This window comes from Glycine max, chromosome 4 (assembly GCF_000004515.6).
Source record: "Glycine max cultivar Williams 82 chromosome 4, Glycine_max_v4.0, whole genome shotgun sequence".
Lineage (NCBI taxonomy): Eukaryota > Viridiplantae > Streptophyta > Magnoliopsida > Fabales > Fabaceae > Glycine > Glycine max.
Window position 1 is genome coordinate 4,352,027 of NC_016091.4, and position 129,314 is coordinate 4,481,340.

General features: G+C 32.1%; 16 protein-coding genes, 1 long non-coding RNA gene, 1 other non-coding gene and 1 pseudogene across 21 annotated transcripts; 7 read left to right on the forward strand and 12 right to left on the reverse strand.

The window, feature by feature from the left end:
• Positions 1-1,382: 1,382 nt before the first annotated feature.
• On the reverse strand, positions 1,383-6,711 carry LOC102662702 (protein phosphatase 2C 77). 2 transcript variants are annotated; one of them, XM_006578025.4, is made up of 6 exons: positions 6,523-6,711; positions 6,272-6,375; positions 4,676-5,947; positions 4,275-4,592; positions 4,080-4,185; positions 1,383-2,106 (listed from the first exon to the last, which is right to left on the reverse strand). In XM_006578025.4, exons 3-6 carry the CDS (start codon positions 5,549-5,551, stop codon positions 1,772-1,774), a joined length of 1,635 nt encoding a protein of 544 aa, XP_006578088.1. In that variant the 5' UTR covers positions 5,552-5,947; positions 6,272-6,375; positions 6,523-6,711; the 3' UTR covers positions 1,383-1,771. The 2 variants fall into 2 exon arrangements, with proteins under 2 accessions (XP_006578088.1, XP_040870747.1); XM_041014813.1 differs by having other exon boundaries at positions 4,676-6,375; positions 6,523-6,707.
• Positions 6,712-9,434: 2,723 nt separating this feature from the next.
• On the reverse strand, positions 9,435-19,360 carry LOC100815717 (serine/threonine-protein kinase tricornered). The gene is made up of 12 exons (XM_003522224.5): positions 18,632-19,360; positions 15,983-16,157; positions 15,739-15,822; positions 15,230-15,471; positions 14,860-15,091; positions 14,172-14,251; positions 13,576-13,660; positions 12,385-12,516; positions 12,172-12,285; positions 11,922-11,969; positions 10,442-10,526; positions 9,435-10,086 (listed from the first exon to the last, which is right to left on the reverse strand). The coding sequence occupies exons 1-12, from the start codon at positions 18,772-18,774 to the stop codon at positions 9,995-9,997; spliced, it is 1,512 nt and encodes a 503-aa protein (XP_003522272.1). The 5' UTR covers positions 18,775-19,360; the 3' UTR covers positions 9,435-9,994.
• A 3,768-nt stretch (positions 19,361-23,128) lies between these two features.
• On the forward strand, positions 23,129-26,264 carry LOC100816255 (RNA-binding protein). The gene is made up of 6 exons (NM_001255452.3): positions 23,129-23,278; positions 23,919-24,016; positions 24,102-24,366; positions 24,775-24,836; positions 25,142-25,223; positions 25,713-26,264. The coding sequence occupies exons 1-6, from the start codon at positions 23,230-23,232 to the stop codon at positions 25,817-25,819; spliced, it is 663 nt and encodes a 220-aa protein (NP_001242381.2). The 5' UTR covers positions 23,129-23,229; the 3' UTR covers positions 25,820-26,264.
• Positions 26,265-27,275: 1,011 nt separating this feature from the next.
• Positions 27,276-30,822, reverse strand: LOC100818389 ((S)-coclaurine N-methyltransferase). Its single transcript, XM_003522226.5, has 8 exons — positions 30,370-30,822; positions 30,016-30,124; positions 28,763-28,987; positions 28,519-28,618; positions 28,330-28,440; positions 28,091-28,174; positions 27,808-27,866; positions 27,276-27,696 (listed from the first exon to the last, which is right to left on the reverse strand). Exons 1-8 carry the CDS (start codon positions 30,554-30,556, stop codon positions 27,504-27,506), a joined length of 1,068 nt encoding a protein of 355 aa, XP_003522274.1. The 5' UTR covers positions 30,557-30,822; the 3' UTR covers positions 27,276-27,503.
• Positions 30,823-39,347: 8,525 nt separating this feature from the next.
• LOC100819462 (probable WRKY transcription factor 50) lies at positions 39,348-40,790 on the reverse strand. The gene is made up of 3 exons (XM_003522227.4): positions 40,549-40,790; positions 40,279-40,420; positions 39,348-39,980 (listed from the first exon to the last, which is right to left on the reverse strand). The coding sequence occupies exons 1-3, from the start codon at positions 40,766-40,768 to the stop codon at positions 39,857-39,859; spliced, it is 486 nt and encodes a 161-aa protein (XP_003522275.1). The 5' UTR covers positions 40,769-40,790; the 3' UTR covers positions 39,348-39,856.
• Positions 40,791-50,168: 9,378 nt separating this feature from the next.
• Positions 50,169-55,533, forward strand: LOC100775620 (25S rRNA (cytosine-C(5))-methyltransferase NSUN5). Its single transcript, XM_003522228.5, has 13 exons — positions 50,169-50,487; positions 50,568-50,626; positions 50,716-50,766; positions 50,857-50,992; positions 51,255-51,340; positions 51,511-51,609; positions 51,801-51,854; positions 53,136-53,280; positions 53,496-53,557; positions 54,169-54,256; positions 54,522-54,596; positions 54,911-55,072; positions 55,160-55,533. Exons 1-13 carry the CDS (start codon positions 50,262-50,264, stop codon positions 55,399-55,401), a joined length of 1,485 nt encoding a protein of 494 aa, XP_003522276.1. The 5' UTR covers positions 50,169-50,261; the 3' UTR covers positions 55,402-55,533.
• Positions 55,534-56,129: 596 nt separating this feature from the next.
• On the reverse strand, positions 56,130-56,928 carry LOC111605749 (Hsp20/alpha crystallin family protein). Its single transcript, NM_001359073.1, has one exon. The coding sequence runs from the start codon at positions 56,770-56,772 to the stop codon at positions 56,296-56,298; it is 477 nt and encodes a 158-aa protein (NP_001346002.1). The 5' UTR covers positions 56,773-56,928; the 3' UTR covers positions 56,130-56,295.
• Positions 56,929-58,297: 1,369 nt separating this feature from the next.
• LOC100800984 (17.6 kDa class II heat shock protein-like) lies at positions 58,298-59,193 on the reverse strand (annotated as a pseudogene).
• A 2,397-nt stretch (positions 59,194-61,590) lies between these two features.
• On the forward strand, positions 61,591-63,299 carry LOC100784202 (solute carrier family 25 member 44). Its single transcript, XM_041014820.1, has 2 exons — positions 61,591-61,877; positions 62,010-63,299. The coding sequence occupies exon 2, from the start codon at positions 62,049-62,051 to the stop codon at positions 63,084-63,086; it is 1,038 nt and encodes a 345-aa protein (XP_040870754.1). The 5' UTR covers positions 61,591-61,877; positions 62,010-62,048; the 3' UTR covers positions 63,087-63,299.
• A 4,427-nt stretch (positions 63,300-67,726) lies between these two features.
• On the reverse strand, positions 67,727-69,654 carry LOC100801524 (PHD finger protein ALFIN-LIKE 4). The gene is made up of 5 exons (XM_003523601.4): positions 69,565-69,654; positions 69,157-69,380; positions 68,748-68,877; positions 68,563-68,571; positions 67,727-68,253 (listed from the first exon to the last, which is right to left on the reverse strand). Exons 1-5 carry the CDS (start codon positions 69,652-69,654, stop codon positions 67,978-67,980), a joined length of 729 nt encoding a protein of 242 aa, XP_003523649.1. The 3' UTR covers positions 67,727-67,977.
• A 2,994-nt stretch (positions 69,655-72,648) lies between these two features.
• On the reverse strand, positions 72,649-74,706 carry LOC102665948 (uncharacterized). The gene is made up of 6 exons (XM_014775040.2): positions 74,229-74,706; positions 74,020-74,137; positions 73,430-73,608; positions 73,224-73,300; positions 72,943-73,092; positions 72,649-72,822 (listed from the first exon to the last, which is right to left on the reverse strand). Exons 1-6 carry the CDS (start codon positions 74,704-74,706, stop codon positions 72,649-72,651), a joined length of 1,176 nt encoding a protein of 391 aa, XP_014630526.2.
• Positions 74,707-76,911: 2,205 nt separating this feature from the next.
• LOC100802054 (pentatricopeptide repeat-containing protein At4g11690) lies at positions 76,912-79,612 on the reverse strand. The gene has a single exon (XM_006578026.4). It carries the CDS (start codon positions 78,803-78,805, stop codon positions 77,150-77,152), a length of 1,656 nt encoding a protein of 551 aa, XP_006578089.1. The 5' UTR covers positions 78,806-79,612; the 3' UTR covers positions 76,912-77,149.
• Positions 79,613-85,132: 5,520 nt separating this feature from the next.
• Positions 85,133-86,954, forward strand: LOC100802581 (protein BIG GRAIN 1-like A). The gene has a single exon (XM_003523603.4). It carries the CDS (start codon positions 85,703-85,705, stop codon positions 86,885-86,887), a length of 1,185 nt encoding a protein of 394 aa, XP_003523651.1. The 5' UTR covers positions 85,133-85,702; the 3' UTR covers positions 86,888-86,954.
• An 11,193-nt stretch (positions 86,955-98,147) lies between these two features.
• On the forward strand, positions 98,148-102,077 carry LOC100803107 (mechanosensitive ion channel protein 10). Of its 2 annotated transcripts, none has more exons than XM_006578027.4 (6): positions 98,148-98,363; positions 98,727-100,156; positions 100,273-100,393; positions 100,499-100,792; positions 100,865-101,067; positions 101,554-102,077. In XM_006578027.4, the coding sequence occupies exons 2-6, from the start codon at positions 98,739-98,741 to the stop codon at positions 101,816-101,818; spliced, it is 2,301 nt and encodes a 766-aa protein (XP_006578090.1). In that variant the 5' UTR covers positions 98,148-98,363; positions 98,727-98,738; the 3' UTR covers positions 101,819-102,077. The 2 variants fall into 2 exon arrangements, with proteins under 2 accessions (XP_006578090.1, XP_006578091.1); XM_006578028.4 differs by lacking the exon at positions 98,148-98,363 and adding an exon at positions 98,464-98,605.
• A 1,526-nt stretch (positions 102,078-103,603) lies between these two features.
• On the forward strand, positions 103,604-104,292 carry LOC100305487 (uncharacterized). Its single transcript, NM_001249173.3, has one exon. The coding sequence runs from the start codon at positions 103,671-103,673 to the stop codon at positions 104,040-104,042; it is 372 nt and encodes a 123-aa protein (NP_001236102.2). The 5' UTR covers positions 103,604-103,670; the 3' UTR covers positions 104,043-104,292.
• Positions 104,293-104,297: 5 nt separating this feature from the next.
• LOC121174767 (uncharacterized) lies at positions 104,298-110,673 on the reverse strand. 2 transcript variants are annotated; one of them, XR_005891089.1, is made up of 6 exons: positions 110,148-110,673; positions 109,683-110,038; positions 106,053-106,251; positions 105,264-105,952; positions 105,006-105,113; positions 104,298-104,712 (listed from the first exon to the last, which is right to left on the reverse strand). It is a non-coding gene; the product is annotated as an uncharacterized lncRNA (long non-coding RNA). The 2 variants fall into 2 exon arrangements; XR_005891088.1 differs by having other exon boundaries at positions 105,264-106,251.
• TRNAD-GUC (transfer RNA aspartic acid (anticodon GUC)) lies at positions 110,646-110,717 on the reverse strand. The gene has a single exon. It is a non-coding gene; the product is annotated as a tRNA-Asp (tRNA).
• Positions 110,718-110,779: 62 nt separating this feature from the next.
• Positions 110,780-112,305, forward strand: LOC100793741 (NAD(P)H-quinone oxidoreductase subunit U, chloroplastic). Its single transcript, XM_003522247.5, has 5 exons — positions 110,780-111,143; positions 111,285-111,346; positions 111,434-111,523; positions 111,610-111,756; positions 112,119-112,305. Exons 1-5 carry the CDS (start codon positions 110,891-110,893, stop codon positions 112,212-112,214), a joined length of 648 nt encoding a protein of 215 aa, XP_003522295.1. The 5' UTR covers positions 110,780-110,890; the 3' UTR covers positions 112,215-112,305.
• A 4,413-nt stretch (positions 112,306-116,718) lies between these two features.
• Positions 116,719-118,103, reverse strand: LOC102664417 (uncharacterized). Its single transcript, XM_006578029.4, has 2 exons — positions 117,662-118,103; positions 116,719-117,571 (listed from the first exon to the last, which is right to left on the reverse strand). The coding sequence occupies exons 1-2, from the start codon at positions 117,973-117,975 to the stop codon at positions 116,986-116,988; spliced, it is 900 nt and encodes a 299-aa protein (XP_006578092.1). The 5' UTR covers positions 117,976-118,103; the 3' UTR covers positions 116,719-116,985.
• Between the last annotated feature and the right edge of the window lie 11,211 nt (positions 118,104-129,314).

Sequence of the window (129,314 nt, forward strand, 5' to 3'; positions counted from 1 at the left end):
AATGCGACAAATATATTTGTTGCCATGTTTTTTTTTGTTAAGATGTTGCAAGTTTTTATACACCTCACATTGCATTAATCATTCACTGCCCCATCGTGTCTCGTGGGATAACAAGAAGAGGAAGGGCAGGAGCAGTGTTTAAATTTTTTTATCGAGGAGATGTTGCAAAATTTCGATGCCATGTGGCTTGTTTGTATCAGTTAACATATCTTAGTAAGTCGCCGATCCAAAAAAAAACATCTTAGTAAATTACCAGCCATGAAGTAATCTGTTTCACACTTAATCTTATATTTTAATTTATTTAAAACCTCTAAAAAGATCTAGAAGTTAACTGAATATCTTATTTATACACTGGAAAAAAATTATATGCGTTTGTTTGTGAAAGACTAGAAGAGTTGAAGACTAAAGTTGTTGCAACACAAGGATGAGTTCAATAACTATTTTATGTTTTTAAGGATGTAGTAACAAAAATATTTTACAGAGATAATATGGTTCTCTTCCTCTTTACAACTTACAAGGCACATATAGATAGGGCTTTTTTTTTTTATAAAAAAAACAAAATGTATTGTTTTTATGTAATTAAATATGAAGCATTAAATAATTTTTCAACCTTTTTTATTATGGTATTTTATTAAATGTTATGCATTATAATAAAAACCTTTTACTTAATTTTTTTACCAATTTAACTTAATTTCTTAAGCATAGGAAAAATGAACTAAAAACCTTAATTAAAAAAACATGAAGTATAGCTGTACAATAGTATTTAGTTTTTTTATTATTAAAGATACATAATATTCCAAACAAAAACTATTTTCTGATTTTCAAAATGATATATTTACCGATTATATATAAAAATCATAATAAGAATGCTTGTCTTAAAGCTTGACACAGCCAGACACGTAGGACCTTTTAGCTTGTCTTAAAGCTTGCGGCAATCAGAATCAGAACTGAAAATGTGTGGATATTTATGTATCATAAATCGTGGCTATGAAAAGGAAAAATAGTCCAATCGGATGGAATAAAAAACTTCCTTTTTTAAAAAAAATTGGCAACCTGAATGGTTGAATGAATGAAAATATCTTTAAAAAGTTAATCAATCTGCAGTGATCTTTTTAAAAAGAAGAAATGTGACAAGGTTCAACAGTGTTTGATTAGCCACATTGTCTCTGAACCATGATAAACACAGTTAAACAAAACCATCCCAAACCAAAACAAACAAAAAAGATAGCTGAGATTTTTCTTAAGCAACCTTGTCCATAATTGTCCCTACCATCATTATTGCAGTACAACCACTGGAATTGAGTCATAACCAATGATATCAATCCACCACCGACATAAATTTCAAGAGTAAGCTTCAAATAGAGAATTGCTTTGCTACATTATTAGAAGGGGTGGATCACAACTTGTAAACCACAATGCCAATTAGCTACTACTTTTTTTATAAACAACACATGTTAAAGCAATATGAAGTAAATACCTCACAGAGCCTTTGTTCTCGGAGGCATAATAATGAATACAATATGGTGGTGACAGATAGGCATGGAACTGACCTCCTATACCTACCGACAAAAGCAGCAAAGATTTACATGGCCCCAATGTGGCAGTGTACAAGGAGACTCTTAATCAGTTGGAGAGTTCTAGGGAGAGGTGGATGTATTGTACAGGGTGCTATTCTGATGCCCACATGAAAAATTTATGGGCAAAAAAACTATATTGGATCATATTCAGCTTTCCATTATCTTCCAACACCCAGGTGCAGTTGAAGAAACAGTCAAGTCTTGCTCTTAAATTTTCTTTGAGCTTTCAAATCCACCACAATTACAGTGATGTTGTCTTTGCTTCCTTTCTGAAGAGCACGGTTCGATAGGTACTCTGCAGCTGCTTGTGCAGCAGGATCAATTCCCTCTCCCCTTTCTGAGGGCAATGCCAAGCCATTTTTCTTGTGCCAGAGAAGTATGCGCCGCCGAGCAATGTCACACACCTCTTCGTTGGTCATGACATCCCACAGGCCATCACTGGCCAGAATGAGGCATTCATCATCTTTCGCACGAGGAAGAAACGTCACCTCGGGGTCTGGAATAATCCATGGCTTCAAATACCTATCACCTGTATAAATTAAGGCAACAATAAACAAAAACAGTTTTGGACAAACTAACCGTGCAAGTAGCACAGGTCTTAGGAGCAACTTTTCAAGGACATGCAACCTAACATCGTGCACAAGTACACGCCTACAGGATGAAACAGATGACCAAACTACAGGCAGAAAGAATGCAACGAAGAGAAATATCATAAACAAAGCAACAACCATTCATAGTTTCCACAACCAGCATTATTCAAAATCATACACTAGTTTTATTATAGTAGCTACCCTGCAGATACTCGCAATTAAATCAATTGGATAGCTAAACACACTATTCATTTGAATTGCTCCCCTTGCATGTCGTCAGGATTAGCTGAACCAAACCCAACAACAGATATTCTAAAAGTCAAACGGACAATATAAACAAAGAGTAAGATAGAATAATGTAGTTTTAATCAAGGAGTCAAGGAAAGCAATTAACTTCAAACTTGAGCTTTAGAAATATAGTTTGAAAACATAGAGTTTTCTTTGCTCAAGTAGGAGTAAGATAGAATATATGCATTACATCATTAGCAAAAGTCAAAGAATATGATTTAGAAGTAAAAATGGGATAAGATGTTATACCGCAAGTTTCTAATTTTAAATATCAGGGATTAATATTACAAAATGATGGAGAAATTAATGCAGATGTCGTGTCACACAAAGGATACAAACGATATGGCTAAAATGAAGAAAGATATCAGGGGTTATTTGTTATTGCAATGTACCTTTCAAGATCAAAGGAAAGTTTTATTGTACTGTTATACATCCGACTGTACCCTATGGTAGTGAATGTTGAGCTTTAAAGAAATATCGAAAGAAAAAGGTAGGAGTAGCTAAAATGAGAATGTTAAGACAGATGCGTGACCACATAAGAAAGAACAGGATACACAATGATAACATACAAGATAGTAGTGTGACACTGATTGACAAAAACGATGACAAAATTGGTTAAGATGGTTAGAACACGTACAAAGAAGGCCCACTAGAAGCACCAGTGAGAAGAATAAATTGCACAGTTTTTAGTCCCATGGAAAAGGGGAGAAGGATACCAAAAAGGAACTTGGAGAAAGTTGTTAAGAGAGATCTCATGGTGAATAATAACTCTAAAGATTTGGTCTTTAACCAAACTGACTAGCATTGTGTAATCCATGTTAGCTGACCTCACCTAGTGAGCTAAGGCTTCTATTGTTGTTGTAAAAAGCAAGGATATTGGAGTATTTGGACTCACTTCAAGTCCTTCTGGCTTTATGGTATTAAAATGGTGAAATAAACATTTTTATCTAATTACCACTCAAGCCAAAGCTTTTAACTTTGGAAATTTTGGATCTTTTTCGAAAAAGAAAGTGTACTGAATGTTGACTAAACCAAAAGAAAATGTACTCTTGAATCCTAATAATATTTCTTTCCAAAAGAAATAAAGAGAACTGGTGTGAAGAAAAAAAAAAAAAAACTAAACCAAAAGCCTTCAAGATTTAAGGAATCCTATTATGGCAATGAAACTTATAAGAATTATGATTCATGTGTAAAGAAGTGATAGAATAATTGTAGATCCTCCGACAACATCTTCCTACTTATAGAATGTAGAAAGAAATGAATGCATTTTACATTTCTAAGATATTAAATGCATTCACTTTTTCATTTAATACTTATTTATAGAGTATTAGGAGGGTTAGTAGGAAAATATAACATTACTCTAAGCGATATGCATAGTATGGAAATGAAAATTCTAGAAATTAGTAATTTTCACAATCTTGATATGGACATCATTTCTATCAGAGATTAGAGTACATATATAAACAATGCAACCAATGTCCACTTTTTACATTCATAAACTAAAATACTAACAAGTGTGTTGAGAAAAAGTCCTTGTAATCAGCCATGCTCACCAAAAGACATCCAAGAAACTCATATTATTAGACCAAAGGAAATAAAGTAAAATTTGTGATTAAGTACATACCAATAGACCTTGACATTGCTAGAACACCAAATACTCGGTGACCATTCCATTGTATCACCTTGCCTCCAGCGGCCTCAATTCTTGCATATTCATCATCTCGATTTGGCTACCATGCAACAAACAAACATAAATTTCTTCTAATTAGTTAAAACTCTTTTTCAAAGGAGATGCAAAACTATATTGGAGGTAGCTTACTTTATGATCAACAGATAGCGCCATGGGTTCTTTGCCACGACACAGAACCGCTCTTGAATCACCACAGTTTGAAACTATGATATGAGATGAACAGATAATAGCAACAACAGAAGTGGATCCAACAGTTTCTGGGGCAACAGGCTCACGATTAACTTCCCCCCCAACTTCAGCATCAACCTTCAAAAAACAATTGGTGAAAGTGTTTTTCCACAGATCTCTACAATCATTCTTGGTATTTTCAACTAATAGACCTTCCTTGACAGATTCGATTTCCTCAGCCAAGGCCAAATGCATGCGCTCACGGCAATACTTTGCCACCTGAGTGACGTAAACAACCTCCATGTGAAGAATGCTTAATCATTGGACAAAAGAATCACATAAAAAGCAAAATAAGACTTTACCTGAGAGCCACCATGCCCATCATAGACTCCAAAGAAATGTATTGTCTGCTGACCGAAACATTTGTTTATTCCATCAGGTAACCTATCACCAGTTAGCATTTCAATAGGAATTTTCAAAAATCGAGGAACAGTTGCAACTGCATCTTCCATCTCAGGCCTTTTTCCACACACAGATGTAAATCCCCATAGTGGGGTACAATCTAATTCAAAAACACTTCTACCTACTGTTCCACTCACAGATCTTTCCAGAGTTAGTTGGTGAAAAACACCTGTAGTAGGCTTTGAGCCAGATCTAACTCCTGTCTCTTCAAGGCTCACTGCCACATCTGCCTCTACATTTGACATACTCAAATCAGTAGCCCTGGCTGCAATTTTGACAGTGGAGATGCTCTTTCCTATGTCTTTGGAACTTGTTGTCCCTAAATCTGAAGAAACCTCAGAACTGATGAACTCATCTCCACAAATACTACTATGTTCACTGGCTACTGAAAGTGAAGAGCTATCAATAATTGGATCACCTTCCAGTGATATCAAATCATCCTCCTCAATTTCTGGGGTTAAAACTTCATCACCAACAACCAGAGAGCTTATATTTTGGGATATCATATCCAACATCGGAATTTCCCCTTCTCTTTGCTGTTCTGGAGCTGTGACTGCTGTAATACCAATTTCATCCTCATGACAACCACTGTCATGATTCTCATCTGAACCTATAAAAGTTTCATCGGAAACCTTAGTTATAGAATTGGATAACAACCCTGCATCTGCCATCAGCTTAATTCTGGATACATCCATGTGGGTAGCTATGGTTGGCTTATCACACACTGAATTACCTACTCTCCATGGCACTGTAACCGTGGTTGACATCTCCTCCATCAAAATCCTTGTCTATGTAGTACAAAAAGTTACCCTCACACCCTACTGATATCACAGCCTGTCACGTTTTAACTAATTTATCACCTTTTCTGATTGAAAACGATCCCGGAATGCAAAGCACGGATTTAAGAAAACCATTTCCCATGTCTGAGAAGCCCAAAGGAGGAGACAAATTCAACCTATGCAAATCATGGACTAGTTAAAAGGTGGTGAAAATGAAATTGGGGTAGTCAGATCTGGTCAACAACAATGGATCCGAATTTCCATTTGTGGAAATTTCAAGCAAAATTAGCTAGACTACACCCTTTTTCAACCATTATCATATTCTTCTCTGTCTACCTCCGTCAACTCTAGTGAAAGAGAAACAGCTCAAAACTTGAAAGAAACAAACTTTATCTGCAAAAAACAAAAAAAAAAGGATAAAACCCACAAAAATTAAAGGAGAGAGGAAAAACAAAGCCAACACTCATTATCTCTAAACACAAGAAAGAATGAGTTAAAAAAAAAGGGTCATGAGAAAGAAACCCAGGAAAAGCAAAGTCTCAAGAATCACAAGGAAGACCTCAAAAGACAACACCCTTTTTTCACACTATACCATGAGTTGCCTGGATCTGAGGCAACACATCTCAACCTCGTCCAATAATAATTATTAATAACTAATAATAATAATCATAAAAATGAAAGAAAGAAAAAAGGTAAAAGAAAGAAAGAAGAAAGTACCAAATTTTGTCAACCATGTAGAGTCTCGTTTCTTCCTTCCTTCCTTCCTTCCCTTCCCTTTCCTTCTTTTCTCTTCTCACTGCCTTGTCCTCTGATTGTGACACCTGAGACCCATCATTGGAGAAGGAACAAAGAATCAACAGAAGAAATAAAGACATGAACTTTCCTTAATCCTAATAACCATTTATTAGTTAAATACAAATTTAACAGCTTTGCAGGGTGTGATATAGAAATAGAAATAATAAGCATACCTGAGTGTGTTGGGGTGTGTGTTGGAAGCGCGAGAAAGGGAGTGGAGAAGAAAGAGAAGAAAATGACCAAAAATAAAAATAGAAAGAAAGAAACTTTTAATGAAAGAAAAATGGGTTGAAAAGAGAAAGAAGGGGCAATATAGAAAAAAAGGAAAGAGTAGAGTGTTGTGTGAGAGAAAACAATGGAGTTGGACAGATGTCAAATCTTGAAGAGCATATTAAAGCATCTCCACCCGTCCATCCATTCCCAACCTACCTTTCCTTTTCGCCATCCAATCTAATCTTCATCTATTTTTATCATTTTCCTTTTTTGCTCTAAAAGGAATCATGGTTTTAATGTAACACATGTTTTGTTATTCCTAATACAGTAATTTATAGATAAGGAGATTCTTTATCTTTATAGTTATATTATTAAGTATTTTATTATTATTGCTTAACTTTGCTCTTCAAATCAGGGAAAGAAAGGTGTGCCTTTCTACGGAACAAGGACAAAGAAACCCTTCACTTGAATGACCATTCCCAAAATGGAGTTCCTTCCCTGTTCTGAATTTTTTTTTCCTCCTCCCACTCCCACTTTTAATTTTGTGTCCATGTGAATTTAGGTGAAATCATTGGAATTGATTCCTACAGTTACACGTTTCAAGATCTCTTATGTGAGTAGAATTAATTTTAGAAAAAAAAGTTAACTTTTTTTTATTGGATAGAATTGATTGTAGGTATAGGGCACAAAATATTTTGTTTATATTCTAAAAATAATTCTTCTTCTTTAAAAAAAAATTCTTATTAATCAACTAAATAAAGTTATTTCTACCAAAATTATTATTTTTCAAAATTAATTATACCAAAATTCAAAAAGAATGGATCCACAATCATTATTAGTTGAGAAAAAACAATGTAATTTTAATTTACATATTTTTAAAAATCTTTTTTCTTAAATAAAAACATTTTTCTATAAAAAATTTCAATTGGGAAGAAATTTAGTTGGACTTGGGAATAAAACTGCAAAAAAATAATAATTATGTCTTAATTCAGACTTCAGAATTCAAAGTCTTTGAAGTGGTAAATTTAATTCTATCTATATTAGTATGAGAAATATTAACAATATATTTTTTTTTTAAATCACGAAATTATGAATAAGACTCATCATTTCATGAATTTTGATTAATTTTAGTTAAGGGTAGAAAAATAATAATAAATAAATATTTTTTTGTTAAAATATAATAGAAAATATAAATAGCAATAAATAATATATTTTTAATATAAAAAATAATTTTCAATTTTAATAAAATTATAATTAAAAATTTGTTGAAAAATCATATTAAAAAGAGTGTTAGTAATGTTCTTATCAGTGTTCACGGGTTCATCCGATTACAAATTATTTTAACTCACATTAAAACTAAAATTAAAATAATAAAAAAAATTAAAGTCTAGCCTTTAACGAATGACTATTTTATTTTGAAGTTGGCATGCACAAACAGATTGACCTAAAAACAAAACGCATGCCCTAAGGATCAGTGTGGAAAAGCCTCTGTTGATGATCCATCATTGATCTTGTTTGTGACGTATTGCCATCTTCAGCTCAATGAAGTCAGCACTCCGTATAAAAGAAAATGCTATGCAAATACGTAATGTTAAAATGTATGATCACATATTGAGCTGATAGTTACTTTTACCACCTGCTGTATATTTTAAGATTTTAACCAACAAAAATAACCTTTCGACATTTTCATTGGAAAGTGTTCATCATAATAGGATGAGACAATAGACTTTTCGTTGTCTTTATTTTGTTATTTGAAAGGGATATCCCACCATTGAAATGGGAGTCCCACAACCCACCATTACATTAGTCATCCACGAACAAATACACAGGCAGCTAGTCAAAATTAATTCTGTTTTTTTTAATCATATATCGCACTTATTTTAATTTAATTTTTATACGTCTAATCATTTTAAATTGTTTCTTTCCGTGTATACTATAATATAATATACTATTTAGTTATTGAATTATAATATAATATACAAATTAAACAAAGCATGCCATATATTTTTATTTACTCCCTATATTTATATTTATAATAATTTTATATTCATAGTACAATTTCTATAACAAGAAACAACTTGAATGAATTTAAAAATAAATGAAAGTATAAACACTAAAAAATTAATACCTAATTTCAAAATCAGTATAAAACTGGTGATGAAAACCAGACCTCGGCTTCTCACCCGGATGGCCTATTGTACTGTACCAAAAGAGGAAGTTGGTAATGAAAAACTAATTCGAAGCATTTGTTATTTGATTATTCAACTAAAAATATTTTTTTTACCAAATAAATGACTTTTTACAAAATCCAAAGGGTTGGAAACGACCTATCTAACAAAAAAACTCATGTCTAATTCCTACTTTATGCAAAATTTTCTTAAATCAACGACAATCACGTACTACGATAAAGATTAATCTTCGATCTAATAAACTGGAAAAACACCATTGATCTTTGACCTAATAGATTAAGAGACGACCGTGATCCCTAACCTAGGACCAAAAATGACTTTTTACAAAATTAAATAAGAATTACAATAAATTGAAAATTTGAAGTAACTCACGTTTATAAATTTAGAATAGACACAATCAGAATCCTTGTAGACGAGTTTATTTTATTTTTATAGGCGGAATGATGATATGCTTATTTCTTTAATCTATATCAACCAAGCATTTTGTATCTCCTTCCTTAACCACCAATAAAATGTAAAGTAAGCTATAATTTTTTTTTTCTTTAATCTATATCGACCAAACATTTTGTATCTTAAGTAATCACGATGGATAAACTGACCACAAAATGGTTGGCCATCCGCTTCAAGTTCAATCCTCATTATATGGAAGTTACATAAAGACTAAATGGGGGGTGTTGGGAAAATTAAGAAAAAGTTGTTTGTATTCAATCAAGCATTAGCTAGTGACCAGGACAGTGAGGTTGACGTCACTAATTGCACTTTTCCACATGAAATAGATAAAAAGGGAAAAAGGGCAAGCAACTGAGCTGCTAAAGACAATTCCACACTCCATCCCCAAGCATAGTTTGTTTTAATAGTTTAATTTATGTTATCTTCCAATAAATGTACACATCACATCGAATAATTTTCAGGATGCTTTAATAGTTCCTTAGCAATTTTTGTCCATAACTAACATTTAACCAGCAACTGCCACTAGAGAAGGCAAGTCTTCCTCAGCCAACCTGGGCAGCCAGGACAGGAGCACTCAGTCGCACAACTCTCAGTTCCTAAGTTGAAAATTCAAATACAGACGCGCGGGGTTGCCCTACAAGCTTTGACAATGCTGTCAACTGCTTGCTGTACACATTTTTCTTGCAAATGGCATAGGAATTGGAGTACACCATAATACATGTTCTTGGCCGAATATTTAAAGCCAAAGCAAGTACACAAAAACCCAACAGGATGGACTTCAATTTGCACAAAGTTATGGAACCATTGGATCTCCAGAGGATGCAAGCATTTGTAAACTTGTTTCTTCAGCTGCCCGTTTAGAAGCATACTCTTGCATGGAATCACCTACAAATAGTTATTAGATCTTTAGTCAACTTTTATTTACAGTTGGGTTGGTCTAGCTCCTCTGTACGTTTCGTTCAAATGGTTTCGTGCTAGACCCGATTTAGTGCTTCTTCAAAACTTAAATTTTCATTAGTGCTGGTCCTTGGGTTTGATCCCTATGCCAACTATTATTCAGGAACACTACAACTAGTTTGACCCAGCATGTTCAACAGTCAACTGGTTTGAAAAGGAGAGAAGGATGCTAACTTTAAGGAAAATAACTAGGAATTGTTCTTATGGCTACAGAATGTACTCACTAGTCACTAAATTCTTAAAGTCTTGTACACAAAACAAAAAGTTGGTCTACATTACATACCAAAAGATTGACGGAGCCCTTCCTTTACAGCATCGAAATTCTTGTAAGTATAACCAACGAAACTTAGATCTTTGGTAGTTAGCATCTGCAGGAATTAGGTGGAAGTTGAAACATCAAATCATGCCATTTTGTCTAGCCATAACAGAAAGATGTATGACAGATACCTTAAAACAATAAGTACTCAAGATAACAATTTTTTGAATGACATACTTAGGGTGTGTTTGGTTTAGAGAATGGAAATAGAAGAGAAAATTTTAAATTAAAGTGTAAAAGGTGTGAGTCCTACACGAACAGTACATTCTCTCCCATTTCTCTCCTCCTACCCTAAACTAAACACAGCCTTAATGGATATCCTACATAAAAGAAAAGGAGACAGGATAAGGATATATAATTAATGCACCGACAGTGGGAAGGCCTTTTACACTGCCATCTAATAAAAAAATCCAGCATGTATGATAAGTTTGTTGACTGTTATGATAATTACCTTAAAAATCATATCGAAGATAATTTTTTATTGATTAATAGTATAAAAACTCATACTGATAGTGCATGTCTATTGAAATCAGAGAACACTCCCCTACTATGAACCAAAACAATTAAATAAAGACTTCTGACTCTGTAGTCATGTCCATAAATGGTAAAACACCAGGGCAAAACAAATTGATAAGATGTCAGCAGAATCAACTGGTGAAGTCTTTTGTTGTGACCGGATGGACTTGGGATCAAATCCTACTGATAAAAATCTTGGGAGAACCACACCACAAAAGCTGGCAATGGTAGTTGGAGAACTCAATGCCTTGTTTATTTGTGTTGAGCCACATCAATTTCCAAATAAAATTGTCATTTATTTCCCCAGTTTTAGGAAAAGTAAAAAATAAACAATTCTTGGACTAGCAGCTTAGCACAAATAAAGCTTAATACAAGCAACATAGTTTGTATCAATTGTTCAATATTACCCTGGATAGGAGGAAACCATATAACAAATTCATTTTTCAGTCGTTACACACAAACCAAAGTAAATATATCTCAAGAAGAGGCTGAAAGGGTAGTTTAGTTTACAATTCTATGAAAACAATACTCATCATCTTTGATATAAAGAACAATAAATAAACAATTTTCAAAAATTGTAATCAATTATCAGAAATGGTATTGAAAAAGTGTCACAAATCACAATGACAGCAAATATCAAGGAAAGTATGACAACCAAGGAGAAAGAATCTTCGATACTAGCATAATATATTTTATCATTTTCTTTCCCACATGTGTCTTGGAATTGGCTTAAAGTTCAAAACAACTTCTAACCAAAATCTTAAAGTGCCAGGCCTTCAGAAAAAAATTCCTAAATAAAGTCTGATCCAAACAAGAACAATAATTTGATATAATTGCAATACAATTTAGTATGTCTTCACATATAACATTTGATAGGGAGATATTTTAATGAAGAAAATTATGCAAACAAAACCAATTCAATCATGTGTACCTTTCGTGAGGATCCAGACCCGGTTCTTGCTGCTGTTGGTGGATCAACCTAACAATTCACAAAAGAATACAATGAGAAAATCTTAATGCTATTCATTGCTGGTAATATTGAAGCAACACTTTTCAAATGATTATACGCAAAAATAGATATTTGAAGTTCCAAGTTCCAACAGTTAATAGCAGTTCTGCTGTATGAGAAAATATAGAAGGGTATAATAATAGGGATAGCATGATGAGTTCATATTTTATACCTCATCAAACTTCATGAAGTTTTGGGTATCCAGTTCCCCGTTGACTTGAGGTTTAAATGCTGCCTCCATTTCATACAGTTTATCCCAATCCACACCCTTGAACCAAGGATGAGCCTGGTATATACAGAATGTATATTAAAGTATATGACAAAAAGAAAGCTGACAGAGCATCACGGCAATATAATAATAATAAAAAAAAAATGAACACCTTACCTTTATTTCAATGGCCCCTCGAGTACCTAACCTATGATCAACATCACAGAGCAACCTATAAATTAGATCCTTAGCCTCAAGTGTTAACTGGGCATCATCTGGAAATCTTAAATGATTTCTCCAATGAACAATCTGAAAACAATCAGTGAATTTAGTGTCAACCAAAAAGAATAGAATCTTTGAACACTGGGTCTAAAATAATATGGTTGTGGATAAAAATAATCAACAGTAGTTGTAAGAAGTCATAAAGATGGTCAAATAATGTCTAGGAAATCAGTAAGAAGTATTAAACTGATCTTTATCATGAAATGTCAATAACCAACTCTCCCAAAAGCTTAAGCTATTAGGTGCAGACACAAATGGTTTAATTACTTCTCTAACATGCTCCTCATACAAGAGCGCCATGTGCTTGAAACACAGATGATAGAGGTCCAATTACCTGGAGCTTAACTTCAATTTTGTTTCTTTATTTAAAAGAATGCTGGTGGCTAAGATCAACAACTTGTTTAAGATCAAAATCTTGATCATTTTGGTGCAAAAGATCTTTTACCATGTCAGAAATCACATCTCCCAAAAGCTTGAGTTATTAGGTGAAGGAAAATGAATTTTTATTACATCCAACATGTAACCTTTCGACCATCCCTTATAATTTTTATTAATATATTATAATAATCTCAATTTAAAAAAAAATATTAAGCATCCCCTTCCATCACCAAACTCATCCATTTTATTTAATTTTGTATGTTGTTGTCTAATTTAAATATTATTGTGCCAATGAGGGTAGGCTCAAGTGCTTAACTGAAATGATCAAACAGTGTCCCTGACCTTGGAATGAAGCAACTATCCCCAGGATTTTGCCCACCTCTCCCCAATTTTATTAGTTGTCAAGTTTTATTGGGGGGAATAGGGAGAGGGGATAAAATATTTGAGTTGAAAAGAATACGTGTACTAACAACAGGAAACAGTGCCAAGTCATACATCAGCTTAAACTGCCTGTCTACCTTTAGTTTTTCCAGGATTTCATTAGAAGATACGGTAAAGGAGTAGAATATTTGAGTATCAGAAAGAACACAAGCAGTAACAATAGGAAATGGCACTAAGTGTTAAGTCACCATCAGATTAAACTACAAATGAGATGCAAGAAATTATTATTTTTTTATGAGAAGCCATTAAGCCAATTAAGGATGGTACCTTTCTGCATGTGGTTATTGGATCATCGGAGTAAAATGGTGGGTAACCAACCAGCATTTCATACATTATTGCTCCCAGTGACCACCTGTCCATATGAAATATTGCACATGAAATTTTATGAATAGGGTAGGTTAAATATAAAGCTTGTCAAGCTAATTAAAATTGTACAAATTGCTTTTACAACAGGAAAAAAAGAGTTACAACTTTCAAATGATCAGCCAAGAGTTAATCCACACTAAGCAGAACTATTGCTTGCACATTAAATACAACAAAAAACTGTGCAGCAACCTTCACAGCTGATAGATTTACATGGCCTAAAACATAAGGTAAGAGCTAACCAATCACATTCCATCCTTTATGAAATATTACACGTGAAATTTTATGAATAGGGTAGGTTAAATATAAAACTTGTCAAGCTAATTAAAATTGTACAAATTTCTTTTACAACAGGAAAAAAAAGAGTTACAAATTTCAAATGATCAGCCAAGAGTTAGTCCACACTAAGCAGAACTATTGCTTGCACATTAAATACAACAAAAAACCGTGCTTCACGGCTGATAGATTTACATGGCCTAAAACATAAGGTAAGAACTAACCAATCACATTCCATCCCATATCCTTTTTTCAAAAGTACTTCAGGAGCAATGTAGTCTGGTGTCCCCACTGTTGAAAATGCCTTGCAACAAGAAACAAGGGAACTGAGTGAACTGAAAGGCTTTCTCATTTCGGCAATATTAGAATAACAAGTGCAGTAGTAATTGTAGACCATGCAATTGAAAAGCATAATTTATGTGCAATGAATACGATAATGGCCGTGATCAAGTACTAAGGTCATATAAAAGAGGTTATTTGTATTGTAGCCCAAGTTACACTATCCTGAACCATACTGTCATACAGTAAGTCTGCATATAGGGACAGAGACAAACTACAATGAGACAGGACCAAAGTTTCAAAATTTTAAAACTTCCCCACAATCATAATATAAACATGTGTGAGTTTGGATCCTTCAAAGATGTAATTTTTTCCTAAAGAACTCTTAATCATTTTATCCCCTCACCCCCCAAAAGACAAAATAAATAAGATAAATAAATGTTTAGGTCCTAGCTCTGTTTACTTTTGTATCATTCAAATAAAGAAAAGGAATCTTATAATATCAATGAAGGTTTTGATTTAGATTGCAGAATGCGAAGCCAGGCTACGAAACCAATGACAGAGACAGGATATAAGAAAGCTTGGACCATCTCTATGAACATGTGTTCTTAATTTTAAATAACAAAATCATACCAACTTCCTCCTGTTCATCTGCCAATGTTGAAGCTGTTCACGTGGACTTCTCCAGCTACTTCGATTGTCCGCATCATCAACATCCATTGGTTCTGCCAAAGTTTCATCATCTATGGTCTGATTTTCATGCAGTGTAGACAAGGCAATACAATCCAGAGGCTTACAGAGACCAAAATCAGAGAGCTTCATGTGACCATTTTTATCCAGAAGAAGGTTATCAGGTTTAATATCTCTGCAAAATAGATGATAATTGACAATTATTAATATGATTGTTTAGCATGTAAAGTCAATCCATTTCAGCACCCAATAAACCATCATCCCTGACATAACAAATTAAGCCAACAACTTTATAAGTACAGCCAAACTGAACCTGTGAATGTAATTGTGTTTGTGAATAGATTCTATGGCCAGAACACTTTGTGCAATGTAAAATCTAGCAACATTTTCACTTAAGGTGTCTTCCCTCATCAGCAGAGTCATAACGTCACCCCCAGGCAGATACTCCATAATTAAATACAAGTACTCAGCATCCTGAAATGAGTAGTAAAGTTTCACAATGCAATGACTGGCAACTTCGGCCAGCAAATTCCTCTCAGCTCTAACATGTTCCACCTGTAAAGAAAAAAGAGCTCATGTAAGTAAAATAACAACTAAGCATTCTTCAAGACATTCAGTCATCCAATAACATGGGTGATCCATCCTCAATAGAGACAGTATATGTATAACTCATTAATGGGTTTGGAATAATACATTTCAGCCATAACGAAACTTTAAAGGAATATGAAGAATAGTAAATTGCATTCACATGTCATGTCTGTTATTTGCATCAATTAGTAATTTCTAAGATTTGTTCTACTCAGCATGGTCTATATTTCTCACCTGGCCTCTCCTAAGCATTTCAGATTTCTTCAGCTTTTTCATAGCATAAATATTTCCAGATTTCTTCTCCCGGCACAGTCTAACCTGTAATTGAACAAGTTGGCATAAAATAATACTAGAAAAAAAACCTTGTATAGTAAGCAGAAAGAAGATTTGCCATTTCCAAATACAATAATAATGTATTGCGTCGTATCCAACAACGATTCTTTCATGCACAAATAAGCAAGCCAGGGACAGTACTGACCTCCCCAAAAGCCCCCCTTCCAATGATGGTCAAAAGTTCAAAATCATTAACACAAATCTTGTGTCTTTTCAATCGCATATATTCAGTCTCCTTCCTCTCTAAATCTTTGATGAGGTTGATCCGCTCCTCATTTGGCACATCTGATGATGCCAATTTTCTTTCTAAAACCCAGCGCCTGGAATAAAAAAAAAATTGTCAGCATCAGCAACTCCAAAACACTAGGTGAACAAAAGATCTGCACCAGTCTAGAGACTGTTTTAGGAAAAGACATAAGCAGGGCCACTAGAAGAGAGGCCAACATAAACTTTAGCTGGTTCTTTTTCAGATGAAGCTCACAAAAGGAAGAACATGTGGTAGGTTGTTTCAATGTGACCAGATTAGTTAGCCCAAACTATATCAAACAAGGTGACAAATACCTCTTATGAACAAGTCAGCAAATATTATGATTTCATTTACTAATGGCTACACAAGCATCATGTTATACTGACATACCACCCAATGAAAAAAAAAAAACAGAGAGAAAATTGAAAGAGATACATGATTTTTTCATCCATGGTGTTAAAGATAATTCCAAAGCAATAACTTCAATCATTAAAAGAGACAAGAAAACTCAATCCATAGAATAAACATATCACCGTCCTTGTTTATGATTTTAAGTAGGTTGAGATATATGTTTATCCCTTCCAAGTCTTTTGATTGCATCAATGTTGTCCTTTAATTTTAGTTCCCATTTAACTTGGTCCTTGGCATCAAACCACAAGAGGTGCTTGTGTGGCTGTTTCCTATTCTTACTAAATGGCATGAAAATGGAAACACATCTGTTGATAGAAAAATAAATATAAAAATTACTATGAAAAGGTTATATGATTATGGGATTAATTATCTTCAGTTTTTTAAGTAATGCAATCAATCTAATATGATCCATATTTTTGTAGATCAGGGTTGACCAAGAGTTGGCAAAAATTAAAAAAGAACAATAAACAACATGCATGGTTCAAGTTGTCTAACTCTAAAAAGAGAAGGCAATTAATTTATTAACAGAGACCAGAAAACTCAATCTATAGCATAAAGATATCATTGTCCTTGTTTATGATTCTAGGTAAATTGAGACATATGTTTTCTTATTTAGTATAGCCATGTCTCTTCATTGCATCAATGTTTAATTTTAGTTCCCGTTTAATTTGGTCCTTGCCATCAAATTACCATATCAGGTGCTCGTGTGGATGTTTGCTATGCTTACCAAATGGCATTAAAATGAAAAGCCACCTATTGGTAGAAATAAAATATAAAAACTACTATCGCTGTGTTTGGATGCGCATTGCAAGGGTCTGGATTCATGTCATTCTTGAAGCAACTATTAATTGCTTCCTCGTAATCTAGTGAATTGGATGTGAATTTTGGAAAAAGTGGCTGAGAAGACGCCAAACCTAACACATATATGAAACGGTTGTATGATTATGATACAAGCATTCACCAAGATGCTGACATGGCAGATCAGACCAACACATGAACTTGACAATAAACTAAGGAAGAGATTTCAATTGCTAAGAGCAGGGCAAGGCGTGAAGTTAGCAAGCCAATGAGATTTAGAGATTACAGGGGAATGTAACCGTTAGTAACAAATTTTGTTAGGATGTGCAGTGTAAACAAAATAATAAGGATCAAGAGTAATGCCAGAAGTAGTTTTTGGGAATCATGCAGAAAATATTCATACTTCTATTCTTCATTTCTCTTTCCCTTTTACTCTAATTCTTCTTTCTAATCATATTATATTATTATGGGATCAATTATCTTAAGTCTTTTAAGCAATGCAATCAATATAATCTGGCCCATAATTTTGTAGATCAGGGCTTATAGTATAAATCTTACTCAGACATTTTTAACAAATTAACAAATATATAAATTACGATTCATGACCAAGAGATGGTAAAAAGTAAAAAAGAACATGCTCGGTCCTTCTCTAACCATAAAAAGAGGATGTAATTGATTTATAGATTTACTGCTTGAGAAAAAACATCCAACCAAGGCAAGCATACATATATCAAGTTGAGGAGTGATGTGATACTCAAAGATGCGCTCGGGCTTCTCCTCACTGACCAATAGTACAGATGTAACATATCATCTAGACGTACTCTCTGCAACTTATGAAGATAAGAATTGGGCAATTAAGGTTAGGATTATCATTAAGAGCCTGGATCATACACCATGACGTTTACTTAAACTGAGAGACACAAGTTTCTATACTGTGACGACCAAATAAAACCCATCCTTCCATCGAGTCTCACACCGGGTATGTAGATGGATTGATTACCGTGTCTCAAATACTCTATGCCTTCAGTTAAACTCAAGAATCAGAAACTCCAAACAAAGCATATGGAGTGTGAATTGCGAAATTGTTACCAAACAGATTCACACCGGGATCAGTTAAATTAAGCAAGTGTCAGTTGCAGGGCCTACGAAGCCCAAACACAGTGATTCATACCTAGATTACCTCAGCCAGCAAGGCATGAGAAGTTGAGAAAGGTAATTAAATCATAAGATCTAACCCTGAATTAGCATTGTACTCGATTTCAAGACAAAGGAGCAAGTTCCCTAAACACTAGCGTCCAAAAATAGCTGAAGAAAAATGAATAGAACAAATTTGGGTACCTCTCCTTCCTCTCTTGGATGTTCTTCATCTGAGCCCTATAATGATTCTCAATGAACTTCTTCGCAGCCGCCACTTTCTCCATGGTCAAGCTTGACCCCAACACCTCCTCCGCTCCGTTCTCTTCCTCCTCGAGATCCTCCATCTCTCTCTCTCTCTCTCTCGTTGTTGTCTAGCTACCACTCTGAGTGTGAGTGAGAGAGAGAATAATGTGTAACTCCAACTCCAAGTGTATCTATTCTTTATGTATATAAATATAAATCTAACCTATCTGATTCTTCTGAACCTTTTCTCTCTTTCTCTCTCTAGAAAACACCCTGGAGCTGTTATTTAATGCAACAACGAGTCGAGGAGATGATGCATTCAACAAAAAGGCACGGATTTAGCTCGCACGCATGCTACCCACCGTTATCCGATGCACTCCCCGTTCATCCTAAATAGAAACGGGACGGGGAGCATACGTGGCAGAATCTGAATCACGAGCGCATTGGATGGTGCGTGGGTGGCGGCGCAGGGGAACGAGGCCGGGAATAGATAAATGAAAAAGTGAGTTGCGTGGAGAGCGTGACGCGCTGGGGAAGGAGGGTGAGGAACACAGTGCGATGCGGTAGGAGAAAGCGTCGCTGTCACTATCAAATGAAATAAGCGCATTTTTAGTACTAGAGAACAACGAGGAGTAGGGCCCAGTGTGATGGGTAGTGATTGGGTCGTGGCACCCACTCTCCTTGCTGGGGACGTTTCCTTTACTATTAAATTCTGATTGGCTGTCTTGGACCCTGTTATGTTATCGGTAAACTTTTTTTTTTTTTCTTTTCTAAGACCAATATTATTGTCCATAACACAATATTATTTGAGTTGGTAGGAGTTTCTATTTGATCAAAAAATTTCTTTAAATACTTTAATATAATTAATATTTAAGATTCTAATTGAAGATATCTGATAAAATATGTCATGGGTTAAGCTGCTTATGTTCAGTGAGGTATTGCCCTATGCATGTATTTTCCCTTCTGGATATGAGTTGTCACGGTCTTATTCTATCTGTTTTTTATTTTCCTTTTCTCAATGAACTTGGCTGTTTCAGCTCCACTCGCACCTACCAACCCCTCCAATATTTTTAAGCTCACTTTGACGTACCTTAAATATTTAAATATTTACTTTATGCTACTACTAATTTCTATAAAGATTTTAGTAATAATATGTAAAATATTTACACGAGAGAGTTCCGAATTGGGATTTCGAGGCTTGACCCATCACGGCCGAAATGTCCCAATAGATGCGGTAGTTATCACAGTCTCTGATTAAATAATTGTTAAATTCTTTAAAAAATGAAGGGTGAATTTGGTCTAGCGCATGAAAATAAAAAATAAATTTCTTAATTACAGTAAAATACAAGATATGTGAAACTCACATAGAATCAACACAATTTTTTTTTTCCCTCATCTCTTCCCAAACCAAATATACCATAACGAATGAGAAAATAGTGTATATATTGTTATCCAAACTCAATCTATTATAAATGATAATTTTTTTATTTTTATAATAATTATTTCAAAAGTTACATTATAATTATTTGTGATTTTTTTATAAAGGGACAGTATAAAACTTTTGTATGACGATGCATATAGAAATTTTAAACTCTTAAAAAATCAAGCATCAACAAATATATTAATAATAGATATTAATTTAATTGAAATAACGTAAATCATTTGTTTATAAAAGAAGTAAACATATTAAATAATGTTTTTCAAAGAATTATTAAATTATAATTTTAAATTATTAACAAAATTTAACATAATTGATGGATAATTGAGTTTGTTGATAATGTTAATTAATATTCAATTTTAAGACTTGTACATAAAAAACGTTAAGAAAAATACAAATAAAAATACTTTGATCATCTTTACATCTTAAAGTGATTAATTTTTTATTTTAAGCTGAGATATTATACATGCTTACTGAAAAAAGGTATGATATTAAACTCTTAATAATAATGCATCGTAACAACAATAATGGTAAAGCTTTTTACGTGACACAGAAAGAAAAAAAAAAGGGGACAGTTTGATGCACCTTAAAAGATGACGGTCGGTAATATGTATACTATTTTAAATAACGAAATACGTAAATTATTTTTAAAATTGGAGGTACAAACGCATTCAGTCATCCAGCACATGGGGGTAGACCATGTTTCTGCATTATTAATCTAGCATAAAATGTGAACAAAGAATATTAAAAGTTTAGTAAATTTAACTTTAGTGTATTGTCCTTGTTAAAATAATAATTTAAAATATTTAGAATATTGCTTTTAGTATGATTTTAAAAATATAATTTATATTTACAAACAATATTACTGACTTTTTTTTAAAAGAACAAGATTATTGGCTAAAAAATACAAAAATACTTGTCTTAATTCAATTACTTCCTTTAACTTTCTTTTTAGTATCCATAAAAAGCAGCCAAACAACATACATGACTGAACTCGATTATTTTGACTTGAAACATACTTGCGGTCTATATAGCTAAATAGTAAATAGTCACTTAGTCCAACTTTTGTCTTGTTATGCTCCCATTTCCATTTAGCTGTAGGGTAATGATAAATATGCATGACAACATGAAACGTATGAAGTATGAAGAGAAAGGGAAAAAAGATTAAAAAACTAATAAATATCTTAAATAATGTGATAAGCAATTATGAGAAAAGTAAAAAAAAAAAATTGGAAAAATATATAAAAGATAAAATAGATGTATGTTTGTATTTATTCTCTATGTATTTAATTTTTTGTGAACAACTAATATTGATTTATAAATGTTCTTTTTAAATTAATTTTATCATCTGTTTTTTTATCTTCATATTAAATTCATTGTCGGCTAAGCAAAGCTTAATTTTAATCGTGTCTATTTTTAGGAAAAAGTTAAATCTTACAAAAATAATGGTGCGTACTGCGTAAATGTATTTCTATTTCTATTTTATATTTGTTTGTTATGTGAGATAAGAAAAAAAAAAAGCTCGATGTTGTCTTGTTGCGACTAAAAAATAATGATGAAAATATGCTTATTTAGGACGGCTCCTTATTGATGAATGGGATAGACTTGGCAACCCCCTCCCCCAAAAATATTTGTTATATTATCCATAAAACATTTTTCTTGAACTCTTCATTTATAAATAAAACGGGGTCTTTGATTTGTATCATAACATTTTTTAAGTTTAACATTTCTCATTCTTTCATTTTTATCATTTCATTCTCAATTTAAGTATCCATGATTCCATGGTACTACTTGTGTTAGTATATAATGGTTAGGTTTAATATATTAATCTTGAGAAAAAAACAGTACTTTTTACGTTTGTTCCAAAAACAAAAACTGTCCTTTGTACTTATTTCTGATGTTATAAAAAGGTTTTAAATCGTGTGATTATAGATGCATGGTGAAAAAAAAATTGAATATATTGACGAATATGTTATTTATTGAGAATTCTTCCAAGTGATAAAATGAATTACGACATACGTGGTTAATATGAGTGAGTTGATACTTATGTTTTTTAATCAAAGATTATAATTTGATTGTTGACTTGTGATATAATTAGAATTAGAAGTACTATTATACTTTTAAATGAGTAGACTTCACCGTAAGTGTTAAATAAAAGGAAAAAAAAAAAAAGCATTACCCAAACCATCGTGGGGGTAAGTGTGTGTTTGAATTACAGTAAAAAAAAAATAGAGTTTCGTTGAACTGAAATTTATAAACTTAAGTTTAATTAAAATAGGTTTAATATATAACTTGAAATCTTGAATCATTTTTGTATCTTTTTACTATCATCACCAAAGCAAGACAAGATTAGCTTTGGGACAAACCTCAATTTGTGTGAAAATGATGTTTAACTCAATTGAAAAATGACTTTGATAAACAAGGATAACTTTTCATGACATAAATTTCAATTTGATGTCTAACTATCAAACCAAACAAGCATTAGGTCTAATATAAGTCCTAAGTCACCCACAAATAACTAAATTAAAATCATTACATATACAATCAGTTTGACACTTTGATATGTTGACTAAGGTTTAAAATTTGATTTCCGTTTTACTTATAGAATCAAAATTACAAATATAATTTTATCTCAAAATGGATCCATATAATAGGTGGAGTTCATAGATATGCAAAAAAAAAAAAAAAAATCTACTGTGGTCCAAATAAAAAAAAGACATGGGCTCAATTGAATGTTCTAAATTAATATTTAAATAATTATATACATATAATTATATATTGGCATAACAAAAAATAGGTCTTATGTTTAAATTATTTTGTAGACAAAGAGTGGCCTTAAAATATTTAACTTCGTTTAATTTATTGTAAAAATTAATTTCATAATAAAATCATAAAAATATTATTTTTACAATAATTAATTTCTAGCCACGAAAAAAGGAAATAAATATTAATTATAATACTCAAAATATTAGTCATCCGAAAAAGAAAAGAAAAAAGTTAACGAACGAGTCGAGAGAGAGAGTGTGAAGTGTGCTTTCCAATTTCCTTTACTCATTCATAGTTTTCTTTCTTTCTCTTGTGGCCGGTGTGAGGGAGACTGAGACCGAAGCAAGAGTCGATGGCGGACCCCTACTACTCATACGGTGCTCCGGTAGGCGCTGACGGAGGTACTCCATACTTTTACAAAACCCCAATTAATTTCCTCCTCTTTTTTTAATTCGTTATTCCCCACACAAATACGTAGAACAACAAAACCCAAACCAATTTTACATGTTCTTAACCACTGGATTTAATTTCAGTTTGCGTTTCGGTAAATTTCAACATTTACGCTTATTTTGCAGCACTAAAACCCTAAATGAGTTATATTATATAGAAGACTAGTACCATAGTAACATTCTGTTTCTTAAATTTTTTTAAGGTTAAACTATTCACTTGGTCCCTATAGTTGTCTCCATTTTATGTTTTAGTTTCAGTACAAAAAAAGTGCAAGTTTTAGTCTCTAAATCTACATAAAAGTTTAAGTTTTGATCCTTATTCAGAGCATGAGAGAAGACTTTGGTGGTATAAAACCGCTACAAAACCTTTTTGGCGGTGATAATACACCACAAAAAACTGTTTATGGACTAAAACTTAATAGTTTTCTGCACAGGGCTAAAAACATAAAACGAGAACTACTATACTGATCAAGCAAATAGTTTAACCTATTTTTAAAAGTGATTGTCATGTGATCCATGTAGCCGACCTTACCTAGTGGGATAAGGCTTTGTTGTTGTTGTTGTGTTCTGACTGTTGATTTGGTTCTATCAGCTAGCATTGCAAGGAGCAGCTTTGCTGGTTATATCCCCTCTGAGCCTTCAAATTCCACTGAATTGAGGGGCATTGGATCAGATTACCTGCAGAGAGATGTAAAACTTTATATGACTATTTTGAGTTATTATGTGATGCACGTGGGAGATGAATTTTCATTTTTATCTTGGATTGTTTCTGCAGATAGGCTTGTTTTACAGTGCTGATGATACCTTGGGCTCCAGAGTTCATTCTGAGCCTGTTAAGGGTTATTCGCCTCTTGCAGATCCTTGTCTGAGTAAAAAACGAGATACAACACCATTGGGCATTAATAATGGTGTTCCTGATGTAAGCAGTGAAAGACCAGCTTCTAAAAGCAGTTATGACGGTCTACCAATTTCGGCGGCAGACTCAAACATTCTGTTTGTGGGTGGACTTCCAAAAGACTGCACTAGAAGGGAAGTTGGGCGTATCCTTTGTAGCTTAACTAGCTTATATGTCTGCTTGTATGTGTTTGCGTGTTGCCTTTTGTTCCTGGTGTGGCAATAATGGATTGGAAGAAAGTGTTTTGAAATTAAAGCTGTATTGGATTTACTAAATGAGATCCTCTTTAGTTAGTCACTCTTTATTTTTTAGTTCAACTAAAACTTTGCATGGACAATAAGTTGTCTTTTAAGTTTAACAGCATATGGAAATTAAATCACTTGGTTCCTGAAATAACTTTGATGGTATGTTTGGGAGTGGGATTTTGGGGGATGAGAAGGGAGGTTAAAAATTAAAAATTTGCCCTTCTTTCCCTTATCCTCCAAAACACATTCCGAAACATACATTGTATTTTGTTGTTATGTTGATATGAAGTCTTGACCTTTACCCATAGATCTTTTCCGTCCCTTTATTGGCTATAAGGATATCAGAGTTGTTCACAAGGAGCCTAGACGTGTAAGTGTGTTAATTAAGAATTTCGTGTTGACTATTTTAGAAAATTCCAGTAATGTACAATCTATCAATGTTATTATAGTTTGTCTAGGAAGGAAAAGGACTACATATGATTTCATGATTATCATGTGTTTTTAAGGAATATGATATTACTTCTCACTTGTTGCAGCATTCCTCTAGTTAGTAAATAGTAATACATTAGCTTTGACAGCCAAAAATATTTTGTGTAGAGTGTTAATCTACATTATTTCATTTTTCTTCATTTATTATGAATAACCAGTAGTTTTTAAATGACTGAGATGCTGCAGAGTGGAGACAAAGCTATGACTTTGTGTTTTGTGGAGTTTGTTGACTCCAATTGTGCTCTCACTGCCCTGGAAACCCTGCAAGGTAATTTTTTTTTTTTTTCTGAATTGCATATAGTTGAGTTTTATATCTATGCACTGTCCTGACTCCTGAGGAAGTGAGGAAAATAGAAATATGAGAGAAGGCATGTGAATAATATGGGACCTGATTCTATGATAGACGTGGATCAAAATACAGAGCACTAACACTTATTTATTCCAATATTCTAAGTCAACTAGTCAAGTATATTGGTACAATCCCAGCTATAAGTGTTTTTTTTATTGGGCAATGTTAGTTGTTAATTTGTTAGTGGGAGGGATTCGAACCCACGACCTCTTTCTCTTCCCTTTTCCTTTCAATCACCAAGCCAACCTTTTCATATGCAAAATATAAATATGGATGTACGATGTATACTACACATAAACTGAGACTGATTGTAATATTGTCAATATGAAATTTAAATTAAAAGTTGCTTAATCATATTATCAATGTGTGGAAAATACATTATGTACTCAAGTGTAAAATTTGATGCAGGCTACAAGTTTGATGATAAAAAGCCTGACTCACCAACTTTAAAAATACAGCCTGCACACTTTCCTTTCCGGCTACCATCTGATCATGGCAACAGCTTATCAACATGATACACTGACTGGACATTGATTTCTTGGGAGAGAATGTATTTGATGGTGCTCAAATGTCAGATACAGATATTCATTTTTAGTTTCCAAATTTTAGGTTAGGCCTGGCTGTTGAATATAGTATATGGATGCAAGAATTCTGGCTACAAGCCAATTTTTTAATCTAGAATATTGATTATTGCCATTGGATAATTTTCATTATTATATTTTGGCCCGTCAGTAAAGCCTCTCCAATCACCGGAGTAAGGCTGTGGCTTTGTACATTTGAGTTTTTGACCCTCTTATCTCTAACTATGGCTGGAGAATGGGAGTTTCATGTATTTGGCCTTTCATTTTAATCTTTTATGCTCTAGCAGGGAATTGTAACAATAGTTAGGACTTGTGAAAATAATAATCATCGGGTATCCCTTTGTGTGCACTACATCAATAAATCATGATGTTATATGTCATTTTTTTTCCTTCTTTCTTTTGGTAGAACTATAGATAACATTTCTTTCAGCTGTATCCCCTATTTCTGGGGGACTCAGGTTCTCCCGGTGGTGATTTGAATTTTCCAAAAGCGATTAAAGGGTTTGCCTCCACTTGTGCATAATGCCGATGGTTAATGCATAGTGCATGATTCTAAATCACTATGGTTTTTACCTCTTGATTGATGATTTGGTATTGCGATTGTCGTTGGTTGAGTATTAAAAATTACCGCTGCACTTTTTGGTGACACTGTTGTGACTTGATCCTAGACATATCAGATGGTTAACCCAATTCTCACAAAGAATCTAAACTAATTTTGCCTGGCAGCCAATAGTAAAACAAATGTTTTTGGTCACTGTAAAATAATTGAAATCCAGACAAAAAGAAAATTGAACTTAATTGGGCCTTATTGATTGTCACACTCTTTCTTAATACTAGTATGATTTTGATTCCGTGTACTTTTATCTTCAAATCTTTGCAACAACGAATAATAATTCATTAAACTAGAACAACGTACGAGTCCACGATTTTATAAAAAAAATAATGCCTTTAAACCAATTATAGCTAGTATTAACATTTAAATGTTGATATATCAAAGTTTAAGCTATTTTATTTGACATCATAATTTTCTTCATACATATTATAATTTTTATTTATTTTGTCAATTACTGTCTAGTAAGATTGAATGTCTTATTAGAAGTTAAACACATTTTGTAAGATCTAGAATTTTTGTCTGTTTATTTATTTAAAAAACATTTATTACATACAAGATAAAGTTGTTCGTCTTTACTTTTTTCACCACCGATGAACCCTATTGTTTGAACAGCAAGATAAAAATGTAGTCTCAAGTCTCAAGGGAAGGAAGGAGACCATGTGTTTGGAGCGTGCACAAATATATGGTCATCTACCTTGAGCATAACCATTTTCGTTACAAAGGCTCTTAAGTGCACATTTTAAAATTTATGGACTAGAGAACACATGCAATCGTGCATGACCCTAAGTTCCGAGGGTTGAATTGGACTTTCCCAAAATTTAAGATAAAATAAGGTTGGAGTGGCAACACCATTACAACAGGGAAAAATAAAGACAAGCAACCAACTAAAACAAGTTAACTAATAAAAGTATACAACATTATTGAAGGGTGCAACCTCGTGTAGCAGCTTTTTTGTCCTAAGGCCGTTCTCAAATAGTCAAATAAAAAGACTAGGTTTCGGCTTATTTATTTCTTTTTGAAAAGGAAGTGTGCAACCATCCATTCTTCACCGTTATTGTATCCAAAAAGTTCTGCTACAGCTATGAAGAATGTTCTCCAATAAGCAGTCCACTTGGTAGCTGAGTCCTTGCCGTATGTTGATTGCATAATTGGCTTGATGAAAGTCATTCTCTGGTCCATTCTTTTGAGCCATTCTTCACTGCAACATAAATTCATTTTTCTCTTCAGTAATACAGTTCAAACTTCTTTGTAAACAAATGGAATATAACAGTTTTGCTGTAAATCATTGAGCAATTTTGTTGATTCTAACCTGGTCTGTGCGTAGTGTTTCCCATTTACTAGCCAATGGTTGGTGACAGTAACATCATCCTACACATATCACCAATGAACTCAGTTACAAGAGAGCTAAATGTGGACACAATAAAAACAGGTTAAGGTTACACAAAAATATAGCACGTACTTCTGCTCTTACACTTTCTTTTTTCTTTTATCAAGGAAAAACGCAATAAATTTTTCCTTCATCTTTATCTTTTAGAACACAACAATACCATCAGAAAATAACAAAGCTGGCACAAGTTGCAAGGCAAACTTACTTGGAAATAAAGAAGTAGATTTGCCGAAGGCATAGTTCCTCCAGTAAAGAAGTATCTTGTAATCCAGTCATCTTCATTTTTGTCCTTCATGAAGAAGTATCCAGTAGGTAAATGAATTGTAAAAATGAAAAATTGACAACCCACTACTCTTTTTAAGACATTGTTGACTAATATCATAAACAAAGAACCAATACAAATCATTATGGCCAAGTTGTTTAACAGCGTTATGTTGGGTTCACCTCAAAGTGGTAGGCAAATGCTTTGTGGCAGAAGTAATGAACAAATAAAAGGCTATCCTCTTTCATCCATTTGGATATCTTCTTCAGAAGATCTTTATAGTTCTTCATATGCTGCATCAAGGTCAAAATTGACTCTAAAATTCAAGAAATCGTGGCTTCAACACTAATTATATATTCATATATACTAACCTCAAACATTTCTATGGAAAATATTCTGTCATAAGAAGTCTCCATTTCAAATGTGCTAATATCAGCAACTATAATATTCAAATTTTGCAGCTGAAGATCCCTGACAAGAGAGCAACAAAGGAATGTGATTTTGATTATCATGCAATATTTAATTAAATTTGCAAGCAAAATATTGGTTCATCTGTCGTAAGGGTCATCTGTTTATTAAGATTTAAAGCAAACAATGGGATACCAATCAGCATACCTACACTTCTCCTCAATATAAGCCTTTTGAGTTGTGGAATTGCAGATTCCTGTAACCCTACAGTTAGTGTAATTCTTGGCAATGTATAGAGCCAACGATCCCCAACCGCATCCCACATCAAGCACTGTATGACCATCTTTCAGGTTTGATCTCTCACAGTACAGTTTCAACATTGCTTCTTCAGCATCATCCAGCGTCATTGAGGCAGAAGAGAAATAACAACAGCTGCATCAGTTCACACACATATAAGAATGTTATATTAGCCATAAGGTTGTGTGCATTTTACCACTTTTCTTTCATGCAGACATACCTGTCAGTAATCTATATTGCCAACAAATTGCAACCCTCATGTATTCATTTTGCAACAGAAAATGACTTGTTTATAGTGAATCTTTACAGTTCTGTTACACATACCTTAATCAGTACAGGAAACCTGCTTTAACTAATCAAGTGGCCAATGGCAAGGCTGTGCCCAGTGCCCAAGTGCCCACCATTCTTTCTGTATACCCTTTTAGGTTGATCCTGTTGTAAGGACTGAGGACCTATTTGTTTTCCTTCTCGCTTTTGGCTTTGAAACTGGTTCTTTTAAATACTTTCATGCTACTCAAAAATTAATTTCTCATCCAAAATTTATGAAGTTTTGAAATTTTTTCCAAAATGTATTTTAAAAACCAAATAACAGAAACAGATATTCTCTAATCTTGTTCTTCTATTTTGTGATCCTAGCTCAAGGGTGTGAGTTCTCTGTAGTGGAGCTACATGTGAGACATGAGCATAGTGTGTGTCTGTTTTCTTTTTAAAAGCTAAATTCAATTTTGAAAATAGAAATAGAAAAACAGGACCACTATCTTCATTCAGCAAAGAAATCAAAGGAACTTTTAAGCTAAAACTACTACTGCTTTATTTTTAAATCTTTTATTGAGTTTAATTTTAAAGTAGTATTAAGCCAAAATAAAATAAAAAGACTTTGAACTAAACATAGCCTATGCGTTTATTTTTTTTTTTGAAACTTAATCTGACAATAGTGTAAATGCAAAGTATTCACCCGCTTTGCCAGTGAATTTGGCCGGCCACCTATAGTAGGATTTCTCATGCCAACCAATTTTTTTTTTTCATTCATAGGCTCAAAAACAAAACCTTGTTTAAGGGATCTGAGTGTAGTTTTACAAATTACAACACGTTTCATAATCGTCATAAAGAAAAGACACATGGTAAGACTAATTTATGAATGGCTGCAAAACTTTTACAAGTACCTGTATTTGAGATTGTTTCCGAGGACGAGCTTGAAGAAAGCGGTTGGTAATTCATAATGTTGAGACTTAGGCTTGTCAGTGTTGATTGCTATGGGCATCTCTTGTAATGCTGAAAGAGTACCAGACATGAAATTCATCTTCAAACCGTGTAGGAGACAAATTTTAATTTTAATTACCTAAAAAATCACATATAATTGATTCCGGTAACATATGAATGATATGATTATCGCTGCAAATTAAATTATCTAGTTCTTATCTTTTTCATGTGTGCAACTGCAATGGTTATTACAAGAATTGATGTTGGGTTAAGAAGTGAGAATGAGAAGGTAACAGAGAGAGAGAGAGAGAGAGTACAATGCGCGAAGTAGAGGAGATCGGAGAGTTGAAGTTGGGAGGAGGGTTTGTAAGCAGAGCGAAGGCGAGTAGCCAACAGCAAGCGCGTGAGTCTCCTGGTGATGACGTCAGGGAGCACGTTGCGTTCGAGTGCAGCCAGCATGAGCTTCACAACAGTCTCGTATGCAAGCTGCATTGTCCCTTCCATTGAACCTTCACTGTAAGAATAGGAATGGAAGCAGCAGCAGCACCTACCCACAACCACAACCACAAAGGGCTCTTCCCTACTGACTTATCCTATCTTCTATTCTATTGGGGTGTTATTATTATTATTTCTTCATGGGATTTGGGAACTGAACAAAAAATTTCCATTCTATCCGGACCCCACTGCAAAACTTAAATATTAATTGCAGTTGCTTGTTTGGATCTGTCATGAACTCTAACTTTATGCTCAATGCATGCTAAAGAGATGTGATACCAAACATGTTGATAAGTGTGGCGTGAATCTTTATTGTTTGATTATATCGAGAGAAAAACTTAATTACATTTACAACTCTAATTTGTTCTCTAATATAATTATACATTACATTTCTGCTATTGTTTTTTATTTGGCAACCTGTATGTAACATGTATACATTGTTCCTATTGCTTGCATTTTAAAGTCTCCTTATTTGAAAAATTAAAATGTCATGCCCGGGTCAATCCTTGGCTTAAGCATGAGGCGATGCCGTTATTAAAATTAGTGGACTAAAAGTTTAACTGATGAGTCATTTATTGATATGATTAATTCAATACACATATTAATTTTTCTTGAAAATATATAATATATCTAACATATAATATAATATGATCAATTTATGTTTTTATATTTTAAAATTAAATTTATTATTATGATCAAATTATAAGATATTATAGTCATTTATTACTATAAATTATTATTATTTTATTGGATATTATTATTAAATTATTAAAAAAATTCTTATTTTTCAAGATTAAATATAAAAATTATCGAATGATTATAAAAAAGTCTAATAAAAATGTTAAAAACAGGTAAATATTGAATCATATCATGATCAATATGATAATATATTGTTACTAATATTTTTTTTATAGGATCATATTATATGTTATTCAATAGTTAGTTATTAACAATTTAACATGATATAGGAATTAAAAAAAAGTGACCGAGCCAACTCAATCTGAGTCACGGGTTTGATCAAATCTGACGGGATCCAGGTCAAATGCATTTTCGATACTTTATCTTAACTAGACTGCCCAAGGCACTAGGCCTTGGTTAGAGACTGATTTTTATAACTATGACCTAGGGTCCACAATTGAAAGATGTCCAAAAAAAATTTAAAAATTATAATTATGTGATAAGAAAGATATTATTTTGTGATTGTGAAGTACATTTTTTTTGTTTTTCATAAGTTGAATTCATAAATTTGTGTTAAAAAAATCAATAACTCTCTATGACATATATTTCTTTTTGTCAACAACTCTCTATGACATATGAACATAATGAGCATATGATAATAAATAGACTAAAAGATTTTGTTTTTTAAAAAGATAAAAAAATACAAATATAAATGAATTTATTTTTATATTATAAATTAAAATCTATCACTCAATCAATTAGATATTTTTAACACTTTTTCTCATTTTCTTTGAAAGTGCATTTTTAGACACCACATTCTTTATTATTGGGCAAAATATACATCTCAATTTTCTTAAATCACTATCTATCTATCTATCTTTGTGTGCACACAAACGTACGCTATCACATAAGAAACATTTATTATTCGTTTAATTAATAAAATATATATTTTAAATAAAATTTGTGTATTTATTTCATTTGACACCTTTATGTGTATGTGTCACAGTAATATGGTACAAGGTGTTACAGTAAGAACAAGACAATGACTTGTAACCACCACAATGCGATAAAAACGCCACCCCTAAAACTTATTAAACAATTTTGCATGTGATTGCATGTTTGTAGGATTCATAACTCTTTCTTTAGGTTGCAGTCTCTTCCTAATGCTTATGCTTATTTTTGGGGTCCTTTCCTATTCCCATCTTGGCCGTTATATATATATAGAGAGAGACCAATTTTCATCTTGTGTATTTTGCCACGGGCGCTGCCATGCATGCGCAAAAATGCAGTGGGATACGGGATACGACATAGTCACAATCAAAACAAAGTTGTTACTTGTTACAGTCAAATGAGATACTAAAATAATATTTCTTTATAATGGATAATAAAATAATAATTAGCTATTAACAATTTAACATGGTATAGGAACTAGAAAAAAATAATAAAAAAGCCACCGAGTCAAACCGGGATAATAAATTAAATGACTTCTCTCTAAAGAGTTACGAAGATCCTGTTAAGGAATAAGAGGTTTCGATCATAAAAGAACCATGAAACCATCAGTTACCTATATATTTAGATTTTACTTTTATTTAATCAATCGGTTACCTACATATCTATATATTTAAGTATTCTTAAAATTATTCTTGATAATTTAATATAATGTATTTTGGATAATTATTGATATTTTATAAGGATTCCCTAAAATTTCACCAATAAACTTTTTTTTTTGTTATTTTTTCTCCTAAAAACTAAACAATTTTTGAAACAAAAAACTTTAAATTTAAGCCATGGTTCTAAATTGCGCAACTACAAGTGGGGCCACAATATTATTGTTGCAGGGGTGCCAACAACCACATCAGCTTGCAATTGTGATATGATTTTCAATCACATGAAATGCCGGAACATGGCCACAATGAAACCGTAATCAATCCTTAACACTGTTCTATTTTACTTTTTTTGTAAAAAAAAATAAGATTTTGATATTCTATTTTGAACTTCTAAGTGTCACTAGTCGAATAAGCATGAACTTATAGAATGTTGAGAGATACCAAATCTTAAAATAAATGAAATGTTTTTTTAGACAAAAATAAATGAAATATTATGCTATGTTATAACTTATAAATTGTAAAAAAAAAATTAAGTTCGGTACAAACATATAATAATGTGTAAGCAGAACTCACAACCGCATTGCTGCCAGCCGCTGCAAGCAACCGCAATTTTTTTTTTTTTTGAAGTAGCCAGCAATCGCAATTTAGAATTATGTTTTAAGCTACAATTACCAATTAACTACTACTTTATTATTAAACCTTTTATTTTGACATTAATTTTAAAGCAGTATTAAGCTAAAAGAAAAAGGATAAGCCAAACATAGCCTAGACGTTTCGTAATCAACATAGAGGCAGATAAAGTAATTTATGAATGGCAGCAAAAAATTTAGTGGTACCTGTATTTGAGATTGTTTCCAAGCACAAGCTTGAAGAAAGCAATCGGTAATTCACGATGTTGAGATTTTGGCTCATCAGTGTTGATTGCTATGGGCATTTCCTGTAAAGCTGAAATAGTAGTACCGGACACGATATCGATCGATATTCATCTTCAAAATCACGTGATATTGCAAAATTATCTTCTTCTATTCATTTGACGTGTGCAATGAGTTATTATTAGAATTGATATTGTTTTGATGTTGAGTTGAGAAGGTAAGAGAGAGAGAGAGAAAGAGAGAGAGTACGATGCGCAAAGTGGAGGAGATCGAAGAGTTGAAGTTCTGAAGAAGGTTTGTAAGAGTAGGAATGGCAGTGAGTGTCTCCTTATCTTTTGCAGATGCTCTTTTTACAATATCTTTTCCGTTGGGATCTATAGAGTGACTCTTCTATTTTTATTAGGATTTAGGACTCAACTACCACTTTAGTTGACTTTAATTCTTGAAATTTGACAACACTTTGCCATTAGTTCATCAATTAAATTAAAGGAAATTAAAAACAAAATTAAATGTGTAAATGGATAATTATGCTATCCCATTTCTTAAAAAAATGTACTTAAACGATAATATTAATATGTTTAAGAGTTAAAATACCAGGAAGAAGTTAGACACTTATTTGTTAGTTTCCAAGAACTAATATTATACTAATGTTTACCAAGTTCTAAAAGGATTTCAGAAATGATAGAAGAAAAAATCACAAAGTTCAAAAATGAAGTTACATATTAACTAACTCAACTGAAATCAGTTATATCTCTCTAGTATTTATTTTAGAGTTAGATAACTGATAACATTAGTAACTGTCGGCTAACCTTAAGTTAGTTAATTTGATCTTTTACTGACGGCAAAATATAGTATATTATTGGTTAAATTAGTACTTTGTTCTAATTTATTATTTAAGTTTAATTTGATCTTTTAATTTTTTTGGATTTAATTTGATTTTTTAATTTTTTAAATCAATTCAATTTGATCTTTGAGTCTAAATTGTGAGATATCATACTTTGTGGCAATTTAAAATCATCATTAAGTGATTTTACACCGTTAATAAATGTATTTTTTTTAAAATGAATCGATTTTAAAAATTAGATATGCAAATTGAAAAAAAAAACTAAAATATCAAATTGAATCAGATTTAGAAATTAGAGGATCAAATTAAACAAAAAAAAAGTTAAAAAATCAAATTAAACTTTAATAATAAATTAGAAAAAGTTTAATTAAGTTTTTCGTACTTGAAATATAGGTTATTTTCATATTATTACGTAACATATATTTTTTTTCAATCCAAGTACTTGAAAATTTTTTAGTTTCATTTGTTAGTTGCATTCCATTAAGTGATGACATGACAGACAGAATGTCATGTTATTACGTTTTGTCACGAACATTTTATTGTCACATCATTATTTTCAATGACGTGGTGTTTATGTGTTAGTGATTGGACGTGATGATGTGACACTCCGTTTATCACATCATCACTTAATGGAAGACGATTAACGACAAATAATAAAATGAAACTGAATTTTTTTTAGGTATGTATTTGATAAAAAAAAATGAATTTTTAAGTAGTAATCTAAAAATGACTTATTTTTTAGGTATGAAAAATTTATTTAAACCATATATAATTGATGTTTTGCTATTTATAATTAATATACACATGTAACATATTATGTGTTTCCTCATTCTTGTTTCACTATTCTTTGTACCCAAATATATATATCATCATTTAATTTTATTGGATTCTCTTTTAACTTTGTCTAGATATTAAATGTATGTATCTTAACTCTTTAATTTCACCTTTAGTACTATCTTATTAATCTAGTTAAATTAATTAAATATGATAAATTGATAAGTGAATTATTATAAATTTTAAATAATACTTTTTCTTTTAAGGAAAAAAGCAATAATTTTTTCCTATAGAATTTTCCTTCATCTTTATCTTTAAGAACACACAGCAAAATTTGATAGGATTCTGAAATTAGTGAAATACCATCAGGTAATAACAAAGCTAGCATAAGTATCGTAGCAAACTTACTTGGAAATAAAGAAGTAGATTTGCTGAAGGCATAGTTCCTCCGGCAAAGAAGTATCTTGTAATCCAGGCGTCTTCATTTTTGTCCTTCATGAAGAGGTAGCTAGTGGGTCAATGAATAGTATCTATGAAAAGTTAAAAACTCACTACTCTTTGTTAAGATATTGACTAATATCATAATTAAACAAAACAACCAACAAACCATGATGGCCAAATTGTTTAACAGCGTTATGTTGAGTTCACCTCAAAGTGGTAGGCAAATGCTTTGTGGCACATGATATGAACAAATAAAAGGCTATCCTCCTTCATCCATTTGGATATCTCCTTGAGAAGATCTTTATAGTTCTTCATATGCTAGCATCAAGGTCAAAACTGGCTTTATAATTCAAGAAAACGTGGCTTCAACACTACTGCATGACCATCTTTCAAATTTGATCTCTGGCAGTACGGTTTCAACATTGCTTCTTCAGCATCATCCAGTGTCATAGAGGCAGAAGGGAAATAGCAACAGCTGCATCAGTTCATGGACATAGGAATGTTATATTAGCCGTAAGGTTCTTTACCATTTTTTTTTACTTAAATACTTTTTTTTCCTCTAATTTAGAGTTTTTTCATTGTTCTTTAAGGACAGAAAATAAAATAAGTATATTTATAATGATTAAATTTTTTTTACAAGGATAGAAATAAATAAATAAAATAAAATTATAGGGATGAAAAAAGATATATAAGTATTTCTTTCATCCAACATAATTGTCAGTAATTTATATTGCCAACAAATTACATCCCTCGTATAACATTCATTTTGCAACAGAAAAGGACATGTTAATAATGAATCTTTACTCAGTTACAAATAACTTAATCGGTACATGAAACCTGCTTTAGCTAATCAAGTGAGCTATGGCAAGGCTGTGCCCAGTGCCCACCATTCATCCAGTACACTCATATAGGTTGATCTTGTTGTAAAGACTAAGGGCCTATGTGATTTCCTTTTCGCTTTTTGGCTTTAAAAACTGCTCTTTAAAATAACTCCATGCTACTCAAAAATCAAGTTCTCGTCCAAAATCTATTAAACTGTGAATTTTTTTTTCCAAAACATGTTTTAAAAACCAAAATTAATTTTTCAATGCGAGCAAAGTCAGGGAGCAAGTTGCGTTCGAGTGCAGCCAGAATGAGCTTCACCAAAGCTGCTTCATCCCTTCCATTAAACCGTAGAAATGGCAACAACAGCACCTACACTACACTCCCCAACAGCGTCTCCACTTATCTTTATAGGTGGTCCAATGTGCACCATTATTCACAACCATTGGATCAATCTAAGCTGTATCGTTTTATTATACACCTTCACGATCTTTTTCATTCTCTCCGAGCTTCTGTCTACTATATGGGTCGCAACCCGGTATTTTAAATTGAACCACTACTAACTTAAACCCCTAGTCCTAAGATTGGAGAGAAAATTTGTATTATTTGAGTGGAATTCACACTTTTTATATTTTATTTTAATTCAAAAATTCTTCTTTTATTTTTATCTTTTAAATCAAACACATCAGTAAGTCAACAATGAAGGGAGAATAATGTCCTCCAATGTGCTTTTCCTAGTTTGCATCGATGTCACGAGATAAAAAAGAGGAAGGAAAATATGATGAACCATAATGGGTGGGGTTTAAACTTTTGGGTTTGTTTTTTCTTGAATAAGAATTGGCTTTTGATTTTCAGAGATAGTGGGTGGGTTTTGGTTTTGAGAGAGAGAAAGTAAAGGTGGGAGTGGTGGCTTGCAGGTTCCGTCGGAGGTTGCAGGAGTTGAAGGGAAAGTACGGAGAAGGAGAAGCGGAGACAAAAAAAGTGGCATTATTGCCAAAAATCGCCTCCAACAATGGCATACAATGGTCAGCGGCAACTTTATTCCGGGGAAAAATAATCTCGGAGATAGGTGTACCATTATAATTGTTCCGTTAGATTGATTTAAATAAATAAATAAAATAGTTGAAAAAAATAATAATTTTATAAAAATAATATTATATTATTATTAATTTATTTATAAATTTATTGTTTATTATTAATATCATAAGAAATATAAATAAAAAATGATAATTAATTTATATTAAAAAAATAAAATAATAATCATTTTAAAATAATTTTTTTCTTATACTATAATTATAATAAGACAAAGAGAATGCCTATTGACATGAGATTATTTGAAGGACCAAAATTTTATGGTCCATAATAAATTACCTTCCATCGAAACAATGGCCTATTATGAAACTATATATATATATATATATATATTATCATGATACCTAATATTTATCTCCAAAAATCATTACTAATCTTCTCCAAAAATAGTGAGCCCAAACGTGAATATTACTTCCACATGCTGTCTGAGTCATTTTGGGACAAAAAACATGCTGTCTGGGTCTATTGGGTCTTTTTTCTTGAAAATTGATAATCTGATTGGATTTGAAATTCACTTTTTTTTTTGAGTTGTGGTTTGAAATCATTCTTGTGAGTTGTGATTTCGGATAAGATAATTCTGGGACTTTCTTTGCATTATCTCTGTACAAGCTAATAAGAGAAAAATTATTCATTAATAAAACTGAATTATGTTTTTAACCCTTTTAAATATATTTTTATCTTTTCAAAAATACTTATAATTTAATATTTATTATTTTTTATTGAATAAAACATATTTGAGGTCCCTATAAAATTTAAAAATTATTAATTTTATTCTCATAATTTTTTTTATTAATTTGTAGAAATAAATCATATTTTTATTGGTTCTGTTGAGTTACTTTAACGTGAATAATAAATTTAATTATTTTTTTTCCCACTTGTTCAAACACATTCATAATACATTATGATTTACTAATGTTTGATTTTTCTTTCTAATTTTATTAAAAAGTGAAAAAATTACCCAAAAAGTGATAAAAAATTGTAACCTTTGAGGATGATTAATTCATTTTGAAAGATTTTAACTGTCACATATTGTTTAATAGTCAGATTAGATTACTAGAAATACTACAACTAATAAAAATGTGTTTTATTTTTGCATGAACCAAATTAATACGAAAAATTTTATGAGAATAAAATTAATAATTTTTAAATTTTACAATGACCCTAAACATACTTTATTCTTTTTTATTTCTTACATGATATCTCCATTTGTCTTTAATTTGTTTTGTTGGTAAAAATTAAGAATTTAAGTGGCAGCGAGGATAATCTCTTTTTCCATTTTTTAAGGCTGGATAATCCTTTCCTAATTCATCAAGCATAACAGTGACATTTTCAAGAGATTTGTTCTGTTTTATATTTGTCCCTGGTATTTGTTCAATGGAGTTGGAGATCATGTGGTCTGTTTCTCCCTTAACCACAGATGCGTAGCCTAAAATCCCTAATACATTTTTATGAGTAAATCTGCAATACATTGAGCAGGTTCAATACATGAAGTTTCATATTTATGTCAGTCAGCAGAGAGGTTGTAAGAGGTGAAGAAATTTTGGAAAAACAGGGATTTTAGGAGATTAGGGGAATTCACGGAGAAAGTACTGCTGCTGGGACAGGCTAATTCAATACAAAATATATTTACTAAATAAAGGCAAGAAAAAAATGCTAACAACATACATTAAAAAAAATGATAATATTTGAACACTCATAAATTAAAAACATTTTCTCAATCCTCTTGTTTCTCTTTATCTTTCTTGCTATCTGATAGATGCCTAAGGGTGTTTAACAATCATTTTATACAACAAGGGGAAATCATTTTATACATAAGTTCGCAATGCGAAAATAGGGTATACAACAAGGGGAAATCTGATTGTCCTTTTTCGTTATATCCTCCTGATAGTTGTGTCAACCTTAATTTATTCACTTCATGAAATCATTTATACTCAATAGTTTCTGCTCTATGTTCTATTGTTTAGAAATATGGTACCTTCCGAAATCCATTGTCGTGGAGAGGAAACAAGCAAGTTTCTTCTGTTTGATTTTCATAGCCCTTAAAGTCCAATTTTTCATTAAAAAAAATTACTAACTCTGATAATTGTCGACATGCCTCAAGTCATAAAACTTTACAAGAGCACGTGCACAGGGGTTGTGGCTATGGCCCACGAAACTGCAAACCTCCTTAATTTTCTACTTAGATATAACTCTGGTGATTGTGGATGCCTTCGTAGGTTGTTATTACATACCTTGGATCATCCTTGTCTCTTTCAACTCTCTTTTTGACCTGGCATCCGTCCACTGAACACCTATAGTAGTTCCTACAATCATATGTTCCTCAAGTTAAATATGTGTTTGAAGTGTGCGATTATTTTTAAGAGTGTGAAAATGCGAAGAAGTTCCAATTTTCTATAAACAAGAAACTATTGCTGCATGATCTAGTACTAACATGTGTTTATGTTCAGACCCATCTTCATTTGACACATAGCAAAGTTTTTCAGTTCATAAGAAAGAGTTAATTAATTAAATCTAGCAACATGTTGCATAAAGATTAATCAGAACTATGATAGTCTCGTGCCATGCAATTATTTTTGGTATACATAAAAAGCATAGGCATACCTTGGATTGGGGCTGTTTTTCACCATTTTCTTTCCGTACTTCCTCCACTTGAACCCGTCGTCCAGTATTTCTACCTCTGACTTTGTTTTGAATGCAACTCTATCTCTGACTTCCTTCTTCTCACGTTCATTGCCAACGTCTCCTACGACACAACCAATGACGTAGAAGTCAAGAAAAGCAAAATTATGAGAAGATGCTTATCTCTGTTGCATGCTTTGTATAAGATTACAAAGTAAATTAAACAAATTTCAATTCAGGAACGTGGCTTACTGCTAGAAGACTCTTCAAAGTGGGTGCTACTTCCTCCAAAGTTACCAACTTCATTGGCTTGATTGTTATGGCTGAAGACATGCCCCGAAACAAATGATTCCGGGTAATCGTCTGGCCATTGATCATCATCAAAATTCAAGTACTCGGAGAGCTCCAAAGGCCATTGGTTGGTGAAATCATCGTCAGGTGAATCTGGTGGTCTTGGATTTTTATCTGTCATTTTGGCACCATTGATACGAAAAGAAAATGATCATGGTGCACATAATTTAAACTCCTTTGATGAGGCAACTTCATTGTGACCTTCCTATGAACTACATCAGGAAGCTTCTACGGGTCATATATATACATAAGCAGAAGAGGAATATTGTTAACATAAATTTTTTTTAATAGTTTAATTTTTATGTTACTTTCAATCAAAATATACATCTTAGACATTTTTTAAATAATTATGATAAAAACCAATTAACTTATTAGATAATTTGTAATTAGAGATGAAAGTGTTAATATATTCTATTCTTTTTTAATATTGAATGAATTTTAGATGAAATATATTAGTCTCTTTCTATATTTAATAGGATCAGTATGAAATTGACCGAATAATAAATAGTTTATTAAAAAACAATATGTTGATAATATATATTATTAACACGTCTCTGATAAAATTGGTAGATATCCAAAAATGTCTGTAAAAAATAGCATGATAACACAAAATGAGATTGGGGCATGCCTGGGATGACTCGGAAGACTCTCAGGAGATATGTTAGATATAGTCAAGAAAGATATAGTATCAGTCATATTAATTAATTGCTGAGAGTATTAAAGTTATCACTTATTAGTCATTCAAATATGACTTTTATTGGAGAGCTGATAATTTTAGGACTAACTAATCTGACCTGACAAAATATATATTATAATTAATTAAGTACTTAGGTGTTCACTTTTTATCTTTCACAGATTAATATGCGACCTGTTAAATTAAATGTTAATTGGTTATTGAGTGTCGTGGTTAGACCAACCCCTTCGTGGCTTAGAATTACAAGTCAAAACTGATGGTGCTTTGAGGTCTCGTACGTGGAAGTTCCTTCGAGCCAAAGTTTTTGGTTAATTATCTGAAATAGATGTTTGTTGGTTTTCTTTTTCATTATTTCTCTAATAAAAATAAAAATGTTGCTTTTGAAATAATCTAAAACATTTTGACATTATTTATTGTAAACGAAAAAACAAGGAACAGGAGCAATTTATCGAAAGGAATTAGCCTCCTGTACCCTATTTTAAGCAGGAATTTTTCATGGAAAATACTTACGCAAAAAAAAAATTAAGTCTTAATTTTTACATGTTATACTAGGTAAATAAATAATGAACCCAACATAGTATAAAATATATTCAAAATGTAAATTATTTGCTTATGAATTTATAACTAATCCATCTTCTAACCGTTGCTTACTATTCCATTCTTAAAGACGGAAGAGAGGAACGTACTGACCTTCGCGGAGGCTATTCAAGATACTCCGGCCAGCTCGTGAGTTAAATAAATATAGTCTTTCTCTCCTTGCTTTTGATAAAAAGAAGGCTTAATTTACCGAAATAAATCATAACAATTATAAATTTTTCATATATTGGGATTCACTTAGTTTTTTTCTTATCTTTTTATTCAAGTACAAAGAAGGAAAAGGAAATGTGATCAAAGGAAAAGGTTTATCCTTCGTTCAGTAAAGGATTTGTTATTTGTACAAGTAAAGAGTGTTTTTTTTTTCTCCATCTTGTTATTATTATGAAGTATATATCAGCTTTCATATTTGTCCATGACAATTTTTGTCAAAAAATTTGACATAAGTTTAATAGAGTGTTTCTTTTCAACCATGCATTTTATTTTCATTTATAAAACTTTGTTTAGAAAAGTTAAATATAATTTTACTCATACCAACACATGTCGGTAAATGTAAAGAATTTCAAAGGATTTTCAAGACTTTCACCATTTTTTTATTATTTCCTTCTTAAACAAGTAAGAAAAGGGAGAGAATTAGCTTTTAAATGCAGGTGGTCAACAAGGAGCAAATCCTTAGCAGCTATAGTTTCGGTAGCTACTTTAGTAGATGAAATGAAAGGGTTTTATATTGTGAACAAAGGGCTTTTCTTCCCTTGCAACCAATCAAATATGGTTCCCATTAAGTAGTTTGAACTACCTCAACTTCAACTTTATTTTCCATGAAATGGGTGCGGGCCGAGATATATTGTTGAAGCTTGGAGTTAGTCATAGATATCAATTCAGTCCTAAGCTATACCTAGTAGTTAGTTTGCTAGCTTTCTGTTATTTCTGGTATTTCTGTTATTTCAGGTAATTCTGTTAAGAGAGAACTTACTTGCAACTTATTTTAGAAAGCAGAGTTCCTATGCTAGCCATATAGAAGTGAAGCTACTGTTTCTGTAAATAGTTAATACACTCATTCAGCTCTAATACCACTGATAAGGCCGAAATATATTGTTGAAGCTTGGAGTTAGTCATAGATATCAATTCACTCCTAAGTTGTACCTAGTAGTTAGTTTATTAGCTTTCTGTTATTTCTGGTATTTCTGTTATTTTAGGTAATTTTGTTAGGAGAGAACTTAGCTACAACTTGTTTTAGAAAACAAAATTCCTATGCTTGGGACATTCTTGCAGAGGTTTATGCTGGGTCAGAAAGGTTGAAGAGACTCAAGATGCAAACCTTGAAGCGGCAATTTGAGCTACTACAGATGAATGAGAAAGAAGGTTTAGCAGAATACCTAAATCGTGTGCAGGGCCTCTCAAATTAGATGATGGCTTGTGGTGAAAACTTGAAGGATCAAGATCTTGTAGAAAAGGTTTTAAGAACCTTGAGCTCAAGATTTGATTATGTGGTTGCTGCAATAGAAGAATCTAAGGATTTCACATAAATGAAATTGGATGGGCTTCAATGCTCTCTTGAAGCACATGAACAAAGAATCAAAGAAAGGGAAACATATAGGTCATCTGAACAGGCATTACTTACTCAGACTGGGAGAAGATACAAAATTGGCTTAGGTAGTAGTAAAGGGAAGGTCAAATCGAAAGGAACAAGAGATGATGGCACTGATGAAACCAATCATGATAATGGTGGGTCACAATTAAGGCAGAAGGGCTTCCTTCATAGTGGTAAGAGTGGTAACTCTAAAAGAAAACAAATTCAATGTTGGTATTGCAGAAAATAGGGTCATTTTGCAACTCAGTGCAAAGTCAGGAAGCAACAAAAGGCAAGAGATGATCAAGCACAACTAGCTCAGGAAAGTGATTCAGAAGAGGATCAAGTCCTTTTGATAGCGACAAAAGACTCAGATAAGGCTACCAACACTGAATGGTACTTGGATACAGGGTGCTCAAACCACATGACTGGAAGGAAGGATTGGCTGGTTGATCTAGATGAATCTGTAAAGAAGAATGTTAGGTTTGCAGACAACAGCACAGTCAAGGTAGAAGGTCTTGGGAAGGTGCTGATCCACAGAAAGGGTGGAAAAAGGTTCTCAATCAGTGAAGTTCTTTATGTACCCACTATGCACAACAACTTGTTGAGTTTGGGACAGATGCTTGAGAAGGGATAAAGAACAATGTTTGAGGACCACCACATGAAGATCTATGATCAGAAGGGTAGGATGATTATCAAGGCACCCGTGTCAAGCAATAGGACCTTTAAGATTGAAATCCAGATCCAACAAGATCAAGAATGCCTCTCAGTCATTGAGGATTCTAAAAGTTGTCTTTGACACAAGAGGTATGGTCACTTGAACTTTAAAAGTCTTAGAATAATGAGCAATAATAAGATTGTTACGGGAATTGCTAATATACAGCAACCTAGTAAAGTGTGTGACAACTGTTGTGAATCTAAACAACCAAGGAAGTCCTATAATACTGAAATTGCAACTAGGTCTTCAGCAGTCCTAAATTTGGTCCATACTGATGTGTGTGGCCCTTTAGAGAGAGTCTCTCTAGGAGGTAGCTCATACTTTGTGTCCTTCATAGATGATTACTCAAGAAAGGTATGGATCTACTTGCTGAGCAGGAAGAGTGAAGTGTTTCTCACCTTCAAAAGATTCAAGGTGATGATTGAAACACAAAGTGGAAACAAGATACAAAAGCTTAGATCGGATGGTGGTGGTGAATACACATCACATGAATTCAAGAAATTCTATGAGGATGAGGGCATTATTCATGACATCACACCTCCTTACACACCACAACATAATGGTGTAGCTGAGAGATTCAATAGAACCATAGTCAACATGACTAGGTGCATGCTGAGGAATTTCCATTTGCCAAAGGAATTCTGGGGTGAGGCAGTGTCAACAACAACTTATTTTCTTAACAGATGTCCAACAAAGAAGCTAGAGAATGTGACCCCAGAAGAAACTTGGAGTGGAAGTAAGCCCAATGTTAAACATCTAAGAGTGTTTGGGTGCTTGTGCTTCAAGCATGTTACAGACCAGCTGAGGAGAAAACAGGACAAGAAGACTGAGCAGATGCTTATGTTGGGCTATCACAGCACTGGTGGGTACAGGCTTTATGATTGCAGTTCAAAGAAAGTGGTGATCAGTAGTGATGTAACCTTTGATGAAAGTAGAAGCTTGAATTGGGAAAGCATTACTGCAGAATCTGATCCGAGGCAGCAAGACCTCAAGATTGAAGTGAATGAGTCTGCTTTAGAATCAACTGATGACTATGAAGATGCAGACCATGAGACACTGGTTCAGGTTAATCAAAATCAAGAAGGGGCAGCAGGCAATAGGGCCAAAAGAACCAGGGTCCCTCCATCAAGGCTTCAGTACTTTGAAGTATACACAGATGATAGGGTGACTGATAAAGGTGAATTCCAACCTTGTGAAGAAGTGCATGTTGCGTTGTTTGCTGATGTCAAGCCCCTTTTCCTTTACTCAAGCTGTCAAAGAGAAGAAATGGGTAGAAGCAATGAAAGAAGAGCTGCAGTCAATTGAAAAAAATGGGACTTGGGAGTTAGTTAAGCTTCCAAAGGGAAAGAAGGTCATATGTGTTAAGTAGGTATACACAATCAAACATAAACCAAATGGGGAGGTAGCCAAGTACAAGGCTAGGTTGGTGGCAAAAGGATTTCTATAGAGAGAGGGGATTGACTACAATGAGGTATTTGCTCCTGTGGTAAGATTGGAGACAGTGAGGATGATTGTAGCTGTTGCCAGTAACAGGGGTTGGCCTATGTACCAGATGGATGTCAAGTTAGCTTTCTTGAATGGCTACCTAGAAGAAGAAGTGTACACACTACAACCACCAAGCTTTGAGAAAGAAGAGCATGAAGATGAAGTGTATTTGCTCAGAAAAGCCCTATATGGTTTAAAGCAGTCACCAAGGGCTTGGAATATAAGGATTGACGGAGTCTTAGCCAAACAAAAATTTAGCAAATGCAAGAGTAAGCATGGTGTGCATGTAAGAGCCAATTGCTTAACAAATTTACTGTTGGTCTGTCTATATGTAGATGACCTACTTGTGACTGGCAGCAGTGAAAAAGAGATTCAAGGTTTCAAACAGTTCATGATGGCTGAGTTTGAGATGACTGATCTAGGGAAATTATCACATTTCCTTGGATTAGAGTTTAACCAAGTCCAGAACGGAGTGCTCATGCACCAAAGCAGATATGCACAGGAGATTCTTAAAAGATTTGGTATGCTGAATTGCAATTCTGCTTCTACACCAGCTAAACCTGGGCTTAAGCTGGAAAAGGATCCTGAAGGGGAACTGGCTTATGCAACTGAGTTCAAGAAATTGATTGGATCCCTGAGATACTTATGCAATAGCAGACCTAATATCTGCTTTGCAGTAAGCTTGATCAGCAGATTCATGAAAAAGCCTAAAGTGTCACACATGCAAGCAACCAAAAGAGTGTTGAGGTTTGTTAAGGGGACAATTGACAGTGGTGTGTTGTTCCTTTTTGAAGCTGAATCAGGAAAATCATATTTGTTTGGTTACATAGGTTCTGATTGGAAAAGAGATCAAGAACAGAAGAAAAGCACTGGAGGATATCTGTCCATGTATTATGATGCACCAGTGGCTTGGAGCTCTTGGAAATAGGAAGTGGTAGCCTTATCCACTTGTGAAGCTGAGTATGTGGTAACATCACTTGGTGCATGTAAGCAGTTTGGATGATGAATCTACTCGAAGAATTGCAGTTGAGGGAAAGGAAACCTGTATGTTTAATGATTGACAACAAGTCTGCTATTAATTTGGCCAAGCATCCTACCCTGCATGGCAGAAGTAAACATATTGAGCTTAGGTTTCATTATATCAGAGAACAAGTTTCGAAAGGTAATGTAGCGGTGGAATACTATCAAGCAGAAGAACAACTAGCAGATTTAATGACAAAGCCAATTCAAGTTTCAAGGTTCAAGCAGATCTGCAGTAAGCTGGTCAATAGTTTGAAGGATCTGAATTGAGGGAGGGTGTTGAAGCTTGGAGTTAGTCATAGATATCAATTCAGTCCTAAGTTGTACCTAGTACTTAGTTTGTTAGCTTTCTGTTATTTCAGGTATTTCTGTTATTTCAGATAATTCTGTTAGGAGAGAACTTAATTGCAACTTATTTTAGAATGCAGAGTTCCTATGCTAACCATATAAAAGTGAAGCTACTTTTTCTGTAAATAGTTAATACACTCATTCAGCTCATTTACACGACTTAGCTCTCTTGCTCACTATCTTCCTCCCTTGACTTCATCTTCAAGACTCAGTTTTGGTTTCTGGTGTGAGGGTGCAGTAAGCATAGGCCCTATCATATATGACTAACTTGGGCATTGGATTGGTTTTGAAGAAATTCCAATTTCAATTTATTGTTTTTTACTTTGTTATTCACTTGATTTTGTTTTTTAAAATTTAAATTTAATTTAATCTAATACAATTATATAAAGTTATTTGAATTATAGATGAGTTTATTTTTGCTTTGTTTAGTCAAAAGATGACAACTAAATCTTATTTTATCCCTTTTACGCATTTTTTTTATCTGCAAAGGGAAGAAATATATTGATACTAAACAAGAATATGTTTTTATTTATACAAACAACATGGATATAAATAAAAATTAACTAAAGGACCAAAACAGATTGATAGACCATCCTACACACAAAAGCAGATAAAAATTCCTTATTTGGATGCTGGGTTGCGGGTTCTAAATAAGCCAGGGAGTGTTGTTCATTGTAACAAATTAAGACTCTTTGTATTCATTCTTTGTGAAATAAAAAATAGAATCTCTATAAGTGATTTTAGACAAAAAATCACACATTGACTAAAGTATGTACGTGAAAAAATTGTGTAATTTTGCTAGTTTTTTTGTTTATCCTCTCTTTTGTTGTGGCATAAGCATTGCCATCAAGTTCAACTTGGATGGCTGGTTCGCAACAAATAGGCAGTACGTGGAAAGGGTATGTATGGGTCCTGGCAGGTAAATGAGCAATTCAAGATGGTTAGAAGTGAATGTGTGCTGGGTTTAGGAGATGCAACATGATTTGGTGGTGAAGGAAGTTTAAGTAACTTTATGAGCACGGCGGAAGCTGGTAAACATGTGCTTATGAGCGAGGTGAATAAGCAGTAACACTAACACCAATGCATATTTTTTTAATGTCTTTTTCATAATTTTCATTTAATGAAAATATTGCAAATTACTATCATTTTAATAACAAAAGTATAATTTCAACATTACATTTATTTCCCCAAAAAAATCAACGATTTTGACTTTGTATTGCAATGGGACACCAAAACCATCGCGTTGATCCAAAATGAAGTCCACTGCTTTCGCATTCTTGCATTCATATACAGCTTGTCCAATAAATGAGCTTTCTAAGATCTAAAATTAGCTTTGATGGTTGACGAATCTATAGAACAACTATAGATGTTTGATAACGTGGAGAGGAAATGAGTCAATGATTTTGTAAGACATCATAGTCCTCGTAATTGGTAAAAGGTACCAAGGAAGTTCACAAGCATCTTCCACTCACACTTCCATTTCTGAAAAAAAAAAAAGTGTGTGAAGAAATTTAAAGGTATCCAACACACATCATATTTATAACAATTTATCTCTGTCTTATTCGAATAATTGAACTAAATTTTCTTTAATAGAATCACAGATTAAATTATTATTAAAGATTTTTTAGTCAAATAACTTATTTTTATAATAAAAAGATTAAAACATAAATTATATTACTTTAAAATTAATTATATTTCAAATTAATTTCTTTTAAATTAAAATTAATTTTACGAAGTTCAACCAAACACACTTTTACCAGTACGAATTGACATATCATTGTAATATTTAAATCAGCTCATATGTAACATACCAATTTTCTAGATAGATTGAATTTCTTGTGGGTAGTTTGATGGTCTTTTTAAATCTCTCATCTTATTAGGCATGTGTCAAATCAGAGCATCCACTCTCCACTTAACCCTTATTTCTAGGAAGCGTCGTGGATATTGCTTTGAGCTTATATCACTACCAAAATTTACAATACGATTTTATAGTCAAACATATAGAAATATTGCGGCACATGTAAATGAAGTCTTCTTTCTGTCATTTTCAATAGCATATTAGCAATTATCTCACACTTTCATTTCCTTTCATAACTTATTTAGTTACTGAAATTTAGTATGAAAAAAGTGAGAATAATCGTTGAGTCTACCAGAACATGCTATATCGTAAAGACCTGAAAGTGCACATTCTCCAAAAAAAGGCAAAAAGACTAGCCCGTGCGATGATGGATCAGAAATTACAAAGAATGACACTGCTGCTCTTTTTCCAAGTTTCAATTATAGAGGTTTAAATTGTTTTTTTTAAATATATCATTGTATTCCTAAAACATATTTATGGTGTTTCAAATTGTGTTCCGAAAACTTACATATGAAATGTATAAAAAAATTGATTTTCAGAATTATTTTTTTTACAGTGATTTTCAGAATTTAAATCACGGAAAAATGAAAAAAAAATAGAATGGTTTTTTTTACATAGTTTCAAATTTAGAAAGTTTCAAATTTTAAATTTCAAAAATCAATTCCTTTTTCCCTTGTTTTTAAATTTAAACTCCAAATAATGAAATGAAAAGCAAGTTAAAAAATATTTTGGCAACAAAAAATACTGAAGAGACACGTGCATTGGGGAAAAAAAAGAAATGCAAAAAGAAGCAACCATATAAAAAAAGGCAAAGAAAAGGTTTTTCTCTATGCAAACCCAAACCCAAACCCAAAAGTAGGAGCCCAAAAGTACGGGCCAGGCTCATTGGACTGTTTCACAATGGAAACAGAGCGCAAATGCAAAGACGACACTAACAGTGTTGTCGTTTCGACCAAAAGAAATGAATGACAAATAGACGGCAAGTGCAAAGAGGCTTAAAATCTGGTCCTAATTATTTTAAAAGATTTAATTTGGTTTACAAATTTTTAAAATATTTAGTTTCATCCTTAAATTTTTAAAAATATATCAATTTAATCTTCCTGTGGAATTGAGTTTAATTTTGAGGATGAAATTGAATTAAAAAAAATAAATTAATGTATTTTTAAAACCTTAAAAACCAAATAATCTTTTGAAAATTTAGAGAATAAATTAAATTTTGAAAAATAATCTATACAACAAACGCAAAAACAAACAAAACGTAGCACTTGTTTGTGTTAGGTACTCTAAATCTTGAGTTGAGCCTGCGCAAAAACCCTAAACCCTGTGAATGAAGAAGACGAAGAAGAGTGGCGAAGAAAATGGGGGCAAGCTCAAGTTCAAGGGCGCGGAGAGGTCAGCTTACTTCGCACGCAGAGAGGCAGCGAAGGTTTTGAAAGTGATTCTCGAAGGAGACGCCAAACGCCGCGCTCTAGCCTCCATCAAATCCCTCATTTATCAACCTTCCGTTAGAAACAAGAAGGCCACATTCGCTCTCATTTGTCAAACCCTAAAACGTAACTAACTATAACTAACTACCTTCTCATCTCTCTAAAATACTATATCATTTCATTCACGTGTTTTGTTTGGTCCCCAGATCTTCCCATTATCAAGGATGTCTTGGAAGCTGCTTCTATTCTCAACACCAAGTGGAAGGTCTTAATTTATTTTAACTTGGCCACATTAAACTTTTATTATTCCTCAGTTGGAAGTTCATAACTCGTTTACTGTTGTTGATTTTGCAGAGGCAACGAGAATTGATTTATATCATTGTCTATGATATCCTTTTAGGCCAGGTGAGTTGGTGCTTTTTCTATTGTATTGCAAATTGATCTAGATACTGGACACTTCTGTTCTGAGGTTGTTGTGGACAATTATTCCTGTAGGCGGTTTCACTAGTTGGTGATGCTGAGAAGTACCTTATGCGCCACCAAGATGCCCTGCGTTCAACCCTCAAACAGCTTTTGTTACAGAGAAATGTCAAGACAGTTAAACAGTTGATTGCTCTGCATCAAGTTCCTGGTCAGTTTCATATGAAAGACGATATCTTCCCTTTTTTTATATATTTCATTAGATGTTATTGCTCTGTGGATTTTGCACTCTTTACGGTTGATACATAGGAATGTTCTGGTTTCCAAGCAGATTATTTACAAATCAAATTTGTTACATTTTCAATGGGTTCTCTTTTGGAAGCTCTCGGTTTTGTTCATGGGAGTTGTCACTTGCTGCTCTATTCAGTCTATTGTGATAATGCCTTGAAGTTGTTCAAACTTTTCTTATGCAGATATTTCTGTACCTCGATATGTTCGTGTGAATACACTTAAACTGGATGTTGATTCTGCCTTGCTTGAACTTCAGAAAAAATACTCGGTATTTTAGTCAAAATATTTGTGATCATCAAGATCCTATATTTTTTCCTTTGTTTTTTCTTGGAAATTATCTAAATGAATTTATTAAAAAGTTTAAAATGTGTACTTCCTTGATTCAAACTATCGCTATACATTTTGGTGGATAAGAATTATTTATTTGTTGTCAAATAGGTTCAAAAGGATAATTTACTGCCTGATTTGCTGATACTCCCACCAGGAACAGATTTACATGATCATCCTCTTGTCAAGAATGGCAGTATCTTTCTGCAAGTAGGAATTATCCCTCCTTTATATATTTTTTTCAGAGACATAAGGCTTGTTCGGATACAAGCCAAAAGTGCTTTTGAGAGCTTCTTTACTAGAAATTTAGAGTTTTTTCCAGTAGAGAAGCTCCTAAACTGATTGCTTGTTTTTCATTCTTGGTAATCTTTTTGCTAACACTGAGACAAACTTATGTTAAGGGTAAGGCAAGTTCCATGGCAGCACCAGCCCTTAGCCCTGAACCAGGCTGGGAGGTGAGTTATTGCTGCATTATTTTATAAAGAGGTTTCACTTAAGATATAAATTAGATTCAATAGTAGGTACTCAGTACTTGATTTCCTCGTTGCCCTTGTAAACATCATCTGTTACCATCTCATTTCTGAACCCTTGGCCCCCTTCTGGGTTCGGAGCTTTACTTTGTGTCTTGTTACTCCTTCATTTTTCCTTTTTAAAAAAATACTTATGGAAAGAAAAAGAAAGTTTCACCTTTTTCCTTCTGATATTTATATATGTAAATTAGAAGTAGCAAGACACAAAGTATTGACAGATTGTTATGTTAATTGATCCTATTGCATGAGGATTTATATATGTAAATTAGAAGAAAAAAATTGAAGCTAATATTAAGCACTAGAGAATTTTAAAAATAAAATATAACAACAAAGGCCAAAAATAATACTTTTTAGATGCCTTAGAATGGCTTAAAAGCAAAATACTACAATATAATGTCCTGAATTACCAATAGGATGATTAATTATTTGGAATAAAAAGGAATTGATCTGTATAAACATACCAATCTGTCAATAGTGAATAAAACATTTATTTCACCCTTGTTTCAGTCTAGAAGGGTACTTAGCCATCTAACAATCAAATAATATGGTCAGAACATGTAGGAAGCTCTATTGGATTGGCTTATGAGATATTGTAGTCCAAACTCCAAAACATCTCATGCAATGTAACTTAATAACATGATATTTAAGGCAGGAGCTAAGTACCCTTCTAGACTGAAACAAGGGTGAAATAAATATGTTTTATTCACTATTGACAGATTGTTATGTTTACACGGATCAATTCCTTTTTATTCCAAATAATTAATCATCCTATTGGTAATTCAGGACATTATATTGTAGTATATTGCTTTTAAGCCATTCTAAGGCATCTAAAAAGTATTATTTTTGGCCTCTGTAGTTTTATTTTATTTTTAAAATTCTCTAGTGCTTAATATTAGCTTCGATTTTTTTCTTCTAATTTACATATATAAATCCTCAGAAATGATTAACTTTGAAGGATTGCAAGAAATGGCTAAGCTTCCCAAGTGTAAATTAATTACTAGAAGATAAGCGAGCAACCACTCTATAGATATGAGGCTTATGCTTGCTGCCTGCTTTTTTTAGCTCTCATATTATGAATGTTCAATTCATAAATTAAACTATACAAATATCATAGTAGCATTAAAAAAATTAATGTTGGATCTATGTATTCTAGTGTTACTACTTGTTCCAATCCTTACTAGTTGCACTCTTCAAATATATTTCAAGGTTCTTGATGCATGTGCAGCACCAGGAAACAAAACTGTTCACCTTGCTGCCCTTATGAAGAGAAAGGGTAAGATTATTGCATGTGAGCTACAAAAAGAAAGGATTAAACGTTTGAAAGACACTATAAAGCTATCTGGTGCTTCTAGTATCCTTTTTATTATGTTTGTAGTATCAAGATGCTTACTGATAGCTTTTTCAATGTCACAATAATCAGTGACTTGGATTTTTTATTTAGCAACACTGTTAGTTGTCCAGATTCCTTTTAATGTCTCCACAGCTGAGGAGCATTAAATTCTGAGACTATTCTTTAGTAAATTTTCAGTTTGTGTTGCTAACTGTCAAACTTAACCCCAAGCTCAGACATACAAGTCCTCAATGATGATTTCTTGAACCTAAATCCCAAGGATCCTTCATACTCCAAGGTGAGGTATATTTCCTATCTCTAGTTTTATACTTTTATGTCTCATGGGGTTTATACTGGAGTGGCTAACAACAGTTTGACTGTTTGCTTTGGCCTGTAGGTATCAGACTTTACCATTTAATTGATACATCCACTGTTTTATCCAGACTTCTACAATTACTATTTCTGATCAATTTTCTTCCTCTGGTCACATTATCAATGTATTTTTGCATTATATGTTGGTTCTTTGTTGGCTGGGGGATTCTACCATTCTTTGTTGGTTCTTTGTATGATAAAGTGTGTACGCTGGTGCATGCTTTTGGGGGTTCTTGGTTTCTTTCAAAAAAATTGTACACTGGAGAGAGAGATTATTTGCCATTCATATTTTATCTCATATCTCGGAGGAGTTAACCCTTTTTACTGAACGGCTAATCCTCCTGTTGTAAGAACCCCAGCTGTATTTATTCTTTATAGTTCTGTGATAGCATTTTGGTGTTTTCATGAATCACGAAAGGAAGATACAAGTTATCTAATGGTTATTTGTTACTTTATCTTACATATTGCAGTTTTGCACTTTTACTTGATTCATCTGTCTGTTTGTGTGTCTAACTATCATTAGATCTATCATCATAGGTGAAAGCTATTCTTTTGGATCCTTCCTGCTCTGGTTCTGGGACTGCTGCTTCAAGACTAGATCATCTACTCCCATCTAAAGCAGCAGGTTACATTTAGTTCTACGTTGTAGATTGTATCTACCTAGATATCAAATAATGTGCATAGAAAATGCCCATAAATGTGTTTAAATTTACCAGTGGTATTGAAAAAAATGGTTAGCATATAATATTGTCTTAAAAATAAAAAATAAAACTTGGTCATTATGGTACACCATCAATTCATAAAATGTATCATGACTTAGTTTGTAGTATTAGATAACATTTTTAAATCTAATGCAGATTAAATATAATTGCAAACTTTTGATTCCATAGGTCAGGATGCTGATATGGAAAGATTGAACAAGCTTGCAACTTTCCAGAGAAAGGCTCTTCAGCATGCTTTACTTTGTAAGTTATTTTGTTTCTCCTCGTCAGTTCATTTGTATTTATTTTCCTGTTTCTAGATTGTTTAGAAACCTAATTAACAGTCCCCAAATTCTGTGGGGGCAGCTAAGAACTTTATGTTTCTTTTTCTAAATGGTTGCATTCCTTAATATACATTGTTTCTTTTTCTAAATGGTTGCATTCCTTAATATACATACGAAAAATATGAACATAGGTCTTGAACATTATTGGAATATGTGAAAATTAGAAGTGTTCCTTAAAGCACACGCCTAGCTTTGGGCACAGTAATTCAAGGAAAGAATTGTTTTATTTGGCAGTTCCAGCTGTTGAAAGAATTGTTTATAGTACATGTTCAATCAACCAAATTGAGAATGAAGATGTCATCAAATCTGTTCTGCCCATAGCCGAATCAAATGGATTTCAGTTGGCAAAGCCATTCCCTGGGTGGGAATGCCGTGGTCTTCCAGTGTTTGAAGGCTGTAAGTACTATTACGCATCCCCATTTCCTGGTCTATCTTAGTTTAACATTTTGGCAATTTAACGCTGTTTGTTTTCTTACCTTTCAGCTGAATGCTTGGTTCGGACAGATCCTGCTAAACATGGCGAGGGTTTCTTCATTGCTTTGTTTACTAGGAAAGATGCTAACTTTTCAGGGCGATCAAATAAAAATGAAACTAGAATTTCCGACAGCACTGCCGAAATTAAAAACGCGCGAAGAAAGAAGAAACGTGTACCGTTTGTTAGCACAAACCCATTCAAAACGTGGTTATATGATAGTAAAATTGTTAAGTCTTGGCGGTCGAATTGAAGGTATAAAAGAGGTGGCTAAAGACATAATATTGTACTTTACTCTATTGATGTCCGTGTAAAACCCATTTAGAAAATGGATTAACTTGATTTTTTGTTTACATTTTTAAATAATTTTCATTACATTCGTTCATTTTCTTAAATGCCTATTTATTGAAATTTGTATCAAAGTTCTGTCTAGCCTAGGCTAGAAAAGCAGCTTTCCATGCTATCCACCATAATATACCGAACATGGGAATGCACCATGATTGAAAAGAAAGCACCACCAAGCTACACCTCTATGTCGTGCGCGTTTTCATTCATTAAAATCGTAAGGAAAACGTTACCAGTACCCTAAAAGTAAGAATTGAAAGTGAGTAGTTTAAGCGTGTATTCTATTGGGAACAAATGTTTTTTTTTAGACCTCAATATCTTCTACGGAAGACATCTATGAGTCGAATAGGAATAAAATCATTATAAGTAACAAACTTACTCTCATAGCTTTCTCTCACACGCACTTAAAACCTAATACTTTTGATTAAATTGAAACAATTTTAGGTATGTTGATGCACACGCATTCGGTTATGAAAAAAATAATTTAAAAGTGAAAAGCTTTTTAATATTAAACAATATAAAATGTATTTTGCATTTTCATTCTGATTAGATTCCTAAACCGTTGTCTCAGTGTCGAATAGCGCTGTGATCGGTAGGTGACAAGCATATATATAAAAAAAATAGAAATCAGAGGAATTAGGAAATTAAAAATTCATAGAAAAGCATGCATTATATCATCCATGATCAAACTACAGTGTCATATCATGACCATAAGCAGAGACGGAAAGATAGAAAAGCATTGGCACACACAAAAGGAAAAGAGGAAATGATAGCAGGTCTCAGTGCAAACGAAGAAATTAATTCAGGCGATCTTAACCTCTATGGTCTTGGGCTTTTTGGGCTGAGGAGGAGGCAGCTTGTTGACAGTGACAGTGAGCACACCGTCTTGGCAGACGGCAGAGATAGCATCGGTGTTGGCATTCTCGGGAAGCGTGAACTTCCTCATGAACTTGCCAACCCTTCTCTCCATCCTCAAATACTTAGCCCCTTCTTTCTCTTTATCCTCCTCCCTCTTCCTCTCGCCGCTTATCAGAAGCACGTTATCATCCTCCACCTGCACCTTAATGTCCCCGGATTTCAGGCCTGGCATGTCGATCACGAACACGTAGTAGTTAGGGTACTCCTTCACGTCCGCAGGAGTCGCAGCCATTGCCTTCGCGTCGCGCACGTATGTCCGCGTCGGAGCGTTCAAGTTCTTCTCTGCGTCCTCTGTCAGATCCATGATTCGGTGCAGAGTGTTGAACAATGGAGAGTCCAAATCCATCAACCTGATATCCATTTTCTATTCTTCTCTTGCGTAGATAAAGATAACTGTCTCAAGTGAAATATGTTATCGATAGCAGCTTCGTTCTGTGCTGAGTAGCGGGGTGCATTTTCGGTATTTAAAAGGGTGATAGGAATAGAATGGAAGCTTCCAGAGAGAAACACGAAGAATGCCGAGGAAGTTCGAGGAGGTTCGCTTCTTAATTCCCATGCTTCTAGTAGGGTCCAGAACAGATCACTGTCGCTCATTTTTCCTATCTATTTGACCAATTCAAAAATAAGCTGGATCATGGAACAGGCCTTGACTTTGTTATGGCCCATTTTTTATTTCCGACAAATCCAATCCCATTCCCTTTACCCAATTACAGAATCACAACTCGCAAGCCTTCCTTTTTATGAGGAAAATAAAACTTGTTTGTTATAAAAAAGATCGAAAAGAATAATAAACTAACATAAAAATATATATTTAATATAAAATTCTATAATATATATATATATATATATATATAAATCATACAAAATTAAGAAAATGTTCAATGAATTTATAATTGTTTTGCCTCTAGCTATATAGAGAGAGGAAGGATGATAGAGCTATCAGAAGGTACGAGCTTGAAAATTAGATCCGACCCACCTACGATTCGGTCCATCTGAGCTGAATTCATCTGACCCACTTAAAAAAATTATTAACTTGTAATGATTAATTAGATTATTTTGTGATCATGAAATATTTTTGTCATAAAATTATAAAATTATTTGTTGTCTTGTTGGATTTGTAATTATTCTTTTTTGCTTTTAAAAAAATTGAATTCTTCAGAATTGAGATTGCCAAAATAATGAAAAATCACAAGCAAATACGGTCACAAATATATTTAATTTTATTGAAATTTATTTTTTATTAAAAGTGATTTTTTTTTAATTTGAGATAAATCAATTTGCTTAATCCTCAAATCCGTGATAGAATAATTTGGATGTATTTTTAAGACTCACCGGTAGGTGAGTAAGGTTAGATTAATTCACCAAAAAGACAAATTGAAGTGAATGGAACCCAACGGGTCGGGGGATCTTTGAAGGAGGTACATATGTGGCGTAATGGCATTGTTTGGAATGCAGAGTTGAATGCCTGATACGTGGTTGTCCCACAAGGATGCCTCCGTTCCACGCGTCTCACTCTTTCACTCCACACCGAGACAGACATGCCAACAGCTGGCCTTTTTTTTTTTCCCTCCAAAATGGGGGAAATAGGGTAAAAAATACTGAGCTTTGCAATAATATTGTTTCATTCATATAAATTAAAATCAATTTAATATAAATCTTTCAAAATATATTAAAATACAAATCATTGGATTATTTTGTTGTCGTTAAATTTCAATAAAATTTAATACAGACAATAAACTAACTTTTCTTATGTATTCACATGTTTGATTTGTTGTTGTCGTTTTGGTTCAGTAAATGAACGGGCCAAAGCCCCGAACCAAATAAAGAGACTATTCCGGCGGAATTATATAAATTAAATCCAACCCAATATATCCCAGCAACAACAATTGGAAAGGGTGTGCTAATGCTAAACTGGTGAATAATCATAATCATACACGTAGATGACCCCTCAAGTATAAGGTGATAAAATTGATTCAAGACAGCACTAGTGCGATTCAAACTCTCTTATCGTATATATGTTTAATTAATTATCTCACACTTGACTAAATTGCAAACCCGGTCCATCTTCACTTAGCTAAGAAACAAGGAATTCAGAGTTGAACTCAAGTTATTTGAGTCATTCTCCAATCAAACTCATACATAAATTCCATGGACGGGATACAAACCCCATCCTGAGAAATAACCGATATCTTCTTATCCATGTTAGCATTATCACGGAGCGTGAACTTCCTCATGAATTTGCCAACCCTTCTCACCATTCTCAAGTACTTCACCCCACCGTCCTTATTATCTTTGTCGCGCTTCCTCACACCACTCACCACTCACCACCAAAACGTTGTTGTCGTTCTCCACCTGCACCTTTATCTCTGCGGCATGTCCACCACGAACACGTAGCAGTTCGGATACTCCGCCACGTCAGCGGGCGTCGCCGCCGCCATGGCTTTCGCGTCTCGTACGTAAGCCCTCGACGGGTTGCTCTTTCCCTTCTCCTTTTCCGGTTCCTCTGCCAAATCCAGCATGTCTTCAAGGATGGACAACACTGTCGAATCCAAACCCACGTTCCTTATGTCCATTCTTAATGTCTCCGAAGCGGTGTTTGAGGGAATATAGAGAGAGAACTATTATATTGATCTCAGAACGAGTTCAGATGGATGAAATGCAGCAATTGGGGTGGTGTGAATTTATAGGCTGTTAAAGAAAAACAACCTCATAGTTCTAGTGAGTCCTGGGATATATATGTAGAATGGTCTGTGAAAATCACAGTTAAAGCTAGCTTCTAGGCAATCCCATGATTTTCTTTCCCCCAACACTTTTTAATCTGAAAAAGTGATTTTTATAATACATTTAATCGAACGTGAACTTAAATAAATAATTAATAAATGTCTATTTTATTATAATTTTTTTATGACTAAAAGTCTCTTTTTTACTTCCGTCAAATTTTATAATGAAAAACAACCATCGTATACTTGGGATAGGATACTAAATATATTAAATAGAAAGAAAATCATATTAGAAAGAAAAATAGACAGAAAGATTTTTGTTTTTTTACATAGGTAAGAACAAACTCTGCAATAAAATAAATAGTGATAAAGGAAGAACAAACTCTGCAACATGGTTATAAGTTAGTGATGTGATGGCGGCAAAAACAAAATTTTCCCGGGGCTTACTACTGTTCACGTTTGAGAATATTGAAGAGTTTAAAACCAGAGGCTCAAGAAACCTTAGTCAGCCTTATCATGTAGTATGACCTATAACGTGATAAAAGGAAATGTCTATCTATTGGCTAAAATTCCCTCTATTTTTACTATTGCATCCTTGTATTTTAATTGAACTTTCTGGAATGTAATAAAACACATCAAATAATAATAATGAATAATGAAAGTGCGGAAACGACATCCCTATTAAGTTTTATGAAGTTCAAAGATCATACTCTAACGTCTTACCCATCTTGAAGAGTCCACTACCCAATTTGTTATCACTTTTATATATTGTTTAAACACAAAATAATGTTTTTTTTTACTGATCGAACACAGAATAATATTATATCCTATAAATTCTCTACGATTTTTTAATACTTAATAACAAATATTAAATGAAAAAGTAAGTACGTTTCATATTCTGAGAACTTAAAAAATTAATGTTATATTTCCTTACAAATTTTATTAATGTCTTTTATAAAAAAATTATATGTTTAATCTTTTGAAAACATAAAGAAATCAACACTTTACTGTACAAAGCAAGTAATTAAATAAAAAAATTATAAGATTTAAAATTATTTAATTAAGAAATATTTAATAATTTATTTATCTAATAAATAAGAAAATTGGTGAAAGATTTAAAATCATTCAAAAAAATATTTATATGCAAAATTATTACTAGCATTGTTATAGTATGATGCAGGAAAAATGAAAATACCAAATGCACAAGCACCAAATGAGATAGTTAAAACTGAGTAACCAATCACGGAATCACCTGTCATTCATGAAAAGAAGTATCGTAATTCTTAGCCACGTATTCTGGAGTTAGTTCTGGAATAGAAGTTCTGTCTTGTAACATTTCGTATTTTCCCGTTTTTATTATTGTTCTTGTATTTTTCGTGTTTGTACCATGTTTTCCATTTTCCATGCAGAAGAATAGTGTGAGTTTTTAGTTGTCATGAAAACGCTGCATTTGACCAACGTTATCGTTTTCGTGAACAATATTATTATTATTATTATTATTATTATTATTATTTAGTTGTGTATCGTTTTATTAACAAATTAAGTCTAATCATTATTAAATGAACCTTTGTTAATAGCATTATTATTTTCTCTGTCCCTAATTATAATGCTTTTTTTAAAAAATCTATTTGACTTTTTTACAATAATTTTTTTAATTTCTAAATGTTTTAATTATTTTTTTTATATATTCTAATTTAATTATTTTCTCTCCAAATATTAATAAGAAACAATTAAGTGAATAAAGATATAAGAAAAATAATAATTTTAAAATAATGATATTATTAATTACATTAATTATTTTTTTAATAAACATAAATTAGTTAAAAAATTCTTATAATTAAAAACGGAAGTATTACATAATTAATACTACTAATGTAATGAACAAATCACTTTTTTAGATTAGTAGGAGTATAAGTTGTTCATTAAAATTCCTTACAAATGTGTTTAAATTAAAAAAAAAAAAAAAACAAAACAAAAGCACCGATTTGTAAAACCGTAGCAATGATGATGCCGCTTCGCCATGGTCCCCTATTGTAATGCGATTAGTCCATTCACATCTCACCCAGGGATGGCTAATGGCGGAATAAGACTGTCACTTGTTGTGCCCTATGCTATACAACAAATCAAATCACCTGTCTAACATGTTTCATTCAGGTTTATTCCAGAATAAAAAAAAACAACTTAATTCTTTTAATTTTTCAGACAGATAAATTCTATTAATACACAAACTTTAATTTCTCTTTTAATTTTTTAAAAATATTACATCATATTCTCCCCTATAAGAAAAGATCCTGTTAATATTATAAAAATAGAAGAAAAAAAATATGTAGTTTCCCTAAATAGTACTATAATTTGTCCAATGCTATTTTAATTAAGCTGTTACTAGTATTTTTTTGTATGGAAAAGAGAGAAGAAAAAACCGATAAACATTACTAAATGAAGCGATTTGATATGAACAGGAAAATACAAAAAAACCGAAAAGTGACCGAGACATGAACGGACACGTGCCCATTTCCTTGATCCGCCAAACCCTCACTATAACCCTGTCCCATTCTCCTCTCTCACAGAAAACAAAGAGTGAGCACTACCACCACCACGCCCTCTGCATAAATTCTCTTTATTCCTTCGTTGCTGCCGCCGCCGCCACTAGCTAGGTTTCCCCTCTCACCTTTCTCAGCTTCTCCTCACCACCCCAACATAGTTTCTTATTTTTAAGTGAAAAAAACCATCATCACGTCACCCTTGGTAAGACCTATATATCCTTCACTATTCTTCCGACAAATGTTTCAGTGATTCACACTAATCCACCCCTGCAACTAAACAAAAAACATCCTAAATATCTGTCTTATTGTTCTTTATATTTTTAGTAAAGAAAAAAAAAGAAGAGAAAACCCTATTCACTCTGAAAGTGGCGAAGATGAGTTTGGGAACCGCGGAGGAGGAATCGGGTTCCGAAATCCACATCCCGGCGGAAATCGACTGGCACATGCTGGACAAGTCAAAATTCTTCTTCCTGGGTGCGGCCTTATTCTCCGGCGTCTCATGCGCACTCTATCCCATGGTGGTGTTGAAGACGCGGCAACAAGTTTCCTCCTCACGTTTCTCCTGCCTCAACATCTCCTGCGCCATTCTCCGCCACGAGGGATTCCGCGGCTTCTACAAGGGCTTCCCCACCTCCCTCATGGGCACCATCCCCGCGCGTGCCCTCTACATGGCCTCCCTCGAGTTCACCAAGACCAACGTTGGCACCGCTTTCGTCCAATTCGGCTTCTCCGAAACCTCCGCCGTTGCGGCTGCCAACGCCGCCGCGGGCGTCACCTCCGCCATGGCGGCGCAGCTCGTGTGGACCCCCATCGACGTCGTGAGTCAGCGGCTCATGGTTCAGGGGAGTGGTGGGAGCAAAACCGTGCTCGCCAATCTCAATTCTGAAAATTACAGAAACGGGTTTGATGCTTTTAGGAAAATTCTGTGTGCCGATGGAGCGAGAGGGTTTTATAGAGGGTTTGGGATTTCTATATTGACTTATGCGCCTTCAAATGCTGTTTGGTGGACTTCTTATTCTATGGTTCATAGACTCATTTGGGGTGCTTTTGGTTCTTACTTGGGGAATAATAATTTGGGGGGAGGGTTTAGGCCTGATTCGAAGGCAATGGTGGCGGTTCAAGGGTTGAGTGCGGTTATGGCAAGTGGGGTATCTGCAATTGTGACAATGCCGCTTGATACCATTAAAACGAGGTTGCAGGTGTTGGATCTTGAAGAGAATGGGAGAAGAAGGCCTTTGACTTTTGTTCAGACGGTGAGGAATTTGGTGAAGGAAGGTGGTTTGGTTGCTTGTTACAGAGGATTGGGTCCCAGATGGGCTTCCATGTCCATGTCTGCCACAACTATGATTACTACATATGAATTTTTGAAACGAATGTCTACCAAGAGTCAAGAGGATTTCACTTCATCATAGGCCAGGCAGTGAAACATTGTTAGGAATTAGGAGCAACAATCAACTTGTTTCTTTGCTTGGATTTTTCTCTGTCAGTTGTACTAGTCTAGTCTACCTCATCGGACACTAAATACAATATGATGATGAGAGATTGTATATACAACTCTTGTTTGTTTGTTTTTTCTATATTTGTCTAGATCTTTTACCAAATACAATACCCATGATTTTTACTTATTTTTTAGGATTTGGATTTTAGAAGTATTGCTATGCTCCTTATTAGTTTACTTGAACCTACCTTGGGTTGGGATGAATGGGGATCTGGCCTTTGCGACTTGCAAAGGACGTAGTAGAGACATGAATCGCAGGGTCGTGTTTTAAAGTCATTCCCAAAATTGAATTTGTCCTTCAAGTTATGTATCTACTTTTATTTTATTGATTGCTATGCTTTATATTTACATTACCCAAAACCCCCTTTATTCGAATGTAAGATCATGTTGGGAGTTATAATTAAAATTTTGCATCACGTGAAATAGATTTAAAAAAAAAGTAAAGTAGGAGGATCATTGTCAATGCGATTTGAGAGGCTGAGAATTTTGTTGATTGGGCAACTTTTGGGTGATGTGATAGTTTATTTTAGAATTTTCTACAAGAGTAAAAATGTTAATCATGCCCGGCCTCCAAAAAGAAAAATGTTGGTTACTACACTAACTGGAGCTATTTTGCTTTGGATTTTGCAAGTGAGATCAGTATTGTTCCTCCTATTGTTATATGATAGCACTATATGTATGTCAAGAGTTTAAATCCCAATAAGATTTTGATAATGGTCATTAGTCAAAGAGGCTTATATGAAAGGACGGTAGCAAAATATGGAACAGAGGCAGCAACAAACATGGGTGTACCGACCAGTGAAGTGCGCCTCCTGAATCTCGTCCTTTCCCGAAACTAGGGGCTGATGAGGAAACCATTTTTCGATCTATTTTACTACCCAAAAAAAAAATTAAAAGAAAAATGTTATATTTCTGTGGATTGGCATGTGTCAACCCTGAAGTTCACAATGAATTAGCATTAGCATTTCTATGGACCATTGAGCAACGAAATCCGTGGGCCAATCCCTTAACCTGATCCGCCAGATCTCTTGCATTTTCAAAGGTAGTACACATTTTTGGAGGCTGAAATTTTACAACTTTGGAAACGGACAGAGAAACACATGAAATTTAACTGCACAGATTGTGACAAATACAATGGATATATGATAACCTTTTTGGGGGGTTACAAGGATAAGAGCAAGCTGTTAATCGCGCGTCCAGACAAACATGGCTAAATCTTCCAACAGCAATGGGGGTTACATTTTGCAATTTGCATACCATCACAATCTTCAGAAATTTTTCAGTTTTTCTCCTTTTTGGCAATGATTTTTGCAAATAAAATTCCTGGCTGCCTTGTCACCGCTGCTTTTCACCGAGAATCTTTTAAACAGTTTTTTAGATCCTCGTGGAATCATATGTAAAATTATAGTTATTTTTGGTAATAATTGTTAGAATGATTTTATTTTAAGATAATGATTATATTGTTATGTTTAAATTATTTAAGAATTAATATGTTAAATATTTTTTTATAACATATATTTAAAATTTAAACAATAGAGTTGGAGTTAAATTTAAAATTTTAGTTTTTTTTCCCATTCTTCGCATACCCAAATATAAATTTTATAATTCAGAACTTATTTCTAATTCTTTTAAAATTAAAATTCTAAAGTATATTTTCTATCTCGTTGCCCAAACACATCATAAGATGATATTGGTCATACAACATGGACACGAATCCAATCTGGTATCTATCCATAAAAAAATGCATTATTTTATGATAGATATAAACAATTATAAAAAATAAATCAAAAGCATGAAACCTAGTACTTCTAGATGCTAGAACTGCAGCTTATGCTATTATATTTAAAATATAAGCGATATGTTTCTTTGAAGAAAATATATCTCTTTAAGGGAACTATAAAGTAAGATTTTTAAACTGTAATTTTTTAAAAAAATAATATTTTGTATAAAATGTAGTCTTATTTAATTATCTAATCCACGAGAAAAAATGGCAGTCCCAGCCACCTTAAGTTATTCTGCGAGCTGCTCAATCCAGGAAAAATAATTCAATGGAGCTGAACAAGTGAAACCAACGGCACATCATGAGTAAAAAGCCGAAGTTGGAGTTGAATTTTGCCCATGCTAATTTCCAGTCTCCAGTTACATAATTCACCTCACTCATCCGGTTCAATGGATTTGGTCTTATTATGTAGACATATTCGTGAATGAGAATGAATCCCCACACATTGTATAAAATAAAAATCCTCATAGGAGGTAATTGATTTCTACTTGAGTTTTTCACATGGAACATATATAATAGACAGAACTTCTGACAGATTACAAATTTTAATGAAGTCCTTCGTATTTAACATTCTCTTTTCCAATCTTTTCTTTTTCACTACCTTAATTTATTATGTGACAATCTTCTCAGTAGCGTGAGAGATTTTTAAATTAATGACTGATTGTATCCTATTATGAAAATTCTGCTTTTTCATAAAAGGATGTGCTTATTAATCAGAACATATTGTGTTTGGTAAGATATTTTAATTAGTTTTTAACTTTTTTATTAATTGAAAAATTTACTTAGTTGTTTAATAAATAATTTTTTTTAATAGTTTTTAACTTTTTTTTAAATATTACTTGAAGTAATGTTTTTTAAAATGTTAGTTTTTGTCTTTTTATATTTTTTTCTATTTTTATTCTTAATACATTTATTTAATTTTTTTATTACCTTTTTAAAATAAATTATGATTTTATTATTTTTATGTTATTTTTTTTTAACTATTTCAACCACTAATTTTACCAAACATTTATAATTTAATAAAGTAACTTTTCAACTTTTAATTACCAACTAATTTTATTACTTTCAACTAGTTTTGTCTAACATATCCTATCATATTTTATTTTCTTTCATCAAAATTTGTCTTTTCATAAAAGATGTATGTATGAAAGATTATCAACTTTTATAAAAATAAATGTGTCAATTCATGAAAAGATGTGAATATGAAAGATTAAGGATGTTGATAAAAGGATGTATCTATTTGAAGGATTGTATCTCCTTACCAAAAAGTATATATAAGATGGTATATATTCACAAATGATTATGACTTCCTATGAATGGTTATTTATCTTTATCAAAAGGCATAAGAAGATTTATATATAAAACTAATTTACATGCAGAAAAATAATGAAGTTAACCAAGTTTTTGCATTTAAATCACTTTTTTAAAAAACTTTAATGCACAGTGAAAATTAAGGAAATTATTATTGTTTAAGAAAAACTATTGCTCATAAAACTATTATTAATGATAAGTTTGATAGTGGACATGCAAACTAAATCAAGGAACACCTAAATTGCATCCAATGCAGAGAAAGGTTGGGGGTGAATCAAAAGCTTAATATTTCGAACACACATCGGGACTTAATTTTTTCTTTTCTACTTCTTTGTTGCGAAACTATAATCACCATTTTTTTTAACAATCTTTCGGTTCGATTACGTTCTAACAACAAAAATAAATTAATCATAACTAATTTGATCACTGTTATTAAGGGTAATTTGTATATTAATTAATTCAAATTTAATAATAAAAATGTGTATCATAACTAATTTGATTACAATTAAAAAAGTATCTTATATTGTAACTAAAGCAAATTCTCTAAATATTATAATTTATATCATAATTAATTCAATTACAAAGGATAATTAACTTGTATCATAATTACATGAGTCTGAGAGATTTAAATGTGAATTGGATCCATGGTCGGCCCAGTCAAACATGAGACAAGTATATAAAATCCAAAATAAACTGATGATCTAGCTTCTCAACGATGAAAACAATTCTATTTGGCTATCATAAAAAAACCTTGGACGTCAATTAATGACTCCATTAATTTTTCAGCAGTCCAATTTTAAAATATTAATTAATTTGTATCACAAAAAAAGAAATAGTTGGAAGTAAAAATCGTACCCAAGTCATCTTTCATAGGTACAACTTCCACTTTGCACTGGTAATTTTACACGATGCAATTTTCTTTTGGTGTACAAACACCATGCAAATTAATCTCACAAGTTATACCAGTAGTAAAATGCTCTTTTTAATGCAAACTCACGTTCAGATAATAAACCCACCAATGAATATGCAAATCTAAAATGCTCGTGGAGGATTAACCGGTTTCATTTGTAATTTTAAGAGCATCTTCAATAATAAAAGATCTAATTTTGAGATCTTATTTTTTTTATCCGTTTAATTTTAACTTTAAGATCTTAAATCATTTTTTTAAGATTTTACAAGAATTAAATATAAATTAATTTTCTAAAGAGAAAATAAAAAATCAATTAAAAAAATACAGATCTTAACGGTTTTTCTTAAATGATAAATCTTAACAAGATCATATCTTAAAATTAAGATTTTCTGAACTTCATGTTAACATTTTCTTCCAATATGTCTTATTGAAGATACTTTAATAAACTCAAGCAGGGAATCCCGTTCCCTTCTATTTTTCATTTTCTTTTGTGTACTATGCGTGTGCAAGAACTTAAATTAGAAAAGAATAACAATGCAAGAGAAAATATAAAATTAAATTAACTGAAGACAATATAGTTACATACACCACTAAGTTTAAGGAAACACGCGACAATATTAAAATTTGCTTATAATATAACATACAAATTTTGGACAGAATAAACAGTACCTCATATACGTAATATAAATCTAAAACAAATTACCTAGAAGCTAGAATAGACGAAGGCTAATAACCTGAACTCGTAAACAAAATAGCAGTCACATAATACCCCGGAATACACAATCGTCACCATCATGGCCATTGTCAAGGTCGAGCTCTCTTGCTGCTCCAAGATGGACATTTGTACCGCTTGATACCCTCAACCCTAGCAGGAGTAATCTTCACACATTTTCCATGAAACCACTTGTCACAATTGTCACAGCAAATCGAGAACTCAGAAGCTTCACCTGCATAGTTCAATCCACATGTCCCACAAAGTGTTTCTCCATGCTCCTCTTCATCGTCCACTTCTAAATCATCTTCATCTTCATCCTTTGATTGCATCGCTTTCGAATACTTCCCTTGAGGTTTAGAACCCCTCTGAGATTGCCAATCCAAAAGAGATTACCAAAAGAAAAAAATATCAAATTGGGTACCTGGATCTCATTCAAGACTGTAGAAGACCTTTTAGGTTTAAAAAGACGGATTACACTATGCACCTCGAATGCATTACTGTTTGATATGAACAAAACAAATAAACATTGCTTATTTTGTTTAGATTTTTAACGACCAACGATAATGCATTCAAGGTGCTTAGATGCATCCCAACTTAAAAGGGCGGCGCACTTTAGAATCAGTTCCAAAATATTCATTTACTTTCAGTTCAAATGTTGGACAATACTTTCATACCCCTTTACCCTGAAACAAGAAACCCTCTTACAGCTGGAGCATCTAAAGTTCAAAGACTAACTAACCACCCAATCTTGTATTAATTCAATTTAAAAAAAAAAGGAGAAAAAAGTAATTAGGTTCGTTGTAAAAAGCGATGTCATCGGCAAACAATCTCTACTAATGGTTAGTTTGTTTTTATATACCTTAGAGTTTGATTTAGGTTTGCTATGATTAGGAACTGATGACTTTTCCTTTCCTTGCTTCTTGGTCATCCCTGTAACAACCTCATTTATTGTTGGAAGATCATTTATCACATCAAACAGTTGCTTCCTGCATATTAAGAATGAGAAATGGATATTAAAGAAAGATTACAATTGAGAACATATATCACATTAAATACCAAAATAAGAGGGTAAACCATCTATAGTCAAACCTCAAACCATCTATGATAAACTTTTAGACAATAATATGAAAAATTGTGTGTTGGCATCCTAACAGTTGACCCTAAAGGTGTGCTACTTCAGATCAAACATATCCCCCCATTTAAAGGGGAAAAAAAACTAGTTTGTAGTGTAACGTGTCTATCAAGGCAAAAAGGAAATCAGTTAACTATTAGCCTTATCAAACCCAAATCTAGCACCAAAAAACGAAGCCACAGAAAGTAACCATGCATCACTGTGCATAGCAACCAAGGATAGCCAGTCCTTATTTTGCTTCCCGTCTCTGTCAAAGTTAATACCCAATGTTGGCACTAGAAGGTCTGGAGGCACATTGACTTCCCACAGTTCCCTAGGAAATCCATAAAGGAAAAGATTTTCCATCTTTGTATCACAAAGCTTGATATAAACAAAAAGTATAGTATAATATGGAATTTGGATAATGGCACAGTAACAGCAGGAACTACAACTTATACCCTATATTTAAAAGGCAGAAATGCTATAAAATAATAATAACAAGAACTAGGTAGAAAATGTCTGAAGTTTGTTTTCCGACACCGTAGGTAATGTCAAAGACAAATACCTGGATCACACTGGTGATAACAGAGCAGGGATTGTAGTCGTAGTTGTAGTTGTAGCGTTGAGATTGAGCTCCTCCTGCCTCCATCTCCATGTTTGTGTTTGTCTTGTTGGAATGGAGGGAAACTAACTATTTATTTGCACCCCTTATAGTTCTCTCTCTCCCTCTGTATAGGGTGGGAAATCCCCTCATATCTCCCACCCTGGGGAAGGGATTCTTGCACCCTTAGATCTCTTTCATTTTAAATCTATGGCTGACATTTATTTTCCTTTTTTGCCCCCACTTTCCCAAATTCTCCCTCCACCCCTCAAAGAACCCCGTGGTCGACTGAAAGTGAAAGTTGTTGGTGGCTTGGTGCTTATTCTTTCTTCTTCTCGTACAATAATTATGGCAAGATAACAAAATAAATTGAGATTGGGTTTTGAGTAGTTAGTGCTTCCAGTTTAGGGAGTTCATGATTTCAATTATTTTTAGACAAGGGCTTCTTGGGTGGGGAGCGGTGGCTACCATCGCAATGTCTTCGGTGGAGGAAGAAGGAGATGGAAAGACGGAGGAAAAAGAAGGATATTTTGCGAAAGTGAGTTAAAAAAAAGGGAGAAAAAGTAAAATAAATGTCAGTCATATATTTAAATGCAAATGCTAAGGAGTGTGAAGAAGAAGATATTAGAAATATATTTATTAAGAGATCAAAAAATTATATTGTTTATTTTTTTTTTATGATTTATATAATAAATATATATTTTTAATTATTTAATCAATATTCTAAAATACTGATTTAATTAACAAAGACACATATTTAAAAGAAAAATAAATGTGAAAATGATATATAATTATAAAAGAACTTATTATTAAAGTAACTTGATTTTTTCTCCAAAAGAATTACTCTTAGATTATTAGATAAACAATGATTTGTGGGCACTTAGAGATGACCCAAGAAGAAATCATTATTTAGTATGTGATTTTTATTATTATTAGGGATATATTATTAAAAAAATTTAAATTAGAAAAATAATTTAATGTTATATGTTGAGATTAATCGGGAGCATAGGTGGAGAGCATGTAATAACTTTTTGAAGAAAAAAGATAATGATTAATAAGATTAATGATCAAATGTGATAAAAAGAAAATTAAAAAAGATAAAGATAATTGGAGGTTGTCAAGTGAATTACTTAGGGTGTTAATGAATTGAACTTATTATGTTTGATTCATTTTGGAGTGCTCGGCATGGATTTGTTTTAGTTTTTTTTAAGAGAGTTCTTATATTTTAACACCTCTAAATATTAAATAATGTTAATTTTTTTCTAAAATCTTTTTCTTCCTATCAAATCTCATCCTCTCTTATATCAATATTTTTCTCTCTATCTATCTCAAGATGTCAATTAATTTTAGGTATTTCAAGATTTTTTTTTCTTCCTAGGAATTCTAGGTTTAGATCGAATGTTAAATTACTATGTTTAGTAAGGAAAACTTAAAAATTATTCTAAAATATTTAAGATTCTTGAAAATATTTTTTAGTTAAGTTTTTAACTATAACTTTCCTTTTAGGAGGGAGCGAGAATCTCAAAGATTTAAACGAAGAGAATTTTTTATATATATAACTATATGTCTCTTGAGAATATTTTAGACACACCAAACATAATTTATGACATTAATTTCCATAAAATATTATTATAAGGAAATATAATTTTTGGGAAACTTGATCTCATTTATCAAAAAAGATTTCCTATACTAAATGCCCCGTTAAAGAAAAGAAATCTATTTAACCTAATTCTATCATATTTTATTATTTATTATGTAAATTATTCAAATCTTCGCAATGAATTCAATTATAGTAGCTTAAATTCAATCTAATCTAATCAAGTTTAAAGTATTTTTATTTTTATTTTTTTGTGAATAAAGTAGTTTGAATTGAATTATTATTTTTTATTTTAAAAAGCAATAAATGAATTTAAATAAATAACTACAAAACTAATTTATTGTGAGTATCTTATTTAATATTTTATCCATTTGATAGTTATTTATTACAGTTATTAATTTAAGATGCAAAATTATATAACAAAAGATGAGAAAAAAGAGTAATTTTAACCCACACACATAATTTTAAGAAGTAATATCTTAAAATTTCCCTTATTTTCTTTTCATTCTAACAAGCAAAGAATATATATATATATATATATATATATATATATATATATATATACACACACACGATAATGATAGTTAATGATAAAAACAATTGGATTTTTTAACTAACCCAACTTTATACGTTAACTTTAAATATTCTCTAATACTTCCCTTCAAGTTGAGAGATGTTATTTAGAACTTCCAACTTACTTAGCAAGGCACACAATTAGGTTTTATGCAGAGCGGGCTTCGATAAGAGGATCAGAAAAGAAACATGCTTTTGAGTTTCTACATGAATGAGATTAAGAAATTCAGATTGGACATGCTCTCATATGATGTGGCAATCAATGTTGACATGTTTCGAGCATTCATGTGAACTGGATCAATGGTAAAAGTTGCTATACATATTATAGTGTGATTGGCCAAAAGCTGCTTTCTTTTGTTTTTGACTGACTTAGTTGTTATTTATTTTGTATACTTATTTTTAGGTTATTTAATGATTTTGAAAGAAAAAAAATTACATATACATAATAATTGTAGAATTGTTTTTCCAGAAAAATGAGAAAGAGAAACGAGCAACATATGAATAGAAAATAAAAAAAATATAAGAAATCATTTATGATAATATACGAAATTTTAAGAATTTAATGATTACCATTTACCTAGAGTACCGATGAGATGTGTTCATACTTACCGAAAGTATTCTTGTTATTAATTAAAAAAAAAAAACCAACTTTTATTTCAACTCAGGACAACTTGATTTGGTATACATAAGGAAATTTCAATATCCCACAAAAACACTCACACTCACAGTCACTCACCACTGGGAATATCCAACGAACGTAAACAACAAAGTCTTCAAATAACCCGCCAAAGCAACAACTCTCATCATATATTATTACAAAATAAAGAACAAGTCTCCTCCTCTCAAAGCAATTAAACACACACTTTACTTTAGGTCCACTATTCTTCAACTTCAGGAATTTCTATACCCGTTGGGGTAACTCCACCACACAACTGAGTCATGTGTTGTTTAATTCTTCGAACTTCCATGCTAGTTGTTTGTATTACCACTGGATCTTGTGAAGATTCCAATGCTCTTTTCAGCACTTTCAACCTCCTCGCTAGGGGTTGCAACTGAACACACATAAATGTCATGTCAAGACACATGATGTCAAAACAAAGGATATATATAGCAATTCACAGCAAATCAAATAGCAAAACGAATTTAAGAAGATTAATGCAGCAGCACTGAACCTGTCTGTGGGGCCATTTATATAAACGACACTTGCGGCAAATTGACTTAATTGCAGTAACAGACATGTCTAATACATTCTTTGCAGCCTTCATAGTTATGTGGAACACGCCACTCAAATCATCCAATGTCATACTATTTATCCTATCTGACTGAACACAAATGCACCCCAAACACAACTACTACTAGTCAGTTAAAACTTTAAAGAAATTAAAAAGAATAGATTAAAACAAAAGTACACGCGATTCAACTTCTTAAGAAATAAGAAAACAAAAAGTATAACCTGGTCTTTGCGACTACGTTTACGCCTTCTTTCCTTAGGCGGCTCAGGCTCAGGCTCAGGTTCTTCCTCCACATTTTCTACACATACAAGCACAACCATTCAAAACTCAGCATATATACATTATATATATAACGATTGAAGAATGAAATTGTCATTGAAGAGAAAAGGTGATATGATATGACAATATCAAAGAGATGGAGACCGACGTGGAGTCAAATCATCGTCTTCGTTATTAGTGCGTTTTCCAACCCAATCAAGTTTTGTGCAGACGGCTTCATAAAACTCAGAAAAAGATTCTTCCGCAATAATGTACCCTAATTTATCCTTCCGTGCAATGTAATCTTCAAGGAAACCCTTAACTTCTGCAGGGCTTCCGTTGGTGAAACTGATAATAATCCCCCACACGCAAAACCAAATGAAGGTAATTAGCAATTGCAGACAGAAAGTAAAAGATTGAGAAGTAAACACTAAAACATAAATATAAAAATAACAATGAAACTTTGTTTTAGATAACACTCAAGAGTGACACTGACATATGCATGCATGCATGCAATTAGTAGTTGTACCAAGACTTAATTATAAAGTAACACATACAATATTTTAAACATCTCACTCGCATTTCTCATTTTTTTGGATCTCTTTCTTTTTACTACATCATATGTCCTATCATATTCATAATTTTTTTCTCTTTTTCAACTCTCTCTCTCTCTCTCTCTCTCTCTCCAGATATAGGATAGAATCATGGGTGTTGATCAAATATTTTTCTTAATTGAAATATATACTGGTTAGAACTTACTCAATCATTTGATAATTGTCACATGATCTACCACCCGGTGTAATACTCTGATTCTGAATTATTATGTGGCTGATCAATCCGATCCTTCCATGTATTTCTAGTCTCTCAAAATCAGTACCTGCGATATATATATTTTAAATTTAAAGAAAATAAAAACCGAAATTATCAATATGTGACGACATGATTCAAATTAAAACATAATTACGTACCATTGGTGTGAATTGTCTGTCTTAGAACTTGGCAGCAAGTGCAAAAGAATGGCCTTGGCATAGGAGGCCAATTACGAGGACCCATATTCCCACTTGCTGGCTGATTCAGATTGGATGGACCCGCTTCAAAGTCATGCATGAAGGATTGATCTTCAATATCCGTATCCGTGAAGGGATATTTACGCTTGTTCTTGGAAGACCCCTCTACGAATTCATAGTTAGGAAATACTCCTCCTCCGATGGTAAAATTGTCATTGCAATAATGGTGGGATTGATCATGGATCGTTGAATCCGTGGAGGAAACATGACCCTGCAGGGGCTGCTGTTCATCATTTCGTAGGTTCGGTTCGGGTAATAAATAGACAAGTGCAGGATCCGGTTCGTTAAAGTTATCGAGAAGTGGACTGACAAATGGATCTCGACATGCGTATGAAACAAACACGGAGGAGTTGATGTTGTTGTTGTTATTATTATCCATGGATATATGCGTTAACGTTTAATCACAATAAAAAAAACTTGTTGCTTTGGCGGGGAAAATGGAAAATGTGTGTGCGATGGTAGTAGCGGCGCTGTCGCCGCTACGGTGAATATTATTTCAGACACGATTCCTTGGTAATTGAAAACAACGTACGACAAAAAAAACTCTAAAAAAACATCCGAATGTGTGGGAATTATATATAGGGGACTAAGAGGCGCGAGTGCCAGTTATAACGGTTCGAAATTGAATACTTTTCAAAACCTAGTAGGAGAGACACTTCAAAATGAATACGACTCTAGTCAAGTGACAGAAAAGGAAAACATTTTATTTTATTTTACTTTTTTTAAATCCTCCTTAAAAAATTTAATTCTTTTCTCAAAAATGACATTATATTGTTTTCATGAGAACGTTTATAATCCTATTCAAATTTTCCTTAATAATAAGGAAAATAATGACTAGATTTCCAAATTCTAGTTGAAATCTACTTTTTTTGTTTGAATAGAAAAACAGGCACTTAAAGATATATATAAAATAGAAAGAAATGTAAATATGACAAATAGAGAAATAATATATTCTTATAAATTTCATTCAAATTTTCTTACTACTTCATAAGTGAAAGAATTTAATGTTTTAAAAATTTGAAACATATTCCATATTTTATTACACAAAAGAAATAAAACGGTCAAAAGAAATACATTCCATATTAGAAGAATATATATATATATTCTCATAAATAATAAAATGTGGTAAAAAGATAAAAATAATAAAAAATAGATGCGGTCAAAATTGGAGAACAAATTAATGATTAAGCGTAAAAGTAATGTATATCGGTATAGATTTTTCCACTCAAAATAGGAATAGTTTAGTAACTTAACTTACATATTAGTAGAATATTTATATTTTAAATATTCAAAAAAAAATTATATGATTAAATAATTCTATTATCACTAAGCAAGTAGAAGCTAATCACATACATTATTTTTTTGAAAATTAATGTTCTATTATTCATGATATTTTATTTTACTTGAAAACATTTAAAAAATAAATAAATAAAACACTAGTAAAACAATATTGTAAGTCTAGTTTTATGGCATATAATTATAAGGATATTGTAAGTGATTTTATATTCAATTAGTTCGATTTGATCCATTTTTGTTTAAATTTAGATGGATTGGACTAAACTGACCTACTTATTCAAGGTACCATGTTTTTGCCTGGTGCATGTGCCTACTAAGTCCATGAGCTAATGGATTGGTTCGTGCGCCCTATAATAAAATAATATCAAAATTGAAAAGTTCTAAAACTTGAAAACAAATTGATGGGAACTAACATCTGTGAAAAAATAGATAGGAAATAAGATTAGTGGAAAAAATAAGAAAATATTTATGGATTAATGAAATAGTAAAATTTTAAAGAAACCTTCATTACGTTAGTTAAACATCAAATAGAGAATAAAAAGCTCAATATCTCTAATTTTTACATCAATGAATTATAAATATTCAAATACGTGGTCAATATACAAGTAATAATTATTCAAATACTTAATAATCCTAATCACACATCAAATATTCTCAAGCAAATAATAATATAAAACTATGAAATAATAATTAATATTTTAAAAAGATAGTACACGGGCTGGACTATTAACCTATGACCATACATGTTGAACCTATAAGTTAAAAAACAAATCGAGCTAAAAAAAGCCCACGTTTAAATTTTTCGTTGGTCCTAACCAAAATATTTTAAACTGACCTTCAACTTACTCAAATCCATTTCCCTATCTCTAGTTATATTATAAATATTTTAAGAGAAATACTAATCACACGATTCACATTCTCTTTTATACGATCTTTCTAATATTCTCTATGATTAGTTAATTTTTATTGAAAATCATCAATTTTGATGGTCTAACATCTCAAATAATAATTTTCTCTCCTAATTTAGATGTAAAATTCACCAATATTAATGTTTCCAATAAATTTCAACCAATCACAATAATGTAACATTAATTGCTCTTTTCTACCAATATCTCTAATAAATGTTACTTTAGTTTTCTAATCAAATATTAATACTATTTTCTTTAATCTATTTAATAAAGTTAATTTTGTAAAATTATAAGTTTCTTTCATCTATTTATTAACTTTTCTTAATTTAGATAAAAACAAGTTAGAACAACAGGGCGAAGGGAATTTCAGAAGGAGAATGTAAGGAAAACACTCATATTTTAATCATTGACCTATTCAAGTCAGTCAAATATTCATTTTTTCAGAACTTATATTGAAACCCAATTACTAATCATACCACCAACCAAACGAGTTACATCCCAAACCCCTACAAACGATGAACATTAAACTTCCAGTGCTGGATTAACCCCCTCTTCAATCATCCTCCACTGCCCTATAGTTTGTAGGGGCTATATAGCTGTGCAAGAATTCCATGCACGTTAATGTTCCTCTGTTTCAGCTTTCCCGTTCAACTGGCATCTCCTCCGCATCTCCTCAGATACTGTCTCTGCCTCTTTCAATTTTCCCTTTGCACACAACAGCTTCACAAAAGTGCAGAAAATGTCTTGGTTGATTACAAAGTTCTTGTCCATTATGTCATAAACCGTCTTTTGTGCCATTTCTTCATCCCTGTCTTCACAATATCCCAGAAGTAAGCAATTATACATAGTGGCATCCAGGTTATGTCCATTCTGAAGCATGTTCGAAACAAGCTCTTCAACTTGTTGCATCCTACCCTTCACTTCACAAAGACCACATATCACTGTGCAATAAGACAAGAAGTTGGGCGAGCATCCCATCTTAGGCATCTGCTTCAAAAGATGAAGTCCTTCATCAATCTTCCCCTCATCCACAAGAACTCTAAACACTGCATTGAAGCTTGACACATTTGGCTTAACACCCCTCACCACCATTTCCCTCAGAAGCAACACTGCTTCACTTGGTTTTCTAATCTTGCAATACTCATTGACAACAACCCCATACGCTTTTACATCCGGCTTCATCCCGCGACTAACCATTTCCCTCAAATGCTTAACAGCCTCATCAGACTTTCCCACAATACAAAACCCCTTCAACAAGCTAGTGTTTGTGGCAACATCGTCTTTCAAACCATTCAACCGCATCCTACTCATCATCTTCCGGGCCTCGTCCACTTCACCGCTCAAACAAAGACCTTCAACCAAAGCATTGTAGGTCACAGCATTCGGGGAACACCCTCGTTCCACCATCTCCTTCAAGCACTCCAGCGCCTCTTGGAATCCACCCCTCTTCGAATACCCATCAATCAAAGTGGTAAAACTCACGACATCCGGCTTGCAACTCTGACTCTCCACCATTCTGTCAAAAACCCTCCTGGCACCATCCATGTCACCTTTCTTACAAAAGCCGTGGATCAACGTGTTGTAAGTAACTATATTGGGTTCGCAGCGCATTTCATCGAACACCTTGCGCGCACTCTCGACCTTGCCCACTTTGCAGAACCCCCGAATCATGGTGGTGTAGGTGTAAACATCCGGTTCCAAAACAGCTTCAGCGAGAACCTGATCGTAGATGGCCTTGGCAATGTTGACACGGTTGGCCCTCACGAGGACGCCCAATATGGCGTTGCAGGAGAAAACACAGCGTCCTCTAGTAAAGGTATTAGCTTGGTGGAACCAGTGAATGGCGCCCCTGATGTCGCCGCGGTGGCCGAGAGCGTTGATGAATCTGCAGACGAGGTTGTCGGAGAGTCTGTTGGAGTGGCGGAGGAGGGAGAAGGCGGTGGAGAAGAGGGAGTGGGAGAGAAGGAGGTCGGTGATGGCGGTGTAGCAGAGGGGGGTGTGGGAGTAGTTGTTGGGGTTGGGGTTGGGGTTGGAGGCCCAGTTGAAGAAGTGAAGGGCGTGCTGGGGGTTGTTTTGGTTCTTGATCACGTGGATAACCAAGTTTGGGGTGAGGTGAGATGAGAACTCTCTAAGGGGTGAGTAATCTGGGTTTTGGGGATTTATGTTTTGAAGGATTGTGGTGATGCAGGTTACGAGAGAGAGGTTTGGGATTGGAGCTGTGGATGAAGAACAAAGTGGTTTCGCTATGGCTTTCCGGAATGGCTGAGCGGCCATTGCAACTCTTGTTTTGCTCCAAATATGGTCTTTTGATTTCACGCGAGGACTCCTATATTTTTTTACATCTAAAAAATACAAACACCCCCATTTCACGCGAGGCAGAATAAATAAGGAAGAGAGAGACTTTGTAATTGTCCAGCAGACAGTAATTTCTAATAAGGAGGAAAGGGGGAGAGTTAGTGGGAATGTGATATTTGAATCAGAATTTCATTGAGAGACAGAGAGAGTCCAGGTCTCTTAAACAGTATTGTTAAATAGTGGCCACGGCGGAATGGTGTGGCGGTTTTTTTGCCAACTGCCATATGCAATTTGTGAAGGGATGCCCGCCATGGCGGTGCCATAAGGTGCAATGACGTGTTTATATGGTAGAATTTTGGCCTTCTGCCATGTTCTGGCATCCGCCATTGATAACACTGCTCTTGAAAACCCAAGTTATATTTTCTGTTTTCAGTAATTTTTCATATCCATTTCAGTTTGTGTATCCATCCGCTACTGAGCTACAAAGTGGGGTTAATTTGAATAAATTTTTGAATTTTTTTTTCTTATCTCTGATCCAGTTCTATTAGATTGATGCAGTTGATTGTGTGATCAATCAGTGGTTAAAGCAGGGTATGGTTAGGGGTTTCTCTATATTCCGACCAGGCAACCATATTAATCAATTGTGTGAATTGCAACTTTTTAAGCTATGACGATATTAGTGGATGGCTGGATGCTTAACTTATGAAAATTCTCTACTGACAGTTATACGTGGCTACCTGTTCACCTGCCCGGGATACTGGATCTGGTTATGTGGCTAGGGGCCACTCCACTCTTGTTGGACCAGTAAGTAGATCTTTTATAAACAGCTTTACTCGAGTAGAACCATTTGAAATGTGCTGATTATGAAAGTGGGTATTATATTTTATGAGATTTATTAACAAATAGAAAGAGAAATATCTTTAATTGTCAGTACTTACTTGTGGCAGTTTGGAGAAGTTCTGGCTACTGCAGAACATGAGGAGGCAATCATCATAGCAGAAATTGATTATTGAATATTGGAGCAGAGAAGGTTTTCTTTTCTTTCACATGTTTTGCTTTTGATTGACCGTCATAATAATCATATTATTTGTTTTCATTACATTATTCAGGACAAATCTTCCTGTAACTAAGCAAAGACGGGTGATCTTTATCAGTTGGTGGATTTTCAGAGGCTGAATTTGCGGCATTATTGCTGATATGGAACCCGAACCTTGAAGGGAAGAAAGAAATAAAGGAAGTTGTGCTCTTTGTTCTGTTAATTGCTATCGTGTCTACTAATATTTATCAATTCGGGTTCTCGATGTAGATATTATTAGATATGGGGAATTGGTTATGTACAGCCGGTGCTCAATTCACAAATCAATTGATTTAAGGGAAGTGCATCTTTGGAAAAGAACTTGCACCAATTCGGAGTAAATCCTGCACCTAAATTAAATAGGTGTTTTGGGTTTGTTTCTCCCTTGTCCAACATTAACTACTAAAACTACAACTAGTTTACCTCTTGTGGTTTTCTTTTTTTTTTTTTTAAAAAGATCATAACTAGTGATATGGTAGTATGATAATACTCCTCTTTAAGCGTGGTAAGTGTTTTACGCAGATTTTGTATTATTTTTTAGTATTGATATCATATGCTTAAACTACTTAGAAACTTGTGACAAGGTATCTTGACTATCTTCTCTAGTTTTGATCTCTAAATCATTTTTTTGTACTTTATAAAATTGCCAAGATACATTTTATCTTCTACTCAAGCGAAAACCCTTTAGATCCCAATATTCTCTCCAAAGCTCAAATTTGTAGTTAACTGTTTTCTTTAATTCTTCAATCTAAATTTTATCAATCTTTTGCAAAAAAAAAAATGCATTTAGGAATAATGTACTAGATGAGCACATCTAGGTTAATAGAAATCATATGTAAGTTTTTTTTTTTTTGTTTTTTTGTTTTGGTACTTTCTATCAACGCTTACAGACAATATATGTTTTATTATTATTATTATTATTATAAACTTTTCTAGCATAAATCTAACTTGATTATTCACAAACCTATTCGCTTATCTTTATTTATGCTCAACCACCTTTCTCTTAATTTCATAATGTGACATAAGCTTTATCTTCTATGTAATTTACACAATTAATTATGAATATTTTCCTTGATCTTATCTTATAGATAAGAACCAAGATACTCCTCCTCCACTCATAATATTTCTTATGCTTTGAACAATGAATTTACTGAAATTATAGCTTAAAATTATAGTTTGAATTTCTGATATTTGTCCAAATTATCTTTATATTATGCAAAGAGATAAAAAAATAGAAATATGATTTTAAATTCAATTTTAATTTATGTAGAATTGTATATAAAAAATTGATTGAAAACTAAATTATTAAGAATTTATTCACTATGCTAATTATCTAGTTTACATATAGTAATACAATTATTATCTTAAAATAAAAATTTAATTTTAGTTGAATTAATTATTTATGTTTGACTTATTTTTATATCTCTAATTAAGAGTAGTCGTGTCGTGGGCTTGGTTTGAGAAGAGAAATTGATCCGTGTGGTGATAGTAGTAGTCGTTATAATGATAACGAAGATTAGTGATACCATTGTCAAAAAAGAGAGGAAAAAAAAAATAGCAGTAGGCTAGTAGCAACTAGCAACAAAGATAGAAGTGATGGAGGTGCTAGAAATAAGAGAAATCGTACAACATAATTCAGAAAAAAAATTGAAAATTATTTAAACTAATTATTTTTTGTAATGTCATAAAATTGATACAAAACTATGGTTGTGAATTATATTAGAATTTATATAACAATATTTAAGTTTAAGGTCTAATTCTCACATCCTCCAACCCTAAAAAAAAAGAAACAAAAAATCCATACTCAATTCTAACCGTGAAATGTACATTTAGATAAATGTAAATTTGTTGTCGGCGCTGAGCCTGAACTTAATCAAATATTGGCTAAGTGAATGGGAGGTTGCACCATATCTAAATTAATAGGCATATCAATAAAGTATAGTGCCTTATCAAATTAATCTAGTGGCAATAAGTGCTATCCATGATGGAGAGATGGAAATGGACTAATGGTGTTCGCAGTTACGTATTATTATTTGATCACAATCAATCGCATCATATTTGATTACTGTACTGGATTTTTCAATTGGGTCGTTTTAATTACTTTTCACACACATAATCGATGATTCGATGGTTATTTTTCCAGAGTATTTTCAAGAGTACTTTAAGTAAGGATCGAGTTTTTAAGCGGGCCATAAGTACAATTTTTTTCAACATAAGCATTTTACATCCGTTTTAGTAAAATCAATGTAAAATGTAAAACCACGACAATTTTATAATATCGGCACAAACAATTTAGATCAATCGTATAACAATCCATGTATTAAATATCTTACTACATTTAAAAATAAAATAAAATCTCTTACTACTTTGATCAACTATGTGTTTGTCTCTTATTATCTACCTTTTTTTTTTATGAAATTGAAATTAATTTATTTTTAAACACTTTTAGTGTTGGAGAAAGTTGATACGCCCGCATGTAAGTAGAGTCTGGTGTAGGACGAATGCTAACAACACAAATTAAATAAGATGTGTGACCTAATGTTTTTTTAATTTTCAAAAAAATTTAGTCAATAAGAGAGAATGGGTTATAAGAGAGGAGAGTGTTAGAAGGTGTATTACTAGTCTTTCTGGTTTGATAATATTGGTCACTCTTGCAATCAAATTTGGCTTGTTGAAAATGAAAAGCCATTGATAGAGGTAGCCGTTACTGGCAATTAAACCCAACTAGCGCTCCATTGCAGGGTTCAACAAGCAACGGCCAAGAGGCTCCTTGATTAATACTCTTTGATGATTTTACAGCCTCCCTGTAAATTTCTTGCTCTTAAAAGACCCTTCATTCCCCATGTTTAAAGCCTATCTTTGTCTGATCCATTTGTTTTTCTTTTTACCTTTTTTTCCTGTCATTTCCATTTTCTTTAGGAACACCAGCTTTTATCTTTTTCAAATTCAAACAAGGTAAATGCTAAATACATGCATGTTATTTAAAATACAGTATTAATAAGAGGAAAAAAATATATTTTAATCATTGAATGACATGGAGTACGTAGTTTTTTATTTTATAAAAAGCGTTTGAATACGACATTATGCAATTTTTAAGAGAAAATTAATTATTTAACTCCCTTTTTTCGCAAAATCACGGATAAATAGTTATAACATTTCATAATTTGTTGTAGTAGTTACTATAAAGTATTGACTAATAATACAACGCGTCGAAAGAAATTAACTGAATCAGCTGTAAATTTTAATAATTGGTAAATCCCACGAAAAAAAAACTAATTGGTAAATCCCTTTTCCTTGGATGGTAAAAGCAAAACAAATTTTCTTAATAAAACCAATTTCAAATAAATCCAAGACCAAAACAATGCATCCGATATTTTTTTGGCTGAATATCAAAGCATCCGATATTATTCCTGTTTTGCTTGGATATCGTTCCAAAATTGACCCATTGGGTATTTTGTTCCTCAACTCAACAAAATACATGTGCCATGGTTGCTTAATTTTATCCATTGGGCTAATAGCCCGTATGCTTGAAATATTTTTAAATAAAGATTATGCTAATCGTGTGTTAATGATACTGATTGGCAAGTGCTTTTAATATATCATATTAAATATTTGTAATTATTTTTAAATATTTTATTTTTTATTTTTTACATGTTTAATATAATAAATAATATATACTATTTTATTGTATTTAATATATTTTATTTTTATTTATTTAATCAATATTGTAAATAAAGACACTCATTAATATTTAACTTGATAATTTATCTTCAGTCTCGAATTCTCTACCAATCGTTATAATTAATCTACGTTATATACCAACCCTAACAAACCAACCAATAAGCATATCCATCCCTTCCGGACTAGAGTCCAAAATATAAATATATGCAACAAAGGGTATAATTTAATGACAGTATTGAATCCCACCTAGAGGAAGAAAAGACAATTATTTAAGTTTAAGACAATAGATTAATTTATTTTGTTCCTTTCAAAAAGGTTGTGTGTTGACGAGTACGTGTTCAGAAGTTAAAATAAAAAGAACGTTAAGAATATTTATTATACAGAAAATCAAATTTAATTTATATTTATTTCACAGTATTTAGTAGAATATATATAACCTAAATTTACATTTTTAAATATTTAAGTAATCATATAATGTCACCAAATTAGTCTTCTAAACATTTTATTACTGTCTTAGTCTCTTAGAGATTTAATTTGTTACCAAATCAATCTCTTAATAATAAAAATGAAAAACTAAAGGGGTGATAAAAGTATTAAAAAACTAATTCAGACCAATTTTTTGAAAAATTAAAATAATAGCAAAAATATTAAAATAACTAATTTGATAATCAATTTTAAAAAAAAATCATGTAATGACGTATGTAACCTTAAATGTTAAATTAATGATTTATTCTTTCTCCATATATGTAAGGGAGAAAATGGGATGTGGATCAAGTCTCATTTTATAGGCTTAACTAGTCCGAAGGGTCTCCTAATGAAGTTCCTAAATAGCTCCCTAATTGAGTCCACAAATGGTGATAAAAAAATAAAAATATAAAATGAAACAGAAAGTATTTTCGGATCCAAATTTTACTTTCTATTATACGTATCCAATTCTTAATTACTAATTTCTACATAACCTTTTTATATCTGAGAACATAACACGTTGTTACCTAACAAAATCAATTATTGCTGCCAGCTCAATTGTAATTTGAAGCGAACAATTAATCTCACCCGCTTTCCTTTTAAATTTACCCACCACATTTAGGCAAATATTTTTTCTTTTTTGCCGCGTATTTAAATGAAACATTGTAGACCTTACCAAATCAAGAAATTATAAAATTAAAGTCACCCTGACCAGTTGAATGAAATAATATTCCAGAGCGCCCAATCCGTGGAATGGAATTTAATAACCGAACCATATTTGTCTACATTCAAAACAAATTCCGCCTCTAGCAGCATCTTTACATCTTTAAGGGGTAATTTAAGTAAAATTTATTTTGAATTTTTCTATCTTATATTAATTGATTCCTATAATATCATATTTTGTTTGAATGATATCATTTTAAATAATTATTAAATTACTTCTTTAAATGACAAGAAAATATTTTTTTTATTTATGAATAATCATTATAAAAATAATGAAAGCTTAATTTTAAATGAGTAACAGTATCTTAAAAATAAACAATTCTTCAAGTGACAGCGTCGAGATGCTTTCAATAATTCAATAATAAAAATGAAAATCCTCGCTCTAATTAATCGAAAAAAAATCCCCATTTTGACACGTGGGCCCTTTGAATGAGAGGGCGTAACGAAACTATTGAATACTTGACCGCACCCTGCATTTCCAAAACTTGATCAACGGCTACAAATTCGAATTTATAGCTGATGAGAGGAAAAAAGGAATGGCTAAGTGGTGCACGCGCGTGACTGAGACCTTTATAAAGTCCCTCACACTGTTCCCTTCTCCTTCATTCTAACTCTCTTTCTCTATCTCTAGACAAGGAATCAATTACCCTGTTCACGTTTGTTTTTTCACTGCCACAAAGCTTTCAACGCAAGCAAATCATCTTTCTATCTACACACCCCTCTTCCCCTTCTTCAATCATACCCCTTTCATAACACAACAACATATTTAGGCAACTTAGCTTCCATGGCAGCTTTTGAACCTTCCTATATTTCCCACACCTAAAACAAACCCCTACCCCACCACACTTACACTTTATTCCCCTGTTTCTCACCCTCCTATCTCTCATCATTCCCTTTCACCCGTGCTGTTTCAATTTTATTACACGCCCAACATGTACACAACAAAGAGAGAACAACAAAGGCTCAGGTTCCAAAACCACGCTAAAAAACCCTCCTTCTCTTCCATTCTACTCGATCAAATCTACCGTTCCATCGACGAGGGCAACGACATGAAGCTCTACAACGAAACAATGGCGAAGCAACAGAACAGAGTCTTCGTCGAAGAAGAAGAAGAAGAAGAAGAGATAACGGCTGCCAGCATTCGCCGCGCTTGTTTGCTCGACAAATGGAAAGAAAGCGAAAAGGCTGGAAGTCAATGGAAAACACAAACGGAGGGAAAATCGCGTTGGCATCATCATCATAATCACGAACATGACCAGGAGGTTATGTTCTTCAGTTCAACTTCGAGTTCCTCGGATTCTAGTTCTGGTTTATTGTCCTCCTCTGACACGGAATCCTTGTACGGAATGAGGTCGAAATCACGAGTTTCGTGCTTTGCGCCGTCGAGGCCGAAGCCAGTGGTGACGTCAGCGAGCAACGAAGTGGGTTTAATAAAGTCAGAATCGAGGGCATTGAAGATTTACAACAACCTGAAGAAGGTGAAGCAGCCCATCTCACCGGGGGGTAAGTTAAGTAATTTTCTTAACTCTCTGTTCGCGACAGGGGGCAGCGTTAAGAAAACCAAAACCTACGACGACGACGCCAAAGCTTCCACCAAGTCGGGACAGGACTCCACGTGTTCCTCCGCTTCCTCGTTCTCGCGGTCTTGTTTGAGCAAGGCTTCGACTTCCTCTAAGGACAAATTGCGTGACGGGGTTAAGCGAACGGTGCGTTTCTACCCCGTGAGTGTGATCGTGGGCGAGGATTCTCGAGCGTGTGGGCATAAGTGTTTGTATGAAGAGGACACTCGCGTAACGGAAGTGTCCGTGCCAACCGCGTGGAAAATTGGGCGCAAGAAGAACCAAGAAGATGAAGAATTAAGGGTCGTGGATAGGAGTAGGCGCGTGGAGGAGGCTGCTAGAGAGTTCTTGAAAGAGTACCATCGAAGCCAGAAGAAGAGCGATTTTACTAATTTGGATGTGGAAGATGATGGTGATGCATCGAGTTGTTCAAGTTCGGATCTGTTCGAGCTTGATCACCTAGCGGTGATGGGAAACGATAGGTATGGTGATGAGCTTCCCGTTTACGAGACAACTTATGTTTCTACTAATCGCGCCATTGCTAATGGCCTCATATAATGTACTACTTCTGTTCATTAGAAGCCTATGATGATAAATTACATGCAGATTATATACTAGTTTTATATAATCATTTTGTTTCATCTTGATAACTTTTTTTCTATGCAAGATAGGGAGACGAATTAAGGCAGCGTTTTCCAACCCAAAAATGTGATTTTTTTTTTAATTAGAAAGCAGTATAATAATTAAGCGTGTGTTCGGATGAATGAACGTTGAAAAAATTAATTTTCAATGAAATTAATTTTATAAGATTGATTTTGATTAGAATTAAAATGATACGGCTTGGATGTTTATATTATAGAATTTTAAGTTAACAGTACAATTTAGTATAATTTTTTTTATTCAACACAAGAGTTACTCAAACTTATTTCAATTTAGAATCAATCTTGGATTTGGAATTAATTTTAAAATCTTCTACAATATAAAACTATAAATATAAAAATTGATCTAATATCAATTATAAATTCATAATCAATTCTCTTAGGAAAAGCTAAACACGCACTAAATGGTTTGATTCGGATACCAAATATAAATTAGAAACCGTTATTTGCTTGAGATGATTGTGGGTATTGCGAATTAGAAACCAAAATTAGTCGTTTTCTAATTTGTGTTTGTCATTGGTGAGTGTCTGGATCAAATACCAAACGTAAACATTGTAACTTTTTTCCTGGTTAGTAATTGTATTAGTGCTTAATTTTGTGGCGGTGTGAACTGAGTCTAGCTATAGGCTCACTCGGCGCGGGCACATCCCGTGCTAGATACAGTAACTTTTTTTCCTTTGTATAAGTACGTATCTAGGAATGCGTGGCTGAATGTATCTGTCACAGAATGTTTTTGAGTGAACTAGAATATGAATATATGATAAAAAGCACAGTAGCTGCGTGATTTAGAAAAGCGAATAGGGTACTTGGTTTTCTAAAAGGAGAGAGGTGGGGATGTGAGCTAATATTTCTTGATCATGACCAAACACTCACACACATAGATACTGACAGAGTAGGTGGAGGAAGGAGGGGTGTGATCAAAGAAGAAAATACTAATAAAAAAGAGGAAGAGGAAAACGAAAGATTCGAGATCGTAATCACAAGCAAAATGAGGCGAGGGGTGTGATGGTAAAGGGAAAGGCAGATCTTGTTCGCCCATGGGAATAGAGAAAGTGAATACTAAAGCTTATGCTTTCTTAATTTTCTTTATTTCTTTCATCCTCTCTGGAATTCGTATTTTGTATTGGCCCCCCGTTACTTGCAGGTTGCGCTACCATTCAAAAATACTACAAATGACAGCAACAACATTTTGTTTAAGTTTTCTTTTTAAATTTTAAATGTTGTGCTTTGATGGGGTCTTATGGGTTGATTGTGGCGAGTTGTTATTTTTTGGTGGCAAAAAAAAGAGTGCAGTTAGTTTTGTCCTTTGTTTTGAGCACTTGTTGGTACATAGTACAATGCAAACTCTGCTTAGAATGATGTGTTGAAAGCAAATCCAAGTCACTGATGCGCGGTAAAGTAAGCAATTATTGTTGTGGGGTGTTAAGTTAAGATGCTGATTATTCACAGCCGCACAGGACAGGACACTGGTTAATAGCCAGCCATATATGGGTTCCTTGTACTTAACAAGCAACAAAGTTTTCTGCATGGTATAACACTATTTACATTGTACTGTTCTTATATGATTTTTGGTTTATAGTAATAACTTGACTGCTATTACTTTTAATTTGACAATCTTTTCTTTTTATTTTAAAATTTTTACAATTAAAAAAATGATAACATATTTTAGAAGTCACTTTAATGGTACAACTTACAAAAATGATTAAAAGAATAAATACTCTATTATTGACAAGACACTATATATCATCAAAACACAAATTATTACATATAATAAAATTTTAAAATTTAATAACAATTACTTTAAAGATAATTTCAATATATAGAAATTAAATTCTAATCAAAATGCATCTAATTATGAAATACATATGTTTTATTTTATATAACTTAAATAAATTTTTCCCTTGATTCTAAATAATATTCCAAATGAAACTTGAAAATCATTCTACATTTCTTTCTTTTAGTTTTTTTTTTTGTGCGACTGTTATTAAAACATAAACATTAATTATGTGGTTGTTAAATAATACCTTTGTCCCTTTATATAGGAATATTTTGAAAATTTTGTTTGTCATTTTTTATAAAACTATTTTGAAATGGTCTCTTGCATTGTATTTTTTTTCTTAGCCAGTAATTTTTTTGAATGGCAATGTTTTAGCCAATCTCTTTCTCTCTTCTTGAGGATGGGGAAAGATGACTAGCTACACATTAGTTACTAATTATTTAAGTGAAAAGCAACTTAACGAAAAGAGTGGGATGAGGAATCTTAATGATTTTAAGGGTTATTTTTTTAAAAATAACACAAATTATTAAGAATTTTAACGTCAATAATTAAATTAACTCACTTTTTAATTTATGTGAATTAGTTAAAAAGCTCTTGTAATTTTTATTTATGATCTTTATGTGTGCTAATTATTAGCTACACTTTTAGGATTTGTTCAACAAATATAAGTCGTAAACTATTAAATTATTTTTACTAAAAATTAAACAAGAGAATATTAACAGTTTAGAATAGTTTAGAAAACTTAAAATAGAAAATAAAATTATACGTAGAGATAGTTAAAATAAATTTACTTAACTTGACCGCATATTTTAATTACAAAATCAATATTACTTCGTTTTACCTACACACTTTGTGGGTGTCCTAGCTAAAATAAATTAATAAGAGTCCTAAAAACCCATGTGCAGAGCAATTCTCGAGTAATTATAGAGCCGTTGGATCATGATCGATAACGAAAATTTTATTCTGAAGAGAAATTATGTGCACATAATTTTTTGAACAATGAAATATACAATAGAAGAGGCAATAAAAAGATAAAGTACATAAAATGTGGGATAAAATAATATGGTAGAGAGAAAAATATTAGCCCTGTAAGAAACTAAGAAAGTGTTAAATAAAAGATATTCTTAATTTTTTCTAGCAGGTATGTCTCATTTATTGTTATATTATTTTAAGTTTAATATAATTTACATTTTTTTCCAAAAAAAAAGATGTTGTTAATTAGTATTATTAGGATATTAATTAAAAAAATTTAAAAATTATTATTATAAAAAATATATATATAAATATTATAAATAGCGTAATTTTTTGTCAACTTATAAAAATATTTCTACTTTATATTTGTCTTAAATAAATAATACTACTAATTATTCGTAAACATTAAAAAGCGAACCACTGCAACGTAGGGTTGATTGTTAGTTAGTAGACCTAATAATAGCCTACTCAAATAAAGCATATAATTAAGATTACTACGTGACGAGCATGCATATGGTTGCAAAAGGTAGGAAGACCCACATAAAAAGAATCTCTATTCTCTAGTCAAAATTTCAGCATGATCACATATAATTTAGAAACTAATATTTACCTGTTCAATTAGCAGATGGGGGATGTATAACTAAATTATTCAGGAATTGCAGGTAGAGAAGTGCTTACGTAAATTTTTAATGCACACTATTTTACGGTTTTTAATTGAAAATTAGAGCAAAAATAGTAGGAAAAGGCTTTCTAAACTCTCTCGGAGGATTAAAAAAATGAGTAGGGATAGTTGCTATCATTTTCTCTGGTTAAAGATTCCGTACAGTGGTGAGTTGGAGAAGTAGCCGAGCAATGACGATTGGAACAAATTTTTGCTGGCTCGTCCAAAAGACTAAGTGTTTTTTTAAAATGAAAAAGGATAATGATTATCGTGTTAAATGAAATATAATCCGAAGTAGAAAAGCAGATAAAAGAATAAAAAAGAAAAATATATATAAAAGTTTAAAGAGAATAAGAATTATGTATTTTTTTAATAGGAATAACTTATTTATAAGTACAAAATGGACAATTAGAAATAGACTATTCTTATCATATCACGTATTTTTCCTTTTTTACCATCTTCCTTTTTCTCTTTTTTTTTATAATATTAATTTATTTATTTTATTTCTTTTTTATTTTTCTTTTCTTTTTACCCCAACACCTAAAAATGATGTATTAAGTCATCATTATCCAAAGAAAAATATACCCGTTCGTTTGAGAGTGTTTGCATATACTAAAGAGTAGTATAGTATTATATTATCATTAAATAATTATGCAGAAACTACTCTTCAGCTAGACGATCCACATGATGTTATTTTACGGCATCAGAATCCTTTTTGAATTTAATTGTCGTTGTGGGTATCTAGATTGACTCAGTTGTTACGCTAAAATACTTAGTTATAATCATAATTATTCCCTTCCCTCGTACTCATGAATCCCTAAAAACCCACATATATATTTTATATGCAGCCCTTCGGTTAGAGTTTGGACTATCTAAGCCAACTTAAACTGAATTGATTCGGCAGCTACAGATAAACTACAAAAGTCAAATAATGCTGCTATATATTTTGGTGAACTTATGCTGCTAAACTATTCTGTATAGTGTATATAATTCATGCTGTGAAATTGGAAGATAAAATAATAATAATAATAGAAATAGAAAAAAGGCTCAAAAAACAGCAAGAACTCTAATGGGCCTTTCAAAACTTGGAGCAAGATTTAAGTAAAAGAAACAGGGCCGACCCAATGTATAATTATACTTAGCCCCATTTCTTCTCATCCCTTTTCTTTTTCTAAGTTTGAATCTCAAAATTTTTTTCTACAAAAATATTCTCGTTCGATGGAAACAAATTTCTAATGTGTATTCTATCTAGAGGAATCTTGTATATGGAATAGATACACAATGAAAGTTGGTTTTGTTATGTTAAACAGTGGTTCTAAAGGTAGAATATTATTTCCTAATTAAAAAAATTGGTGAAATTAGCAAGTATTGGATACAGTTAGGTAACGCAATACTCAATTTTCACGTAAAAAATTTCTTATTAGGAAATTATATTCTAGTCTTCATTGTGTATAGAAATGACTCTATGCATATACCTAAAAAATGGTTCTAAACTTGAATAAATTATTAATATGATCTCTCAAGTATTAGTTTTTCTTTCTTAAAATAATGAAACTATACAAAGTATTAATATCTGTCAATTTGGTCGATATATTGATATAATTTACTAACGTTCAAAGACTAATTAGTATGATTTCTAATATATATACTTAAATGATTATTTATATAATTTGTTTATTTTATTGACTATTTAGGAGAAAGTATGATACTTTAAAATAAAAGAGGAGGGTGGTTTATTCTCAAATCTTCTAATAGCGACATATGATAAACAAAATGAAGATTCAACAGCCATCAGTATTGCTATCCAATCATTACATGCATCACATATGTCTTTTAGATACAGAATAGTTTTTTTGAAAGCTTAACAGCAAACACCCTTAAGAAATCTAACTCCTACATCCTAGGAAGATATTTATTGTTGCCGCTTTTGATATGTTTGTTTTCGAAAAATTCGAATCAATCGTCTGGGTATGAAACAAAAATTTGACTATAATAATGATTTAATCAATATTTGGTTTATGTTATACCTATCTTCTTGGTTCTGAAAAAACTCCGCAAAATTGTTTCTCACCGTCCCTTGCCGTTTTGCGAAGGTCGAAATTTGTAGGCAACATTTCCATGCCATAATATGGACAAACAAAACAATTTGTCCAGCCGGAAATTTGTAGGCAACATTATTATTATTATTATTATTATTATTACTATTACTATTATTATACTATTCTAAAAAGTTATCTCATCAATTGATATAAATAATGAATGGATGGAAATATATGATATAAGTGTGACATTTGTTGTAATTTTAATTTCTTAGCTTGAATCTTGTGTGTAAGCAACACAAGGCAAAGTCCGTCAAGATTGGCGCGTGTACTTGGGCGTGCAGTTAACAACGAAAGTGCATGATTATGACTAAAGCACTCTTTAAAATCACATTGTTCTTGTTCCCGCATTTGCTACCATTCTTGAATAATCACATAAAAAAAATTAACATTATATTTTAATTCAAAATATTAAAATTTAGGTTTATTAGTATTCTCTCATACTTAATTTTTTCACTTTTATTCATGTAAGACTTTACCTTAAACTTATTCCAACAGTAGTTACTAGCTAGCTGCTATGCTCTTTCCATTTCCATTTTATCACATTAAATACACTCTTCAGTATTACTTAAAAATTATGGAAAATTACACAATTTTATAAAGGTTACTTTTATTTAACGGGTTTCATTTATGATTTTGTAATTTTTAACATTTCAGCAATGCTTATTAGTTCGAAAGAGCTTACGTCAAATACATACGAATATACACGAAATTAAAGTTCTGCAATTAATGGACAGATTGAGTTGGGAGAAAAGATAGGGCAGGGAACCACGGGCGAGATTCATAGAGGGACATGGCGTGGATTTGATGTGGCGGTGAAGTGAATGTCCACAGCATTCTTCCGCACAAACGAAAACGGTGTCGTATTCTAAGCTCAGGAGCTCGAAACCCTCTTCACCTCATGGGTGCGTGCTTCGAGCCTCCTCATCATGCATGGGTAGTTACCGAGGAGTGGCTACATGGGCCGGGCAAGAGGCCCAAAAACAGAACCGTGCCACTTCCTCCCTTCAAAGACAGTCACATGGGCCTTGGAAATAGCCCAAGCCATGCTGTATCTCCACGAGCAAAAACCCAAAGTGGTTCATCGCAATTTCAAGCCCAGCAATATCTTCTTGGAAACAGGCAAGTTTGACAAATACAATACATATTTTGACCCACCTTAATAAGTGCATCTTTCGATGAATTTATTATATTGATTGGAATTAATATTTTTTAATCCTTTATTTTGATTATTTTTTATTTTCCGTTTTTTTGTAAAATTATTTTTAAATTTTAGTTCTTATAACTTTTAGATAATATTTTTTTATTGTTTAAAGTGCTATCTAAAATGTTTTAAGGAATAAAAATAAAATAAATATAATTTTAAGAAAATTGTAAGGATAAAAAATCAAAAAACACTAAATTACATAACTAAAATGATATTTAAATCTATTAATTGTCATGAATGAAATTAAGGTCCTTAATGTTGTTTTTATTTTTTCCAGGAACATACATGTATATGGTATAATGAAAAATGTAATGTATACAGTTTTGGAATTATACTGAACGAGCTACTTATTGGAAAATATCCTTATATTGAGACAGAATTAGGTCCCGCCAAGGTAACTACATCAATTTGTCTTTGACTTACTAGTTTTGTTGATTCTTTTTTGTGTAATACTACTATGTTTAGGATAGTTTAAGTTTAAATAAATAATCACTTTTTTTTATCAAAAAAAGAAGAGGTAAGCTAAAAAAAAATTTTCAAAATAAAATAAAACTAAACGAAGCATTATCTTTTATTATTTTCTTTAATGTTCATTTTTTTAAGGATAACACATAGCTTAATATAATGTTTATATTAAAACTATTAAAGTGTCTAATATATAACATTTTATTATTGTTTTTATTTATGAGAAATATGTAAAACATTCAATAATTAAGTAGAAATATAAACATGATTGAAAAAATTATCAATGTTATCTTAAACTTTTAAGATGACAAGTAAATCATATTCCACCAATAATAAAGAAAGACAAATAAACAAGAACAAGGTTTTATACTAAAAGCACACAATTAAACAGGGAACTAAAATTTTGGACACACTAAATTTTGGTTGTAGGTTAAAGTACTAATCGAATAAGTTTCTTCAAGAGTCCTTGTAATAGAAAAAAAAATTGAATTTCTTTCGTAATTAAGTCAAAATAAATTTTACATTTAACTTTTAAACAAAGATGAATATTTGATTTTTTAACTTATAAAATAAGCTCAACTAATTTTTCTTTCTTATTTTCTTATAATCATATTTTGTTGTAATATATATTCTGAATATATATGTTATTAGATTGCTATGGAAGTTGTGGAGGGCAACAAGCTAAGGCCTGTCCTTCCATCAAGGGACGATGTCTTTGCTGGGATAGAAATCCATCCACTCGACCATCCTTGGCTACAATTAGTCGTAGCCTCAAAAGCTATGCCAAGAGGATCCTCCAAATTTCTAGTTAACCAAATCAATTGTTTACTAATTGGAAAACCAGTTTACACATCCACATGATGCACGATTCATTTATATATTGAATTAATGAAATGCATAATGAATTTTATAAAATTTATCTGGTAAAAAGCCATATCAATAGATCATTTTTATAATATAAACTATTTATTTTATTTATATTTATATATGTTACGCAAGAAGATCTCTACTGCAGTCCAAGTAAGGAAATAAATCAAAAGATGTGGTGGAATATTCAACTCTCCCACCCAGTCCCAGCCCAACTCTAGTTATTGTTTGTTTATTTTTTGTCATGAACTATTAGTCTTGAGGATCAAGTGAGATGTCATGCTTTATCCAGTTTTAAAAATGGAGATCTATATCATTTACATTAAAAGTAATTAAGTCAATATTCGAATAAAGATTGATTTCATTATAATTAATAAAATGATATAGCGATTCTTTGTGACGTCTTTTAATAAAAAGGAAAGGCTGTTATTTATGAATTTTTTTTTTAAAAAAAGTCTTCATTTACCATGTACGACGGTAACTACTACACTCGAAAAAAAGAAAGGACAAAAAGAATATTAAATTGTCTAAAGCAGTTTCTAAACCTTAATCACGGTCCCCCTTCTAAGATTCGATACATATATTATAGTTGTTGTATTGCAGGGAGGTGATGGTGATGATTTCTGATCCAATTTACAAAGCAAAATGCATGATTAGTTTTGCTATATTTACAAAATTGTTCCTCCATTGTGAATTGTACTAATGATGATGACGGATTTTCAATTCTGGAATATGTAACTCTAGAATCCTCTTATCATTATTCTCTACGGACGATATGCTGGCAATGTCTTGTGCTTTTTGTGTCTCCTTCTTCCTTTTTGTCAAAATTTTGAGGGAAACAATCTCTTTGATGTATAGAAATATGTTTTTTTTAAAAATACGTTTTTCGGTTATTTAGTTCAATTGTTCAAACATTTACTGTTATTTGATTCAATCAACTTTTTTTTCTTCAAAATATTTATTTTATATGAAAGAAAATGTGACTTTCTAATTATATATTACACCTCAATTATATTCAGTACTATGTTCTCACTTCTCATTTCAAAATGACATTTTTTAAAAATATTTTTTGTGGGTCATTTTGTCTCATGGAAAAAAATATATGAAAATGAGGAAGAAATAAAATACAATACCCAAAATTAATTAAACTCGTGCATTTATATTTCACGTTCTAAAAAATTAACTAATGAAGAGATTCATGGGAGGAGGGTAAAAAGTAAAAACTCTGGTACGTATCTCTGTTTTTGAAATCCATGATGGAGAAGGCAGCAAACACATGGGCAGCTTGAATAATTCAGCAAGCGTGCATCAAAGACTTGCCACCTGATAAGAGGAAAATATGACATATGAGTTTTGAATTACAATCACTGAATATTATCTTGGTCAAAGTTGACAAGTTCAAGAAGTCATAGCACGACATGAAGTAAATATTAAAAAAATCATAGATTTAATTGATTTTGACTAATAACAGTCACCTAACTAAGATTTGATTAATTAATTGATGGCAAAAATCTCTAAATAAGTAATACATATTCATTTGTGTATCAATTAAAAAAAAGGATTTTGTAGGTTATTTGATTAAAAGAAAAGTGAAATAATATATATATATATAGAGATAATTTGATCATTTTGGTATATTGAAAAAAACGAAAATAGAGATAATTTGATCATTTTGGTATATTGGGCCAGCTTTCTTCCCTTTTCCATCTAAAAGTGACAGAATTAAAAATAGTTTAGTGAGTCTCATGTTTTTTGTCAAATCTTTCTCTTTTCAAACCATATTAAAAATGGGAAAGAATAACTTTATTACTTGCTCCCGTTCATATTTGCTTGTTCCATCTTCCAAATAAAGGTTTACAGTCTTTGGTAAAGGAAAAAATGGTGAAGAAATAAGTGAAAAATAGAAAAGTGGATGTGTTCAGTAAAAGAAAAATAGAAGAGAAAATATTGATAACCACCATGTTGAATGAGAAAATTATGCAATTTAATGCACAGACAACTATTTGAGATGTGTATTGAGTTAAACGTGAGTCTAATTGGATGTAATTACAATGCAAACACACCCTTGTCATTTATATATACCACCAATGCTCCATTTTAGATTTGTCATCTCCACATAGTTGCACCATTACTTTGTTGCTTCATAACTTAGGTGTTAGAATTTTTATTACGAATACATCGCCTGCATTCGACCATAGGATAGGATCACATAAGCAACATAGTTAAACATAAAATACTATCCAACTTTATTGATTATTAATTTTAGTTCAAGTAATATCTTCTTCTAAGTATATTTTTTTCATTCATAAAAAAAACTAAAATTAAAGATCTTACTTAAAAAACCAAACATAATTCCATTACCTTTAAACCAATCAATTTACTACATGATCAACATGATTCATTATTATAAATTTATAACTTAAATATATTTTTAATTTTTATAAATAGGATAATATTTGTTTTTAGTCTGAAAAATAAGCTGACTCCTTTTGATTTATCGTTTGTAAGAACGTGTTAGGTGTAGTATCTTTTAAAAAAAAATCTCCTTTTAATCCTTCATTTATGAAAATGTACTCATGTGATGTATTTTTATAAATGAAAAACCAGAATAAGATAACTTATTTTTGGGTAAACTACATATGCATTAGACAATTTAAATATTTTTTTATACTATCATTTAACTACAAACCATTATATATAATTATTTTATTAATTTTATAATAACCATCTTCAAAATCATATAGTAGTAATTTCAAGTCTATTCATAATAAAAAAATTTATACTAACAATACGTTAGAAAACAAAGTCTTTAGTTTTATGGACTAAAGATGCGCATTATCCTAATTACATCGATTAATAACATATTTAATTATAATTTTATGAAAATGTTCCTAATAAACCTTTCTTAAAAATTAGTCTAAACTAAACACGCATCTTTGAATCTTTGATGCAAAAATTAATTATAAAACGTAAAAAATCATTAACAAACATATTTTTATATATTTCAATAAAAAAAGTATCGTATTTTCTTAACTCGTGCTTTAAACACTTCTTACCATTTGTTTTTTGGTATTATGAATAAACAACAGTACCTGCTCCACTATTTGTTTATTAGTTTGTTACATCCATAGAGTCTTCGTTTCTGTTTCATTTGGCCTTTCTTTGGGACCTGGGACTTCGCAAAACCAGAGTTTCCTCTTACAGCAACTCACTCTCACATTCCCATTGCGCTATCTTCTCTGCTCCAAAGACTCATACTTTCAAATTAGTCTGCCTCCTTAGTCCTTGCCCCCAAACCTTTGCCGTTGTTTTTGACTCACATCATATGTAAGCATAGTCTCCCTCAATCCCCGTTTAGTCGTTAACCACCCCTTTTTGTAACTACACTTTTTTTATCTATCAACCTTTGCCAGCCAACTTTATCTGTCACCCACTGTTTACTACCTCACATAACATAACTAGTTACAGCTCTTCCTGATCTGTCTCCTTTGTTGCTTTTTTGCTCTTTTATTTATGAATATCATTTTGTCTAGTACTAGTACTAGTACTAGTAGTCCAAGTTGCTCTTGGTATATACCATAATCATATTAAAAAGCAAAAAAAAACATGTGTATTAGTAGACTAGTGCCAGTGTGTTTTGTTTTTTGTGATTACTTATTAATTTCGTCAACTTTGTATTTTTTTGCGTAGGGTTATGAATGGATGGTGCTGAAAGGCGGTGAAGTAAGCATGTCTGAGAAGAAAAGGGAAGTGATGGTGGCGATTCCACATGAGGGTGGTGCTGAATCTTTGATGCCAAAGCAGCAGAGCAGGGTGAATTCGCCACACAGAGCATTAAACGACAACGAGGTTGCTGCAAAGTCGCCACCTTTGAACTGTGCTTCCCCTGAGATAAGGTTCATGCCAAGCCCAAACAAGCCCCCAAAAGTTCCCACTTCCAATGCCATCCTCACTCGGAGAAAATCACTCACAAGGTCAGTGTATTCCAAACCCAAATCAAGGTTTGGTGAACAATCTTACCCCATTGATGGGACCCTTTTGGAAGAGAATGCTACCTCAACTTTGCAAGAAAATTTGACTGTTGGTTCGCCATATAAAGCATCACCTAATAACAACAACAAACCTGGGACTGTTAATAGAACATTCTCCATCCTGTCTGTGGTCACTCCCAAGACGCCGCTGATGGCATCTCCCGGGCTGGCCGGGGAGGATTTCGATGAAATCATTTACAAGAAAGTTGAATTGAGTAAAAACATGCGTAGTAGGAGACTGACTGTTAAGGTTTTGTTTGAATGGTTTGTGTTTGTGTGCATTGCAAGTAGCTTGGTGGCTAGTTTAACTGTTGGAAAACTTAAAAGGACCGAGATTTGGGGCTTGGGGTTTTGGAGGTGGTGTGTGCTTGTGATGGTGACCTTTTGTGGCATGTTGGTTACCAGATGGTTCATGCTCATTGTGGTTTTCTTGATTGAGACCAACTTTTTGTTGAGGAAAAAGGTGCTGTATTTTGTCCATGGACTGAAGAAGTGTGTCCAGTTCTTCATTTGGCTAGGTTTGGTTCTTCTCACATGGGTGCTGTTGATTAACCGTGGGGTCCACCGAACTGAATTGGCGTCAAAGATTTTGAATGGGGTAACATGGACTCTTGTTTCCCTCCTCATTGGAGCATTCCTGTGGTTCGTGAAGACATTGTTGTTAAAAATCTTGGCATCGAATTTCCACGTTAAGTCTTTTTTTGATCGAATTCAAGAATCTCTCTTCCATCAGTACATTCTGCAGAATCTCTCTGGACCTCCACTTGTAGAAGAGGCTGAGAAGGTTGGGGCATCATACAGTGTTGGTCGCTTTAGTTTCAGGAGTACAGATGGTAAAGGCGGCACAAAGAAAGAGACTATTGATATCGCAAAGCTTCACCGGATGAAACAAGAGAAAGTTTCTGCGTGGACTATGAAGGTTTTAGTAGATGCAATGACAACTTCAGGGCTGTCCACAATCTCTAGTGCACTAGATGAAAGTTTCGATGAAGGAGAAAATGAACAAACTGATAAAGAGATTACTAATGAGATGGAAGCAACTGCTGCTGCCTATTACATTTTCAGGAATGTTGCTGCCCCTGGTTGCACGTAAGAATATATGCACTATAACTTCTAGTTGCTTGTAAATGTATTATTTGTCCTCCTCTTTTTTTGTGATATCTACCACTCTTGTTTCTCCTTAATAGTTCTGTCATTATGAATAGGTACATTGATGAGGATGAACTTCGGAGGTTCATGATTAAGGAAGAAGTGCGAATGGTATATCCCCTACTGGCTGAAGCAGAAACGGGGCAAATTACTAGAAAGTCCTTAACAGACTGGTTGGTAAGGTCTTCTATATGTGCTCATCTAAAATTTGTCATGATAATGCAGGACTGAAATTCTGTTTTGGTTGCTAACATTTCACTTCATAATGTCTGTGTTCTTCAGTTGAAGGTATATCAAGAACGCAGAGCATTAGCACATGCCTTGAGTGACACCAAAACAGCTGTAAAACAACTAAACAAGCTCGTGACAGTACTCCTAGTAGTGGTGACCATAATTGTGTGGCTTCTACTAATGGAGATTGCGACAACAAAAGTACTTGTATTCCTCTCATCGCAGCTAGTACTTGCAGCTTTCATGTTTGGAAACACATGCAAGAACATATTTGAAGCTATCATCTTTGTGTTTGTAATGCATCCATTTGATGTTGGTGATCGATGTGTTATTGATGGTGTTGAGGTAATCTATAGTTTCTAAATTTTGTTTCCTTGTTTGAGATTTGCATATTAATGCCTTCTGATCATCTGGCAGCTATTGGTTGAAGAAATGAATATATTGACAACAGTCTTCTTGAAGCTTAACAATGAAAAGGTGTATTATCCAAATTCTTTACTGGCCACAAAACCAATTAGCAATTATTACAGAAGCCCAGATATGGGTGACCGCGTAGATTTCTCGATTGATTTTATGACACCAGCCGAGAAGATTGGGGAACTGAAAGAAAAAATAAAGAGGTAAGCTATGTATCCATATGGGTAAATGAGTGGATTCTTCAGTCATCAAATGCATTTTCATTTTTAGGTTGTGGCTTCCAAGTATTATTTGTCCATTCATGAATGCAATGACGTATGAACTAATAAAGGAAAAATGAACATTTTAATACATGCCTCCATAATTTTTCACTAGTTGCTGTGATTTTTTCTAATCTAAATTGGTGAAGTACAATCAAGATTACCATGAGGAGCATGTTCTGTTGTTTTCTTGTGAATTAAGATGCTTCATATAAGTTTGATCAAGAGTTGAGACTTGTTGCAAGTGAAGGTGTGCATCTCAAACAGGAGGGTGGATGGGGTGTGCAAATTTTTTCCTATTTTTTCTTCACAGGAAATTTATAAGATAACTGGGGATTTGTCACCAAAATTGGAACAACTCTCATTTCTGTTATGCCCTTGTAGTATATCTGTGCTTTTCTTTGTTCTAATGTGTTTTTATGAAATTAGGTACCTGGAGAGAAATCCACAATACTGGCATCCCAATCATGGCTTAGTAGTGAAGGAGCTTGAAGATGTAAACAAGATTAAGATGGGTCTTAATGTTACCCACACAATGAACTTTCAAGAGTTTGGGGAGAAAACCAAGCGAAGAACTGAACTGGTGATGGAATTAAAGAAAATATTTGAAGAGCTCAATATCAGATACAACCTTCTTCCTCAAGGCATTCATCTTAGACATATTGAATCAAACTCAAGTTTGCTCAATATATGATTCAGCTGCATGCATGTGTGCCTCCTATGTTTCATTTCATCTGTCAAATACCACCAGACCTTTTCTTTGGTTGATTTAATTCATGATAGTTGGGAGTGGTGCTTTAGTAAAGTATATATATAGGGCCTTGATTAACAGACAGTATTAACAATTTTTTTTTCCCTAGATATGATTGTGAAATTATGAATTCAGGACTCTTATGCTTGACTATACGAACCATAAAGTGGATCCAATGTAAAAGTAAAATTTCGTCCCACAATTGAACTCTTTCTGCGTCTGGCTATAATTCTGATGTCTGTTGAATGGAGGTTTAGCTTCTTTTCTCTGTCATAGTTGGATTTCCTCTCTCTCTCTTCGAGGCTCTCGTAAAAGCGATAGATCCCAGGTCCAAAAAGAAGGCTAAATGTATCTGTAAGCGAAACAAATGTTCTACCTTTGGATAGATTTTTTTCACCGGTTTGTTACGAAGAACTTGTAGCTTGTGGGTTTCTTTGGATAGATTTTTTTGACAAACACTTTTAGATAAAAAAAAAATGAGGAAAATGAAATAATATTTTCTACAAGTTAAAAATAATTTTTTTGAGAAAGTAATATCAAATTTTTTTAATTTAATTTATCCATAAGTTAATTTTAGTTTATAGAAAAATTTATTAATTTTTTTTCTTTGAAATGTTTATGGAAAAAATTATCCAAACAAAATAAAGGAATAGTGGCCTTTTATCTTATCTTTCTTCATTTTCTTACTTTTGGTGTTTCATTTCATTTTCTTACTTTTAGTGTTTCATTTCATTTTCTTACTTTAGTTTTTCTTTTCTTTTTTTATAGAGAAAAAAATCATTAATTTCCATAATCCAAAATGTATTACTTAGTGTTTGTTGGAGAAATAATGGGAGGGAAACAATTTTTATAAAATTGCTATTTAACCCAATTTTTCTATTTTAGATAACAATATTTAATCCAATTTTTAAGGGAGAAAAGGAGAGAAGAATGGAGGAAAATAAAATCTTACCTCATTTAATTTTTGTTTCCTTTCAATATTGAGGGATTTGAAAGAGAAGAAATTTAAAATATTTCAAATGTATTAAGTAAATTATTTTTATTTATGTTGGGAAATTCAAAATTATAAAACTATAAAAATAAAGTAATTTTTAGGATAAATAATCAAATTTATCCTTAGAGGTGTGATGCAGTGATAAATTTATTTTTGACAAACAAAAAATATAAATCTATTTCTTGAATATAAAAAAAGTAAAACAAATTAGTTTTACAGTTAAATCTATGATATCATTTTATTATTATACTGAAAAATTCAAGGAATAATTTTTTAAAAAAATTAAAATCAATTTAATATTAAGTTTTAAAATTTTGAAATTAATTTATTCTTAAATTATCTGCAGGATTAATTTATTATACTTTTTTCACATTTAGAACTTAAATATAAACTTTTCATCTTTTAAGATGATCTCACATTTTAAAATTATTTAACTATTTATTCTATTTTAAAAATTTATTTCCTCCTCTTATGAATTAAATTGGGACAGGATTATTTCTTCTCTAGCCCGTTAAATGTCTAATCAATATATTTCTTCACCCATATTTCAAACCCAAACAATTATGTCACAAGCAACATTGTCCCTCTTGACTTAAGTGGATGATGTTCCAGATGATCGATAACCTTATCCTCCCAATACGAGGTAAAGAAAATCCCACGTAAGATAACCTACAAGTGCCACGTCAACAGAAAATCTCCAGTTAACACCTTACATCTTTTTTAGTCCACTTTCTGAAGCCCAATCTCTTGAGCAGAATCTTCAGGCCAAGCCAGGTAAGCACAACCAAAGCAACACCCCAAATGGCTTCAGCTTCTGTTCCCATGGCGTTGTCACTGAGCTCTGTTACCAACAACAACAAGCCTTCATCCGAAGCCTTCTTCAGGCCACTACCCCTACGCCAACCAAAGAGGACCCTCTTCACCACGAAGGCAGTGTCAAACTCCAAGCCTCAAATCAATGCATCTTTGAAGGAGAAGGCAGTTGCCGGACTCACAGCAGCTTCTGTGACAGCATCTATGGTGGTTCCGGAGGTGGCTCATGCTGCTGGATATGAGTTCTCCCCTTCCCTAAAGAACTTTCTACTCAGCATCTTTGCTGGTGGGGTTGTTCTAGCAGCCATATTTGGAGCCGTTATTGGGGTTTCCAACTTTGATCCGGTTAAGAGAACTTAAATCATGCATGCTCCAATGCTTTTCATTTTCTCTCTCTCTTTTTCACTCTTCTTCTAGCTTCTTGTTTCATGCAAGTTATATGCAACTGGTTCTGTTATATGCATACTATCTATATCCCAGCTGCACTTTATTTTATATTTTCCTTATTAATCTTCATGGTTCAATGTGTTTATGTTTAATGGGTGATCCTGCTAAGAGATTACGGTTTGTGATATAGAAGGAACCGCACAGATGTCTGTTAAAAACTATGAACTATTATCAGAATTAATGCCTCAAAACTTAATTCACAATACCAACAAATGTATCATGATGAATCCAATACAATGAATCCTAACTTAAATAGGTTGAAGCAAAATAGCAAATTGATAAAACAATCGTAAATTGTTGATTTAATTTTTAATTGACACGTCGTTGCTTTTGCATGTTTAGAGCCTCCAGCCACTCCCATCCTTGTTTTCTTACATACTTTTTGAGTGTTGTACCGGGTCCCTCAAAACATAGCGTGAAATGAAAATTAAATTTGTATCCTCACATTACTTTTGAAGTAGAATCAAGACTCGGTACAATACTTTTTAAGTATAGAAGAATTTATCCTCAACCTTTCGGCTTCAGAAAACCTCAGAGACTATAAGAATTTTCTTCCGTGTACACGTGAGTTTTATTCTGAAGCCTGAAATAACGATTATTTTGAGTCAAGATCCAACACATTTAATTGCGGATATTGATATTAGTAGAATCGAGTTATTCGTTTAACTTGTGCCAATTTAGTTATCACTCATAATCTGTTTCTTTTATTTTTTGTGATATATGCTCCGATGTAAAATCAATGATTATGATTCTGGACGCACATTTCAGTTATGTTGACTGATTCAAAATTAATTGTATTAAAATCAATCTTACCCAAGTAACGAAGGTATTAAATTTGTTCGGAGATGTTGGGCTGTGCAGAGAAAATGTACTTACTAGTTACATGACAGCTAAGTCACAAGCAAAGATTTGTCTCAGGCTTTACTATAACCCATCCCATGTACCAACGAAAGAATGGTATACGAATTGTGTATGCCATTACATCTGCAAAGAAACAAGAGCAAGAATACATAAGAAAAAACAAATCTATGAGCAAAACCATAACACACTGTCCTTGCTTTCTTTTGAACCGGTATTGAAGTCTAAATTTGAAACCTTGCTAGTCACAACAGATGGCTTAAGTTAAATTCTTACATTTGAAGACTTGTTTGATTATGTTGTATATAGGAAGTGAAAACCTCTCTGTGTGTCGAGATACCTGCCGGTTCAGCCTGTACAAGATATGATATGGCAATCTTTATATTAAGAATTTAATTATAGATTTCATTTTTAATATGTAGGATGAAATTCAATTGTTCAAATGTTAATACTACTAATTGAATCAATCAGGAAAACTCATATCAATCTCATAAAAAATGCACTACCCTTTTAAGAGTGCAACAAGGTAAATAAAAATTACAGCATACTCCAGGAAGTCTGCGGTTGATAAGCTCCCTCGAAAGTCCATGGTCTAAATGGAGAACTATTTCTAGCAGCCTTCCATTAATAAGAATATAAAAACACAAGATGGACGGAATGGACAATAATTTTCCTAACGCTAAAACAGAAATATTAAATTGGTGTTGTGTGTGTTTCTGTGACTTTTTGAGAACCACACAAGACATGTAATGTATCTATATTTCTAGTTAAATTAACTACTTGATGGGAGGGTGCAGTGACCACCAAAGATTGACTTCGTTCAAGCACACCTGCCTAATATTTTCTTCCCATATTCAAATGACTGCAGAAGACGATTCTAGAAGTTTGATTGATACAACAAACTGGGCTTGAGTGTATTATGTAGGTGTGGCAAAGAGGGCATGCTTGTTGTTCTTTGCACCATTCTGTGATACAGTTCCTTCATAGAGCACATCAAACAGGAAAGAACAGACACAGAGGTAAAGGGGCATTTGAAAAATTGAAAAAAATGCAGGTATACAATACCAGAATAATACATGACCACGGGAAGTAGCTGTTAGGTGTTGTCACTTGCCGATTACTCCGGCAGTTGCTAACCCCATTAATTGCTTGGGAGTTGGGATTACAAAACGGAAAATGGATTTTTGCTAATGCTATTTGTTATGAAATATTGGGTCGTGAAGTTTTCTGCAAGAGGAATAACACACACGGAGCAACACAGTACCTGTGCAAGTAATAACACACAAAACAACACAAGTAAACAGCAAAACAAAGAAATACTGAGATAAAATAAGGGAAAATGACACCACATGTACATGGTGCCATGATTCAGCCAATATAACCTATGTAACACCCTAGTGAACAAGTGTCGCATAGCAGAGCAGAAAATGCAAGCAGTGAAGGCTCAGAGATCTAAGGAGAAGACTAGCTTTGATGGGAAGAAATTTCATAACAAGGATGACAAGTTTCAAAAGCAGTTGCAATCTGTGCCCACCATCAACAAAGGAAAACGTGTGCAAGGAGTTAGGACCGACAAAGGTGTCGGATGTCAGTGTTGTGGCTTGATTCATGGAGATCATTTGCATCCCGCAATGCAGACCACTAGCTACAAATATGGGAAACTGGTACACTATGCTAAAAGTTGTAGGGGTGAGGGCAATCCCAACCAAGGTCACAAAACCAGGGGAGAGTCTTTACACTCCAGGGGGAAAATGTGAAGGAGTTAGGGGCAATCCCAACCAAGGTCACAGAACCAGGGGAGAGTCTTTACACTCCAGGGGGAAAAGGTGAAGGAGTCTGACGGTTTGATTCAAGGTATGGGTTTTATTAAAGAAAGAAAAATAATTATATTGTTTGATTCATGAGTGACACATTCGTTCATATCTCTTGATTGTGTGAAAAATATTGCTTTTTGATCTAAGTGTTGCTACTCCTGCAAAAGAAAAATTAATTACTTTCATTGCTTGTTTTAATTGTCCTTTAGCGTATCAAGGTGTGTCTTATCTTGTTGATCTTATATGCTTGCCTACGTATAGTTTGGATGTCATACTTGGTATGAATTGGTTGTCTTCAAATCATGTTATAAATTGTTCTGATAAAACTATTTCCATTACTAAACAACCAATGTCAATTGATTCTTCTGTGTCCAATTTCATTGTTTGTATTGTCGTCTGCCTTAAGTCTTTAGTTGAGGGGGCCCAAGGATACATGCTTTTATTCTCTGCTAAAGTAGAGGCTGAAAATGACGTGTTGACTATACTTGTAGTGTGCGAATTCCAAGATATTTTTCCTGGGGAAGTCTCTAGTTTACCTTCAAATAGGGATGTTGAGTTTAACAAAGACCTTGTACCTAGATGTGGACTTGTATCAATAGCAACTTATAGGATGCCACCTCTGGGGTTGAGTGAGCTCAAGAAACAATTAGAGGTAATGTTGGAGAAGGGATTCACTAGGCCTAGTGTGTGTCCTTGGGGAGAGCCAGTGCTTTTAGTGAAGAAGAAAGATGAAACCATGAGATTATGTGAGTTATAGGCAACTGAACAAAGTGACTATCAAGAATAAGTATCCATTGCCTAGGATAGATGACCTTCTATATCGGTTGCATGGAGCGTGAGTGTTCTCTAAGATAGACTTAAGGTCAGGATATCATCAAATTAGAGTCAAGAGTGAAGACATTCCTAAGACTACCTTTAGGACAAGGTATGGACACTACGAGTACATAGTAATGCCTTTTGGTGTGACTAATGCCCCAACCGTGTTTATGGACTACATGAACCGAATCTTTAGACCATTCTTGGATAGTTTTGTGGTGGTGTTTATAGATAATATCTTAATATACTCTCAAACTTGAGGATAGTGTTGCAGATGTTGAGGGATGAGCACTTATATGTCAAGCCAAAAAAAATGTGAATTTTGGCTTGATGAGGTGAAGTTTTTAGGACATACCATCTCTCGCAGGGGTGTGGCAGTTGATTCTAGTAAGGTTGATGCGGTATTAGGATGAGCGCAACCTGAGTCAGTGATAAAAGTGAGGAGTTTCCCAAGATTGACGAGTTACTATAGGAAGTTCATGAAGGGTTTTTCTAGACTAGCTTTACCCCTCACCAAGATGACTAGGAAAAGGAAACCTTTTGAGTGGGATAAGGAATGTGAAGGAAGTTTTTAGGAGCTTAAGAAGCAGTTGGTCTCATCACCAATCTTGATTATTCTGGATCCTTTGGTGAGCCTTGGTTTATTGTGATGCTTCTAACAATGTTTAGGATGTGTGTTGAAGTAAGAGGGCAAGGTGGTGGTATATGCATCTAGGCAACTTAGGACTCATGAGGGAAATTACCCCACCCATGATCTTGAGTTAGAAGCTGTGATGTTTTGCCTTAAAAATTTGGAGGCATTACTTGTATGGTGCAAAACTTGAGGTTTTTAGTGACCATAAAAGCCTTAAATATTTGGTTAACCAAAAGGAGTTGAATATGAGACAAAGGAGGTGGACGAAGTTTCTTAAGGATTATGATTTTGAGTTAAAGTGTCACCCAGGAAAAGCCAATGTAATCGTTGATGCTCTTAATAGGAAGTCCTTTCTCATGTCTAACTTGATGGTGCAAGTGATGAACTTGATAGAGGATTTTAGGGACTTGAATTTAATGGTAAGAATGACTTAAAGGAATTAATTGGTATTACCTATACAAACAAGATGCATCTACTTTTTTGTAAGAACTTCATAATTAAGCATGTTTGGCTTGAAGTAGTTATGGAATGAGTGACCTTCAGGAAAGTTTTCTAGAAAATGTGTGAGTGAGGACAAAACATGTTGAAAAGTCTTGTGTTAGTTTATGGGGTTAGTCATTGATCCTGGAAGCAGACAGAGTTGATTTTCTCGGTCTCGAAATGGACTACCTATAGAGGTTTCAGATCAATGGAGGGTTCTAACTAACAAGAATGTTGAATGAAGTGTCACCGCGTGAAGTGTCGTAGTGTGAGAGTTGTAGGAGATTTTATAACCTACATCCATAAGAGAGAACAATTCAATATATTTTGTAATCAAGATTGAGTTTTTGTTACAATGGAGTGTTTCCCTTGGCTTCTCATGCCTCTTCCCTAACACTCATGCTAGAATGTCCCCAAGAATACCAAGTCCCTTTTGTTTTTGACACCCTAAATCTCTCATTTTTTTCTCACTTATCTTTGATTATAGTAGTAGGGTTATTCATGTATTTTGTAAATTTTTCATTAGCCTATACATTATATAAGGGTCACCTAAATATATGGAACTATGCATGCATCAGGTAATATCCTCCAGCTGTACAAGTTTGTTATGGCCACTAACAACTAACAGCTCCTAAACTGATTTTAACTTAATCAGGCTGATTTTTGAGACACACTTCAAACTGTTGACGAGGACATGATGATTATAGAGCTGCCAAATTGCATTAATGCTTTCATTTAATTTCACTTGTCATCTGCTGTGATGAAGTTAGTGACATTACTAAGGAAATTTGATAAAATCAACTCTCCTTCTGTCTTTAAAGAAAGTAGGCTTCCTTCAAAACTATACATGTAAACTAGTTTCGCATTGTCATGATGTGTTTATTCCACTGTAGATCCTAAATTTAACAGGTAAAGAAATATTTAGAATATGGATTGATGAGAATATTGTACCTCAGATGGTGAAGAATCAGAGACCCAAATTTTTTTGCCGGTATCAGAAGATGCCAGGGTAGATTCTTCACTTAAGACTGGCAAGCCATGTCCTATTGCAAATGACAGTGGAATCCAACTATTGTAGAAGATAAAACTTTATTGATAAAGCAGATCAAAGGATATTAGTAGACATGAACGTTCCCATATAATGCTACAAATGAAGTAATACAACCATCAAAAGGAATAAAAAAATTAACTGAATAAATAGTCACTGGAAATAATTGAAAAATAAAATAAAACAATCCATAACTTGCTGATCTAGGATGGGTCACAAAGATGTATGGCAAATTATATGTAGATATATCAACTCATCACTGCAACGAAAAATATACTTAGATGAGTCGGTAGAAACACAGTTGTCATGATGCTTAATTTGATACGAGAGAAAAAATTAGATTCACGGAATTAAGCGAAAGTGCCAACCTGATATTTAACTTCACGTTTATGCTTCATTTCAGAGACAATCCTCATATGCATCTAAACCTTTTATGAAGCAACACAACTCAAGGATCAGCTTCCGAAAACTAGACGTATCTCTCTATGATTAACTTAATTCTAGAGGGCAATTTACCCAATTGCTAGCAGCTAGTGCCTTTTTTCAAATTATATGGTTTTCCAGTGAACACATATTGAGGCACATTTGGATATATGATAATAGAGGCCACTAAAACGAAATATTGTTAAGTTTCAGAAATGTCACTTTTAGACATTCTCAAAACCTCCAAAGTAGAAGGACATGAGATTCGTTCGAAAGAAAAACCAATTCCAACAACTCAAAACAAAAACAAAAACATCTCGTGGCAAAAGAGATAAACGGCTTGAGAACTAGGAATGGAGTAACTAAACTAGGAAAGCCAAAATGAACGCTTGATTTTTAAGCAAAATTGTGAAAAAATGATAAAACCAAATAAATAAAAAAATCGCCGTTGCCGGGGATCGAACCCGGGTCGTCCGCGTGACAGGCGGAAATACTTACCACTATACTACAACGACAACTTTGGGTAATCATTTCTTGATTTCATTTATGATAATAAAATATTCATACGGTCCACAATTGATAACTTTTTAATGGCGAAGAAGTGTTGCCTTATCCCACCATGCATGTATGATTTGATAACAACAGATTAATACCATAGCCCAAGTGCGTGGCACAGAAAGGTGAAGCAATGGCTGTGTCCTCCACCACTGCCACAGTATGTATTCCTGCTAAGAACATTCCAACCACTCAAGCACCAAAAATTGGATTCTCAAGTACCATCGCCTTTGCTGCGAAACCGCGAAGAAGATTATTACGCATCAGAAGCTCCTCAGCCGAAACATCTGGCACAGAGGTAGATTCAGAGACTTCCATTGAAGTTCCAGAAGAAACATCATCACTCATTTCTGCTCTTAACGTCGAAAAGATTCTCCGTGGCTTACGTAAGTTTTTCAAAAAACTACTATATATATCAAGGGGTTCTAGCCCAGGATGAAAAACAATATATAATATCCCTTTTATGTGTTTTTTATTTATACGGGTAAAAGGGCATTTAATTGATGAAGATGTGGTTTAGAATGCAGCAATTACAGATGCAGATCATTATGGTAGGCTAGGTATTCCAAGAGGATGTCCCTTTGACTTGGTCTGAACTCGGAACTCGGAACCACCTTAATTCAGTTTTCTGTTTCAGCTAGTAGTAATTAATATCAAGGTTTAAACCGCTCTACAGGTGGGGGGTGCATATAATATCAAGGTTCAAGAATTGAAGAGTCAGAATTTAGAGGAGGATGAACTTGAGAAGAAATTGGAACTTCTCAAAGTCAGTAATAAATATATATGCAGTTATGATCACATTCGAATTACTTTTGTGCTTTTTGTTCATGATGATTTGATTTACTACTATAGGAATCATACACCATCCTGTCATCGGAGGAAGAAAGAAGAATATATGACTGGAGCTTGGCCAGAGCAGAAAATACAGACAAATTCGTTTGGCCGTTCGAGGTTGACATAACACAGTCAAAAATTTCAAAAGAAGATCCTCCACAACTGGTAGGTGGCTCTTGTTCTTCTATCTATCTTCTAGTAGTTAGAAAATAAATATTAATATACTTTTTCACTAATGCTATTTTATAAACAAAATGTCAACATAACTCTAAGTGAGCCTCTTAAAAACAAACATAACTCTAAGTGAGAGTGGCTTTCAAATGAGATGTTTTATTAATCTGCTAATGGTTACACAAATATGGCTAAATAAAGAAAAATATAAAATATTTTTTTGTATTTTCATAGCGTTAAATATACATTTTTGATTTATAAAATATTAAAAACATTATTAAGAGAATTTTGTCGCAGCATATAGCTTAACATTTAAGTACACTAATTGCTCGAGTAAATCCTATTTTTGATGGCAGGACCCCGAGGATGTCGGACCAACGAGAGTAGTTGGGTATTTCTTATTGGGATGGATAATGCTATCTATTGTGTTATCTATTGCACTAAACTTGTAAAGAGAAAGACCAATTCTACAATGTTTTAAGTGAGTTTGGAGTATGGATTTTTTTTCCTTTTATATGATATGAAAGGTAATTTTTGTTTTTATCCATTTTTGTGCATTTGAAGATAAAACTCATTTTATATATGATACGCATTTGCCTAACACATTTTTAATTATTAGCTAAAATTCATTTAAAAAATTACAAAATTTTATTATTCTAACTTCTTTTTTGTAATTTAACGACTGTAACTTATGTTTTTGTAATTTTTTTATGAATTTTAATTGAATGTAAATACGCTGTTAATACATCATTCCAATCTTTTCTAGAGATGCACATCTTTGGTATAACAGTTCTACATTTCCAGATCGAATTCACCGATGATTGTACTTTGATCAATTTCTCTGCAAAAGAATAAATCATGATAGATGTTGCTAACATTGATCAAAACCTCTTAACAGTATCTTCTAACATAGCAAATACCTGAAAAATCAAGAAACTACAAAAAACGAATGTCACTTAGTATTAGTTTAGAAATACTTCCTAAATGAAATTGAAGAAAAAGAAGGAAGACGAAATGTGTGTAAAATATAAACAATATAATTCAACTCAAGCAATTGGTTAGCAGGGATAGAAGTCACGCGCGCATAAGCGGAACTTTGCCTTTTGGAATATGCTTTAAAAACACAACAAAAAATACAATCAATCTATTATAGACAACGTGGGACTTTACCTTTTTAAAATACCCTTAAAAAACATAACATAAATTAAATACGTCAATCTAATTTTTAAACCAATTTTTTTAATTCTTAAAAAATGTGAAAAAGAACTTACAAGTTCTAATTACTTCCTCTGCATAATTAATCATCCCTTCTATTTATTCAAGCTGTCAAGATGTTCTAAACTTGCTTTCTATTAGATCATTTATTTCTCAATAACAAAGAATAAAAAACACTTCCTTATAGAATATTTGTTGCATTGGGTAAACAAAAAAAAAATCAAATTCTAATGGAATTGGTCCAGTGTATTCCAGCTTGACAACCAAGATTTCAAAATCCGTAAAATAGGTATGCATGGTGCGAACATGAGTTTAGAGAAAGGATTGTACCATGTGGAAGTTTGTTAACCGTTAAGATTTATTAATATTTAAATGGAAGATACAGATGATTTGGGTGTAGACTGATTATAAAGCACGGAATAACACTGTTATAATTTTATTTTATTTTTTATTTTCTCTCTTCTTCTCTCCTTTTCTCCTATTTTTTTTTTCTCTCTGTACAGGGTCTGTCGTCGATGATATCCGAGTTTATACTCAAATCTCTTCACCCCGCCCTAACCTAAGGCGCTCCCACCCCCAGCCCCGCCCTCTCCCCCGTCGTCATATGCAAGACCACAACAAGTGACTAAAAATGGGTCTAATATGAACTAATTTTCAGCGATAAAAATAAATAATTAAAGAGACTACAACTACTAATAGAAAATTAATGAAAAACTAAAAATTATAAAAATAAATGAGACTAAAAATTAGAATATAAAAAAAATTAAGAGATTAATTAACTTAATTAATCATATATTATATCTTCATATATGCTTTGGGAAGACAATAAGGTTGGAGTAAACAAAAATCCAAAATCCAATTTCTCTGGTCCATTACTATTTTATATATAAGCTTAAGACGTCATTTAATACATAGTTCAATTAATAAAAAAATATTTTAATTTAATTAATTATCTTTAATTTTAATCCTGAATATATATTTGTATTAATATTTAAAAAAAAGTTTTGTCATCAATATTATATACTATTCATCTTTAACAAGATTTTCTCTAGTTAAAGACAAGTATAGTTTTAGTCTATAAAAAAAATATAATTTTTAAGGCCATGTACTTATTAAAAAATATTGTTTATCTTTTTTAATATTTTTTTTTATATTATGTTTTTTAAGATGCTTTATTATTAAATATATGTTTAAATGTACTTTCAAGTCACATCAAATTTTTTATAAAAAAAACTTTATATTTATAAATTATAGTTTTAGGTAAGTCATTTTCAATTCTACAGTGGTATTCATCCTTTACTTTCTTTCTTTTTTTTTTTCTTTTTTTTTGCAAATTATACTTATATCTTTGTAATTTCTTGAATATGTACATGATATTGTTGCCTTTTTAATTCCCCCAATAATCCTTTTAATTATTCAAAAACATTATATTAATATATATTGTCCCCTATATCACCCAAGAAGACGCGTTACACTACATATATACTTTTAAGCAGGGGCTATCGAAAAAGTTAAAAAGGAAAGGATATCAAATTATTATCAAGAAATTTCAAGAGATATAAATGAAATTTAGTGTTATTCTTTTAAAATAAATAGTACTATAATACTTTAGTTTTATGTTGAATACTTTTGTTTTTAAATATTAAGTATGAAAAGTTGTGAAAATATAAACTTTATAAAAACTATCACTATAAGATGATATACATGTAAAATGTAAAGGAAAAAGCTAAACAATCACTAAAGGTTTGTTTATTTCATGATTGATCCAACTACGAGTGATATCTAGATCGTAAATTTAAGAAAAGCATTTTACTTTAAATATGATAGTAATATAAAATAAAAATTATTAACATACATATACATAAATTGCTTGTCAACATATGAGACCTTTTTGTTTTATTTCTCATCTTCTATCACATCATAAATTACATTATATTTTCTTTCTGTTTTTACTCTCTCTCCATATTAAAAAGTACATTAATTATTTAGGATAAATAGTCACTTTTATCTCTAAATATATAATTCACTGACAAATATGTTCCTGAAAGATGAAAATATAAAATTTAGTTTTCGAAAGTGTAAAAAGTACGAAAAATATATTAGGCCGTTAATTTTCGTCCATCATCGTTAATAAAATAGCCTACGTAACACAGATGGACGAAATTGTCACTGAAATGATTGTCAGCATGGTTATCTCTACTTGTCAACATAAAGACATAATTGTCATGTAATATTTTTTTGACTTTTCGCCTTTCCACTACTTTGACAAATGTTTCCCTTGAAGATGAAAATATAAAATTTAGTCCTCGAGAGTATAAAAAGTGTGACAAATACATCAGGACGTTAATAATAAATTGCGATTAATTATTATAATTTGAAAAAATTTATAATGATAGTGACAAAATTTTGGAGGAGGTATATCACATGGGTAAGTGTTTGTTTCCGTGATATAATTTTTAAGTTTCATCAGCAATTGAGACATGCATAAAATAATATCAATGGAAGTGAATTTTTATTGCTTTGACAAATTCTTCATACATTTCTTCAATTACAAAAAAAATCAATCACTTGATTGTTAACTCTTGAATGAATGTTGTCAACACAAAAACAAATTACTGAAAAATGATAAAAAAAATCATTATTTCTATTAAACCAAACACTATTTATTTAATTTTTTTTATAATAAAATATGAATATCTATTAGTATATGCAATGACATCAAATTACAAATTATAATAAAAGTTTGTTGATTTTTAAATTAACTTTTTTAAATCATACACAATTATTTTTTATTGACTCGTCATTTAAAAAATCATAATCTTAAAAAAAAATCATTCCAAAGGAGGTGAACGTTTTTTACAAATTAAAAGTGTCATTGGAATTGCAATTTTTCCTAAAAATTATTTATGGATCTAATTTAATTATATTGTTTTACAATAAACATTTTTTTTTACTTGAACATCTCATCAAGCATAGGAGTATAAAAAAATTATTTTCGAGTTTATAAAATGAGTATTCTTTTTTCTTTTAGACTCAATTTAATTTACGAGTTTTTATCATTAATTTAAAGTTAATAAAGCAAATACAAAAATAATGATTTATTATATTTTTTCTATTTTTTTTTACTTTCACCTCTTTAACCTTAATTCTATTATCTGAATTTCAATTAACAACCAAATTAAAATTTTAAATGTACATTGACTTTTATTTGTTATTTGAGATGAGTTAAGTTAAAAATAAAATATTAAATTACTAATTCAATCATTTTGTTGTAATCATTATAAATTTTTTTAAAATTATAATAATTAGTCACAATCTACTATTAACGTTCGAATATATTTGTTGCACATTTTACATTTTCAGAGACTAAATTTTATATTTTCATCTTTTAAGGATGTCTTTGTTAGCTGTGTGTGAACAGAGGAAAAGTCAACAAATATTATATGACAATCATTTGAGTAATAAATTTGTCATTTTGTATCAAGTAGATTATTTTAGGGCTATATTTATCACACTTTTTACATACTCAAAAACTAAATTTTATATTTTCATCTTTGAGGGATACATTTGTCAACGAATTATATATTTATGCATAAAAGTGACTATTTAACCAATTGTTTATCAATCATTTTCCAAGTGTGTGAACTGTAAAACAAACAACTGAGTGTAAAAGATAGAAGAAAAAGAGAACAATGATAAGAATAAGAAGAAAAATATAATAGAAATATGATGGAAGAGACAGAACAGAACAAACCAGTGTGAAATTCTACCATTAAAAATTTCATCAGCAAACCAAAAATGATGCCGATTGCTGAAGAACTGTAACTAACCTAAAGAACTCCTTAAAGATCCGTTAACATAACTGTTATAGGACGCTGTCCATGTACAACACAATCTCACTGAACACTGAACTAATCCCATCTTTGTACCTCAAATTGCAAGATTCACCATTCAACAATGTTACTGAATCACTCAGAGAATGAATGTCTACCTTTCATATCGTTGATGTCAATTTTCATTTATTGTAGATAATTGCTCGTGACTACTCTTCCCAGAAGAAACAAGAACGAAGCTTTGACCCGTTATCTTTTCTAAGTTGGAAACAATGGAAGAGTCTCTCTTAGAAGCCAGATCTCGCTCTCGTGCTTTCACTATCGCTTCTCTGTCGTGAATTTCCCTTTCTCGGACCCTCCAACCTTCTTCCCATTCTGCTCTCTCTTTCTCCATTCTTTCGATAGCATCCAGAAACTTGTTCTGAAGAACCTCCTGGTGCTTAATCACACGCTTCACCAACCTCTTGAAAAATGAACCCATCAAACCCATTTCTTCTTCCACTTTCTTCTTTCTCCTCCTTTTCCTACCCTTCTTCGTTCGTACTCCATCAACCCCAGTTGCTTCCGTCGCTAACATTTGACACTCATTTGTCACTGGAACACCAACATTGGCCACATTACATGTGTTTTCAACGGCAATAGTTGAATCAGCCTTTTTTTTATTGCGAGCATTTATGTACACAGCTTCTAGCTCCCCAAAGTTTTCGTTTACCTCTTGGACGTTTCCATTTGCATCAGAGAGCACCGTGTTGAATGCTTTCCTGAAATACCAACACAAACAGAATCACATAAGAAAGTGTAAGAATAGCAAAAAAAAAAAAAAGGGTTAATATATAGAGAATGTGAATTACCAAAACGACACTGTGGTTGTGGATTCTTCTTGGGGCTGGTGATAATCAAATGCTCCAAGATATTGGGGTTGTTCGTGTTGCTGTGAAGGTTGAAATTGATTTGGGTGTTGTTGGCACAATTGATAAGAATGTTGATACTCTTGAGATTGTTGCGTATGTCGCTGTTTGTGTCGTGGGTTGTGGTGAAATTGTGGATAGAAGTGTTGAAGATGGAATTGGTGACCACTATGGTTTGGGCTTAAAGTGGATGAGTTATAAGCGTCAAGTGTGAGTTCCTCATAAAAGGTGTTGGCCATATCGTAGTGAGGCTGCATAAGCAGAGTTGGATTCAATGCTCTGGTTCTGGGATGGTGTAAAGGACGCCTGAAGAGTGGGAACTGAATAGCCCTTCCAGTTTTGGGCGACTGAACTTATGATGCCACGATGGGTTAACTCATTCATCTATTAAATCTTTGAAACCTCAATCTCATGAAAAATTATCAGCACTTTTTTTCTCGGAAAAAAATAGAGTAGATGAAAATAATATAGACAAAAATAAAAGAGGGGAAAAAAAAGTTAGAATTGTTTGATTTTAATACTATGTAGATCAGGCAATATTGTTTCAATTTAATTAGAAATATTTTGAGTTTAAATTTTAGACATGTGTGACTATGATAATAAGAGTTTTAACAAATCCTCCTTGATTGGATCGGAATTAACTCTCATATAGATACTATTATTCTACTCGACTTGAACCAAATACGAACAACTCTATTTTGTTTCAACCTCACTCTGACTTTTTTATTTTTTCAAAGTACTTAAACTGAGTTTGACAGAGCTCATCATGTTTCACCACAATTCCACCACCAATTCAATCATATACTTTATACTAGACAATGTTATTTTTATCATCATCTCTCTTTTCACTTTATTTGTAGCCTATTTATAAGTTACCAAACACAATGCTTTTGATTGTCATAATCAACACAAATCTCTATATGATATGTAGTTGAATATTACTAATTATTTCTCATAGATTAAAAAAGAAGTACCTTTCATAGAGATTACCCAAAACTATAAATATATGGTAGTTCATACTATTTAATATATTTTTATCTTATCTATACTGATAGATAAACAAAAATAGAAGAGAAGTGATAAATATAATAAATGATATTTTTATACATATAATATATAATATGATATATACAAAAATAAGTTAAAAAAATCTAACTTAATTGGTTGATGAGATGTGTATGAGTTATTATAAATTTTGATATTATTTTTTATTTTCGTCAATAAAAAATAGAATGTAAAGTAAGTGTACATAATATTAAAGTGTTTATATATTAATATTTTAAATTCATGGATTATTAGAAGAGATGCTTTGACGTTTGACCAATATAACTAATCAGTTTGGTCATTGAGAAGTTGAAAAAGAATTTTTAATAACAGTATCATAATTTTTAAAGTTATTGAGATATCATAAGGTTTTCTCTTATTGTAAAAAGAATCGCCTTTTTTATTGAGAATTTCTTTTATTTCATATTCATTTACTTTTTGTGATTTTTGTTTTTTTTCATATTACATTATTTATTATATTTATAACTTTTCTCTATTTTTTTCCCTTATTTTTCTCATCCATCTACCCGAGTGGAGTCACAAAGGGAATGACGTTTTTGTCTTGCTATGCTCTAAAGACTAAAACTAAAGAGGCGATCTGATAAGATATGTCATTCACATCGCTTTCAAAGGAACATTTGAACAAAAAAAAATCATATTACATTATTTATTATATTTATAATTTTTCTCTTTTTTTTTGTCATGGGGGAAATCTAATTTTAGAGGCATGGTGTAACTCTCCTATCTTTAAAGGCATGTATTCACTTACATTTAAAATTGATCATATAATATGGATGAAAAAAATCACAAATTATTAGGGATATAAAAATCTCTTTCTATCATTAAAGGTTTTCATTAATCAAAAAGAAGAATCTACTTTAATCGATATACCTTTAGGCACAACAATACATAACATAGAAATCACACTTGAAAATAGTGAATAAATTAGCTAGAGCATCAAGTGTTGTAGTGAAATTAATTACAAAATAAGAAAAGTCTGTCACATTAAAATTATCTTTAAGAGAGGTCCATTTGATATCCAAGTTAATTATAATAAATAAAAAATCATAACTTTTTTTTATTAGAAATAGCTCGCCAAAACCATCATTATAGATAACAAAATTTCATATTTAAGTATTTAATATAATTAGATACACATAACTTGAACTCAAGAGACATCTCATCATACTAGAATAATTTCGTGTGAGTTAATTCATTAGTCAAGTGATATCTTATTTCAATAGTCAATGTTAAAAAACATTTCTTAAGTTATCATATAATTATTTACACATATATCATAAATTAGAATACACACTCTTGAAAGTGTGATTCTTATTATTAGACATGACAATGGGGTGAGACGAGTACGAGTATTGTCTCCCTAATCCCTTATCCCGACTCCCCAACATATCTCCTACCTAACGGATTTAAGTTTATTGTCTAATCCTCGTACCCGTCACATATCAGGTATCCCCGACCCCGTCCCATACACAATTCAAATTAGAAAAACATTTTTTTGTAAAAAAATATATTAAAAATTTGATTTTAGAAAAAATAAATTGATTGTTAAATATTTATTTTTAACTACTTATATATCAATAAATTTATTATAACGCGTGTCTACAAAAATAGTTAAGAAAATAATATTAAATTATGTAAAAATTCTAAAATAAAATTAACTAGTAATAAAAATTCTATGTCTTTTGATTAAATTATGCAAAAATTCTAAAGATTTTAAATGACGAAACGGGTTCGAGTTCGACATCGGGATGGATTTCTCATACCCGTACTCGTACCCGACTTTTGATTATCGAAAAAAACCCGAATCCGAACCCATACCCAGTCAACTCAGGTATTATCCGTCAAAGTCGGGAAGGATTCAGACGGGTACCCACAGATACAAGTTTTCTTGTCATGTCTACTTATTCTTCTCACTTTCTTATCATTTTTAATATTCTCATTTTTATCTCCTATGGAGTGCAGTTCACAAATCACTCACTGCTATTAGTAAAAAAATATAATTCATATTGAAAGATATTAATTTACGAATTCATTATATAAAAATAAATATTTATCATGTGTCATTCATAGACTAAGATACTAGTTATTAATTAACTTTTTAATCTTCACTATAATGTATAGTTATGTAATTTAAATTTAAAATTGTAACCATATCAAAACCATATATTTTTCTTATTAAGGTGTATTTAGATTGACATTGGTCCAAAATCACAAATTAACATAATTTCAAATAAATGCTTACATGTTTGATCTCACGTTAAAAAATTAAATTTAAATTTAAAATTGAGTTCAAGTCAAAATAACTGTGTTTAACTTCACATTGAATAATCCAAAATCACGTTAAAATGTTAGTTCATATGATTTTAGATAAATGTTTGTATCTTTCGTTTCATGTTTATAAATTTATAATTAATTTTTAGTTGAAATAGATTCAAGTAGCTTTTTGCTGGATAAAAAAATTATATTAATTTTTATTATTAACTTGTTATTGAAATAAAAGATCTAAACATATAAATCACCTCACTTCAACATCCATTTTATTCAAAACAATTTTAGAATTAATTTTTCAATAAACTAAACATATAAACATTGGCATACAAATATATTAACTGATTTTTTTAATATGACTTCATTATCCAATATAAATTCAAACACTCACTTAAGGAAACATTTATATTAAATAAAATCATTTTATAATAAATTTGACTTGTAACTTAATTTTAAAATAATTTTTTTTTAAATATAAATCATTTCATTTCAAATTTAATTTTAAGTAAAAATATTTTTATTCGTAATCAACTTTCCACTCACCCAAAAAAAAACACACACTTTAATATGGTCTTATTTTTGGTATTGTCCTTTTTTATGATAGATAAACAATATTTATTTTAGACATCTAAAAAAATAGAATTGTCACGTGCTAACAAGGTATTAAAACATTTTTCTTTAATTTCCTTAACTTTTTTTTATGGTACATGAACACATTTATTTTGGAAATCTAAAAAAGTAAAAGTGTCATTAGCTAACATGGTACTACTAACACGTGTTAGTATCTTAGTGAGTGTCACTTTGAATGGTTACTTAGCCTTCTATTAAATATGTAAGTAGCCATTGAGTATTACGTGACAATAGAAAAAAAAAACACATTTTTATGAATAAAAAAAATATAAGGACCAAAATTAAAACTTATTTAAAAAATATTTAAGCATAATTAATATTTAGTAGTATGCTTTATTAAAAAATTTTGTTCACTTAAATATATATATATAATTGTTTAATATTTTCTATATTTTTAATATAATGAATTATTGAATTTCAAAATTTGTTAAGTAGAACTTTAAAAATATAATTGTTAAGAAAATCAAACTTTGCATTATAAAATATCTGTTTTTTTATTCTAACTTATTTTTTTATAATTTGTATTCTAACTAGTATTTCCTACCGATACTTATTAAAGATAACAAAAATTGATTTAATGATTAAAAGAATAAAATAAGAAAGAGGTTATGAGTTTAAACTTCAAATCAGTTTATTAATAAATATTAACACATTAATAATTAATATTTATTTAAAAATAAAAACAAAAAACTATTGTAGCCAGCTTGCAAATGTATAATAATGAAGCTGGGCCCATGGGATCGTTTTCTTAAGACACGTGTTTGTGCAATTAGAGTCTGACGAGATGAAGACAATGCTTTGGAAGTATATTATGGATGTGCACATGACTCGTACATTACGTCGTTCTCTTGTCTCCGCCATTAATTTCATGTCTGGAGCATCTAACGGTCATAGATCATTGATGTATACTTCTCAGATTCAAATTTCAAAAGCAGATCTCTCTCTCTTCTTATTTCCGCTTTGATAAGAAAAAAGGGATTTGCTTCTTTCTCTTTTCATTTCTCATATGAATTGTTACATAAAATATTACTCCATTTTATCGTTATAATTAAGATTTTAAATTATTTTACACATGTAAAATAATAATTAATGAATAATTTTTTTTTATCAAATTAATCTTATATCATCATCATTCAATAATATTACAAGGGGTATAATAAAAAAATAATTAATATTACATTATAAAACTAAAATAACATTTATTTTGAGAATTTTTTTTTCTTTTATACAATAATTATTATAAAACGGAGAAGTTGTGATCAAGCCTTTTTTCACTTAAAACGAAAACAGTTATAAATTAAAGTTTTACTAACAATGTTAATATTTTCTTACTTTTTTAGATCAACAAAAATTTTAAAATGATAAAAGGACTTAAAAAAGTAGCATGGACCAGTTATTTGTTTCAGACATTCAGACTTGAAGTCCCACGTAGGAGGAGGAGGGGTTGGGGGGCCACCCACCTGACACCGGCACTGCACGCTGTCTTTCACTGGCGAGATAGATGTAATGTAAGTAAAGACCTAAAGTTATCCTGTACCACGACATTCCTTTTTCAGTATTTGTTTTTGGTTGGGAGAATTTAAAAAGAATGAATGCGAGAGAAAAAAAATTGTTTGATTGAAGTGAAATAAAATGAAAAAATATGAAATATTTAAATAAAATATTTTGGTAAGTAAAAAATAAATAAATAATATATATATTATTTATTATATTTCTTTTATTATTAATGTTACTATTATATTTAATTATTATTATTAGTATTAGTATTATTTACTATTATATATAGATATAACAAAATAACATAGATGAATGAAAAATAAAATAGAAATGAAAGATATTTGATGAAGAGAATAAAAAAACACAAGAAGAGATAGATAAATGAGTAAAAATAAATAAAAAATATTATAATTTATTTCACAAATTTTAATGTTATTTTTTCTTTAAATCTTCTTTACCAGACAACTAACTCATTTTTTTTCTCTAAACAAAACATTAGTGTTATACTACCTAGGTAAAAAATATACATGAAGATATATATGTAAAGGCTCTTTGATTTATCATTTAGGGTGTAGATTAATTGATAAAATTATTTTAATGTAACCAATAGTTTTAAGTTTTTCTCTAACACTACGATAAATTTATTGTAGTTTGATGAAAAATAGTAGTTTTAGGTTTAAATTTTGAATATATAATTATGTTAAATATGTGGAAGAAAGAAAATTATTATTTATTATTATTTTATTTGAACCAAATATATATTTTTTAAAATATGTAGTTTCTAAAAAAATAAGCAGTTTGATGTATAAACTAGTAATGGTTTCACAGGTTTACTGTTAGTGTTTGGATGAAGGTCCAACACTCACATTTTTCTGATTTTCTTTGGAACTGAGTTAAAAATAGATAAATGCACATAAGATATTCGATCTCATTTTACGTTTTGCTATTCGCACCATCCACGTGGGTGTATTTTTTTTTATTTTCAAAATTATTCTTGTCATGAAAATGCAAATCTGTTGTATATGTGTGGGGGCGAAAAAAAACTATAATAAAACATAATTTTATTGTACAAATATATAATGAAATTATATTTCTATTATATTATTTTTTCAGCACTAACATATTCTTTTTTCACTCCGAATATATTCAACAGAAACATAGTTAGAAACAAAAATAAAAACTTAACACTTACAGTATAATTTTACTATTTGAATAATTCATATATATTTGTTATACTTTATTTTCTAATCTTTAGATAATTTTTTTCATTTTTTATCATCTCTAATAATTTTTTAAGTTTTTTATTTGAAAATATCTTCAGAGATTTTAGTTTTTTATTATTATTATTCTGCTTGCCGACTATGATTGTTCTATCTATATATGCATCCTGATTGTCAAGAAAAGGCGAGGTGTTGGAGATTTTTGACAAAAGAGCACCCGATTATGCGATTATGAAGGCACACATCACCTCATGATAGTAAGTTTAATTACAAAATCTAATCAAAGGGAATAAATGATTATTTTTTAGTAAACCATCAATTTAGTCTTAAAAGTATTGTTCTGTGATTTTTCTCTCTTAAATACTCCATAAAGTAATAAAACTTTATATCAGTAATATTTTGAGTATTGAATATTCGAATACCTGAAAGACTGTTTAGTTTCTAAATTGATATATTCTATTAACCTTTAATGATCAATTTGAAAGATTTTTTAATATTTGGAAGACTATTTAGCATGACTTCTAATAATTAAAAGATTACTTATATATGAATAAAAAAAAAGGATTACTTATATAATTTATTTATTTTAAGGACTATTTAAGAGGCAAGTCAATACTTTGGGAATAAAATTGATTATTTGTTCAATTTTCTATTGTTCTGTACTTCTAATAACTAGTTTTGAACCCAAAATTTAACCCCAAATGTTTGACTATATATATGCAGGTGTCAATGATAAAAAAAAATGATATTGAATGAAGTTTTGAGACTATATTTCCTATAATAGCCATTCACAAATACAATTGGTGTGAAACAAGGGTAGGAAGCATGTCCATCCCGGCTAGGGTTGAGTTTTGTTTACCATTGTTACTTCTTCATTATGATAGTAACTATTGGGAGAATCCCGAAGAGTTCAACCCAGTTAGATTTACTAAAGGGCTTCAAAACATTGCCTTCCTAGAGGCAAAGTTTGCCCTGGCTATGATTCTTCAGCATTTTTCTTTCCAGCTCTCACCCTCTTATGCTCTTGCTCCAAGTAATTGTACTATATATATTACTCTTATGCCACAACATGCATGGAGCTCCCATTGTTATTCGCCGCATTTAAGTCTTCCAATTAATAAGTTTGATTTCTTTAATGCCATTATTACACTTATGCAATAAGCTTGCTTGATTTTTTTGTTTCTTGTTAAAAGAGTCAAATATCCATTAATGTATATGAACGAATCGCTCGTGGGTGTTGATTTCCTAACACGTTGGTTGTACTTGACATAAATGCAAAGTGAATCATAAATAATACTCCCTCCCGTATAATTTCAAGAAATCAGGATATACTAAGATTCTAGTTGTTCATAATTTTCACTTGTTTAAACTTTTGTGTATTGGAATTTACACATTTAATAAATTAATAGTCGTAGTTGACTAAGGTGGTACATGATTCTCTAAAGAAGGTCTTCAAGATATTTATACTCTCTCTTTGCACGATTCGATTCTCTTTAAATAAGCACTCTTTTGGTAGAAGATACTTATGCCCAATAACTTAAAGCTACCAGCATATCCATCCCGTCGAACAAAGTTTTTTTTTTATTCCTTCAGTCTCGTGTTGAAGCCATGGTCATGAGTCTATTTGTTTTTGTGTAGTGAACTTGAGGCCTATATATTGGGCTACATTGAGTGGTAAACTTTAGCTTGTAATTTTTTGTCAGATCAGGAGGATCCCCAACGAATACTCAAGTCTTAATTGACGGCAAAACTGAAAAAACAAAATAATATTACAAAACAAATGGAAAGTCCAAAAAGTGAATGACTTGTACCAAAAAAAAACATACATTCAAGAATTAAAAAGCGGGTATATATCTTTAAATTTTTGGAGATTAAATTATACAAAAATATATCCAAGAATAAAATTAAAAATAAATAATTTGTAACTTTCCGAAACTACATATTATTATATATTATTATTGAATAGTCTTAAACTAATTAATCATCACTTTTGTCGTGGATTTCGAGAATTCTTTTGGACTGATATGGCTAAATGGCAAAGGAAGAAAAGAAAAAAAGTAGCAAAATGGGAGATATTAAAATAGCTGCCTATGATTCTATAAAGATTGACCAATCATAGCATGAACTAATAGGCTAGGTGCATATATGATATATCGATGTTTATCATACACGAGTACGACAAATTGCAAAACAAAAGACACGCATTTAATATGCCATATACTTAGCAAAATATAGGTTGAGACGTTGAGTTTCAATCGAAACATACATCAATAAATCGAAGCTGACGTGACTGAGATCTTTTAAGAATCTGAAGCATGCCTCAGTATTACATCAGAAGTCAATAATCTGTGAACGTAGTAAATGAAATACTAACTTGGTTCGAATCAGCAGGACCTATAACTGCCGCATTAAGCGTGGATAAGAAGAACACGCGCACCGATCTAAAGTATTCTAATGACGATAAAAAACTAATGAAAATGCGAAATCACATACAGATTAAATGTCGGCACTATACTTTACTATACTTAAATAATCTGAATGGCTCACATTGATGTCTTCTAAATTTACCACTAAATAAATAGAATAAGAGTGATTTTATTGATTTCAAACACCTTTTAATGTTGGATCCATCTAGCCCACACTTCTCCAGTCCTCCGTCCACTTTTTCAGCGGTGGGAGTTGTTCTGATACTTCAAGAAATGGCATACGAAACATTAATTAATTTGTTGGGTTCTTATTTATTACTACAATATTCATAAATCATTATATGAGTTCACGACTTCAGGTAATAATAAGTGTTTTGATTTTTGAAACTCACCTCAAATGATAGATAAGAAAAAAAGATAAAATATTGAAACAATTCCACACTACAAATTAAAGTGCTATATAGGACAGGCGCACAACCTTTCCTTTGAAACCAAAATGATTTTGTCTCTTCCTTTTCTCAGACGTAGGAGTGTTTTAAAATTGATACAAGGGTGCACTTAATGCAATTCCCAGAAATAAATTAAAGGAACAGATATCTGTAACTATAGAGTATTTTGTTTATTTTTTGGTATAAATTATAAATATTTTTTATTGGAAACAATCATGTTTAAGCTTAAGCTGCTTAAGATCAATATAAATAATAAATTTTTTCCTCTAATTTTTAACCTAATTGTATATCCAAGACCCAAATCTTAACATTGAAAATATGAGATTTTAACACACCTCTTAACACTTGGGATTAATTATACATTTAAAATATGAAATATGCAAGTAGATATATCTAAGTTAGTTAACCGTATGACTGAGATATAAACTCTACAGTCTCTACTATCATGATAGCTTTGGTAATAAATTATACTTAATTCAATTTAAAAAATTGATTAACTAATTAAGAAAAAACATTGTCCAGGCTATATAAATTGTACACTATCCCATATAATCTAAACAAATATGGGGTGATATATAAATACTCGTGGGCATCAAATAGTGAGAAATTTAGGTGACGGGTCCATGGAAGATTTTCATGTCTATATCTAGTGTATGACATAATGGTCACTTGCCAGTTGCCAATATTTTGAGACTAGTAAGCATGTGCTAAAAAGTATAAAAGCTCTAACAAGAGAGCTTATACGAAGGGGGAGAATTGCCTTTGGTGTTATATGGACGTGTTGGCCTAAGAGTGAAACGACTCAAACGAGGGAATGAAGTTAAGTGAGCGTTGGTGTTGGTTTCTATCTGTCAAGGAGGCATATGCATGCAGTTAGCAGAGAGTAGATATTCCTTTCAACAGAAACGTATCCGGACAATAAAGAAGTATTTGCATTGGTCTAGGTATAAGTTTGAGAGGTTCTTTATGGATTGAGTTGGATATATAATTAGGTCATTTGCTCAATATCTAGTAGTAATCCAGAACAAATTATATTAAGAATAGTAAATTAGTGAAAATTGATTCTTTTAATATCATTTTTTTAATTTTTTAATAACCAACATTTCTTTTAACTGTGCTGGCCTCACCATATGTATTGGGTTTGAATTTTTAAACTGATTGTCAAACGAATTATGACTATATATATTCTCTACAATGTTACAAATTCCAATTACTTAATAATCACAATTAAGAGTGAAAATAGGTTAATAACTTCATTCGTTTGAGGTCTATGATCTGATCTGGAAAAGACTTAACTTATTTATCATAAAGGTTAAATTTTAATTAGAATTTAAAAAAAGCCTATTAGACCTCACAGACTTATTTATATAACAAATCAATGATATATAATATTATATATAGGTCTATTTAGAATAGATTTATAGATTCTTATATAGAATAAACCACCTAAGTAAGTTTTAAATAAGTTTTTAAGTTAGATCATAATTTTAAACAAATGAAACTAAAATTTAATAAAAGACCTATAATAAATAAATAAATAGATCAGACTCATATATACAGTAATTATGATGTAGGTGACTTAGATATGTCACAAATATTCTTCTTTAATATCTGGACAAAAAGGTCAATCTCTTTGTTTTATACATTCGAACCAAGCCTTTCTAATTTTAGGTAAAGCTAAATAGATAGGAAACTTTGAGTTCTAGAGCATAGATATCGCTTTCAGCCTTTCACTAAGTTAATGGCGCAACCTTTTTTACTTCTCCATGCCCAAGCTGTTAGCAACCAAGTCTTTCTCCTAGTTCTTCAATAAAATAATTGTATATTTATATATTTTTGGAATTATCAGGGGTAATTCAAATCTTGATGCTATTTTTATTGGAATTTTCCACCTTTAAGCTGTGATTTATGCCTTGGATTATCGTATGAATGTCTCTTTCTTTGAGACGGTTGCCGCCAAATACAACGGTTTTGTTTGTATTACGATAAAATTACATGGAGATGTATATATATTCTTTTTTTCAATCTATCTATATATTTT

Coding starts and splice junctions, on each gene's coding strand:
- LOC102662702 (XM_006578025.4), bottom strand. CDS start 5,551: ATGGAGGAGATGTCAACCACGGTTACAGTGCCATGGAGAGTAGGTAAT. Junction 4,593..4,675: donor ATGGGCATGGTGGCTCTCAG/GTAAAGTCTTAT, acceptor TACGTCACTCAG/GTGGCAAAGTATTGCCGTGA. Junction 4,186..4,274: donor CGCTATCTGTTGATCATAAA/GTAAGCTACCTC, acceptor GTTGCATGGTAG/CCAAATCGAGATGATGAATA.
- LOC100815717 (XM_003522224.5), bottom strand. CDS start 18,774: ATGGAGGATCTCGAGGAGGAAGAGAACGGAGCGGAGGAGGTGTTGGGG. Junction 16,158..18,631: donor ATCCAAGAGAGGAAGGAGAG/GTACCCAAATTT, acceptor TTTTTATTCCAG/GCGCTGGGTTTTAGAAAGAA. Junction 12,517..13,575: donor CAATAACCACATGCAGAAAG/GTACCATCCTTA, acceptor GATTGTTTTCAG/ATTGTTCATTGGAGAAATCA.
- LOC100816255 (NM_001255452.3), top strand. CDS start 23,230: ATGGCGGACCCCTACTACTCATACGGTGCTCCGGTAGGCGCTGACGGA. Junction 24,017..24,101: donor CAGATTACCTGCAGAGAGAT/GTAAAACTTTAT, acceptor TTGTTTCTGCAG/ATAGGCTTGTTTTACAGTGC. Junction 25,224..25,712: donor TGCCCTGGAAACCCTGCAAG/GTAATTTTTTTT, acceptor AATTTGATGCAG/GCTACAAGTTTGATGATAAA.
- LOC100818389 (XM_003522226.5), bottom strand. CDS start 30,556: ATGGAAGGGACAATGCAGCTTGCATACGAGACTGTTGTGAAGCTCATG. Junction 28,619..28,762: donor TATATTGAGGAGAAGTGTAG/GTATGCTGATTG, acceptor CTCTCTTGTCAG/GGATCTTCAGCTGCAAAATT. Junction 28,441..28,518: donor TTTCCATAGAAATGTTTGAG/GTTAGTATATAT, acceptor ACCTTGATGCAG/CATATGAAGAACTATAAAGA.
- LOC100819462 (XM_003522227.4), bottom strand. CDS start 40,768: ATGACAGATAAAAATCCAAGACCACCAGATTCACCTGACGATGATTTC. Junction 40,421..40,548: donor CTTTGAAGAGTCTTCTAGCA/GTAAGCCACGTT, acceptor GTTGTGTCGTAG/GAGACGTTGGCAATGAACGT. Junction 39,981..40,278: donor AAAAACAGCCCCAATCCAAG/GTATGCCTATGC, acceptor ATATGATTGTAG/GAACTACTATAGGTGTTCAG.
- LOC100775620 (XM_003522228.5), top strand. CDS start 50,262: ATGAAGAAGACGAAGAAGAGTGGCGAAGAAAATGGGGGCAAGCTCAAG. Junction 50,767..50,856: donor ATGATATCCTTTTAGGCCAG/GTGAGTTGGTGC, acceptor TTATTCCTGTAG/GCGGTTTCACTAGTTGGTGA. Junction 54,597..54,910: donor TCTTCAGCATGCTTTACTTT/GTAAGTTATTTT, acceptor TTTATTTGGCAG/TTCCAGCTGTTGAAAGAATT.
- LOC111605749 (NM_001359073.1), bottom strand. CDS start 56,772: ATGGATATCAGGTTGATGGATTTGGACTCTCCATTGTTCAACACTCTG.
- LOC100784202 (XM_041014820.1), top strand. CDS start 62,049: ATGAGTTTGGGAACCGCGGAGGAGGAATCGGGTTCCGAAATCCACATC.
- LOC100801524 (XM_003523601.4), bottom strand. CDS start 69,654: ATGGAGATGGAGGCAGGAGGAGCTCAATCTCAACGCTACAACTACAAC. Junction 69,381..69,564: donor TTATCACCAGTGTGATCCAG/GTATTTGTCTTT, acceptor GTTTATATCAAG/CTTTGTGATACAAAGATGGA. Junction 68,878..69,156: donor TTTGGGTTTGATAAGGCTAA/TAGTTAACTGAT, acceptor ATTCTTAATATG/CAGGAAGCAACTGTTTGATG.
- LOC102665948 (XM_014775040.2), bottom strand. CDS start 74,706: ATGGATAATAATAACAACAACAACATCAACTCCTCCGTGTTTGTTTCA. Junction 74,138..74,228: donor ACAGACAATTCACACCAATG/GTACGTAATTAT, acceptor TATATATCGCAG/GTACTGATTTTGAGAGACTA. Junction 73,609..74,019: donor GACAATTATCAAATGATTGA/GTAAGTTCTAAC, acceptor GATTATTATCAG/TTTCACCAACGGAAGCCCTG.
- LOC100802054 (XM_006578026.4), bottom strand. CDS start 78,805: ATGGCCGCTCAGCCATTCCGGAAAGCCATAGCGAAACCACTTTGTTCT.
- LOC100802581 (XM_003523603.4), top strand. CDS start 85,703: ATGTACACAACAAAGAGAGAACAACAAAGGCTCAGGTTCCAAAACCAC.
- LOC100803107 (XM_006578027.4), top strand. CDS start 98,739: ATGGTGCTGAAAGGCGGTGAAGTAAGCATGTCTGAGAAGAAAAGGGAA. Junction 100,157..100,272: donor GTTGCTGCCCCTGGTTGCAC/GTAAGAATATAT, acceptor CATTATGAATAG/GTACATTGATGAGGATGAAC. Junction 100,394..100,498: donor AGTCCTTAACAGACTGGTTG/GTAAGGTCTTCT, acceptor TGTGTTCTTCAG/TTGAAGGTATATCAAGAACG.
- LOC100305487 (NM_001249173.3), top strand. CDS start 103,671: ATGGCTTCAGCTTCTGTTCCCATGGCGTTGTCACTGAGCTCTGTTACC.
- LOC100793741 (XM_003522247.5), top strand. CDS start 110,891: ATGGCTGTGTCCTCCACCACTGCCACAGTATGTATTCCTGCTAAGAAC. Junction 111,144..111,284: donor AAAGATTCTCCGTGGCTTAC/GTAAGTTTTTCA, acceptor TTTAGAATGCAG/CAATTACAGATGCAGATCAT. Junction 111,347..111,433: donor GAGGATGTCCCTTTGACTTG/GTCTGAACTCGG, acceptor ACCGCTCTACAG/GTGGGGGGTGCATATAATAT.
- LOC102664417 (XM_006578029.4), bottom strand. CDS start 117,975: ATGCAGCCTCACTACGATATGGCCAACACCTTTTATGAGGAACTCACA. Junction 117,572..117,661: donor ACAACCACAGTGTCGTTTTG/GTAATTCACATT, acceptor TTGGTATTTCAG/GAAAGCATTCAACACGGTGC.